Here is a 140,621-nt window from a genome sequence, read left to right as displayed (position 1 = left end):
AGTCCATGAATGCACAGAAGTGGGTGAAGGGGGAAAAAAAGGGAAAATATTTGCAAAGAATGCTGAGGCGCCCAAAGCAGAAAAAGGCCGTTGTTTAGGCAAGCAAATGAATAATTTACTGGAACTTCACATCCATTAAATTCATTTTGTTTGCAGTCCTCCCTCCTGGAAGAGTTAGGTCATTGTATGCTTACTCCATAGCTGTAAGGACACAAATCTTTGTCAAGGAAGAATATTTCTCAGGAAATGTCAATTAGTTCTTTTGGGCAGAGATCAGCCTAAATCCAGCTGGCAGGGATAAATCAGTAACAGAGCATTTTCTGGCTGGCCAACAGCTCGGTCTGGAAAAGACCAAAAGGAAGCTGTCACTGTTATTCCTCTTCCCAAACTCAACTCCCTTTCAGCACTGATGATGTTACCTAGTTGGGTCGTGAAATGTCTGCAAGGAAACCACCAAGCTCAGAGAAGACCAAGGACCCCACAGTTTAATCCTGACCGACAAATATTCTTTTCGATCAGTGTCTCAGATCTGTCAAACAAAAGCACAGGCTAACTGCAGATTAAGGTCAAACCCATGAAGGCTGACCCACAGATGGTGTCTTTCCAGCATGTTACAGGGGAAAAAAAATCAATAAATCAAGTTTGAATCATGAGTCATGCTGAATACTCATCTGCATTCAATCCTATATTATCCAAGTCTTCGTGAATATAATACAGGGGTCCCCAACCCCCAGGCCAGAGACCAGGACGGGCTGCGGAAGCAAGTAAAAACCCCATCCACACACACATGCAATTCAGGCACCATGCAAAACCACACACACCCAGTCCGTGGAAAAACCGCCCTCCACGTAACCGGTCCCCGGTGCCCAAAGGTGGGGTTGGGGAGAACCCCATACCATTTCTGCAAAGGGGCTGTCCAGCCTCTTCTTCAAAGCCTCCAGTGATGGAGCACCCACAACTTCTGGAGGCTGTTCCATGGGTTGTTGTTGCTTTTCCTGCAAAGTGTTTTTTTCCCCTCCCTGTTGATATTTTCTGTCTATCACTTAACTGTAAATTAAGAAGATAAAGTGTGTGTGTGTGTGTTGGGGGGGGGGGAAAGTAGGTCTGCCACGCACAGGAAATACTGACGATGTGCGGCACAGAAAGAGAGACCACAAGGCAGAAGAAGGAGAATCTCATCTCAGACAGCTTCAAGGGTTTGCAGAAAGAGCCGCGGGTGGGAAGGACCCAGTTTTTAAATGATGCAGTTCCTCGTTTCCTTGTTGTCTGCCTGCAGTCCTGAATTCCTCTTTATTTGCGCGAACCTTGGATCTTTCAAAGGGAAGCAGGCAGTCCCCCACTTACGACCAGCTGAAAGGTCGTGCCTGACCTGACTGCCACTGGGATTCTACGATGGGGCGGAGCTTGCAGACAAGCTCCTCCCCAAAGTCCCTCCCCAACCACGCCCCCTTATCCCTCACAGAAGGGAACCCCCACTTTCAGAGTCAGGGGGCACTGAAGTTGGCTGATCCTGACCTTTCCCCCCAAATTAGGCACAATTTACGATCGCAACAGAGCCCCAAATTTCTGTCGCTAAAGTGAGACAGTTGTTAAGTGAGTTTTGCCCCATTTCTTTTTGCCAACTTTAAACCCACAACTTTAAAAGCACTAACTCCCGCGAGCGTCCTACTAAAATATGCATCCATCCAGTTGGAATCGATTTGAAAACAAAAACAAAAAAAGCTGTGTTTTGGTTTAATTTTCACAAAGCCTCTCATATTTTCTTCCAGAGAGGATTTAGCACAGAAGCCTCCTTTGTTGCTCACATTCTTAAAGCAGAATCTAGAGCATAAATAGTGATCCAGAGTGCAAAGACAAGTATTTTCATTGCCGGGAGAAAATTTTATCAGGATATCTGCCCGAGACCATATGGGCTACTGTATTTTTTAAATTCTGCAACAGCATCTATTCTGACAAAACAGGAAGCGCTTTGCAAACAGCATAAATTATTCAAATAAAATAAACTTTGCTTTTTTTAACGCTTTATTTTAAAAATTGCCACGTTTAATAAGTGGCATAAACAGATTTCCTCCTGCAGGTCAACGTGACCAAGACATATGAAGTGTTCATTCTCAGCTCATCCAATGTCATCCGCGCATTTTTCAGATTTTTTTTCCAAAGTCATGAGATCTAGAAACTTGGACTGCCTTCAGTGGAGGAGAGAAAGGGAACTTACTTTTTCCATGCTATGTTCCAGGAAGGAAGGAAGGAAGGAAGGAAGGAAGGAAGGAAGGAAGGAAGGAAGGAAGGAAGGAAGGAAGGAAGGAAAGAAAGAAGGAAGGGGAGAGAGGAAGAGGAAAAAGAATAAGGAGAAAGAGGAAGAGAAGATAAAGGAGAAAAAGGAGAAGAAAAGAAAAAAGGAGGAAGAGGAGGAGACAGACAATGTGCAGGAAAGGAGAAGGAAAAGAGAAAAAAAGGATGTGGAGAAGGAAGAGGAGAAAGAATTCTGCAACCCAAACCTCATTCCTGAACTCCTGTGCTCGCCATGGCAGTTCTGCAACATTTGCAAGGCTGTGGAACATGGGGATGCGGGAATGAGGGGTCCCTGCATCTGGTGCATGTTACCTAAAGGACACTATATTGTTTATACATCCCGTCTCGTTCCTTTGTGTAGAATACTGAAAGTGGAGGAAGCACATTTTTGCCTCTGGGCTGCCTTCCTGTCCATTCTCTCTTCCTTTTGTTTCTCAATTTCTTCCTCTTCGCCTGGTTTATTTGCAGCCTCACTTCACTTACACACACACACACACACACACAAGCCTACGCAGCTCCACATTTCACCCTCCTGCCCCCAGGAAACCCAGGACCCTAAACACAAACCAACAACCTTCTCCTCGTTATAAGAAAAGAGGTAAATCAATTCCCCTTGAGTGCAAAAAAAACACAACAAAAACAAAACAGAATAACAGAGCAACAAAGTTGGAAGGGGACCTTGGAGGTCTTCTAGTCCAACCCCCTGCTCAAGCAGGAGACCCTACACTATTCCAGGCAAATTTCTGTCAAATCTCTTCTTGAAAACCTCCAGGAGCAGAGAATCCACAACTTCTCTTGTTCTGCATAAAACAAGGACCAATAGTTGCATAAAAAGTGAAGGAGGTGCTAATGGAAAAATTGAAATGAGGGCGGAAAATCCATATACTACCTTTGCTTTCTACGATGCTAAATACGATTTAAGTGCTCTTGCCTTCTGCAGACGCTAAGCATTGTCACCTCTCAATTTCCTTCTTATTTCCCTTTATTTTTCCTTCTGTTCAATCGGGTCTGAATCTCAGAGACTGCCTGGACAAGCTCCTGCCTTTTTCTTGGCAAGATTTTGCAGAAGTGGTTTGCCATTGTCTCCTTCCTAGGGCAGAGTGAATGTGGCTGGCCTCAAGGTCCCCTGGCACAGCTTACATCCTGCCAGGATAGCTTTGACACAATCAGACAACAAGATTTGCCTATATCCCAGGTCCTTGGGAGGGACAAAATGGCAAAATCCAGACTGTTCAACTAACCGTGATAAAAATATATTAGTCTTGCATATACTTCTGGTTGAGAAACACTGGGATAAATAAACTGGACAGAAACACAGCTTTGAACCCTGGAATGCACAGAAGACACAAAACTGCTCGACAAATTTCGGAGAAAGAAAAGGGATTTTTCAGAGGAAGTGGAGTCAGGAGGGTGGGTTAAAACACGTGTTGTGGCTTCTGCAAAATGCGGCACTCGTGACAGTCGTATGATATTGCCGTGCTATACATTTGACTCAAGAGTAAACATGACTTCATTGGATAACTTCTAGCTGGATCAGGATGCAACTCCAGGTATTCTGGCGCTATTTTAGGATTCTGGGAATTAAAATCCTGCAAACACCAGGAATTTTGTCCCGTTGTTGTTGTGGCAAGAATATTTCATTATGCAGGCAGTCAATCAACCAGAACAGAGCTGGAAGGGACCTTGGAGGTCTTCTAGTCCAACCCCCTGCTCAGGCAGGAGACCCTATGCCATTCCAGACAAATTGGTTGTCCAATCTCTTCCTAAAAACCTCCAGGGATGGAGCACCCACAACTTCTGGAGGTCAGCTGTTCCACTGGTTAATTGTCTTCACCATTGGGAAGTTTCTCCTTAATTCCAGATTGCTTCTCTCCTTGGTTAGTTTCCATCTGTTGCTTCTTGTCCTGCCCTCTGGTGCTTTGGTGAATAAGTTGACCCCCCCTCTTCTTTGTGGTGGCCCCATGTGAACATTTTGGGGTTCAATTTTGAAAATTTGGGAATCAATTGCGATAGCAAATCAAAGTCTACCTGTATATACAATTGCCTCAGCTAGCGAGATGGGCACCTTATACATTTAAAAATACAATGCAGATGATATACTGCCAAGCTGAATTAAAAAATAGCTCAAAATCTCCAAATGGGCTATGAGAAAACAAGGGTTGGCTTTGCTCTTGTAGGAATTTGTCTAATTTAAAGGACGGTTGTTAAATGCAACGGGATTTAATTTGAAAAGAATAGGGTTATGGATTACAAACCCACCCAAACCCACTCATGGCTTTTGTGATTGATGGGTGAGGGGAAATATAATCACTGGCTAATAACTGTTTAGGGCCCAAAGCTTTGCCTGTTCAAATCCATATTTATGGATTTCGTGCTCATCACAAGACAATTGGATGTGAAGTTCGGTGTTTTTATCAGATACCAGTTTATGTTTCCAAGCAATCAATCAGTAGGGAAATAATCAATGGATTTTCCGGATGGGCCAATTAATGGATTGAGCTATTAAGCAGCCAGACATTTGAATTGATGGGGGAAAGCTGTGCTGAAGGGGTAGATGGCAGATACAGGCAACCCTCAACACTTCATTTACTGACCGTTCAAAGTTACAAAGGCACTGGAAAAGGGACTTATGACCGTTTTTCACACTTATAACCGTTGCAGCATCCCCAAATTATAAATTGGGCACGACTCATTTAACAACCCAACTGTTCTGAACCAGCCCTCTTCTAACAAACCCCTTATCAGAAAGAAGAGACTGGAGAGCGTCCAAGGCTAAAAGGCTTCTGCCAAGATTTAATTACGCAGTTAACAAAAACACTAGAGCTTGTCTTCTCAAGCGGAAAAGTTGCTTTCAGCAACCAGCCCCTCCCCAAACACTCCTTTTATAGAGAGCTCAGGGCGTGGTCTCCCTGTGCCTCCTCCCGAGGAGTCCCATAGCCTTTCTTTGTTTGTTCCTGCTCGACTGCCTCCTGCGTCGGGCGTCCTTGAACAGGGCCAGCTGTGGGTCATCATCCTCCGCACTCTCGGGCTCACGCAGCTGAGAAGAGGTCCCCGGCTGAGGACTCTGCAAAGCCTCCAAACCATCATCAGCCGGTTCGTCTCCCTCCTCCCCCTCATCTGAGTCCTCCGATACGTCGGAGCCGGCTGTCGGACCCACAGGCTGGCCCTGAGTCACAACACCAACAGCAGTTGTAAGTAGAGGACTATCTCGATACTGTATTGGATGTCTCCGTCGGAATGATATTTGGCATCCAGTGCGACCGAACCATCTTCAGATGACCCACAAACCCAGCACGGGTCTCGAAACTGGTCAGAACAGGGGATGGGACACCTTATGAAGCCCTAGAGCTGTAGGCTAGAGTAGGAAAAGAGAAAACACCCACGGAAAATAAACTAGCAAAACTTTCCATCTGGCTACCCCAAAAATTCAAATCTGACTCAAAGGCAAGCTTAGGCCAAGCAGGGTTAGGTCATTAAAGCAGGAGAAAGTTTACTTATGAACCCAGCCAACGGTGGCTTAAGAGTTAAAGCGCCGTTAAGTCAAGGGAGATTTTAACAAAAACAGAATAGCAAGAGCTGGAAGCCGAGAGAGACTTTGATAGAAGCAGGTAACAGAGCTGAAAGGGACCTTGGAGGTCTTCCAGTCCAACCCCCCTTGCCCAAGCAGGATACCCTATTTGTGAGAAAATCTGTACTGGCAGTTTGGAGCAAAAAGTCAACCTTTGTTTTTCGAGGGGCAAAGCAGAAGATAGAATAATAGAGCTGGAAGGGACCTTGGAGGTCTTCCAGTCCAACCCCCTGTTCAAGCAGGAGACCCTTTCCCATTCCAGGCAAATGGCTGTCCGGTCTCTTCTCAAAAGCCTCCAGTGATGGGAGTTTTGAGTTTTAAGCACTTCACGGCACCGAAGACGGATTCACCCCGTCTCTCTTCCAGTTGTACCAAATTAAAGATTCAGCTCAACGCCACCCGCCAGCGCTTCCAAACTAGCCAGAGGAAAGGCTGCCTTCCACAACCACAAATACACACACAGCAGCCACAAGTTGCTGAGCTCTATCATTAGGACAAGAGCCTGGATGGTTTATTTCCAAGGGAGAGAGAGAGAGAGAGAACTTTTGACTTCCCCGCTGGGAGTCGAGGTGGGTGGTGAAAGGACGTTAGTGATCCAAAGGCTGGTCTGAGTTACTCCAGGGCCCGCTCCTTCTGCCCTGAGGGAGGCAGAAGGTGCATTGGTGGATCATGTCCCTGGACACTGCAACCATCATAAATATGAAGCGGTGGCTAAGCTTTTGAACTTCAGTCACATAACCGTGGGGAACGCAACCAAGGCTAAAACTGAAAAAACAGTCATAAGTCCCCTTTTTCGGTGCGGTTGTAACTTTGAACGGTCACGAAGCAAACTGCCGTAAGTCAAGGACTTATCTCTACTGTCCGTCTTAGTTTGAGTAGCTAGCTTAGAGTTCACCCTCTCACAGACCGTCCACTCCATGCCTCAGTTGCCTGAGCAACCAACAGACGTAGCATCATCCAGCCTTTCGCTTCTCTCATTGAGCAAATGCCACAGGATCTCCTTCAAAGAGACCATCATCTTCCTAATTAGCTGTTTACTCGAAAGCCGAGCTGTCGGCCTCCTGCAAGGCAACTCTCTGAACCAGCCCTGGTCCGACGTGTTTGCGCAACAATCCGGCAATTCTCCGATCCTTTCAGTGTCTGAAACAGCCTGACGTTCTGCAAGACCGGCCTCTTGATTATTTGGGGTTGCAGGCTACCCCCACGCCTCTAAGCTGGAAATGCGCCACCCGCGTTGTAGACTGTGCCTCTCTTCCACTGAAAGTTGGTTGGCTCTGGTCAAGGAATTCTGGACTTCTCCAAAGCTCAGGACAGGAACCTGGAGTCTCTTTTCACGTTTGGACGGCAGCCAGAGCGAGGGTTCGGTTTCAAAATCCTTTGCTGCTTTTCACAATGCCAAAGGAAATCCTTGGGCTCACTTTTCCCAAACAATAGCAAGAGTAGCAATTTCTCCCTTGCTCCACAGTGTCTAACAAGGAAAAGTAATACGGCAGCGTCACAGTCTTAAAAGCCACGTCTCTCCAAAGGACTTATAAAAGTCAACAGGGGGGTGGGGGGAAAGCATCTGATGATGGTAATGAAACGTCTGCAAGGAAGCAGCCAAGCTCAGACTCCACAAGTCCTCCTCCTCCTCCACAAACTCCACTCCCTCCTAGTACTGATGAGGGTACCTAGCTGGGTAATGAAACGTCTGCCAGAAAACTAGCCAATTCAGAGCTGCTGCATATACACAGGGGAAAAGGCACACCTGCTAGCATTGATGGTGTTCCCCAGCTGGGTCATGAAATGGCAGAAAGGAAACCACCAAGATCAGAGCTGCTGCTGCATATAAATGGGGAGCAAACCCCACACTCATTAGCCCCGACGATGTTGCCTGGTTGGATCACCTGTTGCACTAAACCAGAGTTTGCTTCATGCAGTTGTTACCCAAACCTCACATCGGTTTGCTTTGTGCAGTGAGCCAAGCAATGACGGCGTGCTCAACTTTCAGGCTGAATTTTCATATACTCTTTTAGCCAAAAACAATTTTGGTTTTGGACCTTGTTTATAAGCCACTAATTATGGCCTATTGGTTTGAGCACAGTAGGCCACTCCGTTCTTCCAACCATCCAAAATAAACACGGCTTGATGAGATTAATATATCCAACCGGTGACTGGTTTTATTTAATTTCCTATTTGAGGCAAAAATGGGGTTTTCTTCCCAAATCCACTGTAAAGCTTTAAATGTGCATAAAACCACAACAGAATAACAGTGTTGGGAGGGACCTTGGAGGTCTTCTAGTCCAACTGCCTTTCCTTCCCAAGCTCCTTTCAATCTTCCGACAGTTAAGAAAATTACGTGAATGAAATAGGCAAGCATCACACACACACACACACATACACACACACCGTTTTCCCTTTCCTTACTTGATTGCAACTAAAAAGTTGTCTGTTTTTCTCTTTCCCCGATAAAAATGTGAGTCAAACAGAAACAGGAAGCTAGAAGACACTCTACTTCATCGTGAATGTCATTCTTCCTTAAAATTCTTTTGCTTTTCTGCCCAATTTGCCAGGAAGAAAAAGCTCATTAGGCCAGCTAAAAACTGGCAGCCTTCACACGATATCCTTACTATCTCGGTTAATTTTAAACCGTTTGTAGTTTTTCTACCTACTCAGCCAATTCGATTAGGTTACTATCTTGTGCAAGCCTGAAAACGGTTACTGCAGAAATAGATAAAACACGTTGAGTGAGCACCACTCCTATGTTCACAAAACACACCCATGTTTAAGTTGTGGTTCACTCAAGATCTCTGGGTTTACATAGGTTGAATTCCCACGAGAGGCCAAGGTGAGGCTGGCAGTTTTGGGGCTGGGTGGTGGGTGAAGAGGAGAGGACCACCAACTTAATTCTGAAAGTCAGGGGATTGTCATAAAAGAACAGCCAAAGAGCCTCGAACTCATTTACACGGTGGGCAAAAGAGTCAGGGATTCCAGAAACATCTTGTAGAAGCAGAAAAAGATGGATGGCTAGACAGGATAGATGGATAGACAGGCAAGCTGATCCACATCACGCAAACAAGAAAAAAAAAAAAAACAGAGGCCAGAAATCAATAAGTACACCTTTTTTTTCTTTCCCATTAAATAAAAACGATTTAAGCCTTTCTCTTCCCCCCAGAGAGCATTCAGCACCTCCAGTCAAAGCTATCTCCAGGCTGAGGCCATCCCTGCCGGTTTGAAAATCTTAAGAGGTTGCATTCACACCATTTTAGCTAAACCTGGTTAGCTCTTTTCCTCCCCTTTTCGATGAGGCAGCGGTAGTGGCTGGAATCAAAGGGGGGGGAGGCATTAATTCAGGAATTAGTGAAGCCACTGCAAGGGGGGCGGGGGACAGAGGAGAAACGGTTGGAAAACATGGGGAATGGGAGGTGCCTGCCTCGAAGACCCCCGTCTGAAAATAAAGCGCAAAAATAAGAAATAGCTTCTCTCTCAAGATAAGCCCTTAGCTTAAATCACCAAGCAGAAATATCAAAGCACCCTGATTTTTTTTTAATGTTAGCGAAGAAAGAGAGCAGATTTTTTTTCGGGGTGGGTGGGTGGGTGGGAATAATTACCCCACCCCCACCAGAAAGGTTCCCCAGCTCTCTGTCCTCTTTCTCGCGTCTGGCTCCTCTGGCTTCGCTTCCACGCCCCGCCACCCCAGCGCCTCTTCTTCTCTCCCCCACGAAAGGCTTTAAAACATTTCCGTTCTCCTGTTGAGAAATGCGATTTTTTGCCTCGGCCGCCTCGACCCACCGAGGCTCGTTTCGTTCGCGATTGCATCAGTGGGGGGGGGGGGAAGACACCCAGGTTAAAATTACAAACGAGCCGATCGGGCACACGCGCTTCGCCGGACACCCCCTTTCCCCCCAAAAGCTGCGCTAAACCGCCCCCCCTCCCCGCCAAGGTCTGCATTTGAACCATCCAGGAGGAAAAGCAGCGGCTGCAAAAAAAAAAAAACCACGAGGCGCCCGGCCAGCCTTTGCAAACCGTTATTTTTTTCCTCCTGGGAAATCCCAGGAGAAAACGCAGCGAAGGAAATATGAACCATCTCGTTCCTCCTCCTCCACCCCTCACTCCCCCGCCGCACCCCTCGTTTTCTTTGCCCGGGGAAGTTGGCGCATCGGCGGCGCCCGGCTTGCGACCCCCTCCGGAGGGGAAGGGGAAGGCTCCCGCTCTCCGGAAAGCCCCCCAAGCCAGGCTAAAGCCTTGGCACTCCCCCCCTCCGCTTCCAGCGGCAGACTTACCCACAGTTCGGTGCCCCAATTCATGGTGCCAGCAGCTGGGGCTTCGCGAAGCGGCGCGTCCTGGAGAGCAGCTGGGGTCTGGGGTCTTCAGCCCCTGCTTCTTGCTCCCGCCTCCCCCAGTCGGAGGCGAGCCCCCTTCCCAGCCCTGTGCCCAACTGGCATAGGCTGGCCAATGGCAAGGGGGAGGCAGAGAGGAGAAGGGGCTTTGCCCCCGCCTGGTCTGTCCCTCGGTCGGTCTGCCTCCCACCTCCCCCGCAAGAGCCCCAGACTCGCTATCTGCCCATCGCTTCCTCCGTCCGGAGTAAAAGGAAAAAAAAAAATGGCTCAAGCAGCAACTCCGGAGTCTTGGGCAAGGGAGGGGGAAGGTTGACAGCTCGGGGAGGGGGAAGGGGAGAGCGCGCATGCGCCGGGGGGGCCCCAGAAGGAGCGGGTATGCAGGGAGGAGGAGGGAAAAAGAGGAGGGCGAGCAGGGGGCTCCGGGGATTGCGCAAGCGCGAGAGGGGGGGGTCGGTGGCACACACCCCCCCCCGCTTAGATGGCTTGAGCCAGGCGGCAGCGCCTTTTGCAAGCTTGAAGCGCGACCTCGCGGGCTCCGAGGACAGCCGGCAGCTCGGGGGGAGATATTGGCGGGGAGGGGGCTCGCGGAGGAGGCTTAGCCCAAAGCCCCCCGTAGCCGGGCTCGGGAGCCGAGCGGACTTGATCCGGACTCGGTTTTGCGAAAGCGAAGACGGTGCGCCAGCTCGCTAAGGGCAAGCTCCATCGGAGCAGCGGGCGCAGCGCGCTCGGCCAGAAGCAAACCATGGTTAAGGTGCTGCAGCCGGGCTTGCCCTGTGGACGTGACGGCCCCCTCCCCAAACCTTCCTCGGGCCAGCTTAAGCCCGCTATGGCCAGCCGGCCTGGGCCGTCCAAACCCTCCAACTGCAATTGACCGGGAGAAGCTCAAGGAACAAACCAAAGGTGGCTTAACACATCCCTGGACTCCCACAGATCATGGTTAAGAAACGTGCTTCAGATAGGCAGGCAATGGGAGCGTAATCGCCCTCTTGTATCCCTGCCAAGCCTTCCTCTGACGGGTGCTGTCCAAATCCTTAAAGTACAATTTAATCTAAGCTCAACAAATCAATCATATCGCCATCCTTCCATTCATACACAGCTAGTCCTTGACTGACAACATTCATTTACTGACCGCTCAAAGTTTTAGAGGTACTGAAAAAAGAGACTCGGGACCGTTTTTTACACTTACGACCGTTGCAGCATCCCCGGTTCACATTTATGACGGTCGCAACGTCCCGGGTGGGTCACGTGATCCCCTTTTGGAACCTTCTGACAAACTGAGTCAATGGGGAAGCCAGATTCACTTAACAACCGTTAACAACTGCCATGATTCACTTAGCAACTGTGGCCAGAAAAATCGCAAAATGGGGAAAATTTAACTTAACAATGGTCTCGCCAGCAGAAATTTTGGGCTCAACTGTGATCCTAAGTTGAGGGCTACCTGCAGATTTGTGTACCACCTGTCTTATCGCAAACAGGCTGGTAACCATGGAAGTTGTGCTCTGCACTCAGCAAGGGAAGATGGCTGTAGCATAAGGGATCTATCAAAAAATACGACAGGCGCCCAAAGATTCTTGCATGGATAACCCTTGATGGTAATTCTTTTCAAATACTGGAATGCTGCTATCATGGCCCCTCCAGTCCTTCTTTTCTCTAGACTTTAGAGCAGTTGCTAAATGAGTGGTTGTAAGTCACGGACTTCCTAAAATTGGTACAAAGTTTGCTGGGAATCTAGCCTCTTGAAGCCACGTCAGTGTGTAGGCCAGTTCTGCACAACACCCGGCACAACTTGCAGAACTGAAGGGCCCTGGGAGATCATCTAAGCCAGCCACCTGCAGATGCACACAGTAGCCCAATGTTTGGCCAAATCACATCAGGGCAGTGAAGCAAAACAATGAGTGTGTTGTACTTGAAAACAGCCATTGTTCTTTGTGAGAGACCTCCAGTCAACAAGAATGCAGTGAAAACGCCCAAACGTCTTGTGTGTGTGCCATACAGCAGGATAGGAATTAAAACAACTAAAATATCTCTTACTCTGAAAAAATAATAATTACGTCGGCCTTTTGGAGAGGCAGTTTGGTCTAGTGCTTATGGCACCAGGCTAGGTGGTGCGAAACTCTGAGTTCTAGTCCTACCTTAGCCATGATTGTGAGCCTTTTGGGATACAAGCCGTGGATCTTTATAGGCGACCAAGATGAATTATGACGACCAGCTTGATGCATTATATAAACTAAATGAAAATTAACCAAGCATGATTTATCATAACATGAACTAGGTCAGTTTTTAAAAGGATGTCCCCAGTAGTTCTTAGTTTCCTACATTAGACAATTCATTTTTTCAATCAGTTTATAGAATAGTTTGAATAATTAAGCAAGAAGCTTAATTATTACAACAGGAAGTCAAAGTAATGATTCCTTAATTAAATGTCTGCTGAAATCTGACAAGGAAACACCACTAACTGTATTCACACGACATCTAGTGGCAAAAGGTAGAACAACAGTCTAATTCACCATGTGATTTTTTTTAACTTGATAGCTAAGTATGTTTGTTTGCTTATATTTATGCCTGCAGTATGGTGTGGTTTCAACATGTTCAAAAAAAATTTCTGAACCTATCCACAAGATTAGCGACAGCAGTTGGATAAACAGATTTTAGCCATCAAACAGGCTGCAAAAAAACCTCCCATTTGTAACATCGGCACCATCAAAGGAATATTACAAATATGGATTTGGTCTAATTAAAAGTTCTTTTTCCCCTATCAGTTATCAACTTGGGACAATCTCATCCTACTTAAAAATAAGATTATACGAGCTACCAAATTAGATAGATGGTAGTAAGAAAAAAGTATCACAAACCTTTTGTGAGTTTCAGGAGTCTTCAGGCTGGTCCAAACTACTTGAGCCAACCTTTCTCTCTTTACACCTTCACTGAATTGACACAGCATGGACTACAGAAGGGTAGAGATGATGGCAGGAGTAGTGGGTCCGCGTCTGCTACCTTTGCAGGTTGTCTTTGTGTGTGTGCTATATGTACATTATGTATGATGGCTTTGACTCTTGTTTTATGGTGGCAGAATTATTGTGAGGCTGGGTGAACAGAGAGATTAAGCCTTGGCTTTATCAATCGTATATTTGGCTAGTGGGTTAACACCTATCATGGTGCATTTATGTTTTGATGTATAAGAGTGTTGTGGTTGCGGGGAAGATAAATAAGAATATCAAAGTATGTTTGCTGCCTTGATCGAAATAGTTAGAAAAAGTTATGTCTATCCATCCATTCATCATCCATCCCTCCATCTCTATCTATACATCCACATCCACATCCACACACTGTATACACACAAGCTGAATATGTCCATGTGTACATGTGCATATATAGGTAGATGTCTATACTTATATAAATAGGGTTTTGTGCGAGTAAATATACCGTGTATTTAGAATATAGAACAGTATATTTGATTGTTTGTCTCTCTCTCTCTGTGTGTGTGTCTATGCAGAGCTCTCTAACAGGGTGCAGGACCCCTGGAGGACGACAGAGGGCGCCCTCTGAAGCCCCTAGAGCCGCGTTCAGGTCAGGAGCAAAAGAAGCCGCAGCTGCTCCTTCAGCCTCTCCCCCGATTGAAGCCGTCGCCCGTCTCTCCCCCACCTCTCTATGGTCTTCCCGTTTTCGCTTTCCCCGAGCGGAAGTCTCGAGACGCTCCTGCCGGAAGTCTATGCCTCCCAGGCCGGCGGTAGCGTCGCCCAGAGGGGACGGTGACCTTTAACCCCGGAAGAGGGCGGCCGGGGCGATGTTGATGCTGGAGTGAAGATGGCGCTGGGAGGGAGCGGCGGCGGTTCCGGGTTGCTCTCCCGGGCCCGGGCGGCGTCGGGCGGGCTTCTCCTGGCCCTCCTGGCCGGCCTGCTCTCGGGGGGCCCCGCGCAGGCCCGGCTCCACCATCTCAGTCTCAAGGTAGGCGCCGGGACACGTGGAGGGCCTTCCCCCTATCTGCATCCCCAGCTGAGTCCGTCAGCCTGGGACACCCCAGTCCCGTCATCCTTGGCTGGGTGGTTCTAGGGCTGTTGTGCCCCAACCCCCATCGTCCCCAGCCTGGAATCTCTTCAGGTTGTTACACTCCATTCCCACCATCCCCGGCCAAATGTCTTCAGGCTGGTACATCCTAGCCTCGTCGTCCTCATCTGGATTCCTTTAGGACTGTTGTACCGCAACCCCCATCATCCCCAGCCTGGGTCTGTCTTCCCCAACTGGAATCCCTTCAGGCTGGTACATCCCAATCCCATCATACTTTGCTAGGTTCCTTTTGGAGATTTGTATCCCAACAGCCATCATCCCCCAGCTGAGTTCCTTCTGGATGGTGCATTCCAATCCCATTATCCCCAGCCTGGAATCCTTTAGAGCTATTGGACCCCAGTTCCATCATCCTTGACTGGATTCCTTTAGGACCGTTATACCCCAGCCACCAGCAACCTGGCGCTGAAGTTGAATATGGCTTCCCCATTGATTTTGATTGTCACAAAAGGGGGATCACGTGAGCCCAAGACGCTGCGACCATCACAAATTTGAACCAGTCTGAATGTTGATCATGTGACCTGGGGGATGCTGCAACAGTTGAAAATGTGAAAATGGTCATAAGTCACTTTTTTCAGTGCCGTTGTAACTTTGAACAGTTACTAAACTATTGTAGGTTGAGGATTTACTTGTAGATAATCTTGGTTAAAGATATAAATCTTGGCTGAAGAAATAAAATCTTGGAATTAAAGCAAAAAAAAAAAGATCCCACCTAACCGATTGTACTACTGCCCAAAATAACCACATTTCTAGCAATCTTATTGACCAGCAAGAATTTTGCAGAAAGAAAACAACCAGCAAGAGTTGAATCAGCTGACGTTAAATGTATTATTTAAAAGTCAGCTTTTGGCCCGTGTCCAGGAAGGCATCATTTCTTAAATTACTACTTAGTATGTCTTTTGAGTAAAATTTCTAGCAAGACTGTACAAGTTGAGCAAAACGCATAAGTGGAAATATTCAGGATGATCCTTCTGTTAGTTCGGGCTACGTTTATCTGTGTCTGTGACACTGCTGAATTGTAAGTTTTTTTTTATTTCTAGCTTTGAATTAAGTTGATCTGTTACCATTTTAGCAGATTGTTTCCTACTGAATTGTGTTTGAAATCTTTGAATTGTGTAAGCTGTAACTAGGCATCAGCTTCCTTTGTCCTTGGATTCAGGTTGCCTTTAGTTGGTGATCACATTTCTCAGAAAATATGTGTCATTTTCTGAAAGAACAGTAAGCACCACAAATGTGTTAAGGTTGTTTATTTTAACGCACTAATGACCATCTTTATAACACAACTTTCTTTTCAGCTACTGAGGCTTAACATTGCAATTGAAAATATAATTTATTCCCTTTTATTTTTGTTTAAAACATCAAATAAGGCTTCGTTGACATTGGCCAGAATTCTTAATCTTGTAATATATCACTTCAGCATTTGATATTGTTGATGGAAAAAAAATACGTTGGTATGTCAGCATATTTTATTGTGATGAGTTGACAGTATTGTGAAATGTTCCTTCTCTGAAGTGAAACTTCTTTTTTTGCGGTAGACTAATTTTTTTTTTTAAAAAAAAATTGCAGATATCTTTTACTTTAATTTTGTAATGGTTCTTGTTTTTGATAGGAATATAAAAGTTGGTTTTGTTCTTGACGTTGTGAGAATTGGTCTGTTAGAAAGATCTTACGAATGCCCTTTATTGTAAGGCTCCCTTAACAAAATCTTGCAAGTCTGAGAGTACAATTCTCCCACTTCGTCTTTAAATTCTGAGACTGTTAGGGAGATTCCTTTCTGAGTATTTCTCTGACCATTTTGCAGCTCTGGGCTATGCCCTCCCTTATCTGATCATTCCCTAAGTAGTCTCCCATCCTAACACCTCTCCTAAGGTCCTCCCACCTCTCCTAAGGTCGTTCCCATATTCTACTGCAAATGTACTGTTGCACCCAATTTACTCCATGATGCTTCCTCAGCATCTTAGTTGCCGGTCTTTCTGAATAAACGTGAAGAGAATCTGATTGCACTTCTAAAGTTAGGAATATATATTCCGTGGTGAGTGTAGTCTGGATTCCCAGGAGGAGACAGAGGCTGCATTCCAGAAGACCAAGAGACAGAAGCTTAATGGTTTAGTTAGGAGGAAGAGAGTTCAGACAGCTCTTCCCTAGCAATTCTTAGAAGTATATTTATAGTGATGCAAGTACTTGCTTTAGTTTGGCAAGATTTTTGTCTGGAGGTGAGGAATAGATAAAGGAAACTGCTCAGAAGTAATTCTACGTGTCTTCCTGGGTCCTTGCAACCTGTCATATTGCAGTCATAAGCTAAAAAGATTCCTGCTGAATCAGGGCTGCTATTCAGCGCCTCTTCATATTGCAGTTAATTGTCAGATGCAATTAACCAGGAACATTTGTTGGATTCAAAACAACGTTATTGTTGCAACCTATATACAACAATCTAGTCAACAAACTATCAGTGTGAAATTGACACTAGGTAAGGGTCAGAGGAATCCATAGTGGGCTGGAAGTGGCTCTCTTATAGCTGTGCAGTGACTCCAAGCTGGTGACACATTTAAGTTCAGCCAGCTCCTCTCCTACAATGCAGGCAGTCCTAGAACTTACAATCATGTGACTGGAGGGGTTCAAATCTGGGTTGTAAGTAATCCTGGAAAGGTCCATTGTAAGTCTGAAGCCACTCATCGGAGGAGGAGACTTACTATCAGTGCTGGAAGCAACCCCCCCCTTCCTTCTAGCACTGATGATGTTACCTAGCTTGGTAATGAAATTCCTGCAAGAAAACAACCAAGCTCAGAGAGACCATCAAGTCTTCCTCCTCTCAGCAAACCCCCAATCGCTCCTAGCACTGATGGTGTTACCTAGTTGGGTAATGAAATGTCTGCATTAAGCTCAGAGACCATCATATTCCTCTTTTCCAGGATGACCTGCGGCAGAAAGTCCACCTCAACACCTTTGGCTTCTTCCAGGATGGATTCATGCGGGTCACCATCAACAACCTCTCCATCAAGTCAGTGGGGGAGAGCGACAAAAACATTCAGGTAAGTGCCTTTGCCGAACGTTCGTCACACAATTATGGAGGAGTTGACAAAAAGGACATTCAAATTTGAACTCCCTCAGCCCCTAAGATTGGCTGTTTTTCAGGAGACACATGGACAAATAGACGTGCTTCCTTGGTAAATTGGATTTTAAATTTGTCTATTGTTGTGTCCTTTGCAAGCAAATGATATAATTTTCTCACAATAATGAATTACTCTTCCAATTTTAATCCTGGGTCTTGATTTGCAACTCTAGACAGCTTGTGACAATTCAAATAAACCGCCAGGAATAAAGCCTACTAAAGTTAGCAATTTAGCATCTTTAGTGTCCTTTCTTTTTCGTACAGTCTAATGTCTTGCAAAATAAGGGACAAAAATAGAATAATTACAAAAAGTATCCCCAGTGGGTAATCAGACCTTTAAGGGGGCAGCATCACAATTTTCTCTGAACCTATTGGGAAAACAAGTCAGGTTTTCAAGGCTTTATGAAATAAAGAACAGAGTTGAGGGCTGCACAGATTTGTGGAGGGAGCTGGGCACCCCACAGGCATCCAATTTTCGTTAAGTTGCAAAATGTCATGTTTTACAGCATGGTTGAACCCTCGCGAGGCATTTTTCAAAACCTGTAGCCTTGAATGTTAACACTTTGTTCTTTGTTAAAAATCTGCTTTTAGGTGGGCTTCAGTATAGATCGAACACAGAATGATGGATTTTCCACTAACCTGGTAAGTCACAACTTGACTGCTATGAAACCCTTTGAACAACTGTCTCACTTAATAACAGAAATGTGGGGTCCACTTGTGGTCATAAGTCAAGGACTGCCTGTATCATGATCGTACCGAGACCAGCTGACTTCAAAAGCCATTTTGATGCTGTTCAATTGAAGGGCCCCTCATCCTATAATCACCCCTTGCTGCTTCTTTTTTTTTGGACAGAACGAAGAAGTGGATTATTGCATTTTGAATCAAAAGCCAAACCGTGAAGTCTTGGTCATCATTCTTCTCCTGGATTTCTCAGAGAAACTGTAAGGAAACTTGGGGGAATTGGTGATGGCTGGGGAATTCTGGGAATTGCAGTCTGCACATCTTAAAGTTGCCAAGGTTGAGAAATACTTGATTTAGAAGCTTTGTTTGTAATGTTTGCTGAGCTTCAAAAGCAATGAAACCAAGTCAGCCTAAAGTCTTTTTTTTAAAAAAAAAAAAATCAGACGATAGGGAAGATCCCAGTCGTTTTGGTGAGATGCCTAAAAGGAAAGAATTTAAAAGATCACTCAAGTTAATTTGAGAATTAAAGCATGCCAGAGTCCTTTGTTCTCCAGAACAGATTGAATAAATCTGTTTACGTGACAAGTGTAATTAAAAGAAACCCGATCAATAAGGCAATGTCTCATTTTGGAATAAATTGTGCATGTAGCCAAAAACTAAACTGGAGGAAATAATCGTGTGACATTCCGGACATCAGATGCTTTTTCGGCCTCTTCAGCCTTTGATGATAGCCAACTCAGACTTTGTGCTTGTCGCCTGCAGGGTCAAAGTCAAGTTTGAAAACAAAACCCCACAGTTGCCTGAAATCGTCTTCATCGAATCCCAAGCAACTGGTTCTCCAGGAATTACCGATAAATCTGGTAAAGTTTTTTGCCCCCTCCCCTCAGCAAGATAAGACATGGCACAAGAGAGGGGAAGGGATGCGACATCACCTGTCTCCTGTTGGCATCGCTGTTGGGCTGTCTCAAACATCCATTTTTTCCCCTTGCTTGAATTGTGTCTGACTTTGCTTTTCTTCGCCTTGTAGAACCAAAACAGTCACTTAAGGACAATACAACAGAAGTTCAGGTAAGTAGCACTTGGCTTTTCAAAGGAAGATGCTCAACGGGCCGGCTGGGGAACTCTGGGAGTTGGAAGTCCATGCATCTTCAGTAGGGTCTGGAGGATTAGGTTTGGCCCCCTCTTTTTTGTGGCAGCCCCTCAAATATTGGAAGTCTGCTATCATATCCTCCCTAGTTCTTCTCTTCGATATTTATTTATTTATTATTTGATTTGTATACTGCCCTCTCCCCAAGGACTCAGGCGGTGAACAGTGACAATAAATATCAAAAATGTACAAATACAGAAATTGAAATAAGTTAAACCCTAATGCCCAAATGCAGAAGATAAGTTACATTAAAACAATATGTTAGAGGTGCCTAGTTCCCTCAATTGTTCATTGTATGGTTTAGCCTCCAGATCCCTTATCATCTTGGTGGCTCTTCTCTGCACTCTTTCCATCTGCATCTTTTTTGTATCGTGGTGACTTCCGATCTGATTTGGCATAGCCATAAAACATTGGGTTGTTGTTTTTTTAAATCTGCCAGGTGCCTGCTGAGCGAACGCACCAATCCAAAGCGGGAAACAATAGCTTTTCATTCCAGGTAAGTGGTTTTGTTCCTCACGATTCCTTTTGTAACCTGAGCAGACCTTGGCTTGGCTCGAAAGGGCCAGTGTGTACCCTCCCCTTGTCTAACAGGGTGGAACTGCAACCATTTCTTCAAAGAAGAAAATGAAATAAATTTTAAATCTGGCCTGGCCTGTTTGCCTGAGGACGGAGCTGCCTTGTAGGCTGAAAAACAAAATAAAAAAATCTTTGCCAGAAGATCCCATGACTTGTCTTTTAAAAATCACATTCCTGCACTTTTTTATCCAGCTCTGCCCGTATTAGTTGATGGATTCTCATTGCTTTCTGCCTTTATTTTATTATTCAAGTGGTCCTCGACTTACAAACTGTAACGGACCCCTGAATCTCTGCTGTATCTCATGACGGTTGTAAGTCAAGAGGCCCACGTGAATGATCCATTTTGTGACCTTCACAATTGTTAAGTGGATCACTGCAGTTAAGTTAGTAACATGGATTTCCTGTATTTGCTTTGTGTTTTTATTCTATCGGAATTTTATTGGTCATGTTCATCTGCCTTTCTGGCAGTTGCTAAACACTAGATAATTTTTCGATTAAACCAAATATACAGCTCAAATGTTTTCAGTCGTATCTGCTAATCCTTATAAAAATCTCATCATAAATAATGGGTAGAGATCAACTACGCTCTCCAGGCACATCCCAGAATTCTTCTCATTCTGCTTCAGAAGCAGAATGGAGACAGCCTTGCAATGGATGAAATATTATAGAGGTAAATAAAATCTGTGGAATGCCATCCTGGATATTTGCTGTGTGTATTATTTCAATAGCTGCCCAGAGTCACTTGGTTGAGTTGGGCAGCTATAGAAATTGAATGGATGAATGGTATATATTGCTGTGCACAGCCACCCAAAGTTCTCTGGTAAAGTAATTTGTAGTGAAATCAGCAACCCACAAATTTAATAAGTATAAACATTTTAAATAAAACATCTTAATTTGGAATCTGTTTAAAATCTGGCCAAAGTCATCCCTTCTGTGTGTTTTTCAGTTCAGCATCATTTCAAAGGAACAAGAAGGACTTTATAGTCTTTATTTTCACAAGTGCATACGGGGAAATGCGAGGACTGAACAGGTCCCCTTCAGCCTGGACGTAAGTTGGGATTTCCCCCCCCCCTCCCGCTTTTTTTTTTTCCTTCCAGGGATCAGCAACCAAACTACCCATAGGCATTTCATTGGCCCCAGACGAAACTCCTTATCAAAAGTCTGTCTGTCTGTCGATCTATTGATCTATCTGTGACTCCTGTTCTGCTTGCAGATCTCGATCACGGAGCAAAATCCAAACAGCTACCTCTCTGCTGGAGAAATCCCACTTCCCAAGCTGTACATTTCCATGGCAGTTTTCTTCTTCGTCGCTGGGGTCGTGTGGATCCACACCCTTCGGAAACTCAGGTAGGCCTGTGAAAGCTTTACTCGGAGTCCATCAGTAAATTTCCGTTGCAAGACAAGACAGTTGTAAAGTGGGATTTGCCCCATTCCTTGTCATATTTGCGCAAAGGGGATCATGTGACACCCCCCCCCCCAGGACACTGCAACACCGTCATAAATATGAACCAGTTGCCAATTTTGATCGCGTGACCATGGAGATGCTGCAGTGGTCAAAAGTGTAAAAATCGGTCATATTTCACTTTTTTTAAAACACAGTTGTAACTCTGAACAGTCACTAAATGAACAGTTGTAAGTTGAGGACTACCTTTATCTCAGCCTCAGGGATGGAATACATCGATCTTGTTTTTCCTAAACTTGATAAACTTAACATTCCGAATAAATATTCTGTTTCCGAATGAAAACAAGAAGAGAGGCTGTGACTTGAATGAACTAGCTACACTCTTCCTTCATCTTATGCATGGCTGCATAAATTACTAGATTGAAGGGTTTTTCTACAATAAATAAATAAACACTTAAATACGTTTATTGACTCTCAGCTGTCAATTTTGTCTCACAGGGCCGATGTTTTCAAGATCCATTGGTTAATGGCTTCGCTTCCTTTCACCAAGTCCCTTTCTCTGGTCTTCCATGCAGTAAGTTGCCTCTTGAATAACTTCCAGGAATTGGCATAAAACGTCTACAAATTACTTGGCTGCCTTTCCTTACTTCGCTTTATTTGCTTTATTTAGCAGCAGCATGTTTTGCGCTGAAACCTGGATTCTTCAGACTTTTATTCTGTAGACTTTGGTGCAAGAAACCACGTTTTGCTCCCCCCAAGCAGTGGTTTAAATTTATTTAAACAGTCTGGACCATCAATATCATTTGTATAATTACTTAATATTTTTATATTCCTTGGTCAGTTGATAAAAACGACGCTTAACTGCATACATTTGGATTTAGTGGACATTTGGATTTAACGGACGGCCCCTTTTTACCAAACTGTCCACCAAATCAAAGCTTTATTTGTATTGGATTTATATTTACATGTTAGTGTGTTTCTTCTTTTTTAAAGAATCTTACTAGAATTGAAGGCTATTTTAAGAAAGCCTAATAGGAATAGGAAAGTTCAGTGGCTTAAGTACCAACCTTTGCACTAACATCTTACTCTTTTTTTTACCCCCCAGATCGATTACCACTATATCTCCACACAGGGTTACCCCATTGAGGGCTGGGCTGTTGTCTATTATATCACGCACCTGTAAGTCTCTAGTGTCTGGTTATAGATTTATACCAGTCTCGCAGGGGTCAGTGGCAGCTGTGATATCTTAGAGGCAGGGCAAACCCTGTCTCTCCCGTTCAACAAAACCTTGCAGTTTTAAAATGGTTTCCTCTGACATGAGAGTCCAAGCGTGAACATTGCCAAAATCTTAACGAAGTTGTAATCAGTTGGAAAGGCAGCCTCCTGGATTTCTGTTGTGAAGTTGTTAGATTTGTATCTGTCTTTTCGTTCCCATTAGATTGGCATTTCTGATCTCTCTCCTCCTGGTTCTTTCACAACAAGCCTTGAAGGTAGGCTGGGCCAGGAGAGAAAGAGCCGGCTAAGGTAAAGTCATCCAGGAAGTTTCTGTAACAGATGTTGGACTTCTCCCTGGGTTTTTAGCCCGACCAGGGTTCTTTTATAAATGTTTAAACCAGGGGTTCCAAAGCTCAGGCTGCAAAGCATCGAGATAATACCTGAGATTCCTTAAAAATATTTATTATTTTGCATGTGAGTCGTATACTCTTATCTTTAGGAGAGGATTGTCACTGGAGAGTTATCGGTTGTCTTAAAACCTTTTGAACTGTTTTTGCTTGAGGACCACTTCAAACCGCCAGGTGTGTCAATCTGTGGCTGTTGTGTGTGTGTCATTTAACCAGGTTAAAAGGTGCTCTGCTGTTCATCACCATTGCTCTCATCGGCACCGGCTGGGCATTTATTAAGCACATCCTCTCTGATAAGGACAAGAAGATTTTCATGATCGTCATCCCGTTGCAGGTGAGACAGGCCGGGAAGTTCTCCGCTGGGATCATTTTAAGCAGCACCCCAAATTTGTGTGTGACTTTGGCTTCTTTTGCAACTCACAGTCCACAAAAGGCAGCGCCCTCCTGAAATAGTCTGCCTGGGAAGGCAGAAAGCCCAGGGGATCCTTGACTTACCCCCCACAACTGGGCTCAAAATTTCCCCTGCTAAGCAAGACCATTGAAGCGAGTGTTGCCCCTGTCTTGCAGCAATTTGTTAAGGAGGGAACACGGTTGTTAAGTGAAAGTGGCTTCTGACAGAGTCAATTGGGGATGCCAAATTCTCTTAATGACCGCATTCGTTTGCTTAATGACCAGAGTGATTTGCTAACAGCCACTGCAAAAAAAAAAAGTCACAAAATCAGGCACGGCTCATTCAGTGACTGCATCGCTTAGCGATGGATGCTCCAGTCCCAATTATAATTGTGAATCGAGGACCACCTTTAATTTTCCAAATAGAATAAATCCATAATGTTGTATGTATGTTGGACAAAGTGTCTATAACCAGGGATGGCGACGGGATAAAGTGACTGCAAGTTCCATCGATCAAATAGTCCTAAACTGCCAAATATGATTTCTGGCCTTTTGGCTAAAACCGAGCAGAAGGCAGCGTGCGCAGACGGTCACATTCGCCCTCTTTCCCTTTCTCAGGTCTTGGCAAACGTGGCTTATATCATCATTGAGTCTACAGAAGAAGGCACGACAGAATACGGGTTGTGGAAGGAGATATTTTTCCTGGTAGATCTTCTCTGCTGCGGAGCCATCCTGTTCCCCGTAGTGTGGTACGTTTGCAGGAACTGAGGCCGTTGGTTGGTTGGGGAAGGGCAAAAACTTTCTGAACAAGATATGTTTATTTATATCCCGCCTTGATTATTTTTTATAAACAAGACGGTGAATGTCTCTTAACACCCCCCCCTCCCATTTTCCCTACAACAACTCTGTGAGGAGGGTTGGGCTGAGAGAGGGACTGGCCCCAAATCACCCAATCCGCTTTCATGCCTAAAGTAAGACTAGAACTCACCGTCTCCTGGTGATTGGCCCAGAGTCACCCAGCTGGCTTTCATGCCCAAGGTGGGGCTAGAACTCACCATCTCCCGGTTCCTAGCCTACTGCCTTAACCGCTCAACCAGATTTATTAAGATTATTAAATGTTAACGATTTGGGTTATGGGTTTGAGTGGAAGGCAAGACAGAGTTCTAACTCCCTTCAGGCACCGCCGTACGGCTCTCTCCAGTGGAAGGAGCTGTGGTCATTAAACGAAGCCGTCTGGTGGGCGTCTCGCTTAACGATTGCAGTGACAGCCGAAATGCCAGGCTGAGTTGTGACTTCCTGGAATGATGAGGAGCCTTTGGAGTGGGGCTTCCCTGTCAAGGCAACTAAACTGGTTCCGTCCCTCCGCTCTGAAAATATCTCACCTTCTCATCCGCGCTGTGCCTAGAGAAGGCCAGGCCTCCCTTCGTGGTATCGCGGGAGAGGAAAGGCGCAGATTAAACCCCAAAGAACGGCAGGCCGGCTAAGCAGATCTGCCACATTTTTCTAGGCAAGAGCTGGCTTGAAGCTCCCTCCTGGCGATCTGTCGTTAATCCCCCGATCCTTCTGTCTTCTAGGTTGATCCGACACTTGCAGGAAGCTTCTGCAACGGATGGCAAAGGTTAGTGGTCGATTTCCAGCTTGCGGGTGTTCAGGTATTCTTGAGGTCCCACCAGCTTTCTTCAGCCAGAGGTTCCAACCAACTTCCCTCCTGCCAGGATCAGTGAACACATTTTTTCCATTGCTAAAAAAAAATATATTGGACCACTGCCTTTCTGTGAGAGTTACTACTCTCCGCCTACTTTCTTGGCTCTGGGTGAGCCAAGGCCTCTCGCAGGAACCCAAATATTTAAATTACTTTATTAGTTTAGGCTCCCAAGACAGCCCCAAGAGTCAGCAGGATCACACACAAATAAAATAGATGACAGAGGAAGGTCGGTGACGACAGCATCAAATGTTTTTAAGCAAAGGGAGAGGCCCACTCCTTCCTAACTGTAGTCAGCAGAACGAGAGAAGGATGAATTGGATGAGGAGTTGAATTACAAGCCGGGCAATCAAAGAGGCTAAAATATCAGTGGTTTGATCCGATTTTAGCTGGGCTGAGTGCTTTCACAGAGACAGAGAGACAGAGAACCCAGACCCCAGTCTCCAGGTCTGACGAGAAGAAGTGTACAGATAGTCCTTGACTTACAACTGTTCATTTAGTGACCGAAGTTATAAAGGCGCTGAAAAAAGGGACTTAGGACCGTCTTTCAGAGAGGATCCCCACGGGGATGTGATCGAAATTAAGTGCGAATGATTGCAGGGTCCCAGGGTCACGCGATCCCCTTTTGTGACAATTGTGTCAATTCCCCTTCCTCCTCCCTCCCCCTTTAAACACCCCCTCCTGGGCTTTGTGCTTTCTCATAAATTGGGGGCGCTCGGGCCAAGGGGAGCCAGCCAGCCCTGGGCAGGCTCCGTCTCGCTGTCTCCCTGGAAGGAATCGCGAGCCGTTAACGTTCCTGAAATAAATCACGGACGAAAACTGAATCTAGTTTTTGTGTGTCATAAACGGGCAGCGTGATTGCCCCTCTCCTCCCCTCCCCGTAGCTTCAATTTGCAGAGCAGAGAGAGGAAAATTCTCTTTCTTTGGCTCAGTGCAATATTAATTGATCGGCTGTCGAGAAGGAGAAACTCTGCCCGATAATTGCAAAAAAAAAGGCAACTTCCCCTCTGCTCCCTCCCTCCCTCCCTCCCTACTGAATTTTGCAACGGGATGAACATAATACCCATCCTTGGGAAGAGATTGAGAAAAATGGTAAATAGGCCAGAAAGCAAACAAGAGACAAAAAGAGAAAGAGAAGATGGAAAAAGAAGCCACTTCTGATCTTCTTAGTCACGGTTATGAGTCGATTTATATTTTGCCCCTCTCTCCAAAGCGACACCCTCATTGTCTTCTTTCCGTGCTCTGCCCTGGCTAATCATCGGGCCCGTAAATCAGGAGGTTTTTTCCCCCCCTTCCTTCGGCAAAAAGTCCATCAGTGGTTTCCAGCCACGAATAAATGAGGTTATTATTCTTCCCCCTAAGCAGACAAGTCAATTTTGCCGTCTCTTGTAATTCGGTCGTCTTCGCCAACCTTTCCTCCACTGTGGATATTTCAGGGTTTTTCCATTTTTGTGCACATCAGGCTTTCTATTCTATTTTTTTTTAAAAAAGGATGTGATCAGAAAAAATAGCTCCCCGGGACTCTGCTTATCTAGTCTGCCACTCACCCTGCTGTGTCTTTCAGCCTTGTCTGGAGGAATACAGGAGCCAGCTGCCACGTTTGGGCAATTATTTGAGGTTGGGCTCCCTCCCCCTCGCTTATTTTCAGCTGCCGAGAGGTAACTAGTCCTCCTTTAATGTCCACAGTTCAGTTGTTAAAGTGGTCGCTAAGGGAAAATCACGACCGCACTTCCCACGTGACATCAGCTCTCCTTGGCTGCACAGGTCATCCATGTGCCTATTGGCTACCAAAAAAACACCTTTTCGTCCCTGCCACAACGGTGAAGAGTTGAGGTGCACGGCAGTTGCTAAGCGAGGACTACCTTTAGTGCAAATGGGGCACAAGTCATTGAACAGCTTCCTTGCTTAACCACGGAAACTTTGGGGTCGGTTGTGGCTGTAAGTCAAGGACTCACTTGTGCGGGTTTACGACCAGTCGACGTTTGGTCTTCAAACTAGGAAAAGTTAGCATAACCTTTTCTGAGGATTTGAGTGGAGGAGGCCCCAGCCTCAAGCAAAACCACTCCGGTTTTCCAGCCTTCCCTTGCCTTGAGGATAAAACGCTGGCTGCTTCTTGCCCTTGATGGTTAAGAGATGGTGGCTGCCTCCTGTCACCCTGCCACGTCCTGGAGACTCTGCCAGCTTCGCCCTTGAAACTATCCAGGTGTGGATTTCTGGGGAGAAAGAAAATTGGTAAACGTGAGACCGAGGTCTGTTCTCCCTGCTCTTCGAGACCTGGGAGAGAAACCAAGATTATTTATAGCTGCCCATCAGAGCCTTGAATTTCGAACCAAGGCAGCTGAGTCCCTCCGCACGGGGTGCAGATGTTTAAAGCTTTGCCGCCTGAGGTACCTTGGCCTCAGCTGGCTCCAGTGCCCGTTTTATAACAATACAGATAAATCCGTTTCTGTCTCTTAATCTCCTTTAATTGTGAATTCTTTTCAGCAGCTGCCATTAACTTAGCAAAATTGAAGCTCTTCAGACACTATTATGTCATGGTAAGGAGTTATGGGGGCGTGGGGGTGGTGGAGGGGGGTTCCCCCCTTTTTTTTCCACAAATGAAGGAATAACCCAGATTCCTCTTTAAATGGAAACCATCAGTTCCTCCCCAGGGGATGATTTAAACCAGGGGTGCCCAACTTTGGCAACTTTTAAGACCCGTGGACTTCAACTCCCAAAAGTCCCCAGCCAGCATTCCAGCATTCCCCAGCTCCATGGGTGGCTGAGGAATTCTGGGAGTTGAAGTCCACGGGTCTTAAAGTTGCCAAGGTTGGGCACCCCTGGTTTAAACATGGCCTCCTTGTTAAAAACTCAAGAGCTCCTAGTTTTCCAAAATTATCTGGTAACAGGAGAGAGTTGACCAGGACAACTTTCCAACTTGCCTGCCTTGGAGAATTCTCACGTCTCCGATCATGGAAAGAGGCCTGTTTTATTTTCCAAATATTCTTGGCTATCTCTCAAGTGCCAGGGCCCCAGCTCACGCCCACTTGACTGCCCTATGAGGGACCCAGACGTTTTGGGACAGGATCATTCTAGGTTGACCTGGATTCTCTGCTGGGAATCCAACTCTGTTCCGTCCCGTGTCACTGTCCTCAGGACACGATATCTCCTGTCCTGGAACTAACTAACTTCTTCCTCCCCTCCAGATCGTGTGTTATATTTACTTCACCCGAATCATCGCCATCCTCATCAAGATTGCGGTTCCATTCCAGTGGAAGTGGCTTTACAAGGTGGGTGCCCATTCCTCCATACCCCTTTTCCTCCAAAGAGACACTATTTATTTATTTAGCACATAGCCTAGAGCAGCAGCCCCCAACCTTTTGGGCACCAGGGACCGGTCCCGGGGAGGGAGGTTTTTCCATGGACCGGAGGGTGGCGGGGGGGAGGCTGTTTTTGCTCGCTGCCTGCATCCCACCGATGAGGCTTGGCTTGTTTGCATGGCCCGGTTTCTGGCAAGCTGCAGCACTGACGGGTGGCATCGAAACCCACTCGTTTTTGTATCGGTTCAGATACATTTTCCCCCCGGAATCTGTACATTTGATAGTCCAGTTAACTGAACACACTGAATTTCCACACAAGGGAGCCGCTTAAATGAACAAAAAGCATTAAAACCAAGCATTGATTACATTCTGCAAATTGGCATCTTTCGCAAGCCGCGGCTTCTTTGAGCTCCGATGGTTTGTCGCAGCCTTCAAGGACACTGGATCGTTTCCGGCAGTCTCTGAAATTGTAGAAGTGAAGAATTAAGGCACGTTTCATTGAATGCTTGCCTGGCTCCCAACGGACACGATCCGTCTTGATCGAGAACCGGGGGGGGGGGGGCGCGGGGAGGAAGGTCAAAGAAAAAGGGTGTCTCCCTTGATTGCTTAGGAAGCTGCTTCTTCTGCCTGTGAAATTTTTGGGAAAAACATCAATAGCTCTGAGGCTCATTGACAGACAGACTTCTGCATCTGTCGATGGATGCCGGTTTAGGATTTCTGATCCGTTTTTTTCCTCTCTCAATTTTTTATTTTGTTCAAAATGTTTAAAATACGAAATCTGAAAGAAAAAAAGAGAAAACAAAACTAGACAAAAACATTTAAAAAGTGCAAATAATAATAAAAAAAATCACATACCAGTTGAAGACCGATGAATCTGTTGCCCCAAAGGTGCCTTTTTCAAGAGGCAACTAGACGTGCTTGCTTTTTCCTCGAAGATGTTCCGCTTCTCGCCCAAGAAGCCTCTTCAGTTCTGAACTGAAGAATGATGAACTGAAGAAGCTTCTTGGATGAGCGGCAAAACAACCTCAAAGAAAAAATGAAGTCCGTTTACCTCTTGAAAAAGCACCTTTGGGACAACCGTGACCTGGAGGACGGAGAATCTCCATGGACATTTAGCTACAATAAATCTATTACAACAGTAATAAATTCCCCCTCCCTTGCAAAACAGGTTGAAAATTTATTAGAAGGGCGGTATACAAATATAATAAAATAAAATAAAATAAACAGGTAATCCTCCAACTTACAGCAATTCATTTAGTGACTGAAGTTAAAAAAAAGGGGGGGCTGTGAAAAAAGTGACTTACGGCCATTTTTCGCACCGCTTACCTGGCTGCAACAGTGGACATTGCGTGTCAGAATGTGGCAAAAGGGGATCACGCAACCTTGGGACACAGCAACGGTCATAAGTATGAATCAGTTGCCAATTTTGATCACACGACTGGGGACTTCTGCAAAGGTTGCAGCTGGGAAAAACGGTCGCAAGTCTTTCTTTTTTTCCCCCGGGACCGTTGTATCTTTGAAGAGTTGAGGACTGCCTGTATTCCCAGCAGAATTTTTTCCCCCCACAACACTCTTCTCCAGATCTGCTCTCTTTCTGTTGTTGCAGTTGTTGGATGAAATGGCCACTTTGGTGTTCTTTGTCCTTACTGGTTATAAGTTCAGGCCGGCCTCCGACAATCCTTACCTGCAGCTCTCTCAGGAAGAGGACAGTGTTGACATGGAATCTGTGTGAGTTAAGAGCCCTTTGGGGTGGCCTTCCCATCCTTGGGGGCCTGGAGCAAGGCACATGGGCCCCGGGGTGGGTGGGGTCTTCCCTGGGCAAGTGGGGTCAATCCATACCATGCCAGGAGGCAGGTAGTAACCTGATAGGCTAGGTTACCAGCAGAATTACAGAGTAAGAGAATTGGGAAGGACGTTGGGGGTCTTCTTGTCCCTGAATAAAGTCCGTGTTTTGTTTTTTTTCTCCTTCCCAGGGTGACCACCTCGGGCGTCATGGAGGGTATGAAGAAAGTCAAGAAGACCGCCAACGGCTCAGCGGAGCCCCACGGCGAGAGAGAGAGCGCTGCGTGACGCTCTCCTCTCCTCCTCCACGCTCTTCTCCCGTCTTCCTCCCCCCTCCCCTTGGACAAGGCGGCACTTTCCAGCGAACTGTAATTTATTGATCCTTCGCTTCCCTCCCTCGATGGCACAGAAGCAAAGAGACGACCTTCCCAGTGTAAAAAGAGAAAGAAAAAACAAAACACCACACACACACCCGCACAGACACACCCGCACACACACACACACACACACCCCGCAGCCGTTGGTCTTGGGTGGTGGTGGGTGGAGAGAAGGATAAAAATACAGCCAAGACAAGACAAGAGAATCCAAAACCCGGTTTTGTTCCTCTGTCTTAAGGACTTGGCTTTTCTTCTGGTGCCTAAGTGGAAGGGTTGAAGGACAGATAACGGTGGTGGCTTTCTTTATTTTTTTAAGAAAAGTCTTTTTACTTCCCTCTCTCACCCCCCCCCCTCTCCTTCTCCCTCTCTCTCTCCCTTTCCTTCTTCTTATCCCTTCCTCCCTCTCTCTCCCTACCCCCCCTCTCTCCCTCTCCCCCCCACCCTTTTATTGTCCTCCTTTGGAACATGATCTCCGTTGGGCTTCTGCGTTGCTTTCCAAAATGTAAAAAAATGGGGGGAACTCCTCGGGAGGCGAATGGAAAGCTTTTGTGTGTGTCCTTTGGTGGCTGGCTTGGATGCTCTCTGCTGCGTTTAATCCTTTCCCCCTCGGCTCTTTGCTTCTTTCAGCTTTCATTGGAACGGAGGGCAAGGGAAGAATCGGAAGCTGGTTTTATTTTGAAAATTACTGCTTCCGTCGGTTTCCATAGCCTGGGTGAACACCTTCACTCAGTTGTCTGGAATGTATGCAACAGCGTGAAAGTTTAAATAGTAAATTATTACTAATTTTTTCTTCCATTTCTCTTTGTTGTAAAGTGGGGAAGGGTTTGTAATCCGTGGGAAGAAAATGGCATTATAAAACTCTTAAACAAGTCCTGCATAATTTACCGAATCTCGGAAATTCCTCTCTTTACGCTCCGTAAAGCTGTTGCATATTTTGGACTCTCAATTCCCAGCACGTATTCCTGGAAAAGGAAGAGCGGGAGGGGTAAGGCCACTGGCTTTAGTTGACAAAATAGGACTGTACTCTTTGTGTAGCACAGCTGGTCAAGACAACAGCTGAAGAACCTGCAACACGTGTAGATGGGTTAACGGATGCGTGGGTGACCGACATCTTAGGAAAAGTGGATTTTTTTTATCCCCTGTTCTTAATTCCTCCTGCTCTTCCCCGACAATGCCGTATAATTCAATAAAGGCTGTGTTCACCCGTCGTGCTGAGCCACCAATCATGGTTTAAAAGCCATCATGGTTAAGCTCAAACCGATCAACTGCCTTCTCTTAGTTTTGCTGTGTGAACCGGGCTGTCACTGTGAGCCATAATGTGGCTCTCTTTTAGCTTTTTGACTTGATGTGTAGGGTGAGTTTAGCCACTGTGGGCTCGATGGCTTGGGATGGGCTCCAACAGGTAGGCGTTGGGAAGACCTCTGGCCGTGTCTTCTGTGAAAATTAAGCAGAGCTACTCAAGATTGCAAAATCTGAAGGCATGTTGTGTTATCTTTTTGGGGTAAAGGGCGCTTTAGTTCACACACACACCTCGGTTGAGATTTTGGATAGCTGTCCTCCTGACCTAGAGCCTAGATAGTGCAGTGGGGCTGCAACCCTTTGGAGGTCACATCAGATTGGGGGAAGTTGCCGTAAGCTTAGAGAGCATCTTGGCTAGAGGAGATGAACTTTGGCTGGAAAGCAGAGTGGTATTGCAGCTCTCAGCAAGAAGGCAGAACTGAGTTTGTAATCATTGGATCTTTTCTGATTCCAGCAGCTGAGTGAATCTACTGCTGACTGTATTTATCCCAGAGATCTAGGATGCGTTGGGGAAGGATATCGTTTAAGCTTTATTGCTAACCCTTCTTGTTAAGCTTTTATTTCATGTTAAGCTTTATTGCTTAACAGATTAAGCTCTATAGCCAATTCTTCTGCGGGTTAAGTTCTATTGCTCACTCTTCTTGTTAAACTCTGTGGCTAACTCTTCTTAAGCTCTAGAGCTAACTTTTCTTGTTAAATTCTATGGGTAACTTTACTTGTTAAGCTCTATAGCTAATTTTTCTCTGTGTTAAGCTCTACGACTAACTCTTCTGGTTAAGCTCTGAGGCTAATTTTTCTTGTTCACCTTCCATAGCTAAGCATTCTCCTTGAGCTCTATAAGCATCCTCGTTAAGTTCTGTGGCACCAACTCTTCTTATTAATCTCCTCTGCTGACCCTTCCTCTGGCTCTTGTTTCTCTCTTGGGCTGTGGCTGAAAGTGGCATCAAATGCTCAAACCATCCGAACAGTTGTGTGAGCGCAGGGATAAGTTTCAGGTTGCCTCCTTCTCTGTAAATGCAAGATACACCGCCTGGTCCAGTGGCTCACACGGTCCATCCCAAGAGATGTCTAGAACGTGTATAGCTGGTTAGCGAGGATGGGACATAATTACACCATGAACCGTCAGCTTCTAAAGGTGAAAGAAAACCACGCCTTGGTCCGGTTTTGAACTGGACTTTGGTGGGCATCACCTCCACGGTGTGACTTTTCCTTCCGCCCAGCCCCAGTCCCAGATTTGGCTTCGTTTTGCGCTGGGTGCAGAAAGAAGTGGGTTTCATTAGTGAAAAGGGTTTTTTTGGGGGGAGGGGCCGGGGCAGGGGGGAATATCTTTGCAGGCCAGGCGGTCTCCACATGGTTGAGAGTTTTGAGCTGCTGCTTAGCCTTTGAATAAATGTCCACCCGTCCTTCCAGCGGACCTCTGGGGACCCCCTAATAGCAGCTATTCTCCACCTGTTGCACCTTACAGCCCCTTCCCCCCCTCCCCTGAAAAAGTTGCCCCGATACCCGTCTTCTCCCTCTCAGCCCTTCTGTCCCCCAATGTCGCCAGCCTTCCCAGGGAAAACGTGTCTGAAAAAGAGGTTTGGTGCATTGCAGCATTTTCACGATGCAACCTGGTTAGGAAAGGAGAACGCTGTTCGCTCTGTCTCTTCTCCCCCCCCCTTGCTTTCCCCGAAGCAAGCAGGACAAAACTTCTCCGTTGAGGATCCCCTTGAGCGTGCAATGCCTTACAAGTAAGCCAGCAACTTTCCTGTCCCTGCCAAGACCAGCACACTGGTGCCGGAGGTGGCGGCTGTTGGTTTCCCCCCCCCCTTCCCTGTTTGGGCATTCTTTCATTTTGGAAACTGGCAAAAATATCCTTCCGGGCTCAGGACGGGCGGGATGCGAGGGTGTCAGGACATGGGAAAGGCTGATCTTGGGTCTGGGAGAAGTCAAATTTTCCTCTCTGACTTTCCAGAAAAAGAGACTTTGTGAGCATTGTTACCTGAAGCCCGTCGGTTTCTCCTAATCCGTTCTTTGCTGGGACAAGGCGGGTTCCAGGGCTTCTCAAACCAAAGTTTTGATTTATTTAGAGACTGCTTGAGATAGGAACTGATAGAGCAACGTTTATCAACTTTGGCGGTTCTACAACGGATGGACTTCAGCTCCCAGGATTCCCCAGCTAGCATGCTCAAAGACGGATGGAATTCTTGGAGTGACCCTCCTTAAGATGGAGATTTTTCCTCCCCATTTTTCAAGTTTCCTTCCCACGGCGGGTTTCATGTACAGCACCTCTCGCGTTGATTTTTTTTTTATTCTCCCAGTGACTTTTTCATGCATTTTTCTAGTCCATTCCTGAAGATTTGTGTATCGCACCTTAAAAGGTAATCCAAGAAAACTTTTAAACAACAGAAGGACCAGTTCACTCCTAGGAGGAAAAAAACAAACAAAACCATCCTGGTTCAACTGGGAATAAAAGTTTTTTCATTCATTTCCTCTCTTCCCGTTTCACTCCAGGGAGGGAAGCGTAACACACGACACTCTCTTTTAAGACCTCAAAACCTCCCAATTTCTTTTAGAAAACAAAAGAAAATACATTTGGGGCTTTTTTATTGGGGAAATTTCGTTTAGGATCTTGAGGGAGGGAGGGTTTGGTCCTTTTTTTAATTTCCTTTTTTAAAATAACAGTATTTCTATGATAGGGGCTAATAGCAATCGAGGGCTTTAATTTCCTCTGTGTAATGTGGTTTCCCTGCTGTGGAACAGGTGTACAAATTAAAGAATTCATAACGAAGCACGTTTGGCCTCTGATTCCCTCCCTTGTTTGGAGGTGGGGAAGTGAGTGGGTTTTGTTTCTCTTCCCAGGCAGAAAGAAGTATTTCTGGTATTTGGGGTTATTCGAAAGAATGGAAATATTACGTAATCTCATGTGGTTTGTTTACAATTGTATACAGGTAGTCCTCAATTTACGACCGCAGTCGAGCCCAGCATTTATATTGCTAAGTGAGGCATTTGTTAAGTGAACTTTGCCCCATGTTGCGGCCACATTTGTTAAGTGAATCCCTGCAGTTATTAAGCGAGTCACACGGCTGTTAAGCGAATCTGGCTTCTTCCCCCCTCGATTTTGCTTGTCATAAGGTCGCAAAGGGGGATCGCGTGACCCTGCATAACCGCCTTAAATGTGAACCAGTTGCAGAGCATTTGAGTTTTGATCACGTGACCACGGGGATGCGGCAACGGTGGTCGTAAGTGTGAAAAACTTTCGTAAATCACACTGCTCAGTGATGTAGCTTCCAAGGGCGGCGGGAGTTATTTAAGATCAAAGCGGCTTAAAAAGCCTTCGCTCCTTTGCAGCCTTCCCAAGCGGGCTCCTCTTTCCTGCAATTTTTATTTTACGGATTTCATCTCCCTTTCTAAGTAACTCAAGGCGGGGGACCAGCCTAATACTTGAATCACCTCCGATGGGGAAGAACCAGCGGGGGAAACTGGGAGGAACCCATCCCTGCTGCAGCAATCCCAGAGGCCTTCCGCCTCGGAGTGGCTCGACCTGGGGAACGGTTGCCCGGAAGGTGCTTTTTCAAGAGGCAACCGGACTTCTTCGGTTTCTCTCATCCAAGAAGCTTCTTCGGTCCTGAGAAGCGAAATGTCTGCAGGGGAAAAAAGAAAGAAAAGTCCAGTTGCCTCTTGAAAAAACACCTCTGGGGCTAATCCTGACCTGGGTGCCCGAGAATCTCCACGTACGTTTATTTATTTATTAAATTTTTTATACCGCCCTTCTCCCCGAAGGACTCAGGGCGGTGTACAGGGCAATCAATATCAAAATATAAATACAAAAGTTAAAAAGAATGAAAGAATTATGCCCAATATAATACAATAATAAAACTGTGTGAAAACTAAATCTAAGCTTGTAAGCCGCCCTGAGTCTTCGGAGAAGGGCGGGATATAAATGGAATTAAAAATAAATAAATAAAGACTGCGGCAACCGGGTTTCCTATTTCAGCGTTTCCCAACCTTAGGAACTTGAAGATGCGTGGACTTCAACTCCCAGGATTCCCCAGCCAGCATAGCTGGCTGGGGAATTCTGGGAGTTGAAGTCCACGCATCTTCAAGTTCCTAAGGTTGGGAAACGCTGTCCTATTTGGCCGAAGAGTCTCGGCCTCGGGCTAAGCAGATTTGGCAGCAAGCTGATCCCCAGCGCCCCTTCCAAAGAGCTGGCGAGGGCGGGTCTCGTCCATCCCTCCCTCCTTCCTTCCTTCCTTCCTTCCTTCCTTCCTTCCTTCCTTCCTTCCCTTCTTCCCAGCGGCCGCCCCCAGTCCAGAGAAGCCGAAGCCATCCGGTCCCGCCGCCTCGGATTCTGCAAGTGGCGCCCGCGGGTGGGGAGTAGCCAAAGCGCGCTTGGTAAGGGAGCGTGTGTGCGTGTGTGTGTGTGTGTGTGGGGGTGTCTTGTCCTTGGGGCTCTCTAGTGCCCCCCCTCCCGGTCTCCAGCTCCACGTGGCCTCCTTTCCCCCCCTCCCTTCGTCATCCGAGCGGCGCGCCTTCGCCTGGCCTGGCCTCGCCGAGGAGGAGGACGCGCAAAAGCGCATCAAGGGGAAATGGGGAAGGGGGCTTGGGGAGGGGGGGCTCCTCCCCCGCCCTGGAGGGGACTGAAGGAGCGCTGGGTGCTTGTTTCAACCGTGGCTGCTTGAATAAAGCAGCGTTTCCCAACCTTTAGGAACTTGAAGATGCGTGGACTTCAACTCCCAGAATTCCCCAGCCAGCTATGCTGGCTGGGGAATTCTGGGAGTTGAAGTCCACGCATCTTCAAGTTCCTAAAGGTTGGGAAACGCTGGAATAAAGTAATCTCAGTTCTGGGGGGGTGTGGGGGGGGCTGGGAAAAGCTAGCTTGCGAGAAAGGGGAGGGGGCATCGCCTTTGGCTCCCAGCCTTGCCTTCGCATCCTCGGGTTCAGTTGCTCCCGCGCAAGCTGGGTAGGGATCGCCTTTGCGTCCGTTGGCCGTAGGGACGCGCGTTCAGAGGTTGTGGGAAGTCCTCGGCGTGAAATACTGGGCACGGTTCAATTGCCATTGGGTGGGCGGGCGGGTGGTTTCAAGCCCTCCTGATTTCGGGAATCTGTTTGCCTCTGAAGTTTAGTCAGTAATACAAAAACAATTTGGAAAGGTTTTCTTCTATTTATTTTTTTTAAAGAAAAATATTTTCTCCAATTGGGGCATTCACCAACTAAGGCCTCCTTAGCGTTTTCAGAACGAACCAAAGTTGACAAAGGTGAATACAGGTAGTCCTTGATTTACAACAGTTCGTTTAGGGACCATTCCAAGTTAAACGGCATGGAAAAAATGTGACTTATGCCTAGTTTTCACAGGTATAATTTTATTTATAATTATAATTTTTTTTTGTATTTATATATGTTTGCCCTGTTCACTGTCAAGAGTCCTTCGGGAGAAGGGCGGTATACAAATAAAATAATAATAATAATAATAATAATAATAATAATAATAATAATAATAATAATAATAATAATAATAATAATTATTATTATTATTATTATTATTATTATTACCTTTGCAGCATCCCCGTCGTCACATGATTAAAATTCAGATTAAAATTCTATAAAATATATAGAAATAATTGGCAGGCCCTTGCCATCTTTGCCCCCCAGGGTAAAAATCAAAACTCTGGCCTGATTTATAGACTCTTACCCCACTGGGGCCGGCAGAGGAGGCATGCTGCGGGCTCCGTTGGCCAAGGAATTCCGGTTTGTGGGGTACAGAATAACAGAGTTGGGAGGGACCTTGGAGGTCTTCTAGTCCAACACTCTGCTTAGGCAGGAGACCCTATACCCTTTGAGATAAGCGGCTGTCCAGTCTCTTCTCAAAAACCTCCAAGGATGGAGCATCCACAACTTCTGGAGGCAAGTCGTTCCACTGATTAGTTTTTCTGACTGTCAGGAAATTCCTCCTTAGTTCTAGGTTGTTTCTCTCCTTGATTAGTTTCCATCCATTGCTTCTTCTCCTGCCTTCGGGTGCTTTGGAGAATAGGCTGACCCCCTCCTCTTCTTTGGGGCAGCCCCTGAGATAGAGGGCAAAATTCTAAATTCTATTCCTAGAGATTCAGACGTAATGGCAGTAGTGATGGGTGATTATATTAATGATAATACTGTAAAACTCCTGTTTTGTGTTGTCAGACTGCAGCATCTCTCTGACCTTGACTAGTCTTGACAAAGCCAAATCGAGCTGTCTACTTCTTGGACAAAAGACCAAGTGGAAATCGGTATGATTTTTTTTTCTTGTTAGCCTCTTAAGAGGATTAGAGATGAGAGGTAAAATTGTTGAGATGGGAAGAAAAGAAGGAAGGAAGGAAGGAAGGAAGGAAGGATGGAAAGAAAGGAAGGCGAGAGAAGGGAGGGTAGAGAGAAGGGAGGGAGAGAGGAAGGAAGGGAAGAGGAAGGGAAGGAGGAAAGAAAGGAAAGAATGGGAAGGAAGGAAGGTGAGAGAGAAGGGAGGGTACAGAGAAAGAAGGGAGGGAAGAGAGAAGGAAGGAAGGAAGGAAGGAAGGAAGGAAGGAAGGAAGGAAGGAAGGAAGGAAGGAAGGATGGATGGATCTCTCCAGCCACCTGCTGCTTCTCTGCCTTCCTCTTCCCTCCTTCCATTCAGTCCCCAAGAAAAAGAGGAGAGACAGTCTAAGGAGGAACAGACTCTGCTATTTCCCAGGCCATCTTGCTCCTAAATAAGTACAGAAACTTCGCACTTCCTCCAGATAAATCTTGCTGACACTCTCTTCCTTGGCATTTAAAAAGCCAACTCTTTCGAACAATCTGGTGCGGATTGGAGAGCCTTTGAAGAGGAGCCTTTCGTTTCTCTAGGCATCCCTTCCTTACATAATCTCTTGACCAAAATTTGGTCTCCTGTCTTTTCTGGAGTCTCTACGGCTCAACCCTGCTAATTTTGGAATGGAACCTGACATGCCAGGGCAGAGCGAGGATAATTTAATCCCTTTGGACAGGACTTGACCTTTGCGTCTTCTTGTTCGGAGGACAGAATTTCTTCATTACATCCATCATTCCTGGCCTGGCAAAATTTATCAAAATAGGCAGAGGGCTTTTTAGTACTCTGATCAGCTTATGTACAAGGGCTCTGTGGCCGAGCCAAAACCCTTGGGTGGTTTTAATAAGAGAAAATCAACGAGGCTGATGGAGCTGTCCAAGGTCCTGATTTCAATAGGCCTTCGCATCCTGATTTGAGATTTTGGTACCGGCAGTCCTCGGCTTACAACCATTTATTTAGTGACCGGTCACTAGGAATGGTTGTAAGTCAAGGACTACAAGTTGAGTATCCAATTTTGCTTTTGCTTTTCCGAGTCACATTTTTTTAGCTCCTACAAAAGTTAGCATAGGATGGTGTAGGTTAAATCAAAACAACATTCATTCATCAAAATCATAGAATCCTAGGGCTGTAAGGGACCTTGGAGGTCTTCCAGTCCAACCCTCTGCCCTAAACCGACCTTCCTTCCTTCCTTCCTTCCTTCCTTCCTTCCTTCCTTCCTTCCTTCCTTCCTTCCTTCCTTCCTTCCTTTGATTTTTGAATATTAGCAGAAAGAGGACAGTCATAAGGATATTTCTGATATCTGTCTGGAGTCACTGTGAGTTGGGCGGCCATATCAATTTTCTTAACAAATAACTAAAGTAACTTTTTTAAAAAAGAAAATTGAAATGATAGGACTGCTGGCTTCTTGCGTCGAGGCAACGTCCTCAGTGCTACGTGTGCTGGCACTGATGCTGCTGCCTAGGTGGGTCGTGAAATGTCTGCAAGAAAACAACCCAGCTCAGAGCTACTGTCTATAAACGGAGCGAGTCACACCCGCTAGCCCTGAGGACGGTACCTAGTTGGGTCATGAAACATCTGCAAGGAAACAGCCAAGCTCAGAGAGCACCAAGGACCCCACAATCCTCCTCCTCCTCCTCCGTAAACCCCACTGGCTTCTAGCACGGATGATGTTACTTAGTTGGGTCACGAAACATCTGCCGGGAAACAATCAAGCTTAGAGCTACTTTACAGAAGGAGGGAGCATCCTGGAGATGTCACCTGGTTGGGTAATGCAACACCTGCAAGCCCAGGGAACGCCAAGGCTCTGAGCTGCAGAGATCCCTCCCTCAATTAGGGCTTCCTTTTGCAAAAGGGTTGGTCTTGAGGGCAAGGCCCTTCCCTGCCTTCCCCACCCCCACCCCCCTTGAGGGGCATCCGAGAAGACAAAAGACAGGCGGGCAGCCCAGCCATCCGCGCCCTCCTGGGCTTCCTTCCCTTATTGGCGCAGGATCCCAGCGGCCTCGACTGACTTACAGCAACCCAAGGCAGCAGCCAGCCGGCGAGCGGAGCCGGGGAGGGCAGGGAAGGCAGAGGAGGGCGTGTGTAACCAGGGGCGACCGCAGCAACACTTGGCACGGCTCCGGGGAGGAGAGAGAAAGGGAAAGCTGAGCGGAGAGACGGTCCCCCCCCCTCGGTTCCTTTGCAAAAACAAGCAGGGGGGGAAAGGAAGCAGAAAGAAAGCCAGCCATTCATTCTCAGCTTGCTGGGTTGGTGGCCTCCTCTGTCTTTGGACTCCTTCCTCCTCCTCCTCCTCCTGTTCTTTCTTTGGGGGGGGTTGCAGATAGCTTTCCGCCCCTCCCCCCTCCAGTCCCTTATGGAGCTGAGGGCTGCTTATCATCTGCAGATGCTCCTTTGAAGACCCCCCCCTCAAGAAGGACTTCTCGGAGCCCCGGGATTGCACCACAAGGCTTCCCCCCCCCCCCGCGGAACCCTCCCACCGTTCCCCCGTCCTCTTCTCGGCTGCTGCCTGCGGCTTGTGGGTATCTCGCAGGCAGGCAGGCAGGAAGGCCGAGCGGGTCCGGTTTGGCGGGCCAGGCGGTCCCTCTCCCCCTGGACTTTGCCCCCCTCCCCGCCAGCTTCCTATATGAGTCTTCCTCCAGCCCCAGAGAGCCGTCGGGCCCAATCGATGCCTCGCTGAGCCTGGAAGAGCCGTTCGCCACCATGGGCAAGTCGAACAGCAAACTGAAGCCTGACGTTGTGGAGGAGCTAACTAGGAAAACCTACTGTAAGTCTCTCTTTCTTTTGCCTTCTTTTCTCCCATTCCTCCTCCTTATTCCCATGCCCATCCTTCCTTTTCTTTTTTTCTCTTTCCCTCCCTCCCTCCCTCCCTCCCTCCCTTCCTTCCTTCCTTCCTTCCTTCCTTCCTTCCTTCCTTCCTTCCTTCCTTCCTTCCTTCCTTCCTTCCTTCCTTCCTTCCCCATCTCCTCTCCTCTCCCCACCAAGCCTTTCCATTTTGCACTTTCCTAGACCTCCAGGAGACCTCTGGGCTCAAAAGACCCCCATTCGTTCCTCTCTTTTCTGGGGTGGGGGTGGGGATGAAGATGCTCTGAGTGTGTGTGTGTCTGTGTGTGTGTGTGTGCGCGCGTGCGTTGTGTTGTGCTGCACCTAGGAACAATTCGGCTCTAGCCAGCCCAGGGCTGAGCCGGGAAAGGAGCAGCCAGGGAGGGGGGGGGCTGCTTTCCTTCCATGGTGCAATGTGCTGCATTGCTTTATGGGGGGGGAGGGGGTGTTATTATTGTCAGGGCTGCAGGAAGAGAAGGGAGAAGGAGGCGGGGGCTTCTCTCTCTCTCTCTCTTTCCCAGTGATTCATGCAGCTTCTCGCCCCGAGAATCTGGCACCCCCTTTGGCTTCTCCTGGGGTGGGCGGGGGGTGGGGGTGGCCAGAGCTGGAAAGGAGCCCGGCAGGCAGGCACATGCCGGGGAAGGAAGAGGAGAAGGAGAAGGAGGAGAAAGATGGGGAGAGGTGTAAGGAGAAGGAGGGGAGAAGGAACAGAGGAAGAGCAGGAGAGGAGGAGAAAGGATAGGAAAGGAGGAAGAGAGAAAAGAGGAGGACCAGACGTGGGGTGGGGGTGAAGGCGGTGATGGCTGCATTTAATTCTTAGGCATTTTCAGCCCTGGGACAGCCTGGACGTCTTCCCATCTTCCCAGCTTTAAATGCTATTTGCAATTTGAAAACGGGGGTGGGGTGGGGAGCTGTCCAGAATCTGGCTAGGGGGAGTGGAAGAGGGAGAAACAGAAGGATGGGAGGGGCATCTGAAATGCACCCCACGTATTTATTCCATCGATATCCCGCCCTTTATTATTTTCACAAACAACTCGATGCAAAATCCAGTCAAAGAATTCCGTTTTGTTTTCCTCACTTCTCTCTTGAATTTTTTTTCTTCCTCTTTATTGCCTTTTCCTTCCCCCGAACACTGGGGGGGGGGGGGTTTGCAGTCAGGGCCCTCCATTTGGTCAGCAAATGTGGCTCTCCCCCCCCAGCAGCTCCCTCCCCCCCCACCCCCATTGCATCTACAAAAGTACAAAATGGCTTGGCCAACTTGGATGGGTGTTGCAGCATTAAAGTCCACCTTGACTGGGGGATGTGAATTTTGGGTATTAGATGGCAGAGGTTCTGGCTGGTTTCACGGCTTTGCTCTCCTTCATGCAGGGATCACTTAATCAGGGTCTGTGATGAGAACTGAACTGTGTTTTCTTTGGGTCTGGTTTGGTGTTTGGCTCACTTGCTCGAGTGACCTGGAGCCATTTGGCTTTATAGGAACGTTGTGGTTTTTTTTTAAAGTCGTATGCCAACCTTTCTCTGCACAGTTCATTTTAAAGAAAGGAAGAAGTTTCTAGTTCTCATGGTGGTGACTATTTATTTCCACTGGCTTGATCATTTTGTGAGGCTTCAGAAACCAAGAGTATCGTTTTTTCACATCACCTCTCCCCGGGACAGCCGAACCCTTGGCTGTAAAAAACCAAACATTTATCATATTGTTCTCCTTTGTAGGACAGTTTATCCAAACATACTTAATTTCCCCAAATCAGGTGAGCAGAGGCCTGCTTTTCAGAGGGACAGCTTCAGACATCAGCATAATGGACTTCCTCTACCTAAGCGACGTCTCATTCAAAACCACTTCTTCGTATGTTTTAGCCCCCAACCCTCCAATCGTCCTTCTTGCTCTTCCCTTCAATCTTTCTAGAGTCTCAACATCTTTTTTACATTGTGGTGACCAAAACTGGATGCAGAATGGTCTTACTAAGGCCTTCTAAAGCAGTACTAACAATTTGTGTGATCTTGATTCTATCCCTCTGTTGATGCATCCGAGGACTGTGTTGGCATTTTTGGCCGCTGCAGCACACTCCTGGCTCCTATTTGAGTGATTGTTGGGATCACTTAAGCTGGAGAAGTGAACTGAATCCCAATGTTGGAAGGGGTTTGAGATGGAGAAGGGCTGGCCTCCTTCCTATTAGAATGGAAAGTTATCCAATTTTTATCTTTGTAGTAAGTCGAGGGCTACCTGTAATTTTGGGGGATCTGAAATGTGCACGGTCTTGAAAATAATGCACAAGCGATTAGCTCTCGGTATTAGGCAAAATTGTGAGAAATGAGCCTCAAATGTTTTTAATAGGGGCTTTAAAAAAATAAGAATTTTTAATTTGGCAAGCTGAATTTGACATATTTGCGAAAGCGACAACCTGGAAGAGGCAGCCTGTGATGTCCTTCCAGAAATGAGAAATGGGAAGCCAAATGCGTTGCTAACGTGGACAATTTTAAAAACAGCTGAAAGAAAACCACATTTGAAGTCATCCATCCTGCTGGTGAGTTATTTAAAACTTTGCTTTGGCCCACTGGGCTGTGTTTACTACCTGGGCAGTTTAGCTGCTAACCAGCTGATATCAGATCTAGCCAATATTTCCTGGGCAGGAAATTGCTTTGTGGCTGAAAAGTTTTTATAAATGAGGATCGTAGGAACTGGAGCCTGACTTTTGATTTATCGAGCATTGTTTCTCAGTCAAAGGGCGAGGATCAGAAACCTCCCTGGCGCTCTCTGAGCTTGGATTTTATTTTATTTTGGCAGACATTTCATTGCCCAACTAACTACCATCATCAGTGCTAGAAGGGAGAGAGAGCAAACCTCGAAATGGCTAATATAAATATTATTATATAAAAGTAAAAAGTAGAGATTTTATGTTACTACCTTATTCTACTGTGCCAAAAGGAGACGGAAGTCAATGTTTTTCCCCTCCCCTCCCCTCCCCTCCCCTCCCCTCCCCTCTCCTCTCCTCTTCTTTTCTTTTCTTTTCTTTTCTTTTCTTTTCTTTTCTTTTCTTTTCTTTTCTTTTCTTTCCCTTCCTTTCCTTTCCTTTCCTTTCCTTTCCTTTCCTTTCCTTTCCTTTCCTTTCCTTTCCTTTCCTTTCCTTTCCTTTCCTTTCCTTTCCTTTCCTTTCCTTTCCTTTCCTTTCCTTATCACCTGAATTACACACAGGTTAGAGTAATAGAAAGATAATAATAGTTCTTCTTCTCCTCCTTCTCTTCCTTCTTCCCTCCACACTAAAAAAATACAACCTTTTGTTTAGTGATCCTTTGAAGTTACAAGACCGTAGGAAAAAGTGACTTATGACCCTTTCCCCCCCCCCCTTGCAGCATCCCCAGGGTCATGTGATCCGACGTCGGGCGCTTGGCAACCGACTCCTCTTTATGACGGTCGCAATGTCCCAGGATCCCCTTTCGCGGCTTTCTGATGAGCGAAGTCAACGGAGGAAGGCAGATTCACTTAATAACTGTGTGGCCAACTTAACGACCGCAGTGATTCGATTCACAATTTCGGCGAGGAAGGTCCTGAAGTGGGGCAAAACTCACTCAGCAGCTGTCCTGCAGGACTCTCCTCCGTGTTTTGTAGATGTGAGGTTGCGGAATTGGTTTTTGGAAACTGACCCAAGAAACGCATCGGACCGCTTTCTCCCAACTTCCTGATTGACGCGGGAGTTTCGTAGTTTCTGCCAGGATGAGCCGGGAGGCGGTAACCTTTTCCGAAGGAAAGCTGGCACCCGGCTCTCCTTCGTTTGCACACTTTGCACACACGGCCACCTTGGTGATGAATATTTATTGCAAATACGATTACTCCTGGTTTGGAGACAGCTCAGAGTGGGGCGTAATAAAATCCTTCTTCAGGAAAAAGAAAAAAAAACAATGATAAGAACGGTCATAAAACCAAGGCCCATAAAAGAGAGCCATAAAGCTCCATGTAGCACAACAGGAGCTCAGTTTTACAAGGGCCGGCCTCGTTTTTTTAGATCAAGGTGGCTCTGGAAATTTTGTAGTTTCGAACCTGCTGATTTCTCTCCTGTGTTTCAATGTCTTGGCTTCTTGGGAGTGGAACGTTTTTTGAAATTTGCTAGTCTTTGGTCCTGAATATATCTATGCCGCCTCCTCCTCCTCCTCCTCCTCCTCCTCCTCCTCCTCCTCCTCCTCCTCCTCCTCCTCCTCCTCCTCCTCCTCCTCCCCGTGGGATGCTGCAGCCATTTAACAGAGCTGGAAGGGACCTTGAAGGTCTTCTAGTCTAACCCCCTGCCCAAGGCAGGAGACCCTATGCCATCTCAGACAAGTGGCTGTCCAGTGATGGAGCACCCACAACTTCTGGCGGCAAAGTCCACTGATTAACTGTCCTCACTGTTATGAAATTTCTCCTTAATTCCAGGTTGCTTCTGTCCTTGGTGAGTTTCCATCCGTTGCTTCTTGTCCTGCCTTTCAGGGGCTTTGCAGATCAAATGAACCCTCTCTTCTTTGCGGCAGCCTCTCAAATCTTGGAAGGCTGCTATTGTGTCACCTCCTGATCCTTCCCTTGGTTAGGCTACTTATATCCAACTGTTCATCACAGGCTTTAGCCCACAGTCCCTCAGTCATCTTTGTTGCTCTTCTCTGCCTTCTTTCCAGAGTCTCAACATCTTTTTTATAATATGGTGAGCAAAACTGGATGCCATGTGCCGAATGTGGTCTTGCCAAGGCTCTGTAAAGCCCTGCTAACACTTCACGTGATCTTGATGCTGCAATGGCCATAAATGCCAGGATCAATCCTAAGTAGCTTTTTCTTAGTGTTGTCGTAACTTCGAAATGAAGTTCACTCAGTGCATGGTTGCAAAGCAAGGAGTAGCTAAGGAAGATGACTAGCAAGGCCGGAGTTGACTTTCCTGTCCCTGCAGGTCCTCGGTTTGAAGCCCTGAGCGCGTCTCCTCCTCTCCTTTCCAGCCATGGCTTCATTCTGCCCCTCGCCTTACAGAAAAAACGAGCAAGGGAAAAACTCGGCTTTCTTCCTCCAGAAAAGCTGTTCAGTTTCGGTGTCTCAACCTGGCTACGTGCCACGGCAAACTTGTGTGGGCTGGCTGGCTGTTTTCCTTGGAATTGCCAAGGGGAAAAAAACCCATAATAAAAGCTTGTAAATATGAATTGCTGGCAAAAAGGACCCAGCAGGCTTTTGTTGAGTTCCTCGAGGACGATCAGCGCAGAAATGGGAAGAAACATCTCCCAAAGACCATCTGCTGAGACTGGACTATGGGCTCTGATGCTAGGGGGTTGGACTAGAAGACCTCCAAGGTCCCTTCTGTATGTCTCTTATCTAACCCTTCCCTGGCAACGTCTCCTTGCCCCCTCACCCAGGGTCTTTCCCACAGACCGTGGCAGCAGAGGACCCTCCCGCTCCATCGGAGTGTGCAACTGATTTTTTTCAGCTTCTATAGCACAGGCAGTCCCCAACTTACAACAGCTCGTTTAGTGACTATTCAAAGTTACAACGGCACGGGAAAAATGACCTATCATAGTTTTTCACCCTTAGGGCCGTTGCAGCATCCCCAGGGTCACACGATCAAAATTCAGACCCTTGGGCAACCGTCCCATATTTACGACGGTCGCAGCATCCCCTTTTGCGACCTGCCAAGCCAAGTCAATGGGGGGGGGGCAAGCCAGATTCGTTTAACGACCATGTGACTCAACAGCTGCAACGGTTTGCTTAACAGCCGTGGCAGGAAAGGTGGTAAAATGGGGGCCAAACTCACTTAAAAACTGTCTCGCTTAGTAGTGGAAATTTGGGGTTCAGTTGTGGTCGTAAAGCGAGGACTACCTGGACTTTGGAGCAAACCAATCCTGGCAGCCTTGCTGAGATGTAAGTAACCGCGACCATTTAACCCCCTTTTCAAAATAAGCGTATTGGCTGATTTTTTTCCATCTGGGGCTGGCGGTGGTCAATGGCAACATTTGCCTCTTAAATTTCATCTAAACGACATCAAAAAGTACCCCCAGAACTGATGGGAGGGTGAAACATTCCCCTCCACCCCCCCACCCCAGCCAGGTTTAGCCCTGGCTTCAGGAAAAAAAGAGAGATTTTCTTGTAACCGCTCCAAGTTTATTTCCTGACTGTGTTCTGCAAGATATTAGCGATAAATTATAGCTTTTATTCAATCTCCTTGCTATTTTTATAACTTCTGGGACAATGTTCCATTTGCCAAGGCAGCTGCATAATTCAGAATTCGGAGATTATGCCAAATGACGGTTATGGCTGTGAACTCGCGCAATCGGTAAACTCTGCTTTCCAATTTTCTAAGAAATCTTCCCTTACTGTACTAATAACAGTTCGCTCCCTATGGATTGACTTGGCATCACCTCTGGGTGTGTTCACACAACAAATCTGTACAGGGGTTCATTCACACGGCAAGCGATGCTGGGATAGTGTTGCCGGCTTGGCGTCTTATGGGAGTCCAGTGTGTTGGGTTAGCTAGCCCATCTTTCCGCAGCTTTGTGTGTTGCGCAAAATAATTGTCCCTTATGTACTGCTAGACTTTAAAGATTGCCTAACTCATTTTATCTTATCTGAGGAGCCTCTTCTAGGCCTGTCCAACCTGGAGATGAGTTTCTTGAACAGAAAATTAAGTTTGGGTGGAGAACAGCATTGATAGTGAGACTGTCTGACATATAAAAAGTCCAAGGTTTAAACCATGGTGGGGTAGAGTTGGAAAAGAAGGGTTTTTTTGGAACATCTGGAGAACTTTAATGGAAGCGGATGGATGCCAAAGTGTGACTTGTAGAAGGGACCTTTCCAGGCTGTTTTTCCACCAGAGATCAGAAAGTTGTCGATCCTTTAAATCAGTTGACTGAATTTGTTGGGTGGACAACCAATGACTCTGTAGATCTAAAACTTTCAGTATCTGTCAGTTTTGGTCCTCCTACTAAGGGGCTTCTAAGTTTTCTCCACCCTTTTGGAAGTTCAGATCCCCCATCCCGATCAGAGATGGTCTGTTTCACCACCTTTTGGACGTCTTCTGTTCATTCGGGTTGATTCTCTTCTGTCAATTCCGTTCTCTGAAAGCTACCATCAACCACCTCCATTAAATATATTTAATTGCCTCTGAAGACATCTTAATTGCAATTAGCAATTTGCCCGAGAGCCTTTTGCAAGACAAGTGGCAACTAGAAGTTGCAGATTTAGGAACCAAATCTTTACAGGATGGCGAGGGAGAGAAATTGTTTTTCTGAGAGAGAGCTATAAACTTAAAATCGAAGTTTCTTATCCCTGACTCATGCAAGTTTTCGCGAGCCAAAAACCTTGTCAGCTGAGCCAGTAACACAAACTTATTCTCTGTTTACTCAGCAAGTTATACATGTTTAGTACAGTTGAATACATATGTACCTTTTCTTCTGTTAATTAGTTGGACATGCTAAAATTAATTCTCAGCAATAAGCTGATTATCAATGAAACTATTTGGGGGAATCTCTTGATGCACAAAATCTTAAGCTAAATCAATTGGCTGGTTTTCAGATACACGCTCACTGGCAAAAAGGGAACCACATTGAAGCTAACCAGCCTTGACTTGCTGGAGTTTGTGTCCATTCAGCATATTTCTGCATGCCGGGAGAAGCAGAAGAAAAATAGATTTGTTGAAATCTGTCTTGCGAATCCTCAAAAGATTTTTGTTCCCTTTTAATTTTTGACCTTAAGCCTCAAGGTGCTCGAGAACAGCTCATTAGGCAGGTTGGCAAAATTAATTATTTCATATGAGATCGTCAGACTCTTCTGTAAATAGAATTAGGGAGATGAATGTGGGAGGGTTATAAGAATTCCAGCCGCTGAATTCTTTTTTTTTTTTAATTGAAAAGTTTTACAATACATTTTTGAATACAAAAAACCCCCCTTCTTCCCCTCCCCTCTCCCCAACCTGTCAAGTTAGACCATTTGATCCCTCCAAGGCATCGGACAGAGTGTTTCTTACTTCTTTTGAACAGTTTTTCCAGGATTCAGCAAGGTGGAAAGACTTTTTACTGACAGGAGATGAACTTGCATTTTGGCTGTTTGTGACACCATCTCCACTGCAGTCTTTCAGTTTTTCTTTCATTCCTTTTACTGTGGGAAGTGGTGGAGGAGATCGCTTATTACTGTGTTATGTCACATCTCTTTCTCCTCGGCTGTTGCCAAAGAACCCCTAGCATTCATCTGGGGTTCTTCTTCAGCTCTGACTGGATGGGGGGAATGGAAGGATTTACACTGAAGACACAGATAAACCTCCAAGTGGCTTCAGTGGCTCTCTGAAATGACCAGCCGTCTGCAAGGAGTATAAATCCTTCCATTCTGAAGAAGCTGAAGAAGCTTCTTGGGTAAGAAGCGAAACATCTTCAAACAAAAAACAACAAAGTCCAGTTGCTCTTGAAAAAGCATATTTGGGACATTTTTGTCCATCTGTCAAGTCCTCCCTGAGGACCTGGTATAGGCAGACGTGGACGTTTGACGGTGTTCAAGGTATCATGGCAAAATGTAAGCTGGTCTTAATTGTCATCCTAAGTCAAGGACTACCCGTATGTAGTAGAATTTTTTTTGTTCCCTCTTAGGAAGCACCAAAACCTCACAGGAGTTAAAAATCTGCTGCTGGAATGGATGATTTGTTTCTCATTTCTCACCGTTGGCCTTTTTAATGTTTAACCGGAACAGTTGGAAATTTTAAGCGGTAAACCATTAGAGCAAAGCCAAGGGGAAATCTGAATATAATTGGAAAATGCATCTGGAAATGACAGGGCTGCAGTGTTCATTAGCCTTCTGAATTATAAATTTGCAACTGGCCTCATTTGCTTGCAAATTTTGCTTTGATTTTTTGAGAAAGGCACAAATGCAATTGCCTCAGAGGTGTTTGGGCCAGAGTGGATCAATGGCTAAATATTTAGTTCCCAGGCTGGTAATGTTTGACTGGAAAGCTTAAAATATTGCCCCTTGATTTAGGGCAGAGAGAGAGAGACAGACAGACAGAGGGACAGACAGAGAGAATTGCTGTTTAGTGTGCCGCAGTTTTTTTGAAATTCAGAAAAAGCATGTACATTTGGCATCTTGCAAAAGTCCTGCATCGATAATTAGCTGTTCCTTTTTGAGCTTTGCAGCAAAATCTTGGCACACCAGCCATCGCCATGTGGTATGTGGGGGTTGCTGCCTCAGCTGCGGAAAAGAGCCAGATTTTTTTCCAAGCACCAAGTCCCATTTTGATAAACTTACTTAAGTTTCACAATCTCGATCAACTCATTTCACTGAAGCGGAATAAGATTGAGACTGGGCTAAGCTGACAAGGTTTGCAGTTCAAGCTACAACATAATATATCTTTTCAACGCAGATAGTTGTCGACTTACCACAATTTGTTTAGTGACCATTTGGCACTGAATGGTACTGGAAAAAAAAGTGAATCACAACCAGCCTGTTGCAACATCCCTACAGTCATGTGATCAAAATTTGGGTGCTTGACAACCTGTACATATTTACGATGGTTGCAGGGTGCCGGGTTCAGGTTTATCACCATTTGCGACCTTCTCAACCAGCTTCCAACATGAAAAGTCCACTTGCTTAACAACCACATGCGCCACGGAACAACTGAAGTGATTTGCTTAACTGTAGCCAAAAAAAAAAAAAGATAATAAAATTGAATGCAACTTAATTATACGGGCATTGCTATTTAATTACTTTTTAATTTTTGTATCTTGTTTTTATTATGTATTGCCCTGTTCACCGCCCTGAGTCCTTCGGGAGGGGCGGTATACAAAATAAATTATTATTATTATTATTATTATTATTATTATTATTATTATTATTATTATTGTTGTTGTTGTTGTTGTTGTTGTTGTTATTATTATTGTTGTTGTTGTTGTTGTTGTTATTATTATTATTATTATTATTATTATTATTATTATTATTAAACAACCGTGTTGCTTAAGCAATGGAAATTCTGCTCCCAGTTCTCGTAAATCGAGGACTATCTGTAGCCCTTCCCAGTCCATACCTCTCTCCCCAAAATACTAAGTTTGCCCAGTTTTTCAGAGCCTGCCTTGCTGACCTTGGATTTAAAAAATCGGTTTGAGGGTTGAACACAGTTAGTTTGCGCTGCCGGGCAAAGCTGGCTTAGAACAAGACTGCAAGCCGTGAACGCTTTTAAAACGTTGTGAGCTCTCTAAAACAGAAGCAGAAGCCTGCAAAGTCTCTCTCTCTCTCTCTCTCTCTCTCTCTCTCTCTCTCTCTCTCTCTCTTTAAAATGCTTCCATTTTCTTTCTTCTAGCAGCTTGGGATCGATTCCTTTAATTCAATTCGCGTTCTCGAAAGATCAGTTATCAAGGAGCCGTAGCCATTTGCGAAATCACCCCAGATCGATTCAGACGTCTGGAACACCCTGCGGTTGCTTTGGCGATCTGATTGACAGCAAGACCCGGGGGGGGCAGTGCAGTGTGACACCTTTTGAAGGTAGTCCTTGAATTACGACCAGAGTTGAGCCCAAAACTTCCATTGCTAAGCGAGAAAGTTGTGAAGGAATTTTTGCCCCATTTTGCGACTTAAGTTTATTAGTAACTGACGGCGCCAAGGATGGAAGATTCTTCTCTTCGCAGACGATCTTTGCTAATTGAGTGAACAAGCGTTCCAGTGGAGAGCAGTTACGTCTCTCCCTAAATGTGTGAATAAGTTAAGAGTTGAGGGCTTTTGAAAACTGAACTGAAGTGCATGAATGTACGAAGTCCTCCATAAATACTTCTTCTTTTTCTCTTTTTCAGTCACGGAGAAAGAAGTCCAGCAATGGTGAGTGCCCCGTGTTCTTTCAGATTCCAAGGAGAATTATTGGACCAAAGAGGAAAGACTTTCTTTCCGTGCCGTTGTAATGTCAAACGGTCACTAAGCAGATTGCTATAAATCGAGGACTGGGTCTACTGAAAGTCCTACTTTCAACTGACTTTACTGAATTAGGGAAATGTTGGTTGTTCGGACATGGGGTGAGAGGGGGGCTCAAGACATTCTTGCCTTTCTGGACCCCGACTTGGAAAGCAGCCAGCTCGGTCACCTTGTAGAAACATTGGTCCATTCACGTTTCTGGTTGCAGGTATAAAGGCTTCATTAAGGACTGCCCGAGTGGACAGTTGGACGCAGCCGGATTTCAGAAAATCTACAAGCAATTTTTCCCGTTTGGTGACCCAACCAAGTTTGCAACGTTTGTTTTTAATGTTTTTGACGAAAACAAAGTGAGTTTTCCTTCCTTCCTTCCTTCCTTCCTTCCTTCCTTCCTTCCTTCCTTCCTTCCTTCCTTCCTTCCTTCCTCCCTGTGATGGTCGTAACTGCAAGGACTGAGTTACTTGTTTCTGTGCCATCCCAACCGTCCCTAAGCAAACAGCCATAAATAGAGGACTATCTGCAGTGGCACTTTAAACAGCTTTCTCTAAATGTCAGCATTTCCCTTTTTTTCTCAGGATGGAAGAATCGAGTTTTCCGAATTTATCCAGGCCCTTTCAGTCACCTCCCGGGGAACTCTGGACGAGAAACTGCGGTGTAAGCCATCCAATCCCTTACGTTCTTCCATGACAATTTATTTCCTTGTATCCTGATTGGACAACCATTTGCCCGGCATGATATAGGATCTCCTGCCTGAGCGGGTGGGTGGGTGGGTGGGTGGGTGGACTAGAAGACCTCTAAGGTGCCTTCCAACTCTGTTATTCTCTATTAGGGCTACTTGGTTTAATTTATTTTAATTTTTGTATGTTATGTGTTGTATGTAGTGTTTTAATCGCCCTGTACACCACCCCGAGTCCTTCGGGAGAGGGGCGGTATATAAATCCAAATAATAAATAATATTCCACATATCTCAGAAATGGTGGGAGATATTTTGGCTGAGCCTTAACAGGCCTTTTCGGAGGTCTTTCCTTGCAAACTGCAGCCAGTTGCTTTCTTTCTCCCCCCCCTACCCCCCCCCCCCGCTGCTTTTCAGGGGCCTTTAAACTGTATGACCTGGATAACGATGGCTACATCACAAGAACCGAGATGCTGGACATTGTAGATGCTATTTACCAGATGGTGGTGAGTATATGACAAGGGTTTGTTACCTCTGGAATGAGACGCAGTGGCGGGAAGTGGCCGGTTCTGTCCTGCCCTTCAGATGGCCAGGATTTCTGTGTGCAACGGTCGTAACTTCTAACAGTCACTAAACGGTTGCAAGTCAAGGACTTGCCTGCAGTGGGGGCAGACTTCCATGGGGTCTTGAGAAGAAAGGCGGGCAACGGAGGCCCACCTTGCATCTTGGGGAAGAAAGTCCCCCAGACAATGAAGTTGAGTTTCTGTAACGTACTGAACCCCAAATTAGCTTCTTCAGCTACAGGCCAGGCCAACTGCACCCCGATCTAGTTTCCGTTGGTCAGTTGGCTCTAGTATCTCCCTCGAGTTTGTTGAGTCCACCAGAGTTCACGGAATCGCATCGAGGGGGTTGTGTGTGTCTCAGGGCTGCTTCATCCTTACTTTCTTTGGCCAGGGTAACACGGTGGAGCTGCCAGAAGAGGAGAACACCCCGGAGAAGAGGGTGGACAGGATTTTTGCCATGATGGACAAAGTGAGTCTTCTTCTTCTCCATCTTGCTTGGCTACCAGCAGGAGGTGGCCGTTTTGCTTCGTTCGGATCCACATTCTTAAGACAGCCTTAAGTTTCCAAGGTTGAAAAGTATTCAGGTGCTGAGCTAGAAGGCAGGAGGCTGTGAGTTCCAGTCCTCCCTTTGGCAGGAAATCTGGCTGGGTGATTTTGGGCCAGACACTCATTCACCACCTGACCCACCTCACAGTTGGTGGTTGGAAACTAGGATGCAGGGATATATTAAGTATGTTTGCTGCTTTGAGTTGACCAAACATGTCTGTCTGTCTGTCTGTGTATGTATGTGTGGATAGATAGATAGATAGATAGATAGATAGATAGATAGATAGATAGATAGATAGATAGATAGATAGATAGATAGATAGAATGGATAGATGATAGATAGATAATAGATAGATAGGATGGGTGGATAGTTGATAGATAGATAGATATAGATAGATAGATAGATAGATAGATAGATAGATAGATAGATAGATAGATAGATGGATGATAGGATGGATGGATGGATAGATGATAGATAATAGATAAATAATAGGCATAGATAGATAGATAGTTGATAAACAGACAGATAGACAGATGAAGAGAGAGAGAGAAAAAATATAATAATAATAATATTAAGACATACAGGAGATTTAATCCTGTGTATTGACTGTTTTTTTTTTAGTCCCCGTTCACTGCTCTCATGAACTGATCTATGAGCTACCTCATTAATTCAGCACCAAGAAGGGTGGGGTATGGACTAGATGACCTCTTAGGACCTTCTCCGAGAGCCCCCTGCCTTCCCTTACATCTGATTCTCCTTTTCTTCCAGAATGCCGACGGGAAACTAACGTTGCAGGAGTTCCAGGAGGGCTCCAAAGCCGACCCTTCCATCGTCCAGGCCCTCTCCCTGTATGATGGGCTGGTATAGCCCACAAGCTGTGCTTTGGTGAGCATCTGCGTTTCCAGGGCAGGAGATGATGGAGACCTCCTTGCTTCAGCCTCTCAACGTCCCATTTAAATAAGAAAAATGACCTCCCCCCCTTCAAAAACTCCTCACGAGGCTTAGATGCACAATCGTTTTTACTGATTTGACTTGACTTGACTACCATCTCATTTATGTGACTTCCTTCCTTCCTTCCTTCCTTCCTTCCTTCCTTCCTTCCTTCCTTCCTTCCTTCCTTCCTTCCTTCCTTCCTTCCATCTATTTTTATGGTCGCTGTCTCAAACCAGGCGAGTAAAAGACTAAATAATTCATTCCTAAAAAGATACCAAAGGGAGGAATATGAATGATATCAATATACAAAATAGCAAGGTCCATCAAATCAAAGGAGCTTCGGGCTTTTAATCAGCCCTTCCTTTTCTGCCTTCTCCTTTCCAGACATTTGGAGAAGACCTTCTTCCAGTGACATCAAGCTGCCCACCCCCACCACCCCCACAACAAGACCCTCGCCGGAGGTTACTCTTCTGTTACTCGCGAGCAAGGGGCCCGTTCCAAGTTCGACCTCAGCCTCCACAATCTCCTGCTTGGAATCGCCACCATTGGCCCATCGGCTGCTTTGATTATCATCCTTTTAAAAGAGAGAGAGACGGAGAAGGGCGGGCGAGGGGTGGGAATCATTCATCGGATGGAGGCGGTTCACGCACATTTCCCTCCCCCCCTTTTGTGTTTTGTTTGGAATGAACTTGAGATTTCCTATTCCTTCCCTGGGGGGCGGTGGCAGCGGGATTGAAGAGTCCGAGAGGCCGCGGTTAGATCGGATGGGAAAAGTAGGGAGGGGGAAGTACAGGGGGGAGGGTCAAGGGCTTAAGCAAAAAAAAAAAAAGGATCAAAATCAGTTTGAAAACTCATTTTCTCCATATCATCTGGATTTTGCATGGCTCCGGGTGGGGGTGGGGGCAGGTCTGCATGTACAAAGACCCTTTTTACGTTTGGAGCGACACACGGACTGCCTCACCCCTCCTTTGGATATGATTTGCCTCTGTGTGTGTGTGTGTGTGTGTGTGAGACAAACTTGCGGTGTTTCTCTTTGCGACCGCCACCTATTTATTTGACTCTTTCCTACTGGGTTGTCACCGAAGGATCAAACACCGAAAAGGGGGGTGGCGGCAGGGGTCTTTTTTTTTTTCCTTCGCAGGAGAAATTTAAGCCAAAAAGAAAAAAAAAACGTTTCTTTTTTTTGCCCTGAATCTGTAATCACGCACACTGCAGCCTGGCTGAAGTTGGAGGGGGTAAATTCCAGAACCCCCCCCCCTTTTTTTTTTGTCTCTTTGTCTTTATTTTTTGTTGTTGTCATTTTGTCCATCACAATTGTTCTGTGATGCTTCACTTTTGGTGTGTGTGTGTGTGGGGGGGGGTTTAGGGTTGGGAGGTCATGCATCCTCGCCTTGCTTGAAAGAGCTTTAATGCTCCAATCTCCGATCTCACAAACTTCCACGCCTGCCTATTAAAAAAAAAAAGAAAAAGGAGCCTTATTTCTTATTTCTTTTCTTTTTTTTGAACAGCTGTGCAAAACAGAAATCTTTTTTTTGTTTGTTTTAAATGGACTACCTTACATTAGGGTCAATATGAAAAATAACGCAATGAAATTAAGACTTCACGGACAACCCTTTAACCTGGATCGTTCAAGTTTATGGTACAGCCACGGACACAGATGAGGAGGTTGATATGATCAATTTTGATTAGAAATTGATAGAACATGCAGGCTTGATCAGACTGCAACAGCAAAGTTAAACTCAAAACAGAAAAATATAGCTAAATGTGGCTTGTTATTCCATTCTGCCGTGCTTCTTTCCATATTGAGAGTGTAATATCTCATTGAACCACTAGGAGGCAGTAGTTCCTATTATATTGTCCTGTTTTCAATACTGTACTGAGACTGAGTTTATAGCAATCCTTACAAAATACTGCCCTGGTGGCTCAAATTAGGTACTGTATACATTCAAATTGCAACAAGGCAATATAATGGAATCTATAGGAAATATTGCCCCCTGGTGGTTCAATTGGGTACACCACTGACATGGAATATTGGGATATGGAATGGAATTTAAAGGACAACCTGGCCCCTTATGGCTCAATCTATGTATTACACGTACAAAGAAGAACAGGATAGTCTTGTTGTTAGTTGTGAAGTCGTGTCCGACCCATCGCGACCCTATGGACAATGTTCCTCCAGGCTTTCCTGTCCTCTACCATCTTCTGGAGTCCATTTAAGCTCACGCCTACTGCTTCAGTAACTCCATCCAGCCACCTCATAGTCTAATATTGTACAATTACAATGGGATTGTAATACCATGGTAAGCCATCAGGGAAACACACACCCCACCGCTTTGCAATACATTTTCCTGCATTCCCCAGATGCTCTGTGCAGAGATGCTAAACCGTTTTAAGAAAGCATTTTTAATTAGATTTCTTACTTTCAGTTTCAGCAATTTACCTAGAAATCAATAGGAGTCAAAAACAGGCTGAATTGGGTTCTGGTAGCATAAGGGCTAATCATTTAGAGAAATAAGAAACTATATTGCAATGGTGTTGCAATAAAGTTTGATCTATTGATTTATTTTGTCTAAAAAATGAAAAGTGAAAGTAAACAATACCTACAAAAGCATGGCTAACAAGTATAGAATGCCCCCTTTGGAACATAGCAGATGGTGTTTCACATCAAGCACATAGTGCCCCCTCGTGGCTCAGCTGGGTACTGCATTTCTCTGAGTAAAATAGGGCAAGTTTTAATAATGTAGGAAATGATGCCATTTATTGGCTGACATGTAATGGCAGGGCAAGGTAATGAATCTCTAGGACGGTGTTCCTCAATCTTGGCAATTTTAAGATCAGTGGACTTCAACTCCCAGAATTCCCCAGTTGGCATGTTTTAAGATGTGTGGACTTCAGTTCCCCTCAATTTCACAGCTAGGAATTCTGGGAGTTGAAGTCCATACATCTTAAAGCAGAATAGACCCTTTGGATGGAGGCTTTGCAAAACAGAAAAGACGGAAAGATGGAAGAATACAGAATAACAGTTGGAAGGGACCTTGGAGGTCTTCTAGTCCAACCCACTGCTCAAGCAGGAGACCCTATAACATTTCAGACAAATGGCTGTCCAGTCTCTTCTTTAAAACCTTCAGTGATGGAGGACCTACAACGCCTGGAGGAAAGCCGTTAATTGTTCTCACTCTCGGAAACTTCCTTAATTCCAGGTTGCTTCTCTCTTTGATGAGTTCCCACCTGTTGCTTCTTGTTCTGCCTTTCGGTGCTTTGGAGAAGAGGTGGACCCCCCTCTTCTTTGTGGCAGTCCCCCAAATATTGGAACATGGCTATCATGTCCTTCTCTTCATTAAACTAGACATGCCCAGTTCCTTCAGTCGTTCATTGTGCACTTAGCCTCCAAACCCAACCAGTAAAAAACCCCACTCACTTCTGCTTGTTGCTGGCTAAAATTCTTTCTCGAAGCATCAAGTTATTCCAGTTACTTTATAACCTAACGGTGCTGAATTCCAGCAGAAGAACCTGGAATATGGACAGGTCTGACAGGTCCGGAAAAAGGGAGAAATGTCCAGTCCGCTCAGACCCTTGGACCCCAGGCAGCTGACCCTCTGTTGCAATGAGACCTTATCTCTTCCCGACTGGTCACGAGGTATAGATCCGTCAAGAGACGGGCCAAATTCTTCTCCCCACCTGGCTGCTGTGCGGGATGGCGCAAGAGTTAAAATAATAACTAGGGCAGGGTTTGTTTCCCCCCAGCTCTTGGCTGTGGTTCATTTGGCTTAATTTGCCCCCCCCAAAACTGTTGGCGAGGTTTAAATAACTCAGTCTCCCCACTTGAAACTAGCCAGGATGGTGACCACAAGGCCAGAGGAACGGGTGCTTGCTGAGGTTGGACTGTGTCCATCCTAGCTCCTCCTCCTTAAACAACTGCGGGGGGGGGGTGTATATATTCTGGGATAGCTCAAAGCACAGAGATTTGGTGAGGAGCCCCGGGCTTTAATCTGCAGCTGATTTGTTTTTTTGCAGGCGAAACAGGGTAAGTATCTGTGCAAAAAATGGAGGGGGGGGGGAAACCTTTTAACGAAGTTGCAAAAAACTTCTAAAGAAGTTTGGAAGAGTTTTAAGAAGGATTCAGGAGAAAGCATGAGCGTCTGATTTAAGGGGCCTGATGATTAGAAAGCAGAGAATATGACGAGAAGGAAGCCACACTATAGAGAGAGGATAAAATATAAATGCATGCATAACGGATGCAATGAAGATCAGAAACTAACTAACTATTATATATATTTTTTTAGATAAGATAGATTAGAAAAAGAAGAATATTATGATGTAACTTTAGAAAGAGAGATTAAAATATAAGCGTGAAGAATATCAGGAGCCACTTCTTGGTATATTTTTTTATTCTTTTTCCATTTTTCTTCATCTTTTCCTGCCCTTTTAAATTTCTTTTTCTTTGTTCTTCCTCCTTTCACGATACGTTTTTCATCTTTGATTGTCAATTTGTATCTCTCCCCCCCCTCTTTTCCTCCTCTCTTTATTTATTTCCTACAGGCCAACTTATCCCGTTTCCTCCCTTCGTTTTTCTAATTTTCCGCACCTGTTGAATAAAACTCTATTTATGGTTTTGAAAGAGAGAGAAACTGGCAGAACAAATGGAAAAGCCGAAAATTCTCTGTGCCCCAAGTTTTAAACAGGAGTCCGTAGCCGGCAACTTGCCCGGAATAAATAAATAAATTGCTCTTTTGTACAAGGGAACTGAAAGTACAAGCTGGGGTTGTCTGAAGTAGCCAGTGGACAAATCTTTGTTTTGGCAGGTGCCAATGATGCCCCAAATCTGCCAACCCAGTTCTTATGCCAAGCTGGACACCCTCTATTGAAAAAGCCTCTGTGGGAAAAATAACACAATCTTTTTTTTTTCCTGAATTGGGTCAGGCCGTAAAATAGAATCGACCCCTTCAGTCAATTCTATCAATCAGTTTAAGCGCCCGAAGGCAGGAGAAGAAGCAACGGGTGGGAACGAATCAAGGAGAGAAGCAACCTAGAGCTAAAGAGAAATTTCCCAGGAGTGAGAACAATTAACCGGTGGAACGGCTTGCCACAAGAAGTTGTGGATGCCCCATCACTGGAGGCTTTTAAGAAGAGACTGGACAGCCATTAATCTGTCTCCTGCTTGAGCAGGGGGTTGGACTAGAAGACCTCCAAGGTCCCTTCCAATTCTGTTATGCTGTTAAAATAGGGCAAAACTCGCTTAACAACCCTCTCGCTTAGCAATAGAAGTTTGGGGGTCAGTTGTGGTTGTAAGTAGAGGACTACCTGTATTTGCAGATAATTTGCATATGGGAGGATGGGGTGGAGACCATACAGAGTGCATAGGCTGATGAATTACAACTCCCATCAGCCACAGTGAGGATGAGGGGTTCCGGAAGTTGTATTAGAAGGAGGGAGCCCATTCCTGAGGCTGTGAATTAAGTAATTTTTTTTTTGAGCCAGGACCATCATGCTCATGTTGAATCTTGTGTTGGTGAGTTCCGTGGGTTCAAGACCTGCGCAGGTGCAAATATTTGGTCCTCCAGTCTTTCTGGTACGGCTCTTACAGCGGCTTCATGAGATGGGTGGTTGAATTGAGCGTCCAAAAGGCCTGGATCAATTATTCTATGAATACAGGTTGTCCTTGATTTGTGTCCACAATCGTAATCAGAATTTCCACCGCTAAGCAAAATGGTGGTTAAGGAAGTCTGTGAACTTTTTTGACATAGTTAAGCAGACCGCTCTGTTGTTAAGTGAGCTGCAAATCCTGGAAAAAAGCCGTTGGATTCTGAAGATCTCCAGACTCTGCCTGTTTATCTGATGGGGAATTTTCTTGAATTGTCCTTCAGGCGGCATATATAAGTCCAATAAAGTATTATTATGGTTATTATAGACTCAATGTCTCAGTCCAAAGGCCTCGTGATCCTGGCATACAGTGGTGGTTTGGATACGTCCTGCATCCTGGTTTGGCTAAAAGAGCAAGGTTACGATGTCATCACTTACATGGTAAGACAATTTTTCAAGGTCTCTAAATGAGGGTTTTTCAAACTTGGCAACTTTACGGGTGGACTTCAGCTCCCAGAATTCCCCCACCAGCATCCTTTAGGAGGCGGGAACTTCCACTTCCAAATTTCCCAGCATGCATTCTGGGAGTTGAAGTCCACCTATCTTAAAGTTGCCCAGTTTAAGAGGTACGGCAATGGATTGACTGTGAAGGTTGCAGGGAGCACAGGTAGAAGTTCAACAGGTCTAAGTCTTGTCTCGTGAGCGGTTCAGAGCGGAACCATCAGCCACAAACCGGGACCAAGAATCGCAACTTCAGCCTTATCTTTCAGGGGGCAAAACTGATTGGTTGGCACCTAACTAGATAGAAGCGTGGCTGGGAATGATGGGATTTGATAACCAATCCTGCTTCCGGGTCCTGAGGGGAGCGAAAGTGGTTTTAATTAAATATAAATTTCATTTTAAAAGACTTGGGACCGTTTAAATGGACACACATAGAAATCCAGGACCTGAGAATAAATATCTGTGATTAAAAAAAGTTGCAAGCCAGAAAGTGTCAAAGGAATTTCAAGAATGAAGAATCATAAAAAATAAAAAATAAAAACCTTATTTGTCAAGACAAGGTTCAGACTGTCTTACGATGCATCCAGCCCTGCTTAACGGAGAACTTTACCCCTTTGGAGTTACTTTTTTTTTCTTATTTGTTTTTGGGACTTGTTTTTTACTGCCACAGAAGGACAAATTCTGCTATTGTGTCCCCTGCCGGAACATTGTCTAAATGGCTGAGCTGGAGACCCCTTCCCTTCCCTTCCCTTCCCTTCCCTTCCCTTCCCTTCCCTTCCCTCTTCTCCTTCCCTTAATTTCTTCCCTTAATTTTTGTGCCTCCAAAATGGGAAACGGCTCTGCCCTTCCAAAATTCAGCAGCCCCCCTTTCCTAGTTTGAGGACTTTCTGAAACTGTCCAGGATATGCTAAGATGCCCCAAAAGATGAGATTCCTTTGTACAATTAAAGCCTTGGCGCCATTGTTCCCTTAAAAGCATGCAACCAGAACCCAACGGGGGATAAAACCAGTAAAGGGGGGTGGGGGTGGGTGGGCAGATTTCCTTCTAGGAGTTATTTTCTTTCTTTTCTTTTCTTATTTTTTGTCTTAAATATATTCCAGGCCAACATTGGGCAAGATGAAAACTTTGAAAAGGCGAGAATGAAAGCTCTCTCTTTGGGCGCCAAAAAGGTGAGCGTTTAGTTTTGCCTGCTACACCTAGCCCCGGGTTTGTTTAATCATGGTTTGCAAAAAGAAGAATGGTTTGTTAAAAGATACGTGGACAGCAACTCCCAAAATTCTCCAACTGCCATGCTTTTCATTCGGCAGTATTTTACCCTCTCTGTGTTAGAGGTGGCCAAACAGAATCCTTTTGGAACCTTGTGGAGGAAGCAAACAGTTTAAAAATAATTAGAAATTAGGTAATTACCAGGAAAAAAATCCTTCTTCCATCAGTGGAGGTTTTTATAAGAAGAGATTGGCCAGCCTATTGGACTGGAATAGCCTAGGGTCTCCTTGCTTCAGCAGGAGTGGGTTGGACTAGAAGACCTCTAAGGTCCCTTTTCCAGCCCTATTCTTGTGTATTCTATATTCTGCGTTTCAGGTTTACATTGAAGACCTCAGCAGAGAATTTGTAGAAGAGTTTATCTGGCCAGCTGTCCAAGCTGGGGCTCTCTATGAAGACCGGTACCTCCTTGGCACGTCCTTGGCACGGCCATGTATCGCCCGCAAGCAGATAGCCATCGCCTTGCGGGAGGGGGCCCAGTTCGTTTCTCATGGAGCGACAGGCAAGGTAGGTTTAGCCAGGCTGATGCTTTAACGATGGATTCCTGGGTGCCCTCTGAGCTTGCTTGGCTTCCTTGCAGAGATTTCATGACCCAAACTAGGTAACATCATCAGTGCTAGCTGGGTAAAGGACCCCTCATTTCAACCCTGAGCCTAGAAAATGTTCTCCTTTATTGGTGATGCTTTAAAGTCTTCCCCTGTTCATCTTCTCAGTGGACTTGACTGAAACAACGTTCTTGACAAAACCCTTCTGGAATCTGGGCTGAGGGAAGAAGGTCTAGCTACGTTTCTAGAACGCGGGAACCACAATTTGCAGGAAACACACATCTGAGTTTCCAACTTGAGCAAAGTTAGCCAAGGTCCTGGCCAAGTCATCTTGTTGAATTTTGTCCTTCTGAGTAATGCTGAATAATTCAAGGAAAAAAGAATGTGCGTATCTGGACAGCGCTTGTTAAAAATCAGCTAAACCTGGTTGAGGTGGACAGGATTTTCCTAGGACAGCCGAGAAGCTTAAGCGCGCAGGCAAAAATGGGTTTAATGGCTTTGAATTTCACAGATTCCCATTTAGCTGCAAATATTTAAGCTCCCTTGATGCCTTTTCCCTTTGCTTGTTCCTCAGTTTGGCAACCAGGAAAGAGGAAACAAATTAAAAACAGTTTCCTACTTTTAAGAATCTTTGCTTTCATTTTGGCTGCCTGCAAAAGCACAACTTCCAGGTCGACAACAGACGGAGCAGATTGCGATAGCTTCAAATTACCACAGTGAAATATTCACAGTAGAAGATTGGGTTATAAAACTGATGGCATTTTAGTATTACTTTTTTTTAATCCCATTCTAAAATTCGAATTAAAAACAAACCTGGCTATTATATTCCTGCTGTTGGAGTAATAGCACATTAGAGTTACAGGCGTTTTTCCCCAGTGTTTTAAAAAATGTGTGTGGCACACATTGTCCCACAAGGGGGCAGCAAAGACTTACTCTTACCAAGATTCCTTTGCTTAAAAAGTTTGCTTCTTTGGAAGAATGGAAATAGCCCAGAAGGGGCAGAGAAACATTGCAGAATCAGGTTTTCTGAAAAGAAAAGAGGTGTGGAGCTGATTTTGCTCATGTATAGTTGCAGTGTGAGGTTTGGGAGTTTGCAAAAAGAATCTCAGATTTATTTATTTTTTTAAAAAACCCCAACATTCTGAACTGATAGCAAAAAATTGGGAGTTCTAGTCCCGCTTTAGGCATGGACGTTGGCTGGGTGACTGTGGACCAATCACCAGGAGACGGTGAGTTCTAGTCCTGCCTTAGGCATGAAAACCAGCTGGGTGATTTTCGGCCAGTCTCTCCCTCTCAGCCCTGCCCACCTCACAGGATTGTTGTTGGGGGAAAAATGGGAGGAAGGTACGTGGGATAGGTTCGCCACTTTGAATTATTTGTAAAAATAATAAAGGCAGGATATAAATGAATAATACTGGGCAGCATAGAAGCTTAATTAAAGTTAAATCTTGAGAGTCTAGTCTTAAGCCAAAAATTGACTCTAGCTGAGGTCAACTCTAGCGGAGTTTAATTCCGCTCAACTCCAGTTCAATATTTCTCAATATTTCTCAGAGGGCCAAAGGCCTATTTACATACATTTAAGGCCACGCCGAGTGGAATTCCAACGTGCCTTTTGCCTCCTAAGAAATATTATCTCGGCTCTTTTCCCAGGGCTGAGCTTCAGAAAGACCCTTGGAAACATTTTCCATTCTCCTATCAACTAAGCTTGGCTTGTAGGCAAATGGGTTGGGGGGCAGCCACCCCCCCTCCCTGTAGTAATCTGAGCCCCCAAAGCTGGCTGGTCCCTGCTCTGCACGGCCAATTTCTTCAGCGCTCCGGGCACCATCTGTGTGAGGCTCCATGACTGAGAAACAGATGGGAGAAGGAAACCCTGTTAGATGTTGGCTCCAAGGTCTTCTGTCGCCGCCTCTGGAGGCTCCTGCAAGCCACGATAATCTCAGTTGCTCTTAGTGGTCATGTCAATCTCCAGAAAGAGTGAAGGTGCTGTTCAAGGGCGACCACCAAAGGGAAAAGACGTGGGGACTCTAGAAAGAGTGCAGAGTGCAGAGAAGAGCAACAAAGATGAGGAGGGGAAGCTAAAACATAAAGAACGGTTGCTGGAATTGGGGGTGTCTAGTTTAATGAAGAGAAGGGCGAGGGGGGGGACAGGATAGAAGTGTTCCAGTATCTGAGGGGCAGCCACAAAGAAGGGGGGGGTGTCAACCTCTTCTGCAAAGCACCTGAAGGCAGGACAAGAAACAGCGGATGGAAACTTATCAGTCTGGACTGGTAACCCCCACCTTCCCTCCCCCGTCTGAAAAACAAAAAGTGAATCTGGAGCTGCGGGTCTTTCAAAGGAACCCCCAAGACGAGCTCAAAGTTTCCTTGTCAAGTAGGATTCGAACCCGACTCTTAAACAACTTTTCTGAACTGCGTTACCTGGTTAAAATGTAGAGAATACAGGCAGCCCTGAACTATCTGCCGGTTGCCAAGTGCCCAAAGTTTGCTCACGTAACTCGTAACGACGAGGAAAAATTGCCAGCACTGTTGTAAATTCAAACGAAGGGGTCGTAAATCGGGGACTAACCGTATTGGCTGGATGAGAGACAACCAGGTGATTCCAGGGCAGGAAAAAAATGAGGGAGAGGTTCCCAAACAAAAGCAATCCCAAACTGCTTCTGTTGGGCTAAATGATTTGCAATTGTGCTTAGTCCTTTACCCTCCTCTTCCTTTAGGGCAACGATCAGATTCGGTTTGAGCTCACCTACTACGCTCTCTCTCCTCGGATCAAGGTAAGGCACAATTTGTGCCACACAACACCGAATGTTTCAGTCCCCTTCTGTCCCACTAAACCTCCCCATCTGACGGCAGCTTTGATGTGGCTGCCATCAGCCCCAGGAGTTCAGGTTACCCACCACGTTCTCTGCCCAAATTCAATAGGTAATTCTGCCTTTCTGGAAGGGGTGTTTGGGGTAAGCAGGCAGCACTTCAAAGCCAGCAGCCCTTTAAGTCTCCCTGTTAATCTCTCCAAACAAAGGTGATCTCAAAGCCTTTTGCAAGGTGGGGATTATTTTTCATCTTGCTCAGGGCAAAAATGGGGTGGAAACCAAACGATCTGCTGATACCTCCTGAGATAGTTTGGGCTGTTAGAAAGGGTCAATTAAAGCATCCCAGGGACTTAGCAAAAGTTAGAATGTCTTTTTTGATCGTGGGTTAGCTGGTGGTTGCTATTTTTTTTATTTTAAAAAACGGGTTCAAATTGAATTATTTTTGATCCCTCGGACTGAACTGGGTCAGTTTTAGCCTCACTTTAGAATTTTTGCAAGTGCTTTTATGAGTTTCGGTTAAACTCCAGTCACCGCAGCTTTGGAAAAGAATGTAGAACAAGGCAGAACATACAAAGAAATACAACATTAATACCGGCTAATTAAGCTATATACTACTAAAACTCTTGTGTCTCTAAACCTTTAATCGGGTGAAATGGTAAAGCTTAAGGCAAAACTTTCTGAACGAAGGAGCTTCAGACGGACTAACTTACAGAATGCATCCCCAAATCTGAGCTGACTCCTGTGGAATTGACCTCTGGGAAACTTCATAAAACATTTTATGACCTCAAAAGGATTGTAGAGCATTTTGTGACCTCATGCAAAATGTCAAAGAAGTTTTCCTGCGCCGCTGTTTGACTGTGCTGGACGGTTCAACCTGGGCTACTTTTGAGATAGATCCATCTCTGAACATCGTGGAACGCAGAACGTAGAGTAACAGAGTTGGGAGGGACCTCGGAGGTCTTCTAGTCCGACCCCCTGCTCGACCAGGAGACCCCGTGCCATTCCAGACAAACGGCTGTCCAATTTTTAAGCATTTTTCCAGCGCATAAGAAGCTCTGTTGTTGTTGAAGGTTTTTGAGGAATCTGGTCAGGAACTATGAAACTATGACCAGAGGCCATCGGCTGCCTAGTACTAGTATTCATAATAATACTAATAATATCTGGGTTTTTAATTAAGGAGCCTGGCTTTCCAGGGTCCAAGAATTTTTAATTCTTTCCCTTCCCTTTCTTCCACCCTCCCTCTTTTTTATCTCTTCCCTCCCTGCCTCCCTTTCTTGAGCTTAGCATCTTTCAATTTTCCTTCCTTCCTTCCTTCCTTCCTTCCTTCCTTCCTTCCTTCCTTCCTTCCTTCCTTCCTTCCTTCCTTCCTTCCTTCCTTCCCCAGTCTTCAAAATACAGTCTGATGCCTTCACAAACTGCCTCTCGGTTAGTGCCATAACCAACCTTATTTCCATGGTATCTGCAGATCATTGCGCCGTGGAGAATGCCCGAATTTTATACCCGCTTCCGAGGACGCAGCGACCTCATGCAATATGCTAAGGTACCAGAATTTTAATCTTTTCCCCCCCATGCTTCCTGGTCCCCCCCCGTTTCTTCCTAGCCCACAAGCTACCAGCCATCGGCATCATAACCATTTCCTGGAATCCTTCGTTGTATTTGAGGGTGGGGTTTCCCGGTAGTCCTTGTCTTACGAGTGGCCACTGAGTGACCATTCAAAGTTACAGCATATCCTTCCTTCCTTCCTTCCTTCCTTCCTTCCTTCCTTCCTTCCTTCCTTCCTTCCTTCCTTCCTTTCTTCCTTCCTCCCTCCCTCCCTCCCTTCTTTCCTTCCTCCCTCCCTCCCTCCCTCCCTCCCTCCCTCCCTCCCTCTCCTCCTCCTCCTCCTCCTCCTCCTCCTCCTCCTCCTCCTCCTCCTCCTCCTCCTCCTCCAGAACAGGTCAGAATAAAACATATTAGGAGTTTTGCATCACCCTCCCCAGGAGCCCTCTTCTTCTCCAGAAAGGCTTGACAACTGTGTTCAATCAATCAAAAAGAAAAGAAGTGTTTGTGTATAAACCAGAAAATTGCTTGAAGTCCCACGTATCTATCTAGCTATATTTTTGTCTTGCTATCTAAAGCAGAGTAAATGATTTCCAAGGTCCCAAAATTGAAAGCTGGGTGCAGGGGAAGAAAAAAAAAAGGTTCAGCCCTTTTGCTTTTTATTCATTTATTTTGTGTTTGCAAACATTTGCAAACATGCCCATCCATCCACCCTGAACTTGGAAAACACGTGCATCTTGGGGTTGCTGTTTTTTCCCCCCTTTATTTTTCCTGCCATCTGTTATGTATTGCCTCGAGGGGAAATTTACAAGAGTCCCCCATATGTTGCCAAACAAATTGTCAAGTAGGCGAGTTGTTAAGGCAGGGGCGTACGCGTGTTTTTAATTAGGGCACTTATTATATGGAAAACGGAGCGTGGTCCGGCTCTCCCCTCCCCAACCTTTTATTCCTGGCTCTGCCTGTCTTTGCTGAAAAAGCTTTAAGGAAGGAGTAAAGCAATTAAGAGGACTTTTGCAGACGCTACAATGCTTGTGTCTGTGTGTTTGTGTGAGAGGGAGGGAGTGTGTGAGAGAAATGGGGCGCTTAATGGAAAAACACGTTCGCCCTCCATTCATTTGCCCAATATTGTTCTCGGATTCTAAGGAGCACCTGAGATGTTGCAGGGATTTCGTCTCTTCCTTTCCACCCCGGTTCCCCAACCCAGTTGCAATTTACAACAGTTGCAAGCAGAACGCTTCTCAAGGCTCAGAGCACCCCAGGTGTAAATTTTCCCACCCTGTTCTAAGACAGTGCGATGTTTACCCTTGCGTTGCATTGCATTGCATTGTATTGTATTAATTATTTTCTTTTACTTATTTTATTTTGTCCAATGGCCTAGGAAGCAGGAGAACCTCTCACATGTGGAACCAACTTTTGGGATTATCATTGAGTCTTTTCTCACAATAACAACTCCTCCTCCTCCTTCTCTTCCTCCTCCTCTTCCTCCTCTTCCTCTGCTGGTTTGTTTCCTGCAATTAACTTGCCTTCATCGTTTCCTGCTGATCAGTCATAAACACTTTTTTTGCCAACTTTACGGAGACAATCCTCGTGACGGGAGCAGTTGCAATCCCTAATCATGTAAGTCAGAATTTCTCAACCTGGGCAACTTGAAGATGGGCAGACTTCAGCTCCCAGGATTCCCTAGCCAGCATGCTGGGGATTCTGAGAGCTAAAACCCATGCCTCCTAAAGCATGCTGGCTGGGGAATTCTGGGAGTTGAAGTCCGCCCATCCTCAGGTTGCCCAGGTTGAGATACACCCACTGAGCAGAGTGCCTTCTCCTATTAGCCAGAAGAAACCCCGTCTTGTGGTTCCAACGGAGCTTGTCAAGTGTACGTGGAGCCTTTAGGCTGGGGCCAGGGAAGGGGAGGTGGTCCCAATAGAGGGTGGGGCGGCCTCCCCACTCCGCCTGCTCGCATCGCTCAGTGTAGCCCATTCAGCAGAAACAAAGGAGAACTTTAATTGACTAATAAGCTCTTAAAAACTAATGGAGTAACTCAGGGGTTCCCCCCCACTCTCTTTTGGGCACCGTGGTTGGCTGCCTGGTGTGCGCCGGGCCTACTGTGACAACAGGGCAGGAAAAGAGCACCCCTGGGGTCTGTGTGTCTGCTTGCCTGCGCGGAGTTTCCCACGCATCATAAACTTGAAGACGAAAGCAGTGCAACAGGCACACCTCTGTACAGCTAGTCCTCAAGTTACGGCAGTTCGTTTAGTGACCGTTCAAAGTTGCAAAGGCATTGGGGGGAAAAAAGTGACCTATGACCGTTTTTCACACTTAGGACCGTTGCAGCATCCTCAAGGTCTTGTGATCAAAATTCAGATGCTTGGCAACTGATTCATTATTTATGACGGTTTTCTATGATTCTTCTATGATTTTTATGATTCTACAATTCCTCTGTCCTTGTCTGGAGTAGCAGAAGGAAGCCTAGAGTTTATTTTGTAATCTCTCGTGGATTTGCTGAAGGGACCCTAATTATCGTGGTTAACTGAAAGACTTAGTTGCAATTTATTGATTAAATCATGCTAACTGGGGCTTCACGCAGCACGATGCAGTAGTTTTGCTTGCCATAGCTGGCCGTGCAAACCGCTTCTTTGTACGTTCATAAAACTCCAGAGCTTTTTAATTGTACTAGCGATTTGGCTCCGATGTTTCTTGGCTGACGTGTAGTTCAACTGTCATTATAGAATGCTTTAATTGTTTCTATTTTAATTTAATTCTGAGAGTCACTTGAGATGGGCAGCCCTATACATTGAGCTTGTCGATCAGATGGTCGGCAGTTTGGCGGGTCGAATCCCGAGTGCCGCGTAACAGAGTGAGCGCCCGTTACTCGTCCCAGCTTCTGCCAACCTAGCAGTTCGAAAGCACGTAAAAATGCAAGTAGAAAAATAGGGACCACCACGGTGGGAAGGTAACAGCGTTCCGTGCGCCTTTGGCGTCTAGTCATGCCGGCCACGTGACCACGGAGATGTCCTCGGACAAGCGCTGGCTCTTCGGTTTTGAAACGGAGATGAGCACCGGCCCCTGGAGTTGGGAACGACTAGCACGCATGTGCGGGGGAACCTTTACCTTTTACCTTTATACATTGGATAAATAAATGAATAAGCTGTGAAACTTGGTTTACACACTGCAGTAGGTGAGGACGCATAGAACGAGCTTAACCAAAATGAAACAATCATTTGGCTTAACTGTGCAAAATTAACTTTCTCTCTCTCTCTCTCTCTCTCTCTCTCTCTCTCTCTCTCTCTCTCTCTCTCTCTCTCTCTCTCTCTCTCTCTCTCTCTCTCTCTCTCTCTCATGAGCTTGCTAGTTTGATCCTTCTAACAACCCTCCCAGTCGGCCTAACCACAAAGCCATATTATTTCTGAAATGTCTTACATTCCAAATTGTCTGAACTGAAGCAATTAAAGCTGCTATCAGCTTCCCTATAAATAGACCCTATTGCATCATTACCTGGGACTTCCCGTTCTGCTGACTTTCCAGAACAATCTGGAGCAAATTTCGCAAGCACAGTGAGACAAACCCATCAAGGAAGGAGATTTTTCGCAAGCAGGTCATCCTTGTGAAATGTCGAACCCAAGGCCAGACTGGAGAAGGACAGCTTGAACGAGGGAACCGGAAATGAAATCTGGATGAAATACTTGCAGCGCTGGCTTTTCTTTAGCGCCGCGTCCCGCTGTTTCTTTGGCTTGACAAGCTTAGCATGGTGTTACTGCTACTTTCCTGCTAATTTCTGTGCCCGGTGCTTAGTTTTCACAGACCATTTCACTTGGAGAAACATCTCCAGCTAATTGACTGGTGGAGTGACCTTGTAAGAGATCTTGGGTTTATGACTGTCTCCCTATGGTGGGGTGGGGGGGGGGAGGAAGGATGGGAAGAGAAGAGAAGATGGGTGTAGAAAGTGGAGGATCACCGATGCATGTGTTTGAAGGAAGGAAGCAGGCAGAGATGGAACCAAAGCTACAGGTAGATCTTCTCCTTCTCCTTCTCCTTCTCCTTCTCCTTCTCCTTCTCCTTCTCCTCCTTCTCCTTCTCCTTCTCCTCCTCCTCCTCCTCCTCCTCACTTCTTTTTCTGCTTTCAGGTACTTTGACTAGGTCGACCCCCTCTTCTTTGTGGCAGCTCCTCAGATGTTGGAAGACTGCTGTCATGTCACCCCTGGTCCTCCTTTTCATTCAATTTCATTAATCCCCTCCATGTTGTTTCAGGATCATGGAATTCCAGTTCCTGCCACACCGTCTAATCCTTGGAGTATGGACGAAAACCTTATGCATATCAGGTGAGGACCAGGGAGGACCTTGTTGGATTGAGACCCTACTTTTGACCTGTTCGTGGGAGATCCCCCTGAGACTTTTGCAGCTGAGGATGAGGATGGTCTGCCCCGTTCCCTCATCAAGTTTTCTGGTGATGCTAAGGACTCACTTACATGTTGCTCTTTTTTCCTTCTTCTTTCTGCTGGGATCTCCACCCTCCGAAGCTATGAAGGTGGCATTTTGGAGAACCCCAAGGTAAGAGGACCGCAGATGGCTTGGGGAAACATCTGGGGATCTTCCTGAGCCCCGTGATATTCCCCCGCCCCAAGGTTGCCTTAACCATGGTTTAATAAATAAAGCCCATGGGGTCAGTTTCGCATCGTGCAAACCAGACGCTGGCTTTGGTGAGAGCTTAGCCCAATGCAAAACCACAGCATTAGTGAAGATAAATCAAGACTTTAATTTGGGGCAAGGAAACATCACGTTCTTAACGGTCATCTTGCTAATCATCAAGAGAGGGATAGCACCCAGATCACAGAATACCAGTCTATCCGTGCAGCTCTCAACTTACGACCACAATGGAGTCCCAAATTCCTGCTGCTAAGTGAGGCGTTTCTTAAGTGAGCTTTTGCCCCATTTTACGACCTTCCTTGTCTCAGTTGTTAATTGAAGCTCCGTAGTTGTTAAATTAGTGGCACGGTTGTTAAGTGAATCTGGTCCCCCAGATTCTCCTGACCCGTGGGCAGACGGGTCAGGAGAAGCCAATCCGAGAAAACTTATCTCAGTGAGTTCTTGGGAAGGAGCTTGATGGAGAGAGATCGATGGGCCCAAAGTCACCCAAGGAAATTCTGAGACCATGTGGGGGGTGGGGGTCTTTGGGTTGTGGTCCATAAATCCCCCTTCCCTCCCTCCCTCCCTCAATTGATTCCTTCCTTCCTTCCTTCCTTCCTTCCTTCCTTCCTTCCTTCCTTCCTTCCCTCCTTCCTTCTTTTTTCCTTGCTTCTTTCCTTGCTTCCTCCGTCCCTCCCTCCGTCCCTCCGTCCCTCCTTCCTTCCTTCCTTCCTTCCTTCCTTCCTTCCTTCCTTCCTTCCTTCCTTCCTTCCTCACAATTTGTCTCCTGGCCATGGGCGCCCCGGGCCTCTGATTTCTCCCCAAATGGGAAAACGGGTCTTTGGCTGCCCTCGGTCGTCCCCCCCCAATCTCTGCCCCTCCCCCTCCCCTGCTAGTTGAGGGATTTGAAAACAGATGGTTGAGCTATTTTCTGCCTCTGTGAGGCCTGATTGAGGAGCAATGAGGCAGCTAATGTCGAGAAAGACAGAAATTTACTTGCTTTAACTTCATCTGGGCGCCCTGAAAAGACTTCATTCAGTTGCAGCCACAACAATATCAACTTGGATGAATAAACCATTTGCGGCATTGATAGCTGTGCATCATAGTTTAATTCATGGACCATTTACTTCCAATTTCTCCCCCCCCCCTCGGCCCCTATTCTTTCGGCTTCCCTCCAATTCCCCCCCCATTCCTCTCCCCTTCTTCCATCACCCCTTTAAAGGTGGCTTTGCAATCCCAGCCTCCCGGGATAAAGGGAAGGCATTGATACCCTATTGGGAAATCATTAATAGGGGGGAAAGGAGAAAGGAGAGCCACAGAGTTAGCAACAGAGATTATTTTTATGTTTTGAAAGTTATTTTAGTGGGCTGCTGGCTGGGGAACTTGCAGATATACCTGGTTTTGCTTTTAAGTATTCTTTAACTTCCTGTTGCCTCAACTTTCTTTCTCCGATCAGTTCTGGACCTCCAAAGATGCACCCAAATTACAGGCAATCCTCGACTTACGACCACGAGGGTGCTCAAAATTTCTGATGCTAAGCAAGGCAGTTGTTAAGCGAGCTTCGCCCCATTTCACCATCCTCCTTGCCACAGTTTTTAAGGGGATCCCTGCGGCTAAGTTAGTGACACGGTCCTTAAGCGAATCTGTCTTCGCCACTGACAGAAGGTCACAAAAGCGGATCACCTGAGCCTGGGACGTTGCGCCCATCATAAATACAAGCATCGGAATCTTTGAACTATGGGAATGTGGCCACGGTTGTGAGTGTGAAAAATGGTCATAACTCAGCGACTTTTTTTCCAGTGCTGTTGTAACCTGGGTCACTCAAGGAACTGTTGCAAGCGAAGGATGCATAAATTTGAAACAGGTTGTTCCCCACAGGAGCCAAGAAAAAAAATAAAAAGCAGGGGATGCAAAATATAAATCCGTGGTCCGTATAATGGGACGCCCCCCCTTCCCTCTGTGGATTTTGAGGGTACCTGTCCGTGGTTAAACAACAGAAGCAGCCCTAAGACACAGCCCTGCTTTTTTCTGACGTTAAAGATACAGTTAAGGAGAAAGAAAAATGGAACAAGAAAGGAAGGGGGGAAAAAATCTAATCTCTTCTAGTTTATATGAGGTCGCGCAACCTCCCATCTCTAATTTTCTGTGTGGGCGCATCTTATCTCCATGTGTGAATGTTCACGTTTTGTATAGATTCACTCGGCTGTAGCAAATGCATTTGAGGTTGGATTCCTATGGAAATGAGCGGCCCGCACGTTTAGCAACAAGCCTGATTCATAAACTGGACCAAGTTGTGGTTTGTTTTGGTCCACCGTTTACCGAATAAACCGAGTTGGCACGTGTTAAGCCACCAGTCATGGTTTACAAGCCACTGATCCAATTGCACTAGGGCTTAGGATGCTGGGTGGATGGAGCTACAATACAGTTGGACGTGTTACTGTTTTTATTTCATAGAACATAGAATAACAGAGTTGGATGGGACCTTGGAGGTCTTCTAGTCCATCTCCTTGCTCAAGGCCTCATATCATCCCAGACAAATGATTGTCCAAATCTTTTCTTGAAGACCTCCAGTGATGGGGCGCCCACAACTCCAGGACGCCAGCTGTCCCATGGATTAATTGTTCTCACTGTCAGGAAATTCCTTTTTATTGCCAGATTGGATCACCCTCTGACGAGTTTCCACCCATCGTCATAATTACAAACGATGCAAAGATTGAGGACAGTGTCCAGTGACAGTCAGGTTGAGTTGCAACCAAGGATCTACCCAGCAATCTTGGTTAGAAATCACATGTTATGAAAATTATGCACGGTGCCATTGCACCAATTTAATGAAAAGAAGGACTACGGGTGACATGATAGCAGTCTTCCAGTATTCGAGGGGCTGCCACAAAGAAGAAGAGGGGGTCAAACTATTCTCCAAAGCCCCTGAAGGCAGGACAAGAAACAAGGGATGGAAACTCATCAAGGAGAGAAGCAACCTAGAATTAAGGAGGAATTTCCTGACAGTTAGAACAATTAATCGGTGGAACAGCCTGCCTCCAGAAGTTGTGAATGCTCCAACACTAGAAGTTTTTAAGAAGAGACTGGACAGCCATTTGTCTGGGGTGGTATAGGGTTTCCTGCTTGAGCAGGGGTTGGACTAGAAGACCTCCAAGGTCCCTTCCAGCATTGTAATTCTGTTATTCAGTGATGGATTGTGAAACAAGTTGCATCAATCACGTTGTGATGTACAATGCAAGGAGAAGTTAGAAGCAAACCGTCCCCTCAGCTAAGCTCAAATGTCCAAGACCCGTCTTGTCTGCTGGTTTGGAACAGGAGGGACACTTCTTCTGGGTTTGGTTAACAGCGGCCAAGACATTGCACCTTCTCATCCCGGTTGAGCGAAATCGATCCGCACAGTTTAAATAATTAAGTTGCTGTCCCACCATTGGCTTCTCCTTGCGTTCTCCCATCTGTTCTTGGGGTCTGTTGGATGAGATAAATGCTTGAGTTGGACAGCCAGCCAGCTTTCTAAGTGGGGGTGGTCTTCTCTGGTGATGCCAGGGGGATGATTGTGGGAGGGGGAAGCCTATTCGATGGCCGGTTATGTCTGCATTGATATGCTCCTCTAGGAAGGCCCATCTTCTAGAGGCCAGTCAAGGGTTGCTCCTTCCTTCCTTCCTTCCTTCCTTCCTTCCTTCCTTCCTTCCTTCCTTCCTTCGTTCCTTCCTTCCTTCCTTCCTAACTTCCTTCCTTCCTCCTTTCCTCCCTCCCTCCCTTCCTTCCTTCCTTCCTTCCTTCCTTCTTTCCTTCCTTCCTTCCTTCCTTCCTTCCTTCCTTCTTTCCTTCCTTCCTTCCTTCCTTCCTTCCTTCCTTCCTTCCTTCCTTCCTTCCTTCCTTCCTTCCTTCCTTCCTTCCTATCCTAAAAGCAGCTCGGAAAGAAGACTCCCCCCCACCTTACCAATAGGTGGCATAGGTTGATTATTAGACGGTGCCATTCATTTTTCAGTCTTTTTCCCTCACCGCTTCCCATCATCTCCCCCTCCCCACTTTGAAAGAAATGGGTCTCTCAACTCCAGACACCACCACCCCCATCGCATGCCTCCAAACGTGGAAATTTCTCCAAAGTGCTCGAGGCATACCGTAATTATGGGAACAGAGAGGGTCCCCCCCCTCCCCTGATCTGGCACCCCTGCGCTACAAAATCTGGGGAAAGAAGTGGAAAAGAGTAAGAGAGAAGCAAATATATTTATACATAAAGGTTGATGTGTTTTCAAAATGAGTTTTTGCTTTCTTCTTCTATTTCCCCCCCCCCCCTCGGGTGTATTAACCTCGGAGACACTGCCGGGAAAACACAGTTTCTAGGATCACCTGCTGAGGTCAAGAATAGTCATTAGTTTTTCGGTCAATGCAGAATGAACCCCCATTTTTCCCACCTCTCTCTCTTTTCACCGTTCTTTGCCTCCTTGCAAAAAAAAAGGGGGAAAAAATCACATTTTCCCCCACCCCTTCCTGGTCTGACTTTTCCTTCCAGAGCTATCTGTCTCCAGCTGTGGGGGCGTCAAACAAGAAGATGAGATCAAGTTGAGGGTAAAATAAATGGACTGATTTTCACTAGGCCTTTGTTCGCTGGCTGCTTCCTTCTCCTTTTGCAAAGGAGGCAAAACTCTCCCACTTTTTCTTCTTCTTCTTTTAAATCTCAGCTTGGCTCAAACTTAAAGGCTGTTTTAGGGAAAAGGGGGAAAGCTGAAAAGGTGGGGATCGGAAGATTAGAATAGGAATAGAATAGGAATAGGAATAGGAATAGAATAGAATTAAGGAATGGAATAGGAATAGAATAGGATAGGATAGGATAGGATAGGATAGGATAGGATAGAATAGAATAGAATAGAATAGAATAGAATAGAATAGAATAGAATAGAATAGAATAGAATAGAATAGAATAGAATAGAATCTGGAAGGGACCTTGGAGGTCTTCTAGTCCAGCCCTCTTCTCGAGCTGCTATGTTGCAGTCAGGTGACTGCAATTGACAACTGTCTATGCAGCTTTTTGCCCTTTGAGGCTGTTTTCCTACCAAAAACGCCCAGGGGAATGAATGGATTTATTTTGCGACCGACATAATTCACTTCACCACCACCACAAAAAGGTTCATAACATTGGGCTGCTCATGCGGTGGCCTTGGCTTAGAAACATTGTGACTTACAGCAGAAATTCCGGGCTCCATTAGTGCCTGCAAGTCTTCATTTTGGGGAAAATCAGCACCCCATTATTTAATTTTTCTTTGATTTTCTTCTTTTTCAACAGAATCACCCTCCTCCCGCCATCTACAAAAAGACCGGAGACCCTGCCACAGCTCCAGATTTTCCGGACATTTTAGAGATTGAATTCCAGAAAGGTGAGAAGATCAGATTCTGCCCATAATACAGGTAATCCTTGACTCGCATAGTGACCGTTCAAAGCTTCAACGGCACTGAAAAAAGTGTAACTTATGACCGCTTTTCACACTTACGACCGTTGCAGCATCCCCAGGGTCACGTGATCAAAGTTCAGAGGCTTGGCAACTGGCATGTACTTATGACGGTTGCTGTGTCCTGGGGCCATGTGATCCCCTTCTGCCAATGGGGAAGCCAGCTTCGTTTAACCACCAGGTTACTAACTTAACCATTGCAGTGGTTCACTTAGCAAGAAAGGTCGTAAAATAGGACAAATCTCACTTAACAACCATCTCACAGAAACGTTGGGCTCAACTGTGGTCATGAGCTGAGGACTAGCTGTGGTATAAAACAAATTTAATAAACAATAAACCCCAAATAAATGGATAACAAGTCACAAGCTTTGATGTCTATTTCTCCACCCAACATCTCCACTCAGTCTTGCTTCCACTGGCTTCAGAAGCCACCTGTCCATCCCCAAGAATTAGCCCCATCTAGTAGCTTCCAACTTGACTTAACAGGCACACCCAATAAAGTCAGAAATAAATTAATTGGTGGCGAAAAGCAGAGTCTTCATTTCCTCCAGGCAAAGATAACTGAATAGTTGACGGTGGGTATTTAGAGAATCAAAGAGACACAACTTGATTGGCAGGGGATCTGATCCATTACGAAGCGAGCAGGGGCATTAGAAGTGCTAAATTTGGTAATTATGCTACTTTCCTTCCTTTCTTTCTGGTGTGTGTGTGTGTGTGTGTGTGTGTGTGTGTGTGTGTTTTGTTTAGCATGCAACCAACCCAAAGCAAGATTTGGGGATCTTTTATGATGCAACCTCAGGGTTTATTCAGTCTCCACAAACCCACTTCTCTCTCTCTCTCTCTCTCTCTCTCTCTCTCTCTCTCTCTCTCTCTCTCTCTCTTTAGCCTGGGCTTCCATCCTCACTCCCCCTCTTAGTTAATTTATTTGAAGTCCTAATCTAATTATTAACTCTTCTCAAAGGGATAAGCAGCTTTGGGACACAATGCCCGGTTCTCCGCTGGGCCGGGCCGGCATCAAATGGCCCCAGGAAAAGGGGCGATTCCGCACAAGTCGAGCAGATGAGCGAAACCGGGGTCGGCCCCCGTTAACCCAAATGAGATTTAGGACTCATTACAGCCGGGGGACAACTTCTATTTGATTGTCATTTACAACCAAATTGATAAACTCTCACGCCTGGTAGCCCACCTTTTCATCCCCCTCCCTCCCTTCTTTGCAAAGTTAAATAATAACGATTTAAAAAAAAATCCCCCTGGAAAGTGGTTTTAGAAAGAAGGGGGACTTTCCAGACGCAGCGGGATTTGTCAGGAGGACTAGAAAAGCAGCTATTGAGGGCTGATTAGCCCCAACTAAAGCCCTCTATGGAAATAAGGAGGGCAGATGGAAGACAGATTAGCTGCGATGGGTCTCCTTCCTTCGGCCTTTGTGGCGGTTTCCCCCCAGCTGCCCACCAAGGCATTTATCCCTGCCTTGTTTCCGTATACATTTATTGCTCATTTCATACTGCTTGAGAAGAGGGGGGGGGGCGGCACGGAGGCCGTGTCTTTCTTTTTGGCGGCCACCGTCCTCCTTCCCTGTCCGGGTACCCCTCTCCCCCCCCCCTGTCACTGAAAGAGAAAGGTGTGATAATTAATTCATGGAGCGATCCCTCATCCCAAAATTACAATGGGACCCGGGAGACGGCCCTATTCAGCCTTGGCAGGCGGATAACTCGAAACATAGATAGGATTTGTCCGCCAAACCATTACAGGGGCTGTGGGTGGCAGGTCCAGGGGGCCCCCCCATTCCTCCTCCTCCCCCCTTTTCAGACGGCCCAGGGCCCCCTCGACTGGTGGAACAGAAGGTGCTCCTTCTCCAAACAATGATCAAGCATGAAATTTAATTAGCCGGAGTCTTTGCCGCTGTTTCCATCTCTCTCCCACCCCCTTAAAAAAAAAAAAAGACAGTGATAGGGCGTGTGAGAAGGATCGGTGGTAGATGAAACTGCTGGTGAGGATATTGATGCATTTCCCCCACCCCAATTCTCTTTTCTCTGGAGATTTATCCAGTTTCATAATGTACGAGGGTCTCTCTCTCTCTCTCTCTCTCTCTCTCTCTTTTCTCTCTCTCTCTCTTTTCTTTCTTTCTTTCTCTCTCTCTCTCCATTGTCTCTCCTATGTACCCCCAAATCTATTTAAATGTTTTTGGAGCAAAGCCGCTTAGCCACAGTTTTGTGAGAAGTTATTTGGCGTTCATAACTGTCACGTCTATTTAACAGCTTCGTAGGGAGGTTTTAAAGAGGCGCTTTTGACGTTAATGAGGCGATTCTGGGCCTGTGTTGTCTGCCTTACTGACACCTCCTGAAAGCGAGTGAAATTTGCCCCTTGGTGTGCCAGATCCCGGCCTCCTCCCACTGTTGGCCATTCCCATGTAGGGTTTGCAAGTCAAGGGGTTCCCTGTAGTTTAGGGTTAAGCTGTGGGGCCCTTGGTGCTCTCTGAGCTTGGCTGTTTTCTTGCAGACGTCTCATTACCCAACTGGGTAACAGCATCAGTGCTAGAAGGGAGTGGAGTTTGTGGAGAGGAGGAGGAGGAGAGGGGGAGGAGAATGGCTGTGGTGCCCTTAGGGCTTTCTGAGCTTGGCTGTTTTCTTGCAGACGTCTCATGGCCCAACTTGGTAACATCATCAGTGCTAGGAGAGAGTGCAGTTTGCCCTCTGTTAATACAGTATAGGGAGCAAACCCCCATATACAGTAACTATATGGGCTCTCTGTGACAGGGCAAGCTACTGTATATATAAACAGGGAGCAAACTCCATACTTACAGCACTGATGATGTTGCCTAGTTGGGTCACAAAACGTCTGCAAGAAAACAGCTGAGTTCGGAGCCACTGTATATAAACAGGGAGCAAGTCACACTCACCAGCCCTGAAGACGTTACTTAGTTGGGTCACGAAATGTCTGCAAGCAAACAGCACCAAGGATCCCACAATAATCTAGCTTTTTTCTCTTCTGTCAGGTATCCCTGTGAAAGTCACAAATATGAAGGATGGGGCCGTTTATCAAACGTCCCTGGAACTCTTCATTTACCTGAATGAAATTGCGTAAGTATTTTCCCCAAATCCGAGCAATATTTAGCTAGGCTGATTGACAGTGCAAGAATTGGTTCCTAAGACCGTTTCATATTCGGGAACCTGTTATGTAAACAGCCCGCTGCAACCTTCTTGGTAATCAGCAGAGAGACCCATCCCTTTGCCAGATCACCAGAAAGCTTTTAGATTAAAGATGGAAAAGTCTTTGATGCCTTCGAGACGTGAAGGGCATATAGTGGCTCCAGAGCACAGTTGCTTGGATTCACGCAGCCCTGTCCCTTTCATTTTGATAAATCTCCTTCACGAAAAGTGCTGGGAGAAGAATGGCTTTTGATTTTCGAGGTTTGGCTCACGGATGTTGCTCCCTTGTTATGCAGGTTCAAAAAATATAACCAACATCTCCTCTCTACTTTTTCCCTCCAGTGGCAAGCATGGCGTCGGACGCATTGATATTGTGGAGAACCGGTTTATTGGAATGAAGTCAAGAGGTAAGAGAGAATGACTTTCCTTTCTGGGCATTTCCAGCGGCTCTAATGTTGTATTTACGTAATGCACAATCTATAGATCGGGGTGTCTCCAAACTTGGCAACTTTATGATTTGAGGGCTTCAATTCCCAGAATTCTGGGAGGCTGGCTGGGGAATTCTGGGAGTTGAAGTCTGCAAGTCTTAAAGTTGCCAAGTTTGGAGACCCCCTGATCTATAGCATAATCAGTCCCTTGTTCTGGTTTTGTATGACACATTAACTATCGATTAACCATGTAGGGTTCATATGGGTTCATACAACATCCTCAGTGCTAGTTGGCGTGGGGTTTGCTCCCTGTTTATAGACAGTAGATCTGAGCTTGTTTTCTTGCAGACGTTTCATGACCTAACTAGGTAACCTCATCAGGGCTAGTGAACGTGGAGTTTGCTCCCTGTTTATGTACCATAACTCTGAGCTGCTATATGTAAAACCTCTTCAGAACTGGAAAAAAGGACCTTTGGGATATTCTTGCAAGGGTTCCCAAGCAAGAGGTCGTTGCCCCAGCTAGGACCATGGATCCTATTAGTGTCTCAGTGCAGCTTAAGGGGGCCAATTACCAATTAGAACATTTTGAGTAGCCATCATTGTCTGGAACGAATGTATGTAGCCCCCCCTATTCCTGATCCACTTCTTTCTTCCCCCCCTCACTTCAATCTTTCCTAGCAGCAATTACAGCCCGAATGAAATATAGTGAGATTTGCCTCCTGACACCGCTGTCTTTTTATTGTAAACACGGAGAAAAGCAGTTGACACGCTGAGCGGCAGAGTGACACTTTTGAAGGGATCTCTTGTCTTTTGCATAGTAACACAGGAAGAACATCTATCATTTGCTTCTTCCCTCAGGCTGTGATTTGCACTTTGACTGTCAGGGGAGAAGGGAAGAGAGTTTTATAAAAAAATCCAAAATATTACTTTGGCTTCCAAACTGCCATCTTTTGAGCTTTCGGCTTCCTGTCACCCATCGAGCAAAATTATTTCAGAGAGAGAGAGAGGAAGATGGAGAAAGAGGTGTCTGGTATTTCATTTATTTTCCCTGAGTAAACTGGCAGGTAGGGAGTGAGGAGGGACTTGGAGATGTTTAAAGGAGAGGGGAAAAACGAAGGAATGCTTAGACATCGATCCAACGCTAAAACACCAGCTTTTTATCAGTCTAAATTAACTTTAACATCACCAGAGCAAGAGTTTTTTTTTTTCCTGACAGTCTGCTCTTTTTTTTAAGTTCACCTCTGAGGTTTCTCATTGGAAAGTTGCAAAGAATAGATAGTCCTCCCTTAGTGAACGTTTGAAGTTATGACCGACCACCCCTAATCCGGATTCAAAGCTCTGATGGCTGCACGCTCTCCAGCAGCCCTGTGATCACATTTTGGGTGCTTATTTATTACTACGTATTCAGCATACGATGAGAACATGATCCGACAAAGTAAACATATGCACACAATCCATGTAGTTACACACAGTTACTACTTTATTAGAAGGTTGCAGTAATCAAATCTAGCAAGTCTGAATGTGCTCCCTCCCCCCATGTCCTTTGCTTTTGGGGGGATATGTATTGCTTCTGTAAATGGGGGTCTCCACTGAGCCCCCTTGTGAGCAAAAAACAAACCCCCCTCCAAAACCGCCTTCCCCAAAGCCCATCATTGCTAGCCCCTGGTATCGGTCGCACCAGGGAATTCAAGCTTTCCTTGTTTGGTGTGCCTGCGTGTGTTTTGTTTTCCCCCCCCCGCGCCCCCAAACTTCTGATGGACTGAATCCAGTCTTCAGTGCTAGAAAATCAGGGTGACATTTTCCTTCTTGTTCGGCTGTTTTCCATTCTTGCTGCCTATCAAATCTTCCTCCTCCCCCAAACCTTTTCTTGTTTGTTGGAAGAGTTGGGGGGGGGGAAGGGAGAGAGACAGATGAGAGGGGATTTCTTTCTTTTCCTCCGAGACCCCCATGATTTTGCCCTGCGTGGTTGTTTAATTATAGGTTTTCAGGCCCAGATTGGTGGGCAGCCGTCGGTTGGAAATCGCCTTCTTAAACCCTGTCATTTTGCCTAGTCGGAGTGTTTCTTCCCAAAGAGGAATCTAGAAATTTTCTCCACAAGGTGCGGAGTGGACTGTCTCGGCCCCAGCGGGATTGTAATGACAGTTGCGTTTTATGGCAAGCTGAGACTGAATAGAGCCAGAAACTGCATTTCCTTCTGTCAACCAGATCATTATTTTGTGTCATTTCGTGACAGTTTAGGCCTCGTTCTCTTTTTTTTCCTTCTCTCTCTCTCTCTCTCTCTCCCCTCTGGCTCTCTCCCCCTCCTCGGCGGATGAAACGGCTAGGTGTCTACGAGACTCCGGCGGGAACCATCCTCCACTGTGCTCATTTGGACCTTGAGGCCTTCACCACGGACCGCGAAGTGTGCAACATCAAGCGAGGACTGGCCACGAAGTTTGCCGAGCTGGTGTACAACGGTACGTAACCACGTGCGAACGTGGCTGCTCCGGCCCATCTTTTCTCCCATGCGGCAAACTCTTCAGATCGGGTGTTGGCCTGCCACCGTTCCTGACGAGCTGTCAGCCTCCTGAGGTCCAGGTTGTTCCCCCACGTGCCACGGTTCGTTTAGGGAAGTTACAAGGGCACTGAAAAAAGTGACTGAGGACCATTTTTTCACACTTACGACCATTGCAGCATGATCAAAATTTGGATGCTTGGCACCTGGCTCCTATTTATGACGGTCACAGTGTCCTGAGGTCATGTGATCCCCTTTTGATCTCAGTTAACTAATTCAAGTTAATTTCTATCTTTGCGGGAACTCTCCAGGGTGCTGAAACTCGTTTTTTCTCCAACACTTTGCACTCTGCAGAACTGATTTGTTAGGCAGATTTTTCCACCTTAAAGTTATCTCCGTGCCTGCTTTAATTCCTTACAGGTTAGGGACTTTTAACTAACACACAAGCTCTCTCTCTCACACACACAAGCGCACACTCTACATAAGCGTGTATAACCGTAGCACAAAAGTTTATCTACTTCAAAAAGGAAGCCTAAATAACATTAACTTTGGAAAACTTATAGAGTGGAAAAAAACAACCTCTTTTAATAGTTTCAGTATTAGCTAGTATTAAAAGTAATATTTTAATAGCTAAGAATGATAGAGGCTGGGGAGGAAGACAAAGACGAAAGCGAAAACTTCTAGAAAAGGAAGGAAACTGGGGAAAAAATTGAGGGATCCTTGGCGCTCTTTAAACCTGGTTGTTTTCTTGCAAACATTTCATTATCATTAGCACCTCCTCTCTGCAAACTCTACTCCCTTCTAGCGCTGATGACTAGTTTGGGACATGAAACATCTGCAAGAAAACAACCAAGCTTAGAAAGTGTCAACCCTGAGCTACAAAAAAGGGAGAAAGAAACGAAGCACAACTCAACAACTAAGCAAAACTAAAAAAAATAACAACAACAACAATAACGCACACCTTGATTTGTGTTTTCCAACACACTGCCGAGTGCGGCGCTCCGGAAATAGGTTGGCGGGGAGAACTCGCTAATCAGATTGTCTAGCTGTGAGTGGGTTTAAGCACCCACTCCACCAATTTGGAGCCAGTGTGTAGCTGTTAAATTATCCACTCTTACACTTCTTCGTGATGGGAATTTGCTATGTAGAATTAGCCCACACTGGGGCACTGTGCAATTTATCTTGGGCTGAAAGGCCAGAGTGGTTTCGTTAGAGGCAATACATGAAAATGGTAGAAGAAATCCTGACTTGTGTTTTTGAATACAAGTGCCAAGGAGGTTGTTACCCCTGGCATTTTCGAGCAGGTGTGGTCAGCAGGGCGAGCCATTCCTGGCTGGCAGCCAGTTGGGAAACAGCAAATAAAGAGAACGCACGGAAGCTGGGGCTGCGTTGGGAGAAACAGCAGTGAGAAACGTCTTATTGGACAGCGATAAGGAAAGGAGGCCCGCTTTAAATAGGGTTTGGGGTTCTCGAACCATTTAGGGATGCCAAATTGTCTTTCCTGTTTCCTTGTTTCTTTTTTTAAAGCATATTATAAATGCTGACCCTGAGCCAGAATACCCTCAGGCACAAGGAATGGGAACCCTCCATTAGGTTGCAGTATAGAAGATTTTTTTTTCAAGCCTGTACAGGCAGTCCTCAACTTACGATCACAACTGAGCCCAAAATTTTTGTTGTTAAGGGAGAGACTGGACAGCCACTTGTCCAAACTGGTGTAAGGTCTGCTGCTTGAGCGGGGGTGGGGGGTTGGACTAGAAGACCCCCAAGGTCCCTTTCAACCCGATCATTCTGTGTTCTACACAGACTCGTGTCCCTTGGCTCAAGAATCTACCCGAAAGCTATTCCCTAAATGAAAGGACAACCTGGTGGTCCGGCACGTGTGCTTGTGTGTGTGTCCTGCATTGCACTTGATTTTTTTATTATCTTTTCTGGCTCTCCTCCTTCCCCTCCCTGGCTACCCAGCCCTGGCTTCATTTAAGCCAGGCAAATTCCGAATCGCACCCCCCCCCCTGCCTTTTTAGCCATTCCTCTTTCCAAAATCAACTCTGGCAGGCGAGCTGCAGCGTCTTGTCAGAAGGAAAACCATGCAAAAAGGTGCAAAACCCTCCCCCCCCAAAAAAGCCAAGATAACAATACTGCCAATGAAAGAGCACTCTACTCAGCGGAGGGAGCCTGCTGGAGGCGAAGTTTTTGTACCCCTGTCTTCCTTAAACACCTAATTACTGTAACCTGTCTCTGGATTTAAGGCAATTAGCGGCTGTCATTTCTCTCGTCTCCCTGCACGCTCCCCTCCAGCCTGTGGTGGGAAGGCAGGATTGCAGGACTGGTTTTGTTCGAGCTCCTGCTCTGCGCCAGGTTTAAGCCAGGTGCTTCGAAGGCCACGGAGCTCCCACCCGTTTCCCTGTTCAGGGTGGCCTTTGCAAAGCAGGGAGGGTCCTTATGGCGGGGGGGTGGGGGACGGAGGCAGAGAGAAGGAGAGCACCAGATTGACTAGCTTTTTCAAAAGGTATAGTTTGTCAAGATTTCCCCCCACGCCCCCATAGAATGAAAGATAAATTGAAAGAGGGAGGGAAAAAAGGATGAGAGGAAAGGAGAGAGAGAGAGAAAATAGGGAGGGAGAAAGCAAGGAAAAAGGGACGGGAGGAAAGAAAGAGAGAAAAGGGAGGGAGGGAGGGAAGGAAGGGAAGGAAGAAGGAAAGAGAAAAAGGAAGGAGGGAGAGAGGGAGGAAAGAAGGAAAGAAAAAGAGGGGAGGGAGGGAAAGAGGGAGGGAAGCAAGGAAAGAAAGAAAGAAAGAAAGAAAGAAAGAAAGAAAGAAAGAAAGAAAGAAAGAAAGAAAGAAGAAAGGAGGAAGCAAGGAAAGAGAATGGAGGAAAGGAAGGAAAGAGAAGGAAAGAGAAGAGGGAGGGAAGGAGGGAGGGAGGGAGGAAAGAAAGAAAGAAAAAGAGAGGGGAGGGAGGGAAAGAATGAATGAAGGAAGAAAGGAAAGAAGGAAGGAGAAAAAAACAAAATGTATAAATGATGACTGACTTTTTTTTCCTACAGAATAATGACAATCTCATTGTCCCCCTCCTTCTTAGAATCTCTTCGTCCACTCATTTCATCCACCTTTTTCTCCATCTTCACTTGCACCCGTCACAATTTCAGGTCTCTCTTCTTTCAGCAGAAAGTCCCCACAAAGCTTCCAGTCAATCTTTCAGAAAAGTTTGTGTGTGTGTGTGTGTGTGTGTGTGTGTGTCTTTTTCCTTCACACCAAGCATGTCAGTTTTGCCATTTCTGCAAATTTGACATTCTCACAATCCACCCCTCCACTGTGGGCATTTCATTATTCTTCCATCATGGTGCATATAATAATCTTGCTGCAGACACCATCTACAAAATCAGTCTAGCATGAGTTGGATCCCGTTGACTAGAGAGAACATTGCGAAGAGGGCAAATAGGAGTGAAAGCAAAGACCGCTAAGCTTGAGTAGATCTCAACTGGTCCTTAACAAATGGGTCATTTGACAATTCCAAAACACCCATTTGCGAACATCTCCATAAATATTGGACGTAGCCAAGGCAGGGTCCCTTTTCTGAATTAAAATAGAAAACCAGGTTCTGCTCTGTGCCAAAAGTTTGTTAGGGAATGCAAAGATAGACATTTCCACCCCAAAATAGACTGGTTGAGACCAGCACAAACAGCAGGATGTACGGAATCACAGATTCAAAAGTTGAAGAGTCGTGATTAAGATGGGGAAGATTTTGATAGAACCCCATCAAAATGGCCTTCAACTTTCCATTGTTGTGATGGCGACTTCCATCTTCCGAAGACCTAATTACGAGAAATGCTGTTCTGTTCCATCCCATTCAAGCTAATCATATAGTCCAAATCAAGAGTGTCCACTTTTGGCAACTTTAAGACTTTTGGACTTCAACTCCCAGAATTCTCCAGCCAGCACTTGTGGTCTCCTGCTTTACAGCCTGCTGCCTCAACCACTAGACCAAACTGGCTGTCTAATGCATGACGGCCTATGTTGGCTTCCTAGTATGAAACATGATGCCTGCAAAACTTGGTGTATCCACTTAGTTTGGTGTGTCTGTCCCAAAAAACCAGCGTGGAAGCTGAAGCTCCTTGGTGACGGCTTCCACCTGAGACTTTCGAGATCCTTAACGGGTCCTTGGCTCCCAAAATTTGAAGATCCCTTCCCTAGAGGAAGTGATTAAGTCGCTGGCTTATCCATCCTCCAGATCTCCCAAGAACAAGGATGAAACCTGAGGATCACTGACGGGTATCTGGCCTCTATTGTCTTCCCATAGCAGGAGCAACAAAGCCTGGCCTATAGTTCAACGGAAATTGAGACGCGGTTCCTTGAATTGGCGAGGGGGAGAAGGTTACTTGAGAATTGAAAGGAAGCAAGAGAGGAAGGGAGAGATCTCCACCATACGGCTACAGATGTCCCAGTGTGATAGAGACTCGGGCCTGCCTTGCAGAAACTAAAAAGAGGAGGAGCAGTCCGAAGCAGAAAGGCGCCACTGTTTCTGCTGTAGCTTCTTAATTACTGGGGAAAGAATCTGGTGTGTGTGTGTGTGTGTGTGTGTGTGTGTGTGTGTCCCCTGCCTGCTCCTGGCGATGAACTCTCCTTTGAAGGTTCTTCCTTTGAAAAGGGGGATTTCTTTCCCTGCTCCTCTTCCTCCTCCTCCTCCTGGGGATCAGAAATGGCCATCCTGTTCCACCTTGGCATTGTGTTATCTTTTGAAAATCCAGGTGAGGCAGGATCTTTTTTTGCTCTTTAGCCATCTGCCCTCGACATCGGCTCCCCGGTCTTCTCCAGATGGCCTTTGGTAATGTTACATGTATAATAATCATCCCGGCTTTGTGTGCCTCGAACTGAGGTCCTCTGAACAGAGATGCGGGTGCCTCTCTTTGCAAAGGACCCACAGCAAGCGAATTGGGTAAGAATGACAACCTCCCCCCCCGAAAAAAACCTTAAGCTACTGCTCAGAGCAATCTCTTTCTTTCTGGTAGGCTTCTGGTTCAGCCCCGAAGGCGAATTCATCCGTCGTTGCATCAGCCATTCCCAAGACCTGGTGGATGGAAAAGTCCACCTCTCTGTCTTGAAGGGTAACGTCTACGTTTTGGGAAGGGAATCGCCCCAATCCCTGTACAATGAAGAGCTTGTAAGGTGAGTCCCTCAAGTATAATTCCACAAGCCATCTCCATGGAAGATGAAGCAGGCTGAATTGGAGGGCGGTGCTAAACGTGTCATCGGTTTGGAATCACTGCACAGCCACAAGAGCCCCAGGTCCAGCCCTCCTTGAGTTCCATTGACCCTCATCTAGTCCCAGTTTAGCTTTGACCTTTAGTTGATCAGAGTCTTATCCATAGCTAGCAATAATAAACCCTTCGGTGCTTTGAACTCAACAGACACTCCCGGTTATTAACATATCCAAGCTTCTCCATTAGCAGAAAAAGAGACCCATCTCCTTACTGGCTCATAGGAGACTGTAGAAAAGAAGCCAGAAAGAATAAACAGAATAAGAGAATTGGAAGGGATCCTGGAGGTCTTCTAGTCCAATCCCCTGCTCTGGCAGGAAACTATTTCAGACAAATGGTTATCCAATCTCTTCTTAAAAATTTCCAGTGATGGACACCCACAACTTCTGAAGGGACTCAGGAATAGAATAGAATAGAATAGAATAGAATAGAATAGAATAGAATAGAATAGAATAGAATAGAATAGAATAGAATAGAATAGAATAGAATAGAATAGAATAGAATAGAGCTGGAAGGGACCTTGGAGGTCTTCTAGTCCAGCCCCCTGCTCAAGCTGGAGAACCTATACCATCTCAGACAAGTGACTGTCTAGTCTCTTCTTAAAAATCTCCAGGGATGGAGCGCCCAGGAAGTTTCTCCTTAAAAACTTCTCCACTCCAGCCCAACTAATAAATAACTCTTTTCCCACCGCTTTCACAGGAAACAACTTAAGAATATCACATCTGTGGCAAAAATGCTCCCAAGATTTAAAAGCTCTAAAATTTCCACCTTGACATTATATATTCTTAACTTTGGCTTTTCCTTCTGTTTTGTCCCCCTTACTGATTTTTGAGAAGCATGAAAAAAAAATCCACACAATTAAGCAAAGGTCTTGTTTAAAAGTGAAAAGTAATTTTCACTATTAAGCTTTCAGCCTTTTATACACAGAGAGACACGTGTATATATCAATCACACATACACTGCTGTCTGCCTCTCTTTCTTATTACTCTCTTCGTTCCCCCTTTCAATCCTTCGAAATGCTTTATAAACCCTAAACATACCCAAATCAGTTTAGATCAGTCAGACTAAATGTCAAATTATGCCTCTCTCCTCTGGATCTGACTTTCCTCCCCCTTAAAATCAGCAGTTTCTAATAATTCATCCCAACCTTTCATTATCGTTTGCATTCTCACGCAGCGAAATTAAGTGAACAACGTTAAAAAGAGAAAGAGGGAGAGAGAGAGAGAGAGAGAGAGAGAGAGAGAGAGCGGGGTGGGGAGAAGGAAGAAAGAGCGCAAAGGAAAAAGGAGAGGGGAAAAAAAAAAAACCCAACAACCCAGGGATATTTATTCTCACTGTGCTGTTAGCCTTTTTCCCTTTCTTCTTGATTTCTACCTCGTTGGGTTGAAAAGCATTTGAGTGACGGCATCACGGGAACTGAAGCGGCTGCCGCAAGAGATGTAATGCCGAAAAATGCCTTTGCACAGTGGGTAGAAAGTAACATAATTACAGAGCAGGTCAGTACCACTTCAATGAGCAAAAATAAAAGCTCAGAGGTTTTTCTATAGCCCTTTGGGGGAGGTAAAGTCATTGTAAACTGTCTCTCTTTTTTTTTAAGAAAAAAAAAATTCCCCTCCCCTTCCAAAAAATAAAATAAAATATGAGGGTTGCAGTTTGCAGAAGAGGAAGAAGGCTCTCTTTTATTTCGAATTTTACTTTCCTCCTCTTCGCTTCCGAAGAGAGGAAGAGGAGGGGGAGGCGTGATGAGAAGGGAATCCGGTTTGTGGTCCGAGTTGGGGTCGAAGAAGCACGCGGGGTTTTTGTTGCACGCTTGATTCCAGTCCCCCTGGAGTGTTTTCTTACACCTTCTTGGGAGAAAATGTCCCCCCCCCCCGCATCCTTCTTTTCATTAAACTAGACAATTCCTGCAACTGTCCTTCCTATGGTTTAGCCTCCAGCACCCTGATCATCTTGGTTGCTCTTCTCTGCACTCTTTCTAGAGTCTCCACATCTTTTTAAAATCGTGACGACCAAAACTGGATGCAGGATTCCTGGCCTTACCGAGGCATTAGAAAGCGACATGTTTGTGACATTTCTGAGAAGTAGCAAGAAGAAAAAAAAAATCAATGTGCCACTTAGGAACATTGCAAACCCTCTTTGCTATCCCAAAAGGGTAAACCAGAAACATTTTGCCTCCACTTGTTGCGTAAGGAGAAATTTCTGACAGTTTGGAACAACTTCAGAGGTTGTGAGCACTCCATCACTTTTTTAGGAAGAGATTGGCCAGCCGTTTGACCAGGATGGGATAGGGTCTCCTGCTTCAGCAGGGGGTTAGACTAGAAGACCTCTGAGACCCCTTCCAAATCTTATCTTATTCTGTTAAAAGGGCCCGTTCTTACCGACAACCTGTCGGCTAGAAGGTGGACATCTGCTACGGCATCAAGCTAAGGGTCAGGTGGAGAGACAATTTCTCTTTCGCCAAGTCAACCAAGTTGGCGCTCTTCTCCTTTGAAAAAACGGGGCAGGGAAAAGTTAACCGCGGGGTGGGGGGGCGGGGGTGTTGAGAAACAGAGCGAGAAATAGGAGGAGGAAGAAAAAGAAAGAGGTTGCGCAAGACCTTGAGTGCATTGAACATTATGCGCCGGCCTGTTTTTATTGCCCCCTAATTAATGGGCCGGCCTTTTACCCAACAAAAGGGCCTTTCTGAGGCTAACCTTTTCAAGTCAAAGGTTGTGGAAAGACATGGCTTTTAAATTAGGTGATTGTGCGCCAGGAGTGAATTCCACACGGGTGAAGGTTGAGAGCCTTTGATGGGGGACGAACAGAGGGGGCTTTGTCGAGGGACCAGGACTTCTGGCCTCACAGGGAGGTGTTGACGAAACTCCACCTTGGAGGCAATTAAGAGCTGACCATCTCCACTCCTAATTTCCGAATGTTTAAGTCTTCCACGCCTAACACAGGCAGTCCTCGACTTACAACAGTTCATTTACTGGCCGTTTGAATTTACAACAGCCCCGGGAAAAATGACTTGTGACTGTCTTTCACGCTTAGACTGTTGCAGCATCTCCAAGGTCAGGTGGTTAAAATTCAGGCGCTTGGTGACCAACTCATATCTGTGACGGTCGCCGTGTCCTGGGGTCGGGCGATCCCTCCTGGCGACCTTCTGACAAGCAAAGTCAGTGGGGCAGGCAGGTCCACTTAACAATCATGTAGTCAACTTAGCAACCGCAGTGGTTCGCTGAACCGCTGTGGCAAGAAAGGTGGCAAAACGGGGGGGGGGGGCAAAACCCGCTTAAGCGACCTCTCGCTTAGCCACATAAATTCCGGGGAGCAATTGTGGTGCAATTAGCTAACGTTTCCTTCTGGCGTCTTGCGATTGCGATTGCTCGATTGTCCTTGCTTATTTCGGGGCCGCCACATCTGCAGGGTCCTTCCTGCATGGGGGTTTGTGTTGTGTGCAATTTCACACACTGGAAATGCAGGACTACCGGCCCTCTAGGATGAAGGCAGGCCTACTTCTTCTGCCCTAACCTTGGCTTAAGATACTACGCAGGGGTCTCTTGAGTGAAATCCCAGTCTTTTTCCAAACCTGATATTGCGCTTCTGACTCATCCTTTCTCTTCTTGTCATTCAGCATGGATGTTCAAGGCAGTTATGAGCCCTCGGATGCTACTGGATTCATCAACATCAATTCCCTTAGGTTTGTATTCCCTAAAAACACTGGGCCCCGTCTGCTCATTAACCAGCGGAACGGCTTGCCTCCAAAAGTTGTGGATGCTCCATCACTGGAGGTTTTGAAGAAGAGATTGGACTGCCGTTTGTCTCCTGCCTGGGCAGGGGGGTTGGACTAGAAGACCTCCAAGGTCCCTCCCAACTCCGCTATTCCGCATTCTGTATTTCTGTTAGGTTGCATTATAGGAACTAGGTATGTCTAGATGGATGGATAGAGATGAGAAAGGAGAGAGATTAGAGAGAGAGAGAAATTAGAGAGATGGATGGATGGATAGAATAGGAGGGGAGGGGAGGGGATAGGACAGAGAGTAAGATAGACAGAAGGATTAATAGCTAGCTACAGGATGGATGGATGGATGGATGGATGGATGGATGGATGGAGAGACAGATAGACAGACAGACAGACAGAGATGGGATTGATATAGAATGGACAGACAGACAGAAAAGGCTGACAGATGATTGTGTGTTTAGCAGGCAGGAGTCAAAGAAAAAACAACACACAGGAACAAAACCCCTCTTATTTATTGTTGTTTCACGTTGCTTAATTGCCTCAAATCTGTGTGTGTTACATGTAACTTCATAATTATTTTTTCTCCCTTTCTTCTCTCTCTCTCTCTCCCCCTTCGGTTGGCACACAGGCTGAAAGAATATCATCGGCTCTGCGACAAGGTCAGCCCGGCTCAAAATTAATGGCAATCCACAGCCCAAAAGCTCATTCTCTCCCCTTCTGCTAATTTGTTCCTGGCTCTCATCATCCGGGTGATAATTGGTGAGGTTATCCACCTTCCCGAGGCGTGTTTTGTTACGCTTCTCCATAGCCGAAGCGGCAAGCTGCCAGAAAGCAAGGGAGTCTTCCCATGTACCAAGTCGTTATTAAAATATTTCCATCGTTATTTCAACAATTCTAACAAGCGGCACCCTTTGTAATCGTCTTTCTCTACTTTGTTGGGGGTTTTTTTCCCCCATCTTCTCACACATCATACATTGCTCAAGCTATTTTTAAAATTCCTGGGCCATCTGAAGGACACCCTGTATTTTGCTCAGAATTGGCAATTTTTTGTTTGTATGTGCAAGGAAAAAAAACACATAATACTGCCGCGGTTGGATTTCACCCAAAACGAGCCCTCGTTCTACCTGTAAGAGCTTAGCAAGAAAAGAAAAAAAGCATTTTCCTTTTAATCACCAACCATTAGGTGATTATGTCTTTGGCTTAATTGCTATGAAGTCTGGTGGACTTTGTCTGTGTTTCCTTTTTTCCAAATCCTTTTATCCGATTTTTATCGTCGCTGATATTTTGACCTATCTTGGGAATTCAATGCTGAGAATCTGGTTCAAGGTAAAGAGAGTTAAAAAAAAGGATTGAGAGGAGAAAATACTGCTTGAAGGAATGTTAAAATGTTTGGTCTCTGAAGCCATTTTTTTGAAACTGGTCCAGGAGAAAAGCAGAGAGGAAAAAACAATTATTATTATAATTATTTGTTTTGCCTGCATGGCTTGGTAGGATGGATAACCTTGGATGGGAAGGCCAACTGAAATCCTGTTTAAGCGAGATTCAACTTATTTTATTTATTAAATTTGTTTGCCACCATCCTCTGATCTTTCTTTTTCCCTTCCAGTTACGTTAATCTGGTTTAGTTTCTTCTGCATTTTCTATTTGAGCAGAATGCATTGAGGATTTGGCCAGCTGATCAAACCACTGTCTTTTTGCAGCTTAATCCAGCCGCTGCCATAACATAAGCATGTGGGCCGACCTCCAAAGTGCCTGAAAGCAGGGGGTTGGACTAGAAGACCTCCAAGGACCCTTCCAATTCTGTTATTCTGTATATAGTCTTCCAATATTTGAGGGGCTGTCTCAGAAGAGGACAATGGGTAACTTATCTGAGGCGGGGGGTGGTGGGGGCGGTTGAGGAAGTTTGACGCAGTTTGCTAATTTTAGTTGATTAACTTAGGATCAGCTTGACTGTCAATTATCTAGCGGAGACACTGATTCTCGGGCCATTGTGGATTCTGTTAATATTTTAAAGGAAGATGGATGCAGTACAAAGAATAATATACATTCGGATATAAAGCTTCTCGCACAGCCGTCTGGATTTCCCCTGGCGCTCCACCGCAGGGTCGCCTAAAGCCGACGGTGCCAGGCAACTGTTTGGGGACCGTCCCGTTGGCTTCGGCCTTGGGCTGATCTGCACTCTTCTCAGGCTGCAGAGCAAAAGGGGGCTTTGCCGGGGTCATTTTCAATCGATAACTCATCTCCCGGCTTTGCTAGCGGAAGTGATAGCCTATTGGAAGAAGTTAATGGCTTTGTCCTTGGGGAGGAGGCTAATCTTCCCCAGCTGCAGAAGATCTCCGCAGGTGGCTTCCAACGTCTCCGACAGGGCCAGCCGGCACGTGGGACCGAAGCCCTTTGCATTCCCAAAGCTGGGAAAACTCTCCAAGTTTCTTACCTCGGGGTTGTGGCGTGTTAAAAGCTGGCGTGACATTTTTCCTGGGGTTTTTTCGTTCTTCGGAAGGCCACTTGTTCAGAGTTTCTCACTGCCGGGTCCTAAATGACCCCAAAATGGAGTCAGGGTTTCATTCATCACCCCCGACTTGTTTTACAGCTGCTATAAACCCCCCGGGGTTGGGATAGATGACCTCTAGGTTCATCCCCCAAAGCGGCCCTTTGGATAATTGAGCCTGAAACACCACGCAAAAAAGATCCATTCCAGTTTGGGGGGCGGGAGGAGAGGAAAAAAAAAAACCTGCCCCAGAAGGAAAAGCGGAGCCTCACAAAGCCAGTTTGTGAATTTAGCCATTTTGGAGGCCGTTTCGCCCGAAGCTTCTAGGAACGGCGGCAAAATTCTCCTTTGTAAATCCCTTAACAAGATGGCTTTGTGGGGGGACCTGGCTGACATCTCCTTCTGTCGGAGCCGTCCCTGGGACTGCTGAAAGCAGCTATTCTTTTCTTTCCCCCGTCCTGGGAACCACCTGAGGGAGAGGCAGGACGGGGAACCCAAGCCAGCCAGGGCACAGAGGCCATCGCCCGGGGCCGTCCCGGGGGACCGTCCCTCCCCGCCAAGAAAGCAGGCCGAGAGAGGCGCACAGAAGGCAGCCTAGTGGCATCTGGTCACTCAATCGCGGTGGTCAGTTGGGGGCCTGGCTGGGCTCTTTCCAGCCGGCCCCCTCCCCACTCCTAAGGGAAGACGGGCTTAAATATCCAGGAGGCCCCTGATCCGACAGGTAAGTTGGATTGGATTCGGGTAACTGTAGCCCTCGCTGTCCTAATGGCCTCATTTTCCCCCCTTCGGCCCTTTTGGGGAAAGGCTATCAAGGGAAGGTCACGGGGTGACCTCTGGGGTTATGGGAGAGCTTGACTCGGAGCCATGTCGTCAGCCTGTGGGGCTCCGGGGGCTTCTCTGAGCCTCGTGAGTCGATGTGGGTGCAGAGGGACGGACGGTCCTGGCGTCTTTCCTCCGCGTGACGATGTGGTCAAACCGTCGCAGGGCGTTAAGGACCAGTTGCACTTGACATCCAAACGGTTGAGAAGGGGAAGCCGAGCGGTTCGGAACGAGCCTCACTTACAGGTTGTCCTCAACGTACGACCACAATCGATCCCCAAAATTTACATTGCTCAGCCAGACACGTTGTTAAGTGAGTTTTGCCCCATTTTACGACCGTTGTGATACGGTTGTTAAGGGAATCTTGGCTTCCCCATTGACTTTGCTTGTCAGAGGGTATGTTCGCTAAAAAATATACTTTGTAAGTCAAGGACCCCCACACTTCTCTGCCTCGTCCTCTTTTGAAACAAGTTCCGATAAATAGCTCTTTCATACCCGTAAAAGTCCTTTTCACCGCTGTTATCCTCCACCCATATTTTGTTTTAATCAAAACACACATTTCAGCTCAAGGCCGTTGCGGTAAGTCCGTAGCTCTTCATGAGCCTCGTGCAAGAGTTAAAAACAAGGGGGACCCATCCTTCCCGGCGCTCAGCACCCCCTCCGTCAAGGTCCCGTGGGGGGAGCGAATGGTGCTCAGCGCCGGCCTCATCCTTCCTCAGGTTGCGTCTCGGAAGGCAAAACAAAATCAGAAAAGGCGAAATGGAGAAACAGGGTAGCCAGACGCCTGGATGGAACCAACAAGTGGTGGTTTTGTGCTGAATTGTTGGTGATGTGTTTTAAGTGGGCTTTCCAATGGAAAATGTTAGGCACTTGAGAGACAAGCGGACAAAGGCAGGGAAATGCATTAGTTTTTTATTGGTCTGTTTTGCGCATATTTGACATTACTCGATTAAGCAAGTCTCTGTTCAGCTTATTAAACGGGAGAAGAATGGGAAGCAAAGGAGGGGAGGGAGAGAAAGCGAAGAGGGAAAATTGTTCAAACAGGCAAGCGGTCGCATAATGGACCGGAGACATTGGAGCACACTGTGCCAGCCAGATGGGACCCAAACGTTGCGGAGAATTAGCGAAAACCGGCATTGTTTGGCAGAGAGAGTAGGTGATTCTTCTCTTTAATAGCTCTCTCTGTTCGCTATAATAATATCTCATTCACAGGCTGAGCATATCAAGGACAGAAGTCACCAGCAAAGAGCACGGAGAGAGAGCCGCACAAAACGCAAACACACACACACACAAACACACGCAGGTTAGTGGCAGGAGGCGCTTGCACCACTCAGAAAGGGTTTCGGAGAAAAAGGAAATAGCTACAAATGAGCAGTGGGTCTTCCTGACCAGTCGAGGAGGACACAACCCGTTGGTTTCCCACACTTTCGCAAGTTCAAGTAGTCCTTGACTTATGACAATTCATTTAGTGACAGTTTGAAGTTAAACGGTGCTGAAAAAAGTGACTTAGGCCATTTTTTACCCTTACGACGGTTGCAGCATCCCCATGGTCAGGCCATCAACGTTCAGACCCTTGGCAGCTGACTCCCATTTATGATGGTTGCAGTCTCCCGGGGTCATGTGATCCCCTTTTGTGACCTTCTGACAAAATCAGTGTGGAAGCCAGATTCACTTAACAACCACGTTACTAACTTAACAACTGCAGTGATTCACTTAACTCACTCAATTGTGGTTGTAAGTCGAGGACAGCATGTACTTTGTCTTCCTGGGTTTGATTTTAAAGGTGAAGCAGACAACCTAAGGTCATCCTTTGTCAATAACTATTTATCTGCAGGGACAAACAGCACGATCATGAATAGAAATGACTTTCGACTTCCCGCAGGCTTCCCCATTGACTTTGCTTGCAGGACTCTGCGGGTGAGCTCCAGTTACTACCGTATAAAGCCCTATCTCTCAATGGTTCATCTAATCGCAGTTCAAATAATAGTTCCAATATCTGGGAACGATACTCCCTGAAGATGAAAACGTGGACGAAGAGTTTAACACACGATGCACTAAGGCAAACCAGGGACTGGACCAGCTAGTTTCCCTCTGATCAGCACAAAGACACATCTCTTACAAAACCTACTCATCCCCACCCTATGTGTCATGGCTTGCAACCACGTACCTCGCTTGCAGCCAGACAACAGAAACAGGGAGGAAGTTGGCAAGGAAGGCTTGGGAAGGAATTGAGGGATTCAAGTGAGCCAGTGCAGTCCAGGACAATCCCAACATCCCAAGGGCAAACTCTGGGAAAACTCCCAGGTGCTCAGAATGTTCCCAAAACAAAATGAATGAAATTGATTGGTGGACAAGGAACTCTGAGGAGCTCCAGGCGAAAAAAAGGGGGGAATATATCTGTGCTGGTTTTGATTAATCGGAACCAGAAAGGGACCTCATCTTGAAAGTCACCAGTTCAGGCCCACAGCTTTTTTTTCCCCCACCCTGGAAGCCAGGTTTTAACAAGGATCAGCTTAAACTCTCCCTCTCTGCTCAGAAGCGGAGAGGCAGCTGAGTCAGGCAACGGGCAGTGGGGTAAAAGATGCCGAAGACCATTTGATCCAGGACAAGCTGTTTTCGCCTTGCGGGCAAAGTTTTAACTTTTTTTCTTCTTCGGGGGGGGGGGGGGGAGAAGACCTTGCAATCGATGAAGGCCATGCCATGACACGTTGACCCCTGCTCAGCAACATGTTGCTAATAACATGGTCTTTTAGGTGTGGCCATAAATCCTGTGCCCCGGATCCAGAGAGCGTGGGGAGAAAAAGAGGATGTAGATGAGGATATTTTGATAACGTGGAGGATGGTGGCAGATGGCGGTAGGGAGGAAGGGGGCGAGCCAAGACTATGCAAAAAAACCCCCATCAAAATCACCATGGCCTCGCAGAGCGTAACCCCCTCAGGCCACACACAGAGGGGAAGGGGACTGAGTGCCATCAATCAATCAGTCAGTCAGTCAATCAGAATAGAGGTGGAAGGGACCTTGGAGGTCTTCCAGTCCAACCCCCTGCTCAAGCAGGAGAGCCTAAACCATTTCAGACAAGTGACTGTCCAGTCTGTTCTTGAAAAACTACAGTGATGGAGCACCCACAACTTCTGGGGGCAAGCAGTTCCACTGGTTGCTTGTCCTCCCTGTTGGGAAGTTTCTCCTTAATTCCAGGTTGCTTCTCTCTTTGATCAGTTTCCAACCATCGTCGTTTCTCGTCCTGCCTTCAGGTGCTTTGGAAAGCAGCAGGTTTTCTCACCAGAGGCCAAGATGTTCTTCTTGGAGGGCTTGGCTTGGAGAGATCTGGAGAAGATGCCTTCTACTCAATGCCAAGCGTGGGAAAATCCAAGCTGGTTTGGGTTTCAGCCAAGGCCCAGAAAGAGAAACGTTGACTTGAAGAATCTGGGGTTAGTTCCGACTTTCAGCCGGGAAATATGGCTAAGGAATGCCCAGGGGATCCAGTGGTGAGAGGGATAAGCTGTGGACAGCAGCTCCATGTTAAGACTCATGTTTAATTCAGGGATAGAGGGAATTTTTATGTATTTTATTTTGAGTCTTCCTTGACCTCTGGTAACCGTATGGATCCTTCCTTCCTTCCTTCCTTCCTTCCTTCCTTCCTTCCTTCCTTCCTTCCTTCCTTCCTTCCTTCCTTCCTTCCTTCCTTCCTTCCTTCCTTCCTCTCCCTAACACTGATTCTCAGAGAGATTGCTTGTCCCTTCTTGTTTCCAAGGAAGAAAATGTAACGCCATTCAGCCCCAGGCAGAATCAAAGGATTTTATGTTGGGGGCTGGACAGGCCCATCTGTCAGACCCTCTAACTCTGGTGCTCTTCTGGTTTGATTGTCAATGAAATGGCCACTACTTTAGAAGTCCATTAGGAGAAATCAGCAACAGTCAAGAAAAGCCGTTTTCTTTCTTTCTTTTCCCGCATCAAGTGGGCAACATGTGAATTTCAAGGATCTAGCTAGCTTTAGTCTAAACATAGACCTCAGATGTTAGCTTCTGAGCCTCCATTCCCTTGCTTACTCCTTCTGCCCCTTAGAGCACCCTCAACAAAAACTAGCATTTCATTGCCCATAAATGAAACTTTTCCAAAGCACTCACGTTGCTTCCTTTAAAGACTACTGAATAGAAGCACTGGATTGTAGCAATGACATTATTGTATAATATTTTTATTGGAGAGGCTACCAGCCGGTCTTCTGTTTGTAGACCTGGCTCTCTAAGCATTATCTTTCCCAGATTAATCAGATTTATTGGACTGACTGAAGTCCGGTTTGCGATGAGCATATGTCGTGCTGGTTGCAGCATCTGAAAGATTTTAGAGCGGTTTCATCCCCAACAGAAGCTCCCAAATGGAAAAGAATTGATCTTCCCAAAATCAGAACGGCTTACATCCTTTAGATAAGATGTTAATTGTAGCTCAGGATCAACGCTTCCTACCTGTTGACGGGACCCAACGCTGGTTAATCCCACATCAATGTGGAGAGCTGCATTTAGGGCAGAGAAAAGGACGTGGCTCTTAAAAGCTTTGATTGAACTGAGTCCAGATGGGTTTTTTTTTTAATATGGACCCAACTGTGCTTTGTATATAATAGTTAAGCCACAAAGGTTGGCCCAGGGAAGGCTTAATTGCTCCAAACATAAATTGAACTCCTCTGTGCCAAAGGATTAGACCGACTGTAGTCTTTTCACTATTTTGCACTGTTAAATTAAATGTGCATCACACGATGCCCAAAATGGAAGGTAAAACACTTCAAGATACCTGAAGCATTTAAGTGGCCTGGCCAAGGTCCACTCGGGCACTTAGCAAAAACTAGTTCATTTAATGACTGTTTGAAACTATAGCAGCACTGCAAAAATCAAAATTAGGATGCTTGGCAACTGATTCACATTTATGACGGTAGCAGGGTCCCAGGCCACATGACCCCATTTTGCAAGCTTCTGAGAAGCAAAGTCAACGGGGGTGGGTGGGGAAGCCAGGTTTGCCTAACCAACCGGGTTGCTAACTTTAACAACTGCACTTAACCACCCTGGCAAGAAAGGTGGTAAAATGAGGCAAAACTCTCTTAAATGTCTCGCTTAGCAAGGGAGAGTTTGAGCTCAACTGCGGTCGTAAGTCGAGGACTACCTGTACAGATCCTTTTTTTTTTTTTTTTTGCTTTTAACGCCGCCGTATTCTCTCGATCTGAAGTGGACTCAGCCTTTCTCAAGCAGTCCCCCCTCTGGGTGCATTGCTTCCTTTGCTTTCCCCCTGCTGCTAATCAAAACAAACACTTGGGTGGATGGCGAAGTTACAGCAGGCACTCCAAATAAATCACTAATTTCTCCCTGCATGATCTCAAGGACCAAGAGAGGCGTAACTAGCCTGGCCCGGTCTTGGTCCAAGCAAAGCCCCCCTGGCAGGGTAATTGGAAGAATGACAGACATAAAACACAGCAAAATGCCGAAAAATAGATACTTCCCGCCGCCCTTTGCAAAAGAGCGATTGCAGGGTTTGGAAATCAAGAAGGCAAGGTGGGGGGAAAAAGGGGATATTTTCTCATTGAGACAAGAGCGAAGAGCAAAACAAGCTACTATTACAGTGGGTCGAAAAAAGGCAGAGAAGGAAGGATGGATGAGGTGTGGAGAAGGAGGGGGTGGTTGTTGCAAGAAAGCCGGGGCGTAAAAGCACCAAACCAGTTACAGAAGGGAGACAGGATGTGCTTGGTGTTCCCACGCCCAAACAGGCTGAATTTTCCTGGATGATTCTGAGATTTTTGCCCTTACAACTCTGGCGTCCTGGGGCCTCTGCATCCTCTCAAGGGACGAGGGTGCATTTGTACATTGGAAAACACGCCGGCGTTCGGAGGACCCATTAAAAGCTGCCCCGCCTTGGAAAAAATGAGATTTTCCACCCTCCCAAAAAAATCAGAAAGCAAACAAAATACGTACAGCGGAGAGGAGAGGGAGAGAAAGAGAGAGAGAAGCAAAAAAAAAAGAAGAAACAGGAAAAAAGAAAAAAAGAGAAGATAAAGCCATGCATCGTAATTTTCTCTGTGGGACTCGGAGGTAATTGAGCCATTTAGATAAAAATAGGGCAGGCTGTCCCTTTAGGTAAGGCGAGCCTTAGCAACGCAAGAAGGCTTGAATTATGCCTCTGGTATCACTTTAAACCCCCCCACGGCCCTGCCACCCAGCCCCCAGCGTTAAGCTGAGCGGCACCTCTCTTTTGTACGCCGGTGTGCGCATTTCGTTCTCTCTCTTTTTTTTCTTCTTTGTAAAATAGCTTGTCAAAGGCTGTCCGATGGGTGGAGAATTTCAGCTGTCACAACTAATTTTGGCTGTCCGCAATGCGAGTGTGCCCACGGGGGTACGTGTGCGTAGAAGAGCCCAGGAGCTCTTAGGAAGAAGCTTGTCAAATGCAGGGTTCATTTCTCTCTCTCTCTCTCTCTCTTTTAACTTTCAGAAGAAAGATTTACATCACAAATTTGTTTCTGGGAGTGTTTAAGGACTTTAATTTTCTCTCTCTCTCTCTCTCTCTCTTTCCACCCCCCCACAACAGCGGTTTGATGGGCTTTGATTTCCCACTCGCCCGGCTCGGTCTCCTGCCTCTCCATCAATTGTTGTCACGTTGCCTGCTTGAGATCTGTCAGGCGCTCTGGCGTTGCTGCGTTTGTGAATGTCAGAATGCTTTCTCCTCCTCCCTGGATTTGGCTGGAAAGTTAGCACGCGTAGCAGGGGCTTAGCAAGATTTTCTGAAGGCGGAGGTGGAAATCGTGAGCGAAAGGGAACTTGAATGGCGCGTTCCTTGGTGCTCTCTGAGCTGGGTTGTTTTCTGGCAGACATTTCATGACCCAACTAGGCAACGTCATCAGCGCCAGAAGGTAGTACGGAGCAGAAGCTAGCTCCATTCTCCATCCACTGATGATGTTACCTAGTTGGGTCATGAAATGTCTGCAAGAAAACAACCCAGCTCAGAGAGCACCAGGGAGGCCACGGTCCTCCTCCCCTTCTCCATACAGTAAGGACTACCTGTAGTTTGAAGATTAATATAAAACATGTATTGTGGGGAAAGGTAATACAGCATGTACAATAAACGTAATTTCTTGTAGCAGCATCTGTCTACCCAACAGATTTAAGAGCTTTTAATAAAGGCCATTATGTCTTTATTAAAGCACACCCACAGAGCACTGTAGGTTTGTAACAAGGGAAGGGCTGAAAATGACTTTATGGAAAAATAGACTCGGAGGAGCCCAAAATATTGGAAAAGAGTAGGATAAACCAAGGGAGTGACTCATTACTTTCGACTTACACTGACTCAAGAGTAATTTGGAATAACTCATCTTTGCACGCCTGCAATCAAAGGCAAACTGACCGACATGAAAGCAACTTGGGGGCTTCTCAAGAAATCTGACCCTATCATATAAAAATATTTATTTATTTATTTTATTTTAATTCCATTTATATCCCGCCCTTCTCCGAAGACTCATGTGGGACGTGGTTACAGATAGTCCTCCACTTACAACCGCAGTTGAGCCCAAAACATCCCTTGCTAAGCGAGGCAGTTCTTACGTGAGTTTTGCCCCACTTTTAAGACCTTTCTTGCAACAGTGATTAAGCCAATCCCTGCAGTTCTTTAGTAACCCAGTGGCTAAGCGAATCGGGCTTTGACTTTTGCTGGCCAGGTCGCCAAAGGGCATCACGAGACCCCGGGACACGGCGACCGTCATAAGTACACGCCAGTTGCCAAGGGTCTAAAATCAGGTAACCAGGGGGATGCCAGGATGGTTGGAAATTTATTTATTTATTTATGTGAAATAAATACGTGAAATGTGAAAAAAGGTCTTGAAAGGCACTTTTTTTTCCACTGGGCATCGTGGTAGAACTTCAGAGGACGAGCATCTACCATGAAGGCGTTTGCATGAAGAACATTAATAATAATAATAATAATAATAATAATAATAATAATAATAATAATAATAGTAATAATAATAAGTTGGAAGGGACCTTGGAGGTCATCTAGTCCAACCCCCTGCTAAGGCAGGAAACCCTATACCATTTCAGACAAATGATAGGATAGGATAGGATAGAGCCGGAAGGGACCTTAGAGGTCTTCTAGTCCAGCCCCCTGCTCAAGCAGGAGATCCTACTGACCAAGGAAGCACTTTGGAGGGGCGGCATCCCCCATGGAAGCCCCCCAAGAAGCCCCCCCACCCTGCAAAGGCGGCGCGCGGCGCGTGGCAGAGCTGCAGCGCCAAGGGAGGGGTCGGCGACGCCTCCGCGCGCCCGCCACGCCCCCGCCCCGCCCCCTGCGGCCTTCCCGCGGAGGAGCCCCGCTCACGTGACGCTCCGCTCGGCCCGTGACGTCACGCGTCCCTCCCTCCCTCCCTCCCGCCAGCGCCGCCACCCCGTCCTCCTTCCGCTTTCCGCCGGAAGCGAGGGAGGGACTTCCTTTTCCGGGTACGGGTCCCCAGGCGGAGGGAGAGCGAGGCAGCCGGAGCGCTTGAGCCCCCGGGCGCCAGACGGAGAGGCCGAGTGAGTGGCGGCGGCGGCGGCGGCGGCCGAGCGGGCGTCCGGAGGGCCCCGCGGGGCCAGGGAGAGCCGGCGGCGGGGCTCCGAGGGCCGCCGGGGCAGAGCGGGCAGCGGGAGGAGGAGGCCGCAGGCCCGGCCTTGGCTTGACAGGAGGTGGGCCGGGCCGCCCCACGGCAGGCCGCGGGGGAGGGCTCTCGGGGGTGGCCGGGACGCCCGAGGCATGCCGGGAAAGGGGCCCCGCCGCCCCGGGACTGCCCCGCCTCGCTGACGGGGGGAAGCGGGGCGCTGGGGGCGCTCTGCCCCTGGACCCCTGGAGCCCCCTCGCAGCGGCCTGTCTTCGCCTGCGCTAGGCTGCCTTTCTGGTGGCTCCCTGGTAGACTGCTGCTGGATGTGGAGGCTCGGCTCTCGAGGAGCGGCGAGCAGCAGCAGCCCCTCCGCTCCACCCTCCCGGTCAATAGGGCAGCCCCTCGCCCCGGACTCTGCTTCCTCCAGAAGGCCCAGCAAGCCTGCCTCGGGTGCTGAGGGCTTTGACAGGTCCCCGGCGGAGCTTGGAAGCCTGGCTCCGAGTTCCTTTATTTTTGTTTTATTAAACTTGAATGTAACTATGATTATGACCTATCCCCTGCTGTTTATATGTACGTTGTGAGCTTCTGCACCAGAGAGACATTCTTTGTGTGTCCGATCACACAGTACTAGGAGGAGGAGGAGGAGGAAGACTGTGGGGTCCTTGGTGCTCTCTGACTTTGCTTGTTTTCTTGCAGACGTTTCATTACCCAGCTAGGTAACATCATCAGTGTTAGAAGGGAGTAAGGTGTGTGGAGTGGAGAAGGGGAGGAGGAGGAGGAGGAAAACAACGATGGGGCCCTTGATGCGCTCTGACCAAGTTTTCTTGCAGACGTTTCATGACCCAATTAGATAACTTCATCAGTGCTAGTGAGTGTGGCTTGCTCCCTGTTTATATGCAGCAGCTCTCGCAGGCGTTTCATTGTCAAACTAGGTAACATCATCCGTGTTAGGTGGGAGTGCTGCCTTCTAGCACTGATGACGTTACCTAGTTTGGGCAATGAATCGTCTGCAGGAAAACACGCTGAGAGGGCACCAAGGAGCCCTCCTGTACACCTACAGATAGCCCTCGACTTACGACCACAACGGAGCCCAAAATTTCTGTTGCTAAGGGAACATTTGTTAACTGAGTTTTGCCCCATTTGGCGACCTTTCTTGCCACAGTTCCTAAGTGAATCTCTGTAGTCGTTAAGTTAGCAACACGGTTGTTAAGTGAATCCGGCTTCCCCTTCGACTTTGCTTGCCAGAAGGTCGCCAAAGGGGATCACGTGACCCCAGGAGAACACTGTGACCATCATCAATATGAGTCAGTTGTCAAGTGTCTGAATTTTGATCAGGTGACCACGGTGACCAAGTGTGAAAAACGGTCATGAGTCACTTTTTCAGTGCCGTTGTGGCTTTGAACAGTCACTAAACGAACTGTTGTAAGTCGAGGACTGCCTGTACAGGTTTGGCCCTGTGTCTCCTTCCACTGGGAATGCAGGCTTTTTCTCTCTGCCCTGAAACCGTTCTCGGCAACTTCCACACTCACGTTCACTTGCAGTGGGACTCTTCTAGCTAGACTAAAAATCCCTTATTTCCTGTCCTGATAAGGGAAAGGCTGCAGGCCTCTTACAGCTTCGCTGGCTCTCTTCTGCAGCTGTGCAGAATCTGCACACAGCTGGAAACTGCACGTTGTTTGACAGATTGGCAACCGGGACCGTGCAAGTTGTTTTGCCATCGCCTTGAACTAGATCCATCTTCTAGCCTACTTGCATAGCTTCTTATTTATTTCTTAAGTCTATATGCCGTCTGTCTCCCTGTCTCAAATGACTCCCATGAACGCTTTGCTTCATCTTTTGGCCCTGTGCAGAGGGAAGTTGGAATTCTTCAGCTCTTTCTTGTTTTTGTTTTTTTTACGCGTATGCAGGACTATATCCGTCACACTACTGTGTTATTTTTTGAGGCGAACAGCTCTTTGCAAAGCCCAGAAAAGGAAAAGCAAACAGTAAGCTGAGGAAATGCAACTTAAAGGTTGCTCCTTAGCATCTCTCAAGGGAGCTCTTGAAAACAGAGATAACTTGGATGTGTGAACATCAGAATATATGTCATGCTTCTAAGCTAGACACCCGTCTTGCATTGTTACTGTGTGATTCCCCCCCCCCCACACACAGAAGTACATGAAGGATCAGATATCTCCCTTTGTCTTGTGCATTAGCTGCTTAAATATCCACACGTTATCACCAGTGAGCATTCCTTCAAGGTTGGTGACCTTTCTAGACTCTGTGCAGTTGTCTAATGCTGTGGGTCCCTATTGTGCTGTACCCCGCTTACTTAACAAGACAGTCAGTGAACTGGAGAGTCAGTTTGGTGTAGCGGCTAAGGTGCTGGCCTAGAAACCAGGAGATGGCAAGTTATAGTCCCACCTTAAGCATGAAAACTAGCTGGGTGTCTTTGAGAGTTCTTGTTCTGCCTTGGGCGTGAAAGCTGGTTGAGTAACTCTGGGCCAATCGTCAGGCAACAGTGAGTTCTAGTCCTTCCTTAGATATGACAGACAGCGGGGTAACTTTGGGCCCATCACCCGGAGACAGTGAGTTCTAGTTCTTCCTTAGGCATGAAAGCCTAAGAACTTTTTGTAACTTTGAACGGTCACTACAGTTCGAACGGACTTACACCAGCGAACTGCTGCAAGTCGAGAACTATTATGTTTCTCTAATAGTTTTATCATTTTTCTTTTCCTCTGGGACCCGACAGTGCTGCCTGTTTGAATCGTGAAAAATAAACTGTGCGTGTTGATCCTGATAAGGGTTGCCACTGCATAGACAGTTCTGCCTCTGAGCTGTTTAGCCTGCTGTCCAGTCCCAGGTGCCACATGCTAAGTAACCATGGTAGGAGAGGCACAGGGCTTATTCATCAAATCGAGTTGCATAACTGAACAGCCCGTGCACTCATTTGTGGGTAAGGAAGAATTTAACTGACCGCCTCATCCTAGCACATTCGTTGTAGTCCAGTGTACATTCACTTCAGGACCTTTTTTGGCTGTGCAGATAATTTAATGCAACAGGTACCTTTGATTGCACACACAATTGCATCCTGTGACGTCTTTTCCTGCCTCTTTCCGACGTGTAGATCTGTATTTTCTCCTATCCCTTTTCCTTTGGAATACTACTTGAGGTTTATAGGTAGTCCTTGACGTACGACAATTCAGTTAGTGACTGTTCAAAGTTACAACGGCATTGACTCATGACCGTTTTTCACACCATTTAGATGCTTGGGGACTGATTCATATTTATGACTGTTGCGGGTCTCCTGGCGGGGGCTCACGTGATGCCCTTTTGCAACCTGCCAAAGTCGAATGGGAAGCCAGGTTCATTTCACAACCACGTTACTAGCTTAACAACTGCAGTGATTCCCTTAACGAATGTGGCAAGAAACGTCATAAAATGGAATAAGACTCGCTTAACAAGTGTTTCACTTAACAGAAATTTTGTGCTCAGCTGTGGTCATAAGTTGAGGACTACCTGCATTTACTGACTGTTTATTTATTGAGCTTACATGCTGCTCATCCCATCCAGAGGTGGCTCTCGGTGGTTTACAATCATTAAAAGCAACGTGGAAACATTAAAACAATAAGTATTAATGCTAAGAGATATTTAATGTGATGGAAAATATCCCTGAAAAATACTGTTTGGCCTACAATAGGCTGTAGGAGGAGATCTGTTTGATTTTACCTGTAGTCCTCGCCTTATGATCACCACTGAGCCCAAAGTTTTTGTTGGTAAACAATGTTGACGTGACTTTTGCCCCATTGTATGACAGTGACTGCATGGCCCTGGGATTCTGCAACCGTCATAAATACATGCCAGTTGCCAAGCGTCTGAATTTTGATCATGTGACCACGGGGATTTTCAAACGGTCAGAATAAAACATTGGAAGGGGCCTTGGAGGTCATCTAGTCCAACCCCCTGCTCAAGCAGGAGACCCTGCGCCATTTCTGACAAGTCGCTGTCTGATTTTCTTTTGTAAGTGCAAGTTCGTAAGTGTGAAAAATGCTCATAGGTCACGTGCCGTTGTAACTTTGAATGGTCACTAGACAAATATTTGTAAGCCAAGGACTGGCTGTAGTGCATTTCCCCAAAATCTTGATAAGATTATTACCTCCAAAGCCACAAATCCGAGGCTGTGCAAGCAACAGGTTTAGAAAGCATTTTTGTGGTGCAAATTGGTGGAGGGCAGATGACGGCATTGTGTTTTTTTTATTCCCCTGTGTGGATTTGTGGCCCTGATTAAGGAACCAAAACCTGTATAAAGCTGCCAGAAAGACGAGTGCATGCTTGCTTCTAGTTGTCCCAAGTTAGGTTTTTATATTGCCATAAGCTGAGCATTACCCGTGCTGTAATCAAACCACCTAACTTCAGTTCCCCCCTTAACTTACGGTAGGTGCTGGAAACGAAAAACATTCAAAAACTTGTTTGTATGCATCATCCCATCGAGTAACTTAAAGTCCAGTTGTGGCTTTCACAGCATTTCAGCTGCTCTTTTGAGCCGTTATTTGTTGAGGAACTGCCACATCATCAACATCGGCTTTTGACTTGACCTGGCCAGGGGGTGTGCTGTAAGGGAAGCCAACCTTTGTTCAAATAACAAAAACAGATTAATTCAGTGCAACCTAAAGTCAAACAGAAAGCTACCGAATGAAACGGAGAACTTTCATTCTCTCTCCGTACTCAGGTCTAACTGTCCTGCCGGCAAACCCGCTTAGCTGTTGTTGTTTTTTAAATTGTTACGGACGTTTGCACTGCGGATGTTTTAGAACATAGAACACTAGGGCTGGAAGGGACCTTGGAGGTCTTCTAGTCCAACCCCTTTGCTCAAGCTGGCGAACCTATCCCTTCTGAGACAAATGGCTGCTTAATCTCTTCTTGAAAACCTCCGGTGATGGAGCACCCACAACTTCCAGAGGAAAGTGATTAATTGTTCCCACTGTCGGGGAAATTTCTGCTTAGTTCTGGGTTGCTTCTCTCCTTGATTAGCTTCCATCTGTTGCTTCTTGTCCTGCCTTCAGGTGCTTTGGAGAACAAGTTGATCCCCTTCAGATACTGGAGGATTGCTATTATATGCCCCCTAAGTTGTCTTTGCGTTAGCCTAGACATGCCTAGTTCCCTCAACCATTGGTTTAGCCTCCAGGTCTTTCACCATCACGGTTGCTTTTCTCTGCACATTCTTCCTCCTGCCTTTATTTCACCCCTTTCCCCGTATTTTAGCATTTGTAAAGGTGCCCATCCAGTCCTGTGACTCTCTCGATTCCCTGACATTTTTCCAGGTCAGCAAATGTTTTTCCATTAAGGGCTAGTGAGAATCTGTATAACAGGTTTGTACAAAGGCTGCTTCCGAAGGATTCCTAGCATGGATTCTCCCCCCCCCCCGCCTCTCTCCCTCTTTCACTACATGGCTGGTTTCCACTGAACCATTTACTTTTCTATCCTAAATGGAGTTTTACCCTCTACACATACGTAAATTCAGGATTTTCTCCCCTAACGTGCCTCACTTTAGTTTGTTTCTTTTTTTAAAAAAAATCTCTGTTCTCCCTGTCTAAAGAAGTTGATCATTTTTCTCAGCCTGGGTTTCCATCCAGTGTCGACAGTCAAAGTCTTAAGTCTCCTAGTGAGTGGCCCAAAGACACCCAATCGGCTTTCATGCCTAAGGCAGGACTAGAACTCACCGTCTCCTGGCGATTGGCCCAAAGCCACCCAGCTGGCTCTCATGGCTAAAGTGGGACTACAACTCACAGTCTCCCACTTTCCAGCCTTAACCACTAGGCAAAACTCCTTCGTTGATACTGTCTCTCTTGCCTCTTTATGCTTGCCCTTTTTCGTAACGAAGCTGGCACCGCTGTAGCAAGCGGTCTTCTGCTTTCCCAGGATGGCGCCTTGTTCTATCCTTTCCATGCTTTCTTAAGGAACACCCTTTAATGCGCGCCGTTGGGAGAGCTTTGCCGGAGTCGCCAGTTCTTGTTTTATACACATTTTCTCTCTTTCCTGCCTGTGCAGAAGTACCTTGAACATTGCTCCTCATTTCCCCCCCCCCCATTTTATCTAAGGGCATCGTGTTACATAAGCTGGATCAGAAAGGTTTTGCCAAGCAGCTGCAGCCTCACGTTTGAGGAGGCCTAAGCCCTGAAAAACAATTTTCTTTTTTTTTTTTTTTTGGTTTCTCAGTATTAAAAAAATAAATACAGGTAGTCCTTGACTTACAACCATTCATGTTGTGCCCAAAATTACAGCGGCATCGACTTGCGACCCTTTTTCACACTTGAAACCATTGCGGCCTCCCCAGGGCCCCGTGATCCAACTTCAGACCACACCTGGCAACCGGAGGTTTTCGAGAGGAGATCAGACAACCATTTGACTGGGATGCCATAAGGTCTCCCGCCTTGGGCAGCGGGTTAGACTGGAAGACCTCTTGAGGTCCTTCTCAGCCCTTTGATTTGACGATACTCTTGAGTCACCTTGGTTAATTTGACTCTTGCTCAAGCTGGGACGTTGGGGTGAATGTTGTATCTTTTTGGACAGGACCGGGATCCCTCCCTGTGTATTTTAGCATTAACAGATGGGCAGGGGTCGCCCGCAGAGGGGAGGGGGAGATGTGATAGCGCTGCCTCTTCTAGGTCCAAAAGTCGTTGGGGCAGAAGAAAAAGACTTTGATCCCCTTTAAATCTTCTGCAAAGGAAGGAGGGCTCCCTGCTCAGCAGGCTCTGTGGCCAGTTAACCCCCCCCAGCTGAGATAAGGCTGTCTCCCAGGAGCTAAACACCCCCCCCCCCCGCCCGCCCCAGTTATCCACATTCCTGAATAAACAGCTGCCAAAGCAGGAATAACTAACTAACTCTTGTGTTCAAAGTGCTCCTTTCACAAGGGCAGTCAGCCTTCCTCTGCTTTTCTTCAGAAATATTGCAAGTCTGGGGGGGGGGTTCAGAAGGTGAACCCCATCCTCCTTTCAGGGATCTGAGGATTCACAGGAACCACGGGTAGTCCTCGACAAGGGAACCCCAAATTTCTGCCGAGGCCTTTGTTAAGTGAGCTTTGCCAGAGTGGTTAAGTGAATGAATCACTTGCCGTTGTTGAGTTCACAACACGGTTGTTTTTAAGTGTAGCCGGCTTCCCCACGGACTTTGCTTGCCAGGAGGCCGCAGAAATGTGAACACAGGACCCTGAAACACTGCGACCGTCGTAAATACAAGTCGGTTGCCAAACAGGTTTTTCTCCAGGAGGATCTATCCCCAACCAGATCCTTCAGAACTTCTAACAGTGACCCCCTCATCGCCGTAATTGGGTCCCTCCACCTTTTCCAACACGATGGGCTTCCGAAAGAATGCTCCGTCTTTGCATTGATCCATTGATTGACTGTGTGCCATTGAGTGGGTGTCCACTCTTAGCAATCCCATAATTTTTCTCCAGGAGGATTTTCACCCCACCCCCCAAACTTGGTCCTTCAGCTCTTCCAATGATATCCTCCTTGCTGTTGCACTGGAGTCCCTTCACCTTGCTGGGATTGTCCTCTTCTTTCATTCCCTTCCAGCTTTCCCAGCATAATGGACTTCTCTAGGAATTGTACGGCTTGACGAGAGAGATCCTGTTGGATTCAGTGGGATTAAGCACATTTAGTTTTGTCTTAATGAATTGGGGATAGGGCCTGTCATAATATAACTAAATGTAATGATGCAAGGTAATTATCTTGGCTGCTGTTTGCATTTATTTTTGGGAAGTTTTTACTGTTTCATTGTTTTTAATTCTTATAAACATTGTCTAATTTTTAAATTTCAAGCCTCCCAGGGTCACTTGGTTGAGTTGGGCAGCTATAGAAGATTGATTGAATGAATGATCAATCAATCAGTGACAGTATCGCTAATTAAAACAATTGATTTGCTTAATTGGCATATAAATTTAATATATAAAACCTTTCATTTTGCTTCCTCCCAGGCTGGTTCATTACAGGAGCAGAGAACTTTCTAAGCTCGCCCCATCTAAACCTAGCTAATGATTTTTTTATTATCATGATTTCTCTGCCTATAGCAAATGGCTGCTAAAATTGGAGAAATTTCTCACGTGAATAATTCTGCACCCCTCGTGGACCCCTCGGTGTACGGTTACGGAGTCAAGCGGGCTTTGGAAGACGGGAGTAAGTCATTCCCCCCCCCAACTTTTTGAAATCCCTTTTACTTTAAGGGAAGTTCGGTTTGGTTTGGCAATGGCTGGCAGTGGGGAGGAGAACCTATCCTATCCTATCCTATATCCATCCATCATCTGTCTGTCTGTCTGTCTCTCTCTATGTATCTATCTGCAACCTTGACAACTTTAAGATCCCAGAATTCCTCAGCCAGCGTAGTCTACAAGTCTTAAAGTTGTCAAGGTTGCAGACCCCTGCCTTAGGCTGGGTGGCTTACAGTTACATCTAAGCTAAGCCATTAAAAAAGTTAAAATCAAACATTAAAACCAAAGGCACGTGGGGAGGGTGGGGGCAGAGTGGGGAGGAGCTGGGATCTGCTGTTACTCAATCAACCACCCCCACTGGGGTCCCAGGCCAAGGGGCAGAACCAGGTCTTTAGGCCCTTGCGAAAGGACAGGAGGGTCGGGGCCAACCTCACATCAGGGAGGAAGAATGTTCCAGAGGGCAGGGGCCACAGCAGAGAAGACCCTCCTCCTGGGCCCCGCCAGCCGGAATAATTGGGCTGATGAGACCCTCCTTGTGCCTCCTCTGACGACACGGGTGGGACGAGCCAATCCCGGTGGGGTGAGATGGTCCCTCCAGCAACCTGGACCCATGCCATGAATTGGGGTTTGTCCTCAACCAGCGTTCACGCTGGGCCCGGCAAGAACAGAATCATGCAGAACTGTTGGAAGTGGTTAGAAGATTCATTTTATCAGCAGCCGCAATGCTTGAGCAATTGTTTAGTCTTTCCCTTGATAAGGGGGCGAGGGTGCTGAAACACCCCTCCAGAGAGTGCTCGTGTCCAAGGGCAATTTTGGAGCTGTTAAGTTCCAAGGGAGGCTGACTTTTTCCTCTTGCAAGGGAAAAATAAAGGTACTGTCAGTCCTCAACTTACAAACCATTTGTTTAGAGACCGTTGAAAGTTAACAGTGGTACCGCAAAAGCGATTGATGAGCCCTTTTTAGCAGCAACTTAGTAGCGTACAGCTTAAAAATCAAGTAAAGCAACAATACAATTAATAGGCATCTGAGATCACAAAAACAAATCCTAACTTGTAACAAAACGATCAGCCAGCAAATTCAGTAGCTGACTTGTTTAAATACAAAGCCATTTTTGACATCGGTGCGTGCTGACATAGCTTAGCCTGCTCTTCTACTAAGAGAGAAATTGTGTGTCATTTCCAGTAAGAAATATAAAATATCCTAGCAACTATTACCATATATAGAGCTGACTATATATGGACATAAAGCTTAATAAGGCCTAATAGAAAAACATCTGGCAAGGGGAAAAGAGCTGATTTTCAGACATTTGTTTCGTTCTGTGAAGAATCATCTTCCAGAGCCTTTGAGCTTTTAATGCATTAAATTAATTAATTAACTGATGCATTAACTCAACAAGTCTTGACATACAATTGCGATAAAGATGGACCTAAAATTGAGCCTGTAAAATTGCTCTGGGTAATTTGGGGCTGATAGAGAGATTTGATAAGGATTTAAGGGAATACCAGAAATGCAGAGTAATATTTTAATGTCGCATTCTTTTCATCGTTTTAACTATTTTATTTACCCATTTTATAACCTGTAAACCACCCAGATTCACCTTGTAGGGAGATGGGAAGAAAAGAAAAGAAAAGAAAAGAAAGAGGAGGGAAGAGGGGGGAGGAAGGAAGGAAGGAAGGAAGGAAGGAAGGAAGGAAGGAAGGAAGGAAGGAAGGAAGGAAGGAAGGATGGATCGATCTGGGATACATCCTTAATTTGTCCTAAGTTGCCTAAAGCTTTCCTTTCCTGCTTCTGCTCATGTCACTCTAATCTTCATGCATATTCTGATTTTACTTTTCGAACAGGCAGAGAATAGTCACTTCAGCAGCCAGAAAGACCTGTAAAAGTTGCACCTATCCCATTTCAGAAAATAGGCAACTGATTGATAGAGCATGATGAAATAGAGGTGTCCTGGTGGGACATTGATTGTCACAAGTTCCCTGCACTTTTCTGAGGGGTGGAGTATGTGTGTGTGTGTGGGGGGGGATGTCATTGGTAAGAAACTGTCCTAAACCTCTTGGCTTAAAATAGACTTAATCTATGCCTCTCACCGCTGAAAATGACTGAGCTGACCTGGGAAATGGGCATGAAATGGAGCTTGAAATGCAGAATTCATTCTCGTTTTCTCCACTCCCCCTTTTCAATTATTTCCTGCAAAGGGTGCGCTACTTTCTTAAAACAAGCAGCAGAAAACCTGGAGTAATTGGGTTCCTTGGAGCAAAGAAAGGGGGGGGGGACCCAGCCTTTTTTCTGCCTGTGATTTCCGTCTGCCAAGCTGCCTCCTAGCAAAACTGTGTTGATTTTTACCTTCTTGTTATCTCTGCTGAGAAGGCTTTCAGACTTCTTTTGTGTGTGTGTGTGTGTGTACGTACACACACACACTGAAAAATGCAACACGTCTGAAGACTAATAAATTGGGGCAGGACTTCCAGAAACACCATTGTAACCACGGTTTGTTAATCCAAATCTATTAAGCCACAATTGGCTCTTCTCAATTCTTACGTAACATGAGAGCCTGTTAAACCCTCCAAGGCATTACCGGAGAGATCATTTTCACTTGGGGAATTGATGAACTACAGGTAATCCTCAATTTACGAGCCCAAAATTTCTGTTGCTAAGGGAGACAGTTGTTAAGTGATTTTTGTGCCCCATCTTACAACTTTCGGGGCCGCGGTTTTTAAGCGAAAACACCGCCCTTGTTAAGTTAGTAACATGGTGAATATGGCTCCTCCATTGAGCAGGAACATAATCAGAAATTCAACTTGATGATGCAAAGTTGAGTTTGACCTCGAGCTTCCTTAGAAGCTTCCGGACAAGCGGAGGACATCTTAGGTGGACGTCTTGAGTAGGAACCTGACCGTAAGCTCAACTTGAGGATGGAGCCTTCGTTGACCACCCTCTCTCTTTCACAGGTCTCCGTGTAAACTGGCTTCATGGATCGCAGATAAGAGATAATCCCAGAAGTATGTTTGTATGTCTCTCTCTTTCTCTCCAAATACTTTTATTTTTGATTTGACTTAAAACTCTCCAAATCTCTCTGGTTACGGTTCCTCCGTTTCTGTTTTTTAATGACTGCCGGTCCTCTTGATCTTTTTAATATCAGCTTTCCTTTGGGGCTGGGGAGGGGGGGGGGAATCCCAAAGGGACAGGGAACAACACTTACAGGGATTTGAGGGGGGGGTAGAGGGGGACAACACTTACAGGGATTTGTGGGGGTGGGGTAGAAGGGGGGGGTTTCTCCCATGCTTAACAGCATGGAAGGGAGGTGGATCAATTTCCTATCCAGTGTTCAGCTGGACGCTTTCCTGCCCGGCTGGGGTGGATCAAAACATCTCCTCCTGTTTCCCGTCCCGCGTCAAGCATTCATTTCAGTCACTGAACCCAAATTGCTGGGGGGGTGGGGGGGTGGGGGGTTTCCGCTCTGCTTTTCTCTTTTCCCCTCGCCCCGATGAAAACGGGCAGACGAAGTTACTTTATCCATACTAATGCTTTGATTTTATTTTTTTTTCCTCCCCCCCCCCCTTCTTCTCTCTCTTCTCTGCCACAGTAGGTAACCAGTTAGGGGCCCTAGTACATCAAAGGTAAGCCGTGGGTTATGTTTTATTATTTATCGATCGCTGGTAATTGTTTATTGATCTGCCATCTGTACTGGAGTATTACAAAGTCAGAGGTTGGGAGCGCCACAAAACTGTGGGCAGTTTCCATCTCTTTTTTCCCTTGTCTTCTGCGTCAGAATATTGTCTGATGATTATTTTTTATGAAGGGGGGTCGTATTCGTGGTGTATTCACACAGAAGAGGCTTGCAGTTAATAAATATTTACCTGGTGCCAGTGAGTGAGGCTTGGGTGAGACTGAAGAAGGCGAAGACAATATTGGGTAGATAGACGAGATCAGGGCGAAGAGTAAAAGGATACAGAGAGTCCTCACTTAATAACCAGGTGCTTAGCAACCATTCAGGGTTATGACCGATACCCTCAAAGGGTTTTTATGACCTGGTTCTGGAGTTTTGACACCAATACACATTGAAAACATTTGGGGTGCTTGGATATTGGCTCATTTTTATTGATTTATGGCATTTTTGCCAGTTTCCAGCCTCTCCCCCCAAACAAAACCAAAAATAAACCAAATAGGAATGAATGGAGCCTGTTTGGTCTAGTGATTAAGGCACCAGGCCAGAAAGCAAGAGACCGTGAGTTCAATGAAAACTTGGTTGACTTTGGGCCAATCACTAGGAGACTGGGAGTTCTAGTCCTGCCTTAGCCATGAAAGGCAGCTAGGTAACTTTGGGCCAGTCACACACTCTTGGGCCAACCCACCTCACAGGGTTGTGTGTGTGTGTGTGTGTGTGTGTGTGTGTGGGAAATAGGAGGCGGAAGGTGTATTTGATATGTTTGGTGCCTTGAGTTATTTGTAAGAATAATAAAGGTGTGACATAGACAGATTAAAAAGTAAGTAAGTAAAAGGCCTTGTTTGCATCCATCTCAAAAAAAGGTGTAAAATCAGGTCAGTCGGGTGCCTCGACTTACGACTGTCGTGACTTGCAGTGGAAATTCCAGGCTTCATTACAATTGTAAGTTGAGAATCACCTGTATTCCAGATGCTTTCTTAGAGCCATGTCTAGAAAATTGAGAGCATCCAGTGCTGTGACACCTAAATTATTTTAGCAGGCCGCCCAAGTGGAGATTTTATAGGTAGAATAATATATCCTGCTGCAAGCGGAAGTCGTAAAACTGAACCACGGCTCGTTGTCTTTGGATAAAAGTTGCTCACACACCCAGGTGGTCGCCTAAAATCACAGTAGAAAGTCACCCCCTGTTGTTTTAAATTGTATTTAGTTGGCTATTCATTTAATTCATTTCTGAGATGTACAGCCTGCCCCAACGTGGGCAACTTACTGGATACAATAAAAGCAAAGAATTGTGTCAGTGGGGGAAAAAATGGCCAGGAAAAAGAATCAATTAAAAGATTAAAATACTACTCAGGTGACACATTACCCACTGTGTGGGGAGAGAGCCAGGTTTTTTAGGGGTTATTTAAACAGGAACAGTTAGCCATATTGAGTAGAAATGCTCCTTGAGAAGGTTAGGGTGCTCCATCACTGGAGGCTTTTAAGAAGAAGTTGGACAACCATTTGTCTGGAATGGTATAGGGCCTTCTGCTTGAGCAAGGGGTTGGACTAGAAGACCTCCAAGGTCCCTTCTAACTCTCATTATTCTGTTAAGAGGAGATGGGCTAGGTTAGGGCCAGATAAGTCCACTAGTGGGTGTTAAATATTGGCACTAGATAAGAGTTAACGGAATTCAAGAGAGCTGGACTTGGGCCATTTGTGGCAACGTAAGGACTCTGGGCTGATTCCTCTCTTGACTCCACCTCCACCTCTTCTACTTCTATAGCTAATGCTATATAGGTAAAATTGAGTTAACTGGGCCAAATGTTAAACCCACGTTGCGAATTACGATGGAAGTTTCAACTGAAAATAGCTTTGTTAAGTCTAGCGGGAGTTTTATCTGTTTTCATCGCTTCTGCTCCATAGCCTGGGGAAGTCCTCCAGTTATGTCAAGGTGCCAGAAACCGTAACCAGCCTGATCCACTGGGGGACATCAGGTCCCCTCCCCAAGCCAAGAATCCTGACAGTGATACCAAGCCTGTTTCTTCCATTTGCATCTGGGCGTAGTTTTACAGCTTCCCAGATGCTGAGCTGATCCCCTTCATTATTCCTGGCATCTAAAGCTGATTCTTTTTCCAAACGGCGACAGGAACGTTGATGAATTTTCTTTCCTGTTCTCTTCAGGGCAGTAATAACTGAAGATTTCAAAGTGCCTGACAAAATGGTTGGATTCAGTAAGTATTTACTGGGGAGGGGGCATTCAAGCGCTCGTTCTTCCGCAGAAGATCAGTCTGTGTTTCCAGCAGAAATCTGCTTCGGGTGGAGCCATTAACACAGCTGAGCGTGAAGGGGATTATGGGACTGAAAACGTCGAAAATCTCTTGCGCATGAGACAGCCATATTGAGACTCTAGAAAGAGTACGGAGAAGAGCAGCAGTGATTATCAGGGCTCTGGAGGCTAAACCGTACAAGGAATGGTTGAGGGAACTGGACATGTCTAACCTAATGAAGAGAAAGACTCGGGGTGACGTGTTAGCAGCCTTCCAATATTTGAGGGGGAAAGGGGGGGTCAGCCCCTTCTTCAAAGCACCTGAAGGCAGAACAAGAAGCAATGGGTGGAAACGAAGGAAGGAAAGATCCCATCTAGAACGAAGGAGGAATTTCCTGACAGTGAGAACAATCATTCAGAGGAATGGCCTGTCACCAGAAGTGGTGGGTGCTCCATCATCACTGGAGGCTTTTAAGGAAAGATTAGACAGCCGTTTGTTCTGAAATGGTATAGGGCCTCCTGCTTGAGCAGGGGGTTGGACTAGAAGACCTTCAAGGTCCCTTTCAGCCCTCCATTCTATGCTTTATGTTCTACGAGTAGCCCTAGCCTGATGTTGGCTATATTTTTTGCAGTTATCGGCAGGGGCGGTGAGCAAATCTCCCGGATTCAGGCAGAATCAGGGTGCAAAATTCAGATTGCATCAGGTAAGGAGCTTTGGCGGGTGGGTGGTAAACAGTCATTTAATTTTTGCTCCAGTCCATTCCCTTTATTTAGAGAGGAAAACCTCAGAAAAAGACCAGGTCTGCAAGCCAGCCCCTGATTCCAGGGCTGTGGCTGGGTTCAGACATTAAACGAGACCAGTAGCGTTCTGATTGAGTTTGTAGCATGTGGATCCATCCATTGGGGTTTATGAACCACGTTCTGTGGCTTAGCATGGCGTTCTCTCACCGGAGCACCTTCTGGCAGCTATTTATGAACATGCTGAGAATTTGGTTTGTTGGAAAAACCAGATTGAGACATAGTCTAATTCTAGCTAATAGTGGCTTGTCAGACTACCATAGCTTGTTTCTCTGTTGTCCATCAATAAACACACTGCTTGATTTCCCTATTTACCTTAACGTCAGCAGCCTTGAAAAGACCGCCTGTGATTGTAACAGACATTTAGGTCTTGGGGTTAAGGCACAGGGGAATCGCAAGCAGAGGCTCTGAAGACTGAATTTGGCCACGTAACCTGAATGTGCAGTTACAAAAGGAGGGGTCTTTTAGCCTAGGAGCTTGTTTAAGAGAGAGGCAACCTAGAACTCGGGAGAAGTTTCCTGAAAACAATGAAAACAATTAATCAGTGGGATAATTTGCCTCCTGCAATTGTGGGTGCTCCATCGTGGGAGGTTTTCAAAGTTAGACTGGATGGCTATTTGACCGGGTTAATACAGGGGGTCAGACTAGAAGACCTCCGAGGTCCCTTCCAGCCCTAGGATTCTATGGATTGCCATCAGCCCCGTCTAGAGGCCCCGTCTGTCCTTTCTAAACGGAAGGCTGGCAGCAGGATGGACAAGGGCCGTTGACTCTGTCCCCGTTTTCTCTTGGCAGACAGCGGTGGGATGGCGGAACGGCCTTGCATGCTGACTGGATCCCCAGAGAGCATCGAGTAAGCGTCTAAAGCCAGTATCTGCGCTTTCTTTTCATCCCCTCAACTCTGTCCTCTCTCCCTGTCTTCTTTTTGGTTCTACCCTGATCTGTTTTTACTTTTCTCCGCGCTGCCTCGAAACAAGCCACGGGGGCGCTTGCCAGCCTCCCACGTTTTTCTCTTCGTGCAGTTCCCTTTTCCTTCACGCACCTTAGATGTTCCTTCGGGTTCCGAATCATCATCATCATCAAAAGATGTAACCCTGAGCTCGCTTCGTGCCGAGGCTGGTTTGATGCTAAGAACTGAAAAGGCTTTAATCCCTCCAGCAACCAGATTTGCAAAAAGTAGGCCAACAGGATAATCGACCAGTTTTTATTGCGGGGAATATTTATGCCACGTAGAACGCCAGGAGTATAAACCTGTTCCGTCCTTCATCCCAAAATCAAACTTCACCAGCTCTGGTTTAGTGGTCTGGAGGAGATCTCCAGGGTGGGAAGGGGGGCTTTTGAGAGAGAGTTCCATTCTAACCCCCACCCCTTTTTTTTAATTGCCCCAAATCCCTGCCTTCCATCTCCCCATTAGGCCTCGATCCTTTGCACGAGGTCTCGATAGGATAAGGCTTTTATGAAGACAGCCTGGTTTCAGGTCTTCCACTGGCGCCTCGGAGGAATAAGACCAGAAAGAGCAGCTCAGAAAAGAGATGGGGGGGGGGCTTTTCTGTTGAAGAAAAATCCCTCTTTCGGAGCAGGGACTACGTAATACCTAGAGTACAGATAGTCCTTGACTTACAGCAGCTCATTTAGTGACCAAAGTTACAACCGCACTGAAAAAAAGTGATGTTTTTCACACTTCTGACTGCTCCAGCCTCCCTGTGATCACCTGATCAAAATTCAGCCGTATTTATGACGGCCGCAGTGTGTCCCGACGTCGCGTGATCCCCTTTTGCGACCTTCTGACAAGCAAAGCCAACGGGGGAAGCCAGATCTGCTTGACAACGGTGTCGCTAGTTTTACAAGCTGCAGTGATTCACTTAACCACCGTGGCAAGAGAGGTGGTAACCTGGGGCAAAGTTCACTTAGCAAAGGCCTCGCTTAGCGACAGTAAATTTTGGGTTGTAAGCCGAGGACTGCCTGTATAATGGGACCAAGGCGAGGTCGCCCAAGAGAACGTGAAGTCCTTTCTCTCCACCCCTCTTGTGGAAAATCACAACGCCCCCAGGCTGCTACAAAGGAGTGGGGGGCCTTTAGGAAGCCCAGAAACCGCCAGAGACGATGGACCACTTGATTGTCCATCAGAGATTAAACGGGTGGTCTTCCACTCTTGAGTGTCCTCAATCCCCTCCCTCCCTCCCTCCCTTGAAATGGGGTCTGGAGAAAGCCATCTCAACAGCAGGCCAGAGAAGCGCAGAGGTGATCTGGCCATTTCTCCTTCATCCCAGCCATTTTGCGTTTGACCGATGCATGCCAGTCGATTTCTCCTGACTGCTCTCTTGGGGAGGGGGCGAACCACGACCGACTGCAGAATGGCGGCTGCCCTCTTCCTGCTCCACCCTCACCCCCTTCCCCTTGGCAGCCCAGCAAGGGAGGGGGGAATTTCTGCTCTCTCACCCCCTGTAGAAACTTTAGGGACAGTATTTCCTCCCTCCCCCTTCTCAGGAGCTGAGCTTGCCTCTCCCAAGGACCTCTTCCCGCTGGAACCGCGAGCCTCAGGCTTACAGGAGCCCACTTAACAATATGGACCTGCTCTCTCAGTCCCCCAGCCTTTGGGTAGGTGGGTTTTTTCCAAATCCATCTGGGGGAATCTTTTTTTAAAAAAGTTTTTTAAAGGATTTCATTGGGGTGATTTAACAAATGTTAAAGGAAATAAACCCTGGACATTTTGAAAAGTAGGCTCTCTTTCTCTTTCTTTCTTTCTTTCTTTCTTTCTTTCTTTCTTTCTTTCTTTCTTTCTTTCTTTCTTTCTTTCTTTCTTTCTTTCTTTCTTTCAATTGACATTGTTCTGGTTCCGTTTTTGAAGTTCGGCCTTAGGGTGGGGAATCTGTGCACACCAAGGCGCAATAAATGTAACCGCTTGGTGCCATCTTAAGAGGGTTACGTTTGGTTTGAGGTTCTGGCCTGGCTGGTTTGGAGTGGGTTGTCTCCAACTCTTGAGTTCATCTTCTGGTAAATGGATTGTTTTTCAAAGCTGCATGATCTGAAGACTGGGGCGGGTGCATGCATGCATTTGAACTGGGCCCTGCCTCTTACCTGTTTAAAACTTTCTCCGTATCTTAAGTGAGTGGGTTTAATTTGCTTTGGCCATTATTCACCCAAATCGGGAGGAAAAAAGATCACTCTGATAGAAGAGAATATTTGCAGGTCAGGGTTGAACTGTGGGGTCCGTGGTGTTCTCTGAGCTTGGCGGTTTTCCTGCAGATGTTTCATTATCCAACTAGGTGTCATCATCAAGAGCTTCTTGCAGCTACTGTATAAACCCTTACATCGTCTGTTGGTGATGTTCCAATAGAAAAGAATATCTGTAGCTCCAGCGGTGAACTGTAGGGTCCTTGGTGTTCTCTGAGCTTGGTGGGTGGATGAATGATGGAGGAGGAGGGATGACGACTGTGGGGTCCTTGGTGCTCTCTAAGCTTGCTGATTTTCTTGCAGACATTTCATGACCCCAACTAAGTGACATTATCACTGCTAGTTACTTCTTCACTGATGAAGTTACCTAGTCGGGTTCATGAAACATCTACAGGAAAACAACCAAGCTCCAACATCCAAGCTCAGAGAGCACCGAGGACCTCACAAAAGTTGGCCCGTTGAGGGCTGTGTCATCGGTAGCTTGCTGGAGGACCGCTGATGTCACCAGGACTTCCAGCGACTGCAGCAGTTGCGTCGCTATAGAAGAGGAGGCCGTGAAGACCTTCAGAATCGGTGGCCTCTTTTGTCCTGAGCCACCACGGACAGATAGTAGCCACCAGGGCTGGTTGTCTGACTTTGATTGTGACCTTCACGGAGAGCCCTACAGAGGTTCAGAAAGAGTCTGAGGAGACGAGGTATCGGCTGCGTACGAAGCTGGAGTCTATCCAGATGGCCAGCCAACCTAGATGTACATCTCCCAGTCTAGGGCAAAGGCGCGCCTGGCTGAGGAATTCTGGGAGTTGAAGTCCACAGGTCCTAAAGGGGCCCTAGTTCCCCGCCCCCGGTCGAGAGGGCGAACTCGACATAGAGAAAGCCCCTCTCTCTTTTGGGTGGGTGGGTCGGATGGAGTGGAGAAAAGGCCCTTTCCAAGCAGGGGTAACCAAAACTTTTAACAGTCGGTTTAGCGTGTGGTCACCCCAACCCCAGCATTGAAGCGGTGTTACAGGTAGTCCTCGACTTACGGCCACAGATGAGCCCAGCGTTTCTCTTGTTAAGCGAGACATTTGAGGAGTGAGTTTTGCCTCGTTTTACGACCTTTCTCGCCACAGTTGTTAAGTGAATCGCTGCAGCAGTTAAGTTAGCAGCCCGGTTGTTAAGTGAATCCGGCTTTCCCGTCGACGTTGCTTGTCCGAAGGTCGCAAAAGGGGATCATCTGACCCCCCTCGGGACACGGCAATGTTCATAAGTACGAACCCGTTGCCTAGCATCTGAATTTTGATCTGCCTGATCCTGGGGATGCTCTAGAGGTCATAACGATGAAAAAATGGTCCTGTTTTTCAGTGCCGTTGTAACTTCGAACGGTCACTAAACAGACTGTCGTAAGTCGAGGAGTGCCTCTACTTTCTTCATTTCTCTTTCCTTTCCCCCCCCCTCCCCACCAAAAGAAACACCCTGCGTTCCCTTTTAGACCCAGACAAGATGGGAAGTGGGTGCGATTTGCTAGCCGATTGCCTTGAGATTTTCTCTCTCTTTTCCCCCTCCTTCTCTCCGTCTCTCTTTGTATTTTCTCTCTCCCTCCCTCCCCCCCTCCCACTTCCGAAGACAAGCGAAACGGCTCCTGGGCCACATCGTAGATCGGTGTCGGAATGGACCCGGCTTTCACAACGAGATGGACGGCAACAGCACAATACAAGAAATCCTCATTCCAGCCTCCAAAGTGGGCCTGGTGATTGGCAAAGGCGGAGAAACGATAAAACAATTGCAGGTGCGTAGACTCCTCCCTCCCCTCCGCTCTCCGTCCCCCGCCTGCCCACCCACCCACCCGCCCACCGTCCCCTGCCGCGTGTGAAGGATTGCAGGGACAGCTCTTCCTTGAGTTATAACCTCAGTCGAGCCCAGAAATTCCGTCAGTAGGCGAGACGGTTGTTAAGCGGATGTTGCCCCATTTTACAGCCTTGCTCGCCGCTAAGCGAATCAGTGCTGTCGTTAAGCTAGTCACGTGGTTGTTAAGTGAATCTGGCTTCCTCGCCAATTTGCTTGTCGGAAGGTCCCAAAAAGAGGACCAGGTGACACTGCAACTGTCATAACTACGAGTCAGTTGCCAAGTGTCTGAATTTTGACCACGTGACCACGGGGGACGCTACCGCGGTTGTTTGGAAAACGGCCGTTGGTCGCTTTTTTCAGCACGCGTGATCGGACTGTATTTTTTTTTAAAAAAATGAACGAACATATAAAGGATTGTTTCTTTCTTGTTTGGGGAGGGTGCAGTGAAGCACCAGCAGAGTCTGGTCGGTCATTTTCTGAATTTTTTCACCCCCTGAGCCCAGAAGATTTGCTCTGACTGACCCAGCCCCATCCGCCTCCATTCCACTATTAAAAGGACCGAATCTTTCAGTTTTGTCCCTTGCAGCCCTCCTTTCCTTGTCTTATTTTCATAGCTTTCAAGCAGGGTTTTTTTTTTGTGTGTGTGTGTGTGTGTGTGTGTGGTTTAGCATTTCATTTATTCTTGTAGTTTTTTTCTCTTCCTCCCTTTCCCGTTATCTGTGCGATGCATATGTAGGAACGAACAGGTGTGAAAATGATTATGATCCAAGATGGCCCCTTACCGACTGGAGCAGATAAACCTCTTCGCATTACGGGAGATGCTTTTAAAGTACAGGTGTGTATTGGAGAGGTTTGGCAGTCGTGCTGATCATCATCATCATAATAAAAAAAAGAGTTGGGGAAGGATTTGGAAGAATAGCCCAGAGAGAGAGAAGGGGTGGGGGGGGGGGTGTCTCTGCGTTTGTGTGTTTGCTTGAGATTATTTTTCTGGTGTGGTTTTTCTCTCCCTTTTTTTTCTGTTGCCTTAATCTTCCACCTTCTGTCCTGTTTTTGTGCTGAGAGTTTGAGCAGCTGAAGAGCCTTATTCTGCTTTCCAGGCCCTCAGCCCATCTCCTGGCAGACCCAGATACAGGTTCCCCTCTTCATTATTTAACATGGATCCCTTTTCTCCCTTCGGAATCCTCTAGCAAGCCAGAGAGATGGTACTGGAGATTATCCGAGAAAAAGATCAGGCCGACTTCCGGGGCGTACGCAACGATTTTGCATCCAGAATGGGAGGAAGCATAGAGGTACGCAATTGTGTGAACTTGTTGTGTCTTTCCGCTTCCTAAACCCAGTTCTAAAATCTCCACCTCTTGTGGGCGTAAGCCAGTGTTTAACTCCCTTTCCTGGTCTGAATGCAAATGGCAGTGAGGGACGAAAGTTTTACATCCAGCGTTGGCCTGAGACGGAACTCCAGCCTTGAGACCTGACCATGGTCCAGTTTGAGGGTGGTTCGTGTCCAAAGCCCCCTCCTCACCATAACTCCCTTCCTTTCCGCAGGTCTCCGTGCCCAGATTCGCCGTGGGGATCGTAATAGGAAGAAACGGCGAAATGATCAAGAAGATTCAGAACGACGCGGGGGTTAGGATTCAGTTTAAACCAGGTTTGTTTCTTTCAGTGGTTTGACCCAGGTTTCTGGTGAAGCATCTAGACCAGGGGTCTCCAGTAGCCGCATAAGCAAACGAAGCTTCGTCTGTACTTGCGTGGGATCTAAGTGGCGCATGAAACCACATTCCCCCCCCCCCATCAATGGAAAAATGGTTTTCCGTGGGACTGGTCCCTGGTGCCCCAAAATTTGGGAACCGCTGCTTTAGACCAGGAGTGAGGGAACCTTGGCCATTTTATGACTTGCGGACTTCAACTCCCAGGATTCCATGCTGGTTCAGGAATTCTGGGAGTTGAAGTCCACAAGTCATGAAGGGGCCAAGGTTCCCTCACTCCTGGTCCAGACTCTTTGTTCATAATACAGTATGGTTTAATCACGGTTCAGTGTTTTAGGCTGGCATTTTTATTTTTTATTTTTAGCCTAGCGGTCATCCTCGACTTACAACCTTAATTGAGTCCGCAATTTCAGTCGTAAGTCATGACGGCCATAAAGGGAGTCGTCACGTAACGGTACCCAATTCTTACCACTTTTTTTGTGGTGGTTGTTGAGCACAGCCGTTTTTTTTTTCTCTCTCTCTCTGCTTTTCAGTGGATCAGCCTGGATTTCTTGTTCCCAGTCGCGTAACCATGGCAGCCTGCTTAAAATAAATTTAGAAAGCTGGCAATTTAACCGAAGCGGGGTTTTATTAACGTTGCGCAGGCTTACTTCAAAGGCAAAACACTGCGAGCCAGACAGCTTTGCAATAAGGGACGTTTTGCACACCCTTAATTTACATGTTTTTACAAGAACGTGTTCAAGGGACTGCAGGTGGATGCAGCTAAAAGTCATATCCATCCGATGTTCAGGCAGTCCTCCAGTTAGAATTAGTTCACAGTTACAGCCACACTGAAAAAAAAACACGACCATGGCAGCAATCCCGTGGTCACATGATCAAAATTCAGAGGCTTGGCAACTGACTCATGTTTATGACGGTCGCAGCGTCCCGGTGTGTGTGTGTGTGTGTGTGTGTGTGTGTGTGTGTGTGTGTGACGTGATCCCCTTTTGCGACCTTCTGCCAAGCAAAGTCAGTGGGTAAGCCGGATTTACTTAGCAACCGTGTCGCTAACTGAAGAACTGCAGGGATTCACTTTAACAACCGAGGCAAGAAAGGTTGTAAAATGGGGTTTTCCCCTTGCTTTGTTCCGCAGATGACGGGATTAGTCCGGAAAGAGTTGCACAGGTCATGGGCCTGCCTGACCGCTGCCAGCACGCGGGTCACATCATCACCGAACTCATCCTCACCGCACAGGTAAGTCAGGCGAGCACCAGCAAGCTTAGGGAGACTAGAACAACAGAGCTGGAAGGGAGCTTTGAGGTCTTCTAGTCCAGCCCCCTAGAAGACCATTTGACTGTCCAGCAGACAAAGACCCAGCAGTTGCCTTCAAGTGCTTCTGGATGGGGCTGAACTGCTCTTCCGATGGGGGAGAGAGAGAGAAAGAGACGGGCGCAATGTTGAACGACGGCATGGCTGGCCCAAAGAATAGTTGATAACTCTGCTTGGAGAGGGCAGGCTGGTTACCGAATGGCAGAGAGCCCTTGACTTATGACCACGATCGGGACCAGAATTTCTCTTGCTAAGGCCTGGTGGTGCAGTGGCTAGAGCGCAGGGTTGCGGGCGTTGTGGTAGCGAGGAGATGAAATGGTTCCAGCCCACAGGCGTTTCCCACGTGGTCAGAGATGCTGCCTTCTTCGCTTCCAGGAGCGCGACGGTTTCGGGAGCCTCGCGGTCACCCGGGGCAGAGGGCGTGGACGGGGAGACTGGAGCGTGGGTACGCCCGGCGGCATGCAGGAAATCAATTACACGGTGCCAGCTGACAAATGTGGCCTGGTGATCGGCAAAGGTGAGTGGCGGGAGAATGTCAGCAACTTGGCAAATCTGCATGAAGGAAAATCAGTCCTTGTGGCTTCAACCATCCTCACAAAGAGCTGTGTGGAATGCAGCACGGCAGGCAAAGTCTGCCCACTGCCATTAGTTCGATCCTGACCGGCTCAAGGTTGACTCGGCTTTCCATCCTTCTGAGGTCGGTAAAATGAGGACCCAGATTGCTGGGGGCAACAGGCTGACTCTGTAAACCGCTTAGAGAGGGCTGTAAAGCATTGTGAAGCGGTATGTAAGTCTAAGTGCTATTACTGTCCTCATCACCCTAGCATTTTTCCCGCGGTGCAGGGTCCACTTTCCACATCAGCCGGTGCCCTCTTGAGCGGTTCAACGCAGCATCCAGGTCCAGCTGCCCGTTTCTCACCTCTCCCTGTATTGTATCTGGCCACCTTTGCTGCAGCCTTCCACGCAAGCACTTGCCCTCTGTGTGAAAGTGGAAGGTGACACAAGCAACATTGCAGGGTGCTGCTTGCAGGACACGGCCGTGGGAATGGGACAACTCGCCACAGGTCGATTAAAGTCCCTTTTTTCAGAGCCGTTGTAACTTTGAGTGGTCACTAAGCGAACTGTTGTAAGTCAAGGACCACCTTTATTTCCAACCACCCTTGCCCAGTTTCTCTACCCTCCCGGGCAGCAGCTCAAGAGGATTTTCCATAACTTTCCCGAGCTTCTTTCTTGTCAGCGTCGTTAAATGAATCCCAGTTCTCGAAAGCAGGGAGCTAATCCCTTGGAAAACAAGTGAGCAAAGTAGCTTGGAGTCGTCCTCCACGGACACTTGCGTGGGGCAGGGTGGTGGGGGGAGGGGGAGAGGCTTCCGAACGGCCATTCGTCCGGTCAAGGGCTCCCTCGGCCCCGTCGGACCGTCTCACAGCCTCCTCAAACCCCCGGAGTTGTATTTCCATGATAAACCCCGCCATCTTCACAGCCACCTCCTTGTCACCGTTGGCTTTTAGCCTGGTTTGATTAATTGCTTTACGATTCTGTGTCCAGCTGTGGGCCCCCCTCTGTTTCCCGGTCAGGTTGAAGAAAAGCAGTCCCCCCCCAAAACCATCCTGAATAGCTGTCTGCAGACAAGCACCATGTGTTAAGCGGGTGACTGCCTTTGTGAAAAGGGGGCGAGCGCTTTCTGGAACCGAATGCTCCGATCTTGGCTTGTTCTCTTTCTTCGGCCCTCCAATCTTAGGCTAAGGGATTGAGAAGAGTCCGCTTGGAGAGGCTGTAATTGATATTTCCCCCGTCCTGACGTCCAGGGACGTGAGCCGACTACCGCATGGAATCTGTCCCAAAATTCCTCCGTTAGCTCCAACTCAAATCTGCTCTCCCGTGGCCAAAGCCTGTGAAAAGCGTTTATTCGTCCCACAATTAAAATAAGGCCTAGTGTGCGACATAAAATTCAAAACGTAAAACATCAGATCGAAATAAGGAGCAAGTTGAATGGGTCTTGCCCAGAAATTAGCAACGTTAATTGAATTCTGTGGCTGCGCCATGAAGTCCTCAAGTGTGCGCTGATCAGGACACAAAGGGAGGCTATGAGGGTAGTCCTCGTCTTACAACAGTCCATTTAACGTCCGTTCAAAATTACAGTGGCACTAAAAAAAAAGTGACTTATCACCATCCGATCACACTTGCCCAATAAAGAATTACATTTCGTACTTAGGACCATTTTATCATCTAACGTCTCATGGTCAAAACTTAAATGCTTGGCAACTGACTCGTATTTATGACGGTTGCAGCGTCCTGGGTCACGTGATCACTTTTTGCAACTTTCTGACAAGCAAAGTCTACTGGGAAGGCAGACTCACTTAAGAACCAAATGACTGCAGTGATTCAGTTAACAACTGTGGCAAGTAAAGTCGTAAAATGGGGCAAAATTCACCTAACAGGAAGAGAAATTTTGGGCTCAAAGAGGACTGGAACTCACCGTCTCCTAGTGATTGGCCCAAGCTCACCGATCCGGCTTTCATACCTAAGGCGGGACTAGAGCTGGTGGTGCCTTCACCACCCTTCCCAGGACTCTGAAAATCAAACCCTGATTGCTGGCTTTGAAACCGGCAAAGGGGGTAGACCCTGCCGGTTTCTGCAACCACGAGCGGTGCGGGAAGCCTTCGAAACAGGAGCAACCTGTTGCAAAGGGGTTTGTTTGCCTGCCCAGAGCAAGTGTTCTCAGCTGCTGAACTAATTGGTCCTTCTCCCCTTTGCCTTTGGTTCCCGGCCGGTCACCCCCCCGGGCAGAAAGAGGGTCATGCGTATCACATCTGCCCGCCTCCTTTGGAGCAAGGCGACCCTCCCGCCTCATGTGAAGTTTCCAGCCAAAGAATCGAGCCATTGTTAGCTGGTGGAGGAATCCTTTGTTAAGCAAATTTCATTAAGAGAGCGAGACCAAATCCCGCCTCGGGGTATCTTCCTTCGAGGTCTTGTTCCCTTTGGGAGCTAAATTTTCATTAGTCGTGCTCCACCCTTCTATGTTGGGTGCTTTTTCTCCCAGAGTCGGCAGGCCGAGGCTTTCCACCAGCCCTTCCACCAGCCCTTCGGGGAATCAGGGACAAAACTCTTACAAGGCAGCCTGGTGGCGTTTGTTGACCGGCAAATCAAACGCTGGGCTGGAGTTATTGGGACATGGCCATTTTTCAGGAGGTCTTATGGTTTAAGTGTGACCTTGTTTCGTTGCGTCGTGCTTCCAGGCGAGATGGGTGGCCTGTAAGTTGGATAAATAAAATCCAAGTAAATTGCACTTGTTGGGATACGGTCCTTAAACTCTGTCCTTGCAAGGGGAATGGTTTATATTTGAGTGCTGCGTGGCCAAGAGTTTAGCCCTGTGAATTAAATCCATTTTAGGGGCCTTTGAACAAGATGCTAAACTCTGGAAGAGAATATTTGTAGCTCAGGGTTGAAGTGTGGGGTCCTTGGTGATCTCTGGGCTTGGTTGTTTTCTTGATGATGTTTTACTACCCAACTAGGCAACATCATCAGTACTAGGAGTGGAGTGGAGGAGGAGGAGGAGGAGGAGGACTGCGGGGTCCTTGGTGCTCTCTGTTGTTATCCTCACCAATATTTCAATACCCAACTATGTAATCTCCAACTGCTAGGAGGGAGTGGGGTTTGTGGAGCGGAGCGGAGGAGAAGAGAAGGCTAGCTGTCTCTTTGCTCTCTGCGAAAGAAGGGCCCCTGCCTCCGGTGACTCTACAGTGCACCCCAAGCAGCCCAGGATTGTGTCTACCAGAAGAGGTTGCTGAATGCCCTCACCCTGGGTAGATTGTGCATCTTGGAAATATGCACGTCTGCAGTGGCTAAGTTCTGGGCTGTGTCGTGAATTTGGGGGAAGGCCTTGGGCCATACAACCTTCCAGGCGCAGCTTCTCAACCCAACATCTCCCTCACCTTTCTCCTGCTGCAGGAGGTGAGAACATCAAGAGCATAAACCAGCAATCCGGGGCGCATGTGGAACTCCAGCGAAATCCTCCTCCCAACACGGATCCAAACGTTCGGATATTCACCATCCGGGGGGTGCCCCAGCAGATCGAGCTGGCCAGACACTTGATCGATGAGAAAGTGGGAGTAAGTCCTGTTTCCTTTCATCATCTCGCCGTCTCCAGGTGACTGGCCCAAAGTCACCCAGCCGGCTTTCGTGCCTAAGGTGGGACTAGAACTCACCGTCTCCTGGTGATTGGCCCAGAGTCGCCCGGCCGGCTTTCGTGCTGCAGGCGATACTAGAACTCAGTCACCTGCTTTCTCACCTAGCACCTTCACCACTAAACCATGGTACTACTGGAAACTAAAGAAGACCAAGAAATACCCAGTTGGTGTCCATTTGAAGGCTGGTGCTCCCACCTTCGTGTCTTTCCCAGTGGTGGAAAAGGACTCTGAATTTTCAGCAGTCCTGACTGCAAGAGACCCTGGGCCCCCCAGCTGACCGTCTCTCCCTTTCCCCCTGAGTATCACCCAGTCGCCCGCAGCCCCTGAATGCTTTCAGGGTCACCTTGTCATTCAACCATGGAGCTTTCGGTCTAAGTGGGCCCCTAATGATGTCTTTTCCAGGGCACCAGCCTAGGTGGACCCGGAGGATTTAGCCAGGCTCCTTTCAGCCAGCCACCTGCGACAACTCATCAAAAGTAAGATTTTTCTCTCTCTCTCATTTGTTTCTCCCAGCGTGACTGGTCCTTGCAACCCAAGTACAGGTCTGTAATGCTGCATCGTTCTGGATGCTTTAGGGATGCAGACAAAGGCAATTCTCTGCTTTGAAACCTGGACTTTTGCTTCTCCAGGTCAGAATCAGCAGAGGGCTTTTTGAGGGGGGGGCCACGGGGGACAGAGGTCACAGCATCCGAGAGACAAAAAAGACAGGCCTTGTCATCGGAGAATTCAGCTTCTGCATTGTTAGGTAGTGGTTGATTCACAGAGAGGAAGATTCAAGTCAGAGTTGCACTTACAATCACCCACAGTCCTGGGTGCTCTCTGAGCTGGGTGGTTTCCTTGCAGACGTTTCATTACCCAACTAGGTAACACCATCAGGGCTAGAAGGGAGTGGAGGTTTGCAATCATTTTACATACTCCCAGTGTTGGTACGAGTGGAAGGAATCTGCTTCAGTAACGGTGGGTTGTTATCCACAGCGGTCCCCAGGCGTTCATGACCCAAGGCTGGGGCAGCACCTACCAAACGTGGCAGCAACCAGGGCAGCAGGTTCCAAGTAAGTATCTCCCCAGGCTAGATTTTTGTGGGGGGTGGGTACTTGGGGCAGTCTGGAGACCCTCGAGTCAAAATCTCTCACTGTAGGCAATTTTCCGTTGCAGCGTTTTGCTTGCAAGGGGATGTATTGACAGCTTTGTCCCCAAGCAAGGTTCTGTTAAGGCTACCTCAGGGGTAGGCAACCTTGGCTCTTTTATGACTCGTGGACTTCAACTCCCAGAATTCCTGAGCCAGCATGGCTCAGCTTGGAAACCTCTCCCTTTCCCCTCAGCATGGCTGGCTCAGGAATTCTGGGAGTTGAAGTCCACGAGTCATAAAAGAGCCAAGGTTGCCTACCCCTGAGGTAGCCTAACCCTAAGCCTTGAGCAGCCCCTCAAATATTGGAAGACTGCTATCATGTCTCCCCTAGTCCTTCTTTTCATCAAACTAGATATGTCCAATTCCTGCAACCCTTCTTCATATGTTTTAGCCTCCGTCCCCTGATCATCTCTGTTGCTCTTCTCTGCACTCTGACATACGTTCCCAGATAGAGCAGGGAACAGTCAGCCCTGGCAAAGCCACGTTCTGCCTGTGTGTGACATATCCTCTCCCTCCGGTCGTTGGTCGTGGGATCCCAGATCTTCTTCTGAAAAATCGATCCATAAATATCTCGAGGGGGTTCACAGCCAGGAGGCGGGTCCTGTCCTCTGCCTGGCCCCTCTGTGACCTCTTCCTTTTCGTTCCTCTAGGTCAGCAAAGCCAGCAGCAGAACAGCCAACCGGATTACAGCAAGGCATGGGAAGACTATTACAAGAAGCAGAGTGAGTAGATGGGCATTCTGGGAGACCCTCGACCGACAGGCGGGGGGATCAGCCTGAAGAACCTCCAAACACTCTTCCTTTGTGTGTGCAAAAAACGTGGACTTAAGTTGTGGCAGCCAGACTAAAATACAGGTAGACCTTGATTTGGTTGGTTAGTGACTGTTCAGAGTTAACAGGGCACTGAAAAGGGGGACTTGTGAGCGTTGCAGCATCCCCAGAGTTCTGCCTAAGGAACAGCCGGAGAAGAGAGAGCATCGCCCAGAACTGCACAGCAGGCGGGGCAAAACCTTCAGAAGGGATCCTCCCTAGCTTCTCAGGCTATAAAGGAGGCAGCGGGAGTTTTGTACCTTCACACTGGCAAGAGTCTGTGAATGTAGCTTTAGAGAGCAGTCAGATAAGGGGCGGGACGGCCCAGTGCTGCATAACGGGCCGAGAAAGAAACTCAGATAGGAACGGCTCAGGCCGTAAAAGAGACGGTGGACGATTTGTACCTTCAGACCTGCAAGGTTTTGTTAAGGTAGCTGTACGGTAAAGTAGAATTAGTTCATCTGCTCGTATTTCCTGTCTCCCTGGTAAGATTGGCAGTGCCCACCCTTAAATTGGCCGAGCTTAGCATCCAGAGCGTTGCTGGCGGAAGAATGCTGAGCCCGAAGCAGGAATCCCCTTGGGGAGGGGGCGGGCGGGGGCGCTAGCTGCTTCCTGGCTTCCTCATTGGTGACCCCTTTACCTCTCCTCTCTTTCTTCCTCCCTCCCTCTCTTCCAGGTCACGCTGCCACAGCTGTTTCCCAAGCCAGCAGCCAGCCAGATTACACAATGGCGTGGGCAGAGTATTACCGACAGCAGGCGGCCTACTACGGGCAGACGTTAGGGCAAGCTCACAGCCAGGTGGGTATTTCTCTCGCACGGAATTCCCGTCTTTAAGCCCACCGGGCAGCTGATCGATTCCCTGGGCGCCCAGCGAATGAAAAGCGCGGCCTAGGAAAGCCGTTAATCACTGGCCATTCACAGACGAGACACAAAAAGAGGCTTAATTTAATGGAAGTTGCCTTGTAGTAAAGTGGGTGGCTAATAAATTCACACGTGTTTTTTTTTTTTTACAAAGAAATTACAAATAAAGTCAAGATTCTTGCAGGCAGAATAAGCCGGTTTATAGGACACAGGATGGCCTCAAGGCTGTCGGGCTTTGACCTCATGCCAGCCGACCGCAGAAACCAAGAAATAAAGTTAAGAATCCTCTAACAAAGAGTCCTCGACTTACGCCCAGAATTTCTGTTGCCAAGTGAGGTTTGCTCCATTTTATTACCTTTCCTGCCGCAGTTGTTAAGTGGATCACTGCAGTGAAGTTAGCAACACGGTTGTTAAATGAATCTGGCTTCTTCCCCTTTTGACTTTGCTCATCAGAAGTTCGCCAAGGGGGATCGCGTGACCCCGGGACACCGCGCCCGTCATAAATACGAGCGAGTTGCCAAGCCGCCGGAGTTTGATCAGGTGACCCGCGGGCAGCTGCAACGGCCGTTACGTGTGGAAAAACAGTCTTAAAAAGTGACTTACGATGAGTTTCCCACTGACGACTGTTGCAGCATCCCTGTGGTCACGTGATCAAAATTCGGGTGCCCGATTACACGTAAGAATCGTGTTCCTAAATTTAACATCTGTGGCAAGAAAGGTCATAAAACACAGAGGTTTATTTAAAAAAAAAAAAGAAATTGCAAATACAATTGACCCAACTTTTGCCCAAAGCTTGGATGCAAGGGGACTTCTTCAGGTGTAGGTGAGACGTTTGCTTGGCCGGGGAGAATGGGTCTGGTTGTCTTCCCTCCCTGCAGGATCAAAATAGGATTGATTGAGCGTTTTTAATTCTGTTTCCCCTCACTTTTATTTTTTTGTTCTTTTATTTTTTTTTCAGGAGCAGTAGAACAACTGTTTGATTCTTCTTCCTTTTTTTCCTTTTCCTTGGAATCATTGTGGAAAAAAACCTTTTTTGTAACAGAGGTTTCTAGATTTGCAACCGTTTGAAGACCTTTCTTTCTTTCTTTCTTTCTTTCTTTCTTTCTTTCTTTCTTTCTTTCTTTCGTGAGACACTAGTGGTTAGGATAATCTATACTGAACTTTTTCTAAGAATCAGGAACAATTAGTAATGTGTACTAAACTTTACGGACACGCTACATCATTTTCTTCCTTTTCCTTAATTTCTGCTTTATTGTTTTGTTTTTGCTTTTCGGGGAGGATTCATTTCCAAAATTGTAAGGGGAAAAAAAAACGACAGGGGAAAAAAACAACAACCACGAAGCGAAACTCCGGGAACACGATTTGGAGGGAAGCCAACGAACAGCTGGCATCACAACTTTCCCCAAAGCTGTGACGTTTCAACAAATGGGTTTTTGTGTGCGCGTGTGTTTTGTTTTTTTCTTTTTTCCCCCCATCTCTTCTCCTTGTGCTTTGATTTTAAAATCTTTTTCTGTTGAAACAGAAAAAATAAAAAACACGCTTGGAAGTCTTAGGTGGTATGTAACGAATTCTAAAAGAAAAGAAAATGAAATTTTTTTTAAAAAAAAAACAGTATTTAAATATTCTTAAATATGTAAATTCATTAAATATTTTACTTCTAATTTTTTCTTGTACCTTGGCTGTCTTTTTTTGATTTTATTGCATTTTTTAAAAAAAGAAGAAACTGAATTATGCTATGTATTGTAATTAATTATGTGAATTCTTTATTGAGACAGTTGCTGTTTGCTGTCGAGTTCGTTTATCGCGGGGGGGGCATTTTATAGGGGCTGTATAATTTCTAGAGATCTAAAGGGTTAATATAAATGCAATGTGTTCATTTTTTAGTGATACTATTTTCCTTTCTATGTTTCCCTGGTTGGTTGCATTTGTAAATCTAAGACCTCCAAGCATCTTTTAAAAAAACAAACAAAAAAAAAGAGCAAAATACTTTTTGTCTATTTCAGAAATAAATACTGTTATTTTTAATATTAAGATGAAACTGCTATTAGTATCTTTAACAAGCACTGTGGAACATTAAATCCTATAAAATAGTAGTAACTATTTTTTAATTCCAGGGTGTGTGTTTGCTTTTGGCTTTTTATTTTTTTTTCCTTTGTTTTTAAGTATTTTCTTACCTTAATATTTGTCAAATTTTACCTAGAGGAAATAAAAATGAAATCTAGTATTAACCATAGGTATGTTCTGAATAATTTTTTGATTTAATAAAAGGGATAATATGGTTTCCAGTGTTCATTGTAGTGTTTTCTTGTACAGATAACAGTGTATTTTTAAAGAGAAAAAAAAACGGAAGTAAAGCTATTTTTTTCTTGACATTTTTAATTGATCTATGGGACATTCCGTTTTGAATTGTATCAAAGTTGCTGTCTTAGGATCTTCCTTGCCTTCCCTCCCATTTCTTTATAATGCTTGAAATGTCTAACTGTATACAGAAAAAAAAATTGGATAATGTTCAGCATGATGTTTTAAAACGAAAATGTTCTTTTTATTTGACTGACAGTTGCATTTTACACTCTCTCTATAATAAAAAAAATTCCACACGATTACATTTCGGGCTGCTGTGTCGGTGTCCTCTTACAGAAAAATCACATTTGAAATGGATCTCGGTTCATCCTCTTTGTTTTCTGTCTGCTTTTATATATAAAAGCAGATAGCCGAGTCTCCTTCTCATCCTTCTCTTTTTTTAACCTCACCCCACCCAAATTAAGGTGCTGCAATGTTTGAGTTGAAATTTAAAGCACAAAACATCTTTTTTTAAAAAAATAGGAAGCTACTTGCAGCACATGGACTAAGCCTTCACCACCAGGCAGTGAAAGTCAGTGAAAGAACTCTGAGAAAGGGAGAAATTGCGCTAGTTCAGATGCCTGTTCCATACTTGTATTTATTTTCTTAGATTTTTATCCCGTATTTATTACTTTATAAGTAACTCAAGGCAGTGAACATACCATATACTCCTCCCTTTTCCTATTTTCCCCACAACAACAACCCTGTGAAGAAGACTGAGGGAGAGGGATTGGCCCACAGTCATCCAGCTGCCTTTCATGCCGAAGGCCAGACTAGAACTCACCATCTCCTGGTGACTTTCCCAAAGTCACCCAGCTGGAGTTCATGTCTACGGCAGTACTAGAATTCACCATCTCCTGGTGATTGACCCAAAGTCATCCAGCCAGCTTTCATGCCTAAGGCAGAACTAGAACTTACCCATCTCCTAGTGATTAGCCTAAAGTCACCCAGCTGGCTTACACATCTGTGGCTCAACTGGAACTCCCACCCTTCTGTTTTCTAGGCCAGCACCTTAACCATGACACCAAACTGGCTCTCTTTTGGGTCCCTCTTTGGAAACTGCTGTCATACAACACAATCCCTTTTCTCAGAGGTAGCTAAGAGCCTCTTGTGAACCCCTCAGAGTCATGTGTGGCTACCTCCATTGAACAAATGCATAAAGATGACATTCCTTACACTTGGATTGTCCCCCGGTCAGAATTCAGAAGCCACCAATCAAAGTTCCAAAATTTTGTTGGTGTCACCAGTAAGATACTTTTATCATCCAGCATCCTAAGGGGAAAAAAATGGCTTCAGAGACGGGGCTCCACGTTGCTCAGTCTGGCCAGTGGAGGTGGACTAGATTTTGTGCAAATGTCGTCTCCTTTGTTTGATGGGATTGCACCATCTTCTCTGCAGGATGTAGTCTTCCCGATTTCCCCCCCCCCTTTTGCTCAATCCTAGGAAGTTCTTTTGGGGACCGGTGTCCTTCTCATGATGAAAAGGGAGAGTCAGCTTTGGAGAGAGGATTGGAAAACCTTTATAGTTCCCTCCAGGACCTCAGAGAGGGATCCATCCAGTTTCGCTGCCTACAGTTTGATGGTGTCCAGTTCAAAATGCCCCTTTCCATTCAATCTTCCGAGCTCGCACACCTGCCTAAAACACGGTTACCTTCAGAAATCTTTCCATCGCCCATAGCCCGTCTTTCCTTCCATTAATATTTTCCCCCTCCAAGCTTAGATTCTCCAAACCAAAGTCTGCCACGCTCTCCTTCCCTCGCTTCTCTCTCTTTCCCCATTCTTAGCCCTGCCCAATTTCACCAGCTTTACCAGCCAGGCCTCATCCTGGACCTTCCTTTTTATTTTGCAAACCTGCGAGATGGGCCGTCCTTCAATTTACCTCCTCTGGCATCTGCTCCACAATTTCTATTCTTTTCTCTCTCGACCCCATCTGCAAAAGTGGCAACGCTTAGGGCGGGGAGGGGGCTGCTGTTGAAAGCCGGAAGGAGAGAAAGGGAAACCCAGAGAGGGGACAGAGGGAAGATGGCATCTTTTAAAAAGACACCTCCAGAGACTCGAGAGGCAGGAACGGAAAGGGGAAAAAAGAATGGAAGGGTAAAATGCCATTTGGGCGGAGAAAGGGAGGGAGAATTGCGGTGAAGCTCCAGATGAATGTCTGATGGAGATGAGAGGCCTTCTCCTAATTCATTTCCCAAGCTCTGTGCCAAAAGAACATTTGGCCTGTTGCTTAATGAACTCCAAGGTGTCTCTTAATTGAAGCCGATGCATTGGTGGCCTTCCACCCTGAAGCGTAAGTGCTCGGAAAAAGCCAAGGAGATGCATTTTCTTAAATGTTATCTATAAGTACCGATGAGTGGGTCCCTGGTGGAATATCCTTGATATGAATTATGGAACCCGGCTCTTATGCAACCTTCATTTTCATGGCCCCCCTCCCTTTTTTTTCAAATATCTGCTGGGTGGGGCCACCCAGCCCCGAGTCCTTCAAGACCAATCCAGCCATTAGGAATGAGAAACTGCTCTTTTTTTTGTCAGCAGTCTAGTGTCGGGGAAGAACACTTAAGGGTTTGAAATGATACCAAATCTAGTAATGGGTTTTCATCTGCTCTTCGTCTCCCCCACCAACAGCCGCCCATGACCACGTCGGGCCATTTGCTGCATTAGAGACATAGAGTTGTTTTTTGAACGTGGCATCACAAAAAGAGCCAATGGTTACTTTGGGGAAATCGTGTCTGCCTCCATTAACGTTGGCTCCATGACTTCACGGCGATTATGGACGACCTGAGCTGTGTTTTTTTCTGAATACTTTATGTAGCCAAGTCTGATTAGACACGCAAGGAATTTGTGCAGAAACTCTGGGTTTACATGCAAAGGGACAGAGTCATCTTCTTCATCATGACCATCGTCACCATCATCATCCTAACCCAGGAGAGGAGCAGCCTAGAACTAAGGAGAAGTTCCTAACGGTGAGAGCAGTTAGCCAATGGGATAACTTGCCTTCAGAAGTGGTGGGTGCTCACTGGAGGCTTTCAAAAAAAAGAGACTGGACAACCATTTGTCTGAAATGATGCAGGATCTCCTGCTCAAGAGGGGATTAGACTGGAAGACCTCCAAGGACCTTCCAGCTCTATTGTGCTATGTCCTACATACCAGAAGAGAAAGAACTGGAGAAGATAACGAATTGGAAAAACCTACAAATAGAAATAGGATGACTAGGGCAGAAGGAAGCGATGGTAGCCCCAAGGTATTGCAACCCCAAAACAACTGGAGCATCCCTGGAACTCCTTCGGCATTGACAAATTCACCCTGGGTCAATTGCAAAGAAGCGGCTTTATTAGCCACGGCTTCCATCCTGCGGCGATATTTGTAGCCCCATCAAAGAGCTACATCTGCCTCTCCCAGGTCCTTAGCAAAGACTCAACAGGTGGGCAAACATGCCAGATCCAGTCTAAATACCTGCTGACTGGGAGATGGGTTAGTTCACCAACATCTGGAAAGGGATCCAGCGATTATTACCACACAGCAGTTCTCAATGGTGAGCTTCTTTGTAGGAGAAAAGAAATGTGTTCTTCCTTCTCCAGAAAAAGGGTTAAAATCGCTATATTTACATGGCAGAAGAGGATTTGATCTGCCCCCCACATTGCAAGAAAGCATGGCTTGTTAATCTAGGGTTAATCAGCTAAGCCACAATGCAATGGCTTTGCCCAGAAGACTTGATAAACTGTCCTCAACCTGATTAAAGCACTAACAGAATTCAAAACGGTTTCTTTCTATTGAACCCTCGAAGATCAACCGAAAAGGAGATATTGTAGAGACCTTCAGATTTCTGTCCTATTATCTCCCAGGACTTGAAAGGGAGACTTGAAATTAGAACCATCATTAAAAAGGCACAAGAAAGAATGTTCTTCCTGCGCCAGCTTGGAAAACCCAGGTTGGCCAAAGGAGCTGCTTGATACAATTCTACAGAGGAATTACCGAGTCTATTGTGCACACTTCAGTAAGCTGTCTGGTTTGGCACAGCAACCAACCAGGACAGGTGCAAACTTCAATGGATAGTTAGGATTGCAGAAAAAAACAACAACTGCAACCAACCTGCCTTTCATTGAGGATCTGTCCACTGCATCAGCCAGAAAGAGGGCCGAGGAAGTATCTAAGACCCCCTCACATCCTGGATATAAACTGTTTCAACTGCTTCCCTCAGGACATTGTATGCCCAAACGACTAGGCACAAAGATAATTTTTGTCCCCATGCCATCCCTCTGCGGAACACTTATTTCCCACAGCGCAGCCCTGTCTTAATCCTAAGACGTTGACCCATGTACTAGTCTGTATTATCCTTCTCCTCTTTCCTGCTGTCTTCTCCTGTTGGTATCCTATGATTTATCACTTGTTGTTTGTATCTTACGATTAAAGATTGTAACTGTGATTTATGATCTATGACCTACCCCTTTGTTGTTGAATATGTGTACACTGAGAGCTTATGCACCGGAGACACACTTCTGGTGTGTCCAATCACACTTGGCGAATGAAGAATTCTATTCTATTCTATTCTATTCTATTCTGTTCATTTTTTCTCTCTGCTGAAGCACAATCTGAGTAGACTTCAACTCCTCAGTAATGCCCAAATGATGGCTGAGGAATTCTGGGAGGTGAATGCCATCCATTGGGTAAATATCCTACAATTCCCAGAGTGCTTAGCAAAGACCAAATGGTAGCTGGAGGATTCTGGGAGTTACCAGCTACTAGTCTAGAAGAGGTTCAGCTAAAGAAAGTTTGGCCAATATATTAGTTTTAACTAGTACGTTTCTTGCCACGTTGGTT

At 46.5% G+C, this 140,621-nt stretch overlaps 5 protein-coding genes across 10 annotated transcripts in view; 4 read left to right on the top strand and 1 right to left on the bottom strand.

The window, feature by feature from the left end:
* Positions 1–10,403, bottom strand: part of FNBP1 (formin binding protein 1) — a 49,855-nt gene extending 39,452 nt beyond the window's left edge. Inside the window, exon 1 of the mRNA XM_083375374.1 lies at positions 10,123–10,403. Within this exon, the coding sequence (XP_083231500.1) occupies positions 10,123–10,146 (24 nt within the window). The 5' untranslated portion in view covers positions 10,147–10,403. The remainder of the gene's footprint in view (positions 1–10,122) is intronic.
* A 3,495-nt stretch (positions 10,404–13,898) lies between these two features.
* GPR107 (G protein-coupled receptor 107) lies at positions 13,899–34,400 on the top strand (the record flags this gene model as incomplete). Of its 3 annotated transcripts, none has more annotated exons than XM_083375264.1 (18): positions 13,899–14,124; positions 17,151–17,270; positions 17,942–17,992; positions 18,203–18,291; positions 18,794–18,891; positions 19,059–19,099; positions 19,618–19,674; positions 20,701–20,802; positions 20,968–21,101; positions 21,655–21,730; positions 22,262–22,335; positions 22,995–23,112; positions 23,787–23,917; positions 24,743–24,786; positions 27,358–27,407; positions 28,056–28,139; positions 29,776–29,897; positions 30,143–34,400. In XM_083375264.1, the coding sequence occupies exons 1-18, from the start codon at positions 13,984–13,986 to the stop codon at positions 30,237–30,239; spliced, it is 1,629 nt and encodes a 542-aa protein (XP_083231390.1). In that variant the 5' UTR covers positions 13,899–13,983. The 3 variants fall into 3 exon arrangements, with proteins under 3 accessions (XP_083231390.1, XP_083231389.1, XP_083231391.1); XM_083375263.1 differs by having other exon boundaries at positions 27,355–27,407; XM_083375265.1 differs by lacking the exon at positions 30,143–34,400 and having other exon boundaries at positions 29,776–29,901.
* A 1,295-nt stretch (positions 34,401–35,695) lies between these two features.
* NCS1 (neuronal calcium sensor 1) lies at positions 35,696–55,780 on the top strand. Of its 3 annotated transcripts, XM_083374910.1 has the most exons (10): positions 35,696–36,001; positions 37,784–37,869; positions 40,562–40,686; positions 51,504–51,528; positions 51,827–51,965; positions 52,191–52,269; positions 52,706–52,794; positions 53,243–53,320; positions 54,167–54,283; positions 54,716–55,780. In XM_083374910.1, the coding sequence occupies exons 3-9, from the start codon at positions 40,623–40,625 to the stop codon at positions 54,263–54,265; spliced, it is 573 nt and encodes a 190-aa protein (XP_083231036.1). In that variant the 5' UTR covers positions 35,696–36,001; positions 37,784–37,869; positions 40,562–40,622; the 3' UTR covers positions 54,266–54,283; positions 54,716–55,780. The 3 variants fall into 3 exon arrangements, with proteins under 3 accessions (XP_083231036.1, XP_083231037.1, XP_083231038.1); XM_083374911.1 differs by lacking the exon at positions 35,696–36,001 and having other exon boundaries at positions 37,581–37,869; XM_083374912.1 differs by lacking the exons at positions 35,696–36,001; positions 37,784–37,869 and having other exon boundaries at positions 40,463–40,686.
* A 4,464-nt stretch (positions 55,781–60,244) lies between these two features.
* Positions 60,245–92,582, top strand: ASS1 (argininosuccinate synthase 1; the record flags this gene model as incomplete). The annotated part of the gene is made up of 14 exons (XM_083375427.1): positions 60,245–60,352; positions 61,513–61,581; positions 61,994–62,182; positions 64,935–64,991; positions 66,493–66,567; positions 70,809–70,879; positions 71,078–71,108; positions 76,468–76,558; positions 79,623–79,707; positions 80,119–80,183; positions 82,529–82,660; positions 87,704–87,860; positions 91,566–91,631; positions 92,302–92,582. The coding sequence occupies 14 exons, from the start codon at positions 60,245–60,247 to the stop codon at positions 92,351–92,353; spliced, it is 1,248 nt and encodes a 415-aa protein (XP_083231553.1). The 3' UTR covers positions 92,354–92,582.
* Positions 92,583–103,420: 10,838 nt separating this feature from the next.
* Positions 103,421–136,069, top strand: FUBP3 (far upstream element binding protein 3). 2 transcript variants are annotated; one of them, XM_083375340.1, is made up of 19 exons: positions 103,421–103,515; positions 111,625–111,730; positions 114,711–114,761; positions 115,349–115,379; positions 117,590–117,639; positions 118,307–118,378; positions 119,265–119,322; positions 123,246–123,408; positions 124,204–124,302; positions 124,655–124,756; positions 125,010–125,112; positions 126,303–126,403; positions 126,854–126,995; positions 130,427–130,587; positions 131,068–131,141; positions 131,641–131,717; positions 132,445–132,516; positions 133,280–133,401; positions 134,423–136,069. In XM_083375340.1, the coding sequence occupies exons 2-19, from the start codon at positions 111,628–111,630 to the stop codon at positions 134,429–134,431; spliced, it is 1,590 nt and encodes a 529-aa protein (XP_083231466.1). In that variant the 5' UTR covers positions 103,421–103,515; positions 111,625–111,627; the 3' UTR covers positions 134,432–136,069. The 2 variants fall into 2 exon arrangements, with proteins under 2 accessions (XP_083231466.1, XP_083231465.1); XM_083375339.1 differs by having other exon boundaries at positions 115,346–115,379.
* The last annotated feature ends 4,552 nt before the right edge of the window (positions 136,070–140,621 follow it).

The sequence above is a fragment of the Vipera ursinii genome (assembly GCF_947247035.1).
Source record: "Vipera ursinii genome assembly, chromosome: 16".
Classification (NCBI taxonomy): domain Eukaryota; kingdom Metazoa; phylum Chordata; class Lepidosauria; order Squamata; family Viperidae; genus Vipera; species Vipera ursinii.
Note: the sequence above shows the minus strand (reverse complement) of the source record. Positions and strands in the feature narration are given on the sequence as shown.

What these genes read in the sequence shown, in the direction of transcription:
- NCS1 (XM_083374910.1), top strand. Translation starts at nt 40,623, where the DNA reads ATGGGCAAGTCGAACAGCAAACTGAAGCCTGACGTTGTGGAGGAGCTA. An exon ending in ATGTTTTTGACGAAAACAAA is followed by an intron (nt 51,966 to 52,190) that starts GTGAGTTTTCCT and finishes TTTTTTTCTCAG; the next exon opens with GATGGAAGAATCGAGTTTTC. An exon ending in TCTGGACGAGAAACTGCGGT is followed by an intron (nt 52,270 to 52,705) that starts GTAAGCCATCCA and finishes GCTGCTTTTCAG; the next exon opens with GGGCCTTTAAACTGTATGAC.
- FUBP3 (XM_083375339.1), top strand. Translation starts at nt 111,628, where the DNA reads ATGGCTGCTAAAATTGGAGAAATTTCTCACGTGAATAATTCTGCACCC. An exon ending in GGATCCCCAGAGAGCATCGA is followed by an intron (nt 119,323 to 123,245) that starts GTAAGCGTCTAA and finishes CCACTTCCGAAG; the next exon opens with ACAAGCGAAACGGCTCCTGG. An exon ending in TAGGATTCAGTTTAAACCAG is followed by an intron (nt 125,113 to 126,302) that starts GTTTGTTTCTTT and finishes TTTGTTCCGCAG; the next exon opens with ATGACGGGATTAGTCCGGAA.